This window comes from Mesoplodon bidens (genome assembly GCF_964165515.1).
Source record: "Mesoplodon bidens genome assembly, chromosome: 7".
Lineage (NCBI taxonomy): Eukaryota > Metazoa > Chordata > Mammalia > Artiodactyla > Ziphiidae > Mesoplodon > Mesoplodon bidens.
In genome coordinates, this window is record NC_138164.1 from 103,637,241 (window position 1) to 103,781,419 (window position 144,179).

Genomic DNA, 144,179 nt, shown 5'->3' on the forward strand with positions numbered 1-144,179 from the left:
CTCCACCAGGAACTGAACCTGGGTCACAGTAGTGAAAGCCCAGAATCCTAACCACTAGGCCACCAGGGAACTCCCCTAGTGCTATTTTAACAAGATGTCCTGGTGAAATACCAGGAGTCTAAGAGCTTTAGAAATCTCAAATTTCACTTCTCATGGAGTAGAGATCCAGATGTCGTCACCTGTCAAATTCCATGGTCAAAGCAGTAGATTAAATAACGACTCTATTATAAAAGGCTCTAGGACAAGGATAAGGCCTTTTACCTTACTTTGCTCAAAATACACCACACTGGCACTCAACAATGTAAAACCAAAGCAGCCATGAACCATTTGGCTTTTAGAATAGCTTCACTTTTTTATGGAACAGGTAGATGATACATTATGTAAGAGACTTTAAGAACATAATTCACACGGTTACTCTAAGTATTATGAGAAACTGCTTACTACCAAGGAAAAGGGAACTGAAAAAAATTCACCAGAAAACAAGAATGCAGTTTTCCAGCTGAAAGACTTCAAGTGTCTCATTAACCTTTATGAATTTCTACACTAACTCGTAGATAGTTTGGGTATGGGCAGGCAGTCTACTAGATTACATAATAGTACATCAAGATTACATTAGAACTAAGGAAGTAAACGTTGAGGATTAATAACTTATTAAACTTCCTTTTACTAAACCAACCATAATATATGGTAGGTAAACAAATTTGTCAGATTTATATATTGGTAGGTTTCTCATCTAGAAGCATAATGCAATACTGGTTATGTTTATGATGGTGAGAAGCTGCTATGCAGAGGAGATCAAGAAAACACAGTAGGTTCAAGATTAATAATGTGGTTTACAACCTTCAACAAAGTTAATCAGAAATAATTGAGCTTTCTGTAAAAAGGAAACAAACTAGACTTGATAAATTTAGATCATACAAGGAGCACTTTTAGAGTTAATATTTGAATCCTAAACTAAGTTTACTCAAAACATAAAAGCTGCATCGTAACACTGATAATTATCTCCTTTAGCTTAAAAAATACAAAGAATTTCGAGAAATCCTAGTTTGAATATCCATGGGTGTCATATTACATACTGCTTCTCTTCATTTCTAAATTTAACCCAGTTGAGGTATTTTGCCATTTAAGAGAACATTAAGTCTGAAGTCCAAGGAGAGATTAAAATGGTATATACATAGCTTTTATTATGTGCTAATAAATTTTTTAAAGTATCAAGCTTAAAAACAGAATACTGTGAGGATACAAATGTTGAATTCTCCAAGAACATATTTTTTCTATGAATCCTTATTTCTATAAAATAGAAAATCAGGCTTTCTTTCTTATAAAGGTAGGCTTCCTTTATTGTTTTCCTATATTCCCCCCAAAAGTATTATTGCTTAGTATTTTGAGGCAAGAGGCCAGTTTATCAGTTTATATCAAGAAATTATTATACAAATAATAATTCCACAGACTTTTTGGAAAAGCAGCTTAACTTAACCTGACAAAAGCCCAACAAAACAGACATGTTGGGTATCTTGAAGTATCACTCATCTTAAGAGAGATAATGTCAAATACAAACATGGAACAATGAACAAGGATTAAAAATGAACAGAACTTTGAAACTTCCTTGTTCCTCAGTGTATAGTTTTTCTTCTTTAAAAGATGATTTTAACCACTGTTGAGCTGACAAAAAGCAAGCATTATAAACTTTCTTTACAGGCTTAAAATAGTGATTGGTATTGCTCTTCAATTCCAAAGACCTTAGAACAAGATTTGGATTTTATTTAGATCAAGTTTACCATGTGGTTTTAGTAGCTCTCAATCAAGAGGCTCAAAAATATAAGCTGGTTTACCAGTGGCTTTTTCCTTTACCAGACAGTACCAACTGTGTGTCATTAACAAAGGGAGAAAGTAACTTAATGTTTAACTCTAAGGTGTTCACACAACACTCAGCATTAGCAATTCTAGAATATTCAGCTTTAGAACATAGAAGGAGGGACATCAGACAGTGGTCAAGAAGGGAATCACCAAACCAGAACCACCATCAAGCCTCTTCAGTTCACTAACTATTAAAAAGTAAATAAAACCAAGTTACTAGACGTATCTACTATTCACTACCCAAAGAATGAGAAAGTAAAGGAAATCTCTTCATGAAAATGGTACACCCTGTAACTTAAGAAAATTTTTTTCTGAAATATGAAGTAGAAAACCACTTTTTTGCTATGTTCTAAAATTATCTGCAGTCACAGGTGCTTATTTTGAGTGACCTGATAATGATTCTTAGGCTATTTAAGAAGTTAACAAAATCATTGGTACATGACCATTTTTATTTGGTACACAATCAGAACTTTTCTACTGGGATTAGGAAGCCAGTAGAATACAAAATATTATTTTTGATAAGCAGAGGACGTAAGAATTCAGCTCTTCACTCCCATCTTATAAAAAACTATCTTTTTATCCTCAAAAGTTTGTGACTTTTTTAATTAAAAAAAATTGATGTATAGTTGACTTACGATGTTTCAGGCATACAGCAAAGTGATTCAGTTATACATATATATACTTTTCAGATTTTTTCCATTATAGGTTATTACAAAATATTGAATATAGTTCACAAAGGTTTATGACTTTAGAAATCATTCCATAACACTCTTACCTTCACATGCTATCATTTAAACAAACATCTACCAGTTTTTCAGATTGAAAGGCTGTTTGTTCATCACAGTCTTGACTATGCTTCATTAGCCACTTATTTTTGTCATTCCAAGAAAGATGGACTTCGAGGAAAAAAAACAATGTATCTTCTTCCATAATAAGGAAATCAAGCAATGGCTCTTCAGATTCTCAGAGTAAATGAAGAACTATGAAAGCCTTTTTTTTTTCTTTTTAAAATTTATATAACCAAACTCAAGTTCCCTTAGAGTACTTTAACTGGATTGAGCCATCTTAATTGTTTTATACTAGAATATTGATGATTTGCATTGATCAATTGTTTTGCTTCTCTGAAACAAGTATGGTCCTAGTTTCACAGCATTTGTTCAGATCATTTTGGTTTGTAATAACCGTACTTCCTACGAAATTAGTGAAGTGTAAAAATGAGGTTGCAAAATCAGCAGACTAAGTGCTCTACAGAAAGGCAGAACAAATCTATTACTCCACATAAATATCGACAATTTAAATAACTGGTTCCTTAGCATTAATTAGAACTCCTATTATTGGAAATCCACAGCTTCGTCTGTGGCATGACAGAATAGCTACAGGACAATCTTTTAAAATCCATATATACCGGCTCATAATTTTATTTTTTAGCAGAGTCTGGTATCAATAGTATGCTTATTTCCAACTAGTCACTACCTTAGTTTTCTTCAATATAAGCCCTGCATTCTTTTTTTTCTTTTCCTTAGGGCAAGCCATTATTTTTTCGTTAGAAATTTATGTGACTAGGATTTAAATTATTTTCTTTTACATGTTAATACAAGTCTTTTTTTCCCCTCTAAAATAATTTCTCTCCAATTAAAACAGGGTAAACTGTCCCACCTGTGGAATTCTCGGAAGAGTCTGTAGAATTTGAGTCAGTGCCAGTTTTGTCTTTCAAGGTCTGTTTAGGAAGAGTCTCGTCTCTACTTTCTTGTGCTTGGCTTTCTTCCTCTTCCTCCTCACCATCTGGGAACTCCCACTGAGACTCGCCCGACTGTTCGTTTACATAGAAATATCGTCTATGATCCCTAAATTACAAGAAAGAAAACACATGTTTTAAGACCCATTCTCCTACAAAGACACTTCCATTTGGTCCTGTCCCAGGACAGCAGTCTGCTCTCACAGGGACGAACCTCTTCTTAATGGACTGCTATTCACAAAGGCAACAAAGAGCTTTGACAATTGAGGATGGAGAACCAAGGATAATTCAAAGCTATTTGCACTGCCAGCAGCTCTGTGAATACAGCCCTGAGCCCTCTCACTCCAACAGATGACTTGGAAAAACACCTCTCACATCTATTTTTTTTTTTTTTTTTTTTTTTTTGCCAATGCTTAACAGGGTTTCAAGTTTCATTAGCAAAGGGACTCAATCTCCTAGAACACTAATTTCCCTTCCAAAGAAGAGAACGAAGTTTGCGAAAGGTGACTCTTCCCCTCTTGAACCGTGGAATTCACATTTCATACTCTTGATACCAAACACAGTGAAAGCTAAAGAGAGGGAGAGGATCTGGGAGCTGAAAAATAAAAGAGCAAAGATTTCAAATAACGAAAAAAAAATCAAGAAAAGCCAAATATAAAAAGAAATGTTTTCATCTGACCTGCTGGCAGAAGATAGTAATCTTGTTCTTCATTCACATCTTCAGCCACGAAGCTTTCCTTAACTTCACCGAGGTTAATCAGGAGTAGTTGCTTCCAGAGGTCCTGTAAAGCGCACAGAGCTCTCGCATGCGCTTAACCCCCAAGCCCGCCCTACTCCGTGCAACAACACTCTGGAGTAAAAACCAGCTTTGTCCAATCTTGGGAAAAAATCCGTTACATGGAACACTTTAGACATTGCTTTTTGTTTCTCCAACGTGTGGCTGGCCCAAACTCTGCAAGTGCTCGGGGTGCTCTGCCTGCCCAGCACCGCTAATGCAGCTGCTCTCAGTCTCCAGACAGGCTGTCAGGTCGTCAGGTGGTGGTGATCACAAATCAAGTCTGAGATGTCAAAGGTGAAAGGTGAAAAGGGGAGAAGAGTGCGTACCTGTCCCAGTGGCAGGACCAGCCTTTAGGAGTGGCGTTTATTTCATACTGTTTTAGTTGTTCTGCTGCATCCTGAAGTTTTCGTTTAAGGTAGTTTCCATTAAGAGCCCCTTCCCGCCAGTCTGCAATCCGTGTCTAAAATAAAAAAGCAGTAAGTTAAAGACTTAATATTATGTCAGGAGGCAGAGGTAAAAGAAACTTAAGTCTTCTGGTCCATGATGTATATATACTCTGGCAGCAGACTAGACCAAACAGGAAAAGAAATCCCACCCTAAAAAATCTTGTTTGCTCTTCAGAGTTCTCAAAAATGGACCCCAGTACTGCCAAATCTCCAACATTTGTGAAAATGAGTAGCAGTAGTTTTGTTTTTCCCTTTGGACTATATTACGATGGTTCCCCAGTAACTTTATTTTTTGGGTAGATAGTTCATTCAATTAAGTAATGTTATTAATCAAAATTAAAGGTTTAGTTCTCAGGGAAATCAGTCAACTTCCTATAGGAATTCCTTACCTAATCCTAACCTATTTATTGTAAAGTACACAGGTTACATATAGGATCCAGAACTTCTCTTTTTAAATAGACCTATAGGGAATTCCCCAGTGACCCAGTGGTTAGGACTCCTCACTTTCACTGCCGTGGGCCCAGGTTTGACCCCGGGTGGGGGAACGAAGATCCCAAAAGCTGAGTGCCACTCCCGCCCACGCCCCGCCAAAGATGTCTATAATGCTTTAACACTTATAAAGTACTTTCAACATTATGCGGTCTCATCATCACTATGAACAGAATTTTAATTTCTTAGAAAAACAGAACATATGCCAATTCAAGGGGGTTAAGTATCTTCATCATACACAAACTCTCAGTATTTAGTTCCATAATTACGTTTTGCTTTGGCTAATACATAGTTTTATTTCCTGGGCTGGTGGTTCAAATATACATCAAGATGAAAAATTTTAATTTAGGATTGAAACATAAATAAGACAGATTCCTCACACACACAGCCTTTCATTCAAACATTGACTGTTTATACTAAAAATGGCTATTCCTCACACACACAGCATTTCATTCAAACATTGACTGTTTATACTAAAAATGGCTAAATTACCTCAGTCTGTAAAAGCAGCACATGAAAGTTGGAGATGGACTGCCTATTAATGCCTAAGAATTCAAATTTACTTGTCAGGGTATTTGCCAGTTCTCCAATCTGAAACTGTAATGCAGGAAAGAAAAAAAACGAAAAATAAAAACAGAGTCAGCAAAATTTTATTATGTAAAATCTTTCATTTATCGTTAAAGATACTAGAAAAAAGGGTCTGCCTATAAACAGCCTTTCTCACATACTGCAACTAGTTATGTACAAGATGAAACCCTAATTTACAGTAAAATAATTCACATAACAAAGTGTTAAATAATGAGACAAGGTCAAGAGAAATTTGACGCACTATCTACTCTAATACGATATGGAAGTTGAAAATAGGTCCTAAATGACATAACCCCCAATATTGTCCAAGCCATCATTTATCCATTACTAATTGCTTATACTAGCCCCACACTGAACAAAATTAATTCTCCCAGTCCCATATACACGGCTGTACACTAGCTGGTGAGTGGACAAACTCTTTCAAGTCAAAAGAATATGCTAAGTGGTTTTCCCAACAGATCACACTTTAAGAGCCACATACTTACTTGGTCCAATTCTTCTCATAACATTAGCAACAGAAATGAAATTGGAAACAAATATGCCTTTGTGTAAGGACAAGTAGTTCATGCAGGAATTAAATTTGTGACTTTAGTCTCTTTAGTACTTCCAAACTAGAGAAGCCTATATTTGATAAGCTACTGCTTTCCAATGGAGACTTACTTGTAAGTAATTAAGCATTTAGAATTTATTTTTAGACCATTTCTCTACATCAAGTCAGTCTCATAGCTCCTTATTTCAGCCTTAAATATAACCTTTTCACCTAACCAAATAAATGATTTATATTTGGAGATAGTACAGATTACTTTTTACTACTTGCTAAAAGAAAGTAGCTGGCCTATTTAAAATGGTTCGCCAATTTAAAAATACTTATTTGTCAAGTTGCATTAAGTAGTATACATACTTTCAAGTCCTGTTCTTCTTCTACTTTAGGTGCTGTTTGTACTTTAATCTTTTCTGGAGATTCTTCTACTTCCATCTCTTTGTCCGAATTTTCATCTACTTTTTCTGAATTTTCAGCACCAATTGCTAAAAAAGAAAATATGTGAAATTAAATCAAAAGGACTATAAACAATGCGGTCCTACTCTATAGCACAGGGAACTATATTCAATATCCTCTGATAAACCATAATGAAAAAGAATATAAAAAAAAGAATCTCTATATGTGTATAACTGAGTCACTTAGCTGTACAGCAGATTGGCACATTGTAAATCAACTATACTTCAATAAAAAAAAAAAGGACCAACATTAATAAAGCCTCAAATACATTTTCTCACCCCGTAGCAGAAATATCTGAAAGTTATTAGTGCTCTCCTTTGCCTGTCTTCTCCTTACATGTTAAGGAAGCCCTAATGACTTATCAACCTACTGTCTCTAAAGAGCCAAAAAATTTAATCCTTTATAATGACCTTTCTTTTTCTTTTTTTAAATAAATTTATTTTATTTATTTATTTTTGGCTGCATTGGGTCTTCGTTGCTGCACACAGGCTTTCTCTAGTTGTGGCGAGCAGGGGCCACTCTTCGTTGTGGTGCGCAGGCTTCTCATTGCGGTGGCCTCTCTTGTTGTGGAGAACAAGCTCCAGGCATGCGGGCTTCAGCAGTTGCAGCACGCAGGCTCAGTAGTTGTGGCGCACGGGCTTAGTTGTTCCGCGGCATGTGGGATCTTCCTGGAGCAGGGCTCGAACCTGCGTCCCCTGCATTGGCAGGCAGATTCTTAACCACTGCACCACCAGGGAAGCCCCTATAATCACCTTTCTTAAAATGTGTCTATATACGTGATTTACTTTGTTTTACCACATTACCAAGAAGTTTCTGCTTTCCCTTCCTCCTTCATCTATTAATCTTTTCTAATCTTCTCTTCCAGAAAACCATGGCTTCAATTATTTACAAAAGCTAGAACCTGGAATATCTAAGGGTTCTTTACCAAATGGGTTTTGATAAAAAGGCTTTCAGGGCTTCCCTGGTGATGCAGTGGGTTAAGAATCCGCCTGCCAACACAGGGGACACAGGTTCAAGCCCTGGTCCAGGAAGATCCCACGTGCCACGTAACAACTAAGCCCGCGTGCCACAACTACTGAGCCTGCCCCTAGAGTCTGCGAGCCACAACTGAGCCCACATGCCACAACTACTGAAGCCCATGTGCCTAGAGCCTGTGCTCCGCAACAAGAGAAGCCACTGCAATGAGAAGCCCGTGCACCACAACAAAAGAAAGCCCGCGCGCAGCAACGAAGACCCAACGCAGCCAAAAAATAACAACAAATAAACTTATTTGAAAAAAAAATGGCTTGGGCTTCCCTGGTGGTGCAGTGGTTGAGAGTCCGCCTGCCGATGCAGGGGACATGGGTTCATGCCCCGGTCCGGGAAGATCCCGCATGCTGTGGAGCGGCTAGGCCCGTGAGCCATGGCCGCTGAGCCTGTGTGTCCGGAGCCTGTGCTCCGCAATGGGAGAGGCCACAACAGTGAGAGGCCCGTGTACCGCAAAAAAAAACCCCCCAAACCCCCCAAAACAAAACAAAACAAAAAACAAAAAGGCTTTCAAGACCAGAGCAGCATATTAAACTACCAAATAACTCCCTTCCTGAACTGGTTAACACCTGTAGACAGCCTTTATTGGACCCACCTACTCTTCTGGTTGGTGCTGTCTGCTGGTAGTGGGAATCTCCAAAAAAGAATAGGTATAGGTTTACCACATACTTAACTTAAATGGACTAAAAGATATGAACTCTTTGTTATGTTTGCTTAACACCTGCTTACCAAACTAATCCACATATGCAATGTAAATCAATCTCTCTGGAGGATCACAGACTAAAAACAAACAAAAAAACAAATTTGAGTACCTTTTCTTAATGCTGGTTAATATTTGATCTAGAGAAGAAATGTGATTTTAATATCACTCTCAACAGCTTTAGCCTAAAATTTTGTATTAAGTACTTAACCTTATCCTACAATGGCCTTGTTTTTATTTGATCATTAATATTCCTTCTGCAATTTCATATTGTCTAAAACCAAATCTTTCTACTCTCTCACTTACTAGTTTATAGTTCATTTGTATAGTAGACATCTTACATTTGATGGCAGGTTTAAGAATTTGACAATTTTAAGCACTGCTAGAGCTCTAAGACTTGATTATTTTGGAGGGTAGTTAGGCAGGATCTATCAAATTAAAATGCACATACCCCTTGACCTAGCAATATACCACTGGGAATCTACACTATAATGGTACTAAAATCTGCATAAAGATAGATATACCAAGATGTTTACTACAGCATTATTTTAATTGCATAGTATCATTAACTAATGAGTATAATATATTTAGAAAACAACATGAGCACTCAAGTAACTACAACCCAGCTTAACAGAAGACTATTAATAACACCTTGAAACTCCCTGTGCCTCTCCCCCAACATGTTCACACCAGACACACCCTGATGTTATTAGTAAATGCCTCTACTTTCATCATGGATAGATCTTTAAGCACAATATTTCTGCTTTTTTCAACTTATATACATGGAGCACTAACATATGCATTCTTCTGTGCTTTTTAAATTCAACATTATTGTTCCTGACATTAATCCACGTTAATGCATATAACAATGGGTCATTCATTTTTTACTGCTGTTTAGTATTCAATTGGAAGAATACATCACAATTTATCCACTACTCTTTTGATGGACATTTGAATGGCTAATATTTATACTTTTTTGGGATAATATGAATGTAATATTACTTTTAAGAGTGAAACAAGGACACCAATGTCCATCAATGGGGAAAGAGTTAAATGAAGACATCTATACTACTCAGTAATTAAAAACAATTTTTAAGACCTTGTTAAATGAAAAAGTATGCCGTCTAACAATCCATATGGTTAATCTCACCTATGGTAAAATTTACATATGCACATTACACACACACACACACACACACACACAAAACCACCAACGTATATAAAAAAAGAGGAAAAGGTCTAGAAGAATATACGTAGATAAAAAAATAAAGAAAATGGACCTCAGGGTAGGGCATGAAAACAGTGAAAAGATGAAGGGGGAGGGGCATTTTTAGAATTCTACTTCATATTCTTCTATATGGTTGATTGGAAAGAAAAATTCAAGGATGTTTGCATTTATTTATTACCTGTGTTTTTGTTTACTTGTTATTTTTAAATTGTAACCTATAAGGTACCTTCTGCTTGGTACACTCAACTAAGGTTTGGTGATTAAAATTAGTTAGTTCTGGTAACAGACTGGAAAAATGCAGCAGGTTCTCTTCTATATTACCCTGAAGATAACTTGGGTCCTCACGACAGTACCAGACTATATACACACCCAGCCAAAGGCTGGACAACTTGTACACAGAGAGAGAAGATGAGGCTGGGTTTGCCAGAGGTGGGTCTTGCCTGCCGTGTTTACCAACTGGAAATAAGAGAGGTGAAGAGAATCCACGGTCTTTATGCAGATTATCACGACAATTACTGTAGTGAGTGATAAAAAGAAAAGGGAGGGAGGGACCCAATCTCATTTTTTTGTTTTTGAGGGAGAAGTTATCCCAAATCAGTAGTGAATACACAGTCTGATGGATTCTAGCCTCTCAAATTCTTACTGCTCCACTAGAGGTGGAGCAGGAAAAGGTAGAAGTTTCCTTCCCCGCATTTCCCTAAAAGGGTAAAAGTGCTATATTCTTCTATTTGCTGAAGAGAAAACAGAAAAAGAGTAAGAGGGATTTCTCCTCTACATCTTTCAACTCTCAAGTTTAATTAAAGCACAAATTACCACTTTCTCCATTTTCCGGAGTCTCCCGTCCAGTTTTGCTAGAACTCCGGCTGGTAGATTCTGGACTGGTAGCTCGAACAAACATCTTCCATTTTCCTCTTTTAGACATAAGTCTACGCATTCCATCTTGAGATGCTGGCTGGCTGATGTCAGAACACGGACTAGACCCTGACACACTACCATCTCCTTCCTCCAAGGCTCGCAGCTCTGCCTACAACGAATGGGAATTAACTGTTTACCAACATTTATTTGTGTGAGTAGCAAGAATGACAGCCACGTGTTTTTGGAATTTAAATCCTTTGAGGACAATAAGTATTTTTTAATACATCTTTCCATCAGGACTGAGCACTATGCTCCAAATTCTATTGTTATTCAATAAATGTTTATTCATGATTACAGTTAACAAATATTGATTTAAAGGGTATAGGTTCTAAAGATCCACGAACAAATTTTCTAATACATGTACACAAAGGATAAAGCTTAACTTTCGCTGGTCCCTCTCCATAGCTTCAAATTTTTCAAAAGGGGGAAGCTTCAAAGTGATTTACTGCTATTAACACCTGTTAAGACTTCGCTTCATAGTCAAGGCAGCAGTAGATAAAACTGTTCCAAGAAAAATCAGGGCAGAAAATAAGTAAAAATCAACTTCTCAATCAGGAAAGTTTCCTGTGGACCATTTATCTTAGAAGGAAAGCACATGAAATAATGGGTTCCTCTTAAATTCTCCTGTTATCTTCTCACAAGGCCCACTTTTCTTTTATTTTTTTCGGCCACACAAAAGTCTGTGGAATTTTAGTTCCCTGACCAGGGATGGATCCCAGGCCCAGGTAGTGAAAGCGCCAAGTCCTAACCACTGGACTGCTAGGGAATTCCCATAAGGTCCACTTAACTATACACACAATGCCACAGGTGATCACTGGAAGTCAACCTGTACTTTAACTGTTGGGTTAAAAACCAAATTATCACAAGAATTTGCAATGCTTGTTTGTTAAGAAGCTAAACCAAAGATACATTACTTACTGTATCTATCCTTAAATCATAACAACGTTAGCCTTTATTGGTTGTCAACTACCAAAAGCATCATCAGGGACCCAAAGAACTACAACTCCACAGTTCAAGTTTTTATTACATAAGCATATCTAGATAGAAGGATAAGAAAAACAAAATCCCAACGATGGCTGTAAATTGAGCACAGCAATCCCAGAGTATGACAGTTCCGAAGGGAGAAAATACATCTAACAAAAACTTCAAAAACTTACTTTTTTCCTTTCCAAAACCAGCTCCAGCTCCAGGGTATCTTGTTCTTCTTCCTCTTCACTTTCTCCAGACTGAACAACACTGCAAAGATCCTCCTGAGTCGGGTCCTCCACACCGTCCAACAGACTTTCTTGGGGCTTTACTATTGTTGCTTCTTCTGTTGTACTTGTGTCTTTCTCTTCTGAAACTGGCTCTACTTCTTTACAAATTACTTTTCTCCTCCATCTCTCTTCTTCCTCTTTTATTCCCTCAGGCAATAAAGGAGCAAGCAGTGATGCCGCCACCCCTTTCTTCTCCTCCTCATTATTTGAGAGAGCTTGAATTCCTTCATTTACTTCCTGTAAAGAATAAAATAATTTCGCTTAACTTTCAAAGAAATCTCACCTGAACATACACTACATTTAATTGTTTGTGTTAAAAACAACCATAATTTTCAGTCACTGGATATTCTTAAACACCACCAACTCCCATCAGATTAGTGTAAATGTTTGTACCATTTTCTTTACACATGTATAATGGAAACACTGCTACTTTAGGAAGGCAGTATTACAGTTCTGGGTGGGACTCAAACATATCTTTTCTTCTATTCTCTGTACATCACAAGGCAGACTAGTAAGAAACAGAGGCAGATTTAAATAAGATCAGAATCTTGCCAGTTCAACACATGACTGGATAAATCTTCACCTTCCTCTTCTTGTATGATGAGATAACTTCACAAATATGCTGTGAAGGTGATTTAGAGGAAAGTGAAATATTTCTAAAATGAAATGTGTGATTACATTTAAAGTGTCTACCTCCTCCACTGGGATATTTATTCCACCTCCCTCTTAGAGGTGTAAAGGTGAACTTATTCTGTAAAAGCATTTTTTGATACAACTCCCTCATCATTCAAAAATTCAAGATAAATTAAAATTCAACACATCCTCTCTGTAGAGTACAACTTACTTTTTTTTACTGATGAGATTATAAAAATGGTCGATTTAGTAGTAGTAGTTTTTAAGGTAGCCAATCTTTTTATTAAAAAAAAAAAACCAAAAAACTAAGGTGGAATCCCAAAATACAACTATTCTGAAGCAGAGAAGGGGACCCGAAGCACTGCCTGCTTGGCTGCTCCCATGTCCTTCACAACGACTCAAGGAGCCTCTATTGCACGCTCAAGCTCCAAAAGAACCACTGAACTGGGTAAATGCTATAAATGTCATATAATAAACAGAAACAGATTATGTAAAACTTTAAGAAACAAAATTTATACTGTTTCACACCTATGCTGTAAAAATATTAACAGAAGGCTTATATACCTGTGACAGAGTAACATTCAAGTTCTTTAGATGTGAAAATAAGCAGATGAGGTAAGTTGTAACACTGACCTTTTTAACTTCTCGCTTGGCTATGACCGGTGCACTTTTACTACTGGAAACTGAAATATTTTTTTCCTTAGTATACATGTCTGTATTTAACAGAAAACTAGCTTCAGCACCTGTTACGGAACTAAAAAAAATATACTTAGCAAGAGAAACAGAAGGCAAATATTATCAGCAAAAGATAAGACTCTGATTTCCTTCTAGTAACTTCTTTTTCAAGTCTATTCTTACCTGGGCTGGTAATGTTGTAATCCCTGCACCTGGGTGGCAAGATACTGGGGTAATTCCCAAGTCACTTCATTTGTTTGTGTGTTCCAATAATAATAGCATCCTGTGTTCTCATCCCAGACCTCCTGCCAATCTCCCATCTCAATTCCAACTAGAAGAAAATGAAACAAATTTTAAGAAGCACATACTCCCGCACAACTCTGACCTTCTATCTCAAGTCAACTCTAAAGCTGTAACAACCTAACAGCACTGTTAACAACTGGGCAGGGCACTTCTTTGTTGTGGAGGCAGTCCGATGTAGTGTTCACCAGCATCCTGGCCTCTCCCCAGCCGATGCAGTAAACCCTCCTCTCACCACCCACTACCACCCTCTGCTGTGACACCCAGAAATCTCTCCAAACACTGTCAAATGTTCCCTGGGGGGGCCACTCTCCCTTCCTCAGTCATCTTTGCAAACATGGTTTAAAAAAGCAGTTTGATAGTTGAAAAATGTATTTTGAACCCCAAAATACTTTTTAAAATAATGGCTTTTATTATTTACCCAGCATAATCTGCTACTGGTTAAAAGGCAAACAATTATCTTTCAGTAGATAAAAATATACCCTAGCAGTTCTCATTTTCTAAATACTGTATTTAAGAAGCCAGAATTCTAAAGTCTGGGGCTAAAGCATACAGGCTTTCACCTTTGGGAACCTCAATGCCTAGAACACCTTTAAGAACTGCACTTTAGATTTCTTTAAAACTCAAAGGATCAAGTTTACCTCCTGCCAGTGAACACTGAGTATCATACTGCCACCCTGCAGTCTGGGTTGAGTCTGTCCCATTTGGAGTAGTGGAAGAAAGGGCAGATGTTGATTCCTTTGGCTCTGGCCGAGGTGGAGTTGGAGGTGGAGCAGAAGCTCCTAAAGGAGCTACAGGCTGAGGAGCTGTTATAGCATCAATCTCCTTTAGAATGAAAATAGTGACAAACGCATTAATCACATTAAACCAGAAAAATGGCCATCACTTTAAAAAAAAAAATCCCATACACACAGGGTTTTGACTTGAGAAGCTTAAGTCTCAGCTTCTCAAGTCAAAACCCTCCTCTTCCCCATTTTTCTCCTTAAAACTGTCACAAAAAGAGGAGAGATGGGGAAAGACTAAAAAAAAAGGAGGAGAAACAGACACAGATAGACAAGTAGGCTAACCATTTGAAATTCAGATCCCAAAGTGGTTTCAATAACTAAAAACCCAAACAAAAGCACCACTAACCGCTAGGAAGTTGGCCAATGTACTATCAATATCACTTGACTGGTTTCCATTTGCTTCCTTAGACTGTGCTGGTTTTTCTGAAACATCACTCTCTTCATCATCACTGTCAGCATATGCACCAAGTAAGCACAGGCCTCCTGGAAACAAAAAGGTAAGCAACGTTTATAACAATGTCAAAAAGTCCTAGGAAGTATCCAAGAGAAAATATGATTCTTTAGCCATTTAGTTTACTTATAGAACCTCAAAAAAGTCTTCAATGAACTACCAAAAAGAGGTGCAAATTGACTATGCACTTAGAGCTAATAAAATCAATCTGCATAGCAACTTGACATCCTTTTCAAAATATATGCTCAATTATTCAACCTCATACTCCCTCTGTCAAAATAACACATAGTATATCCTGATTTTAGAATTTGTGGGCTTCCCTGGTGGCGCAGTGGTTGAGAGTCCGCCTGCTGATGCAGGGGACATGGGTTTGTGCCCCGGTCCGGGAGGATCCCACATGCCACGGAGCAGCTGGGCCCGTGAGCCGTGGCCGCTGAGCCTGTGCGTCCGGAGCCTGTGCTCCGCAACGGGAGAGGCCACAACAGTGAGAAGCCCGCGTACCGGAAAAAAAAAAAAAAAAAAAAAAAAAAAGAATTTGTTGTTTTACGTGTCCGTCTCAAACAAGTAAACCAATTAGGGTTTAGTAAATGAAACAAGGAGATTTTCAAAGTGAAAAACAAAGCTCTTTTTCAATGATTTTCTTCCTCAAACAAGAAGTGACAAATTAAAACAGAACCTAACATGCTAGAACCAAAACAAAAAAAACAACAAAAACCCAGCTAAAACCAAAATTCCCACTCAAATGGTATTAGGTATGGCCTCTGTAATGCTGCAATGCAATTTCCTTCTTAAAAAAACTGAAGTTATACACTTTTTTACTAGTTGATCAATGTTTATTCCATTTCCTTTTGTATCACCTGTGGCTACTCTGTTACAATTAAGTGAGCATATATACCCTCTTCATATATCATTTTATTAGAATAGGTATATGAAATATTTAAGTCTAGCTAGACTTTGCAGCTATTAATAAGACTAAATTTTTCAGTGCCTTGGTAACTGAACAGATTTATCAGGACGTAAAACCTAGTTTTCTCTGTCATAATTCTGTAAATAAATTCATGGATTCACCTAAACATGAACATAAATTGCTTCATTTAATCATACAAAAGTTCACATTCATTGTTTTAGTCACATAAATCTCACCTTCATTATTTCTTTAGTATATAGCTATTTCCAAAATATTATTTTAAACTGATTAGGAAGATTCTTAAATGTATATTTCACAGTATCTCCATTTTCCAGTTACCAAATATATTATATCTCATTTTGGGGGTGGGGTCATACCAGTCAATTTTCCACATTTTCTGAACAAGAGATAAAGGTAGAACTACATAAGACATTTCTGTACAGAAAAAATCTGCATTTTAGTATTCAGCACTGAATACTAAAGGATGGGAAATTTATATTTTTATATAAACACACTTCTTAGTTCAGAGACAATAATAATCACTGGCCTTAGTTCTTTAATTCTATATCTTTTGGTAAAAGGTTCCAACCAGGTGAGCCGTGTGGAATTTTGACTACAAAATTCCCAAGCAGGGGTAATTCCCCAGGCTCTGAGTGGGTCTCTCGGGCAATAGGTTTAGCCAAGGGCTTCCCTGGTGGCGCAGTGGTTAAGAATCCGCCTGCCAATGCAGGGGACACGGGTTCAAACCCTGGTCCGGGAACATCCCACGTGCCGCGGAGCAACTAAGCCCGTGCGCCACAACTACCGAGCCTGTGCGCCTAGAGCCTGTGCTCTGCAACAAGAGAAGCCACCGCAGTGAGAAGCCTGCGCACCGCAACGAAGAGTAGCCCCAGCTCCCCGCAAATAGAGAAAGACCGCGCGCAGCAACCCAATGCAGCCAAAAAAAAAAAAAAAATTTATTTAAAAAAAAAAGGTTTAGCCAAGGCTCCACCTAGTCTTTTTTTTCTCTTCAACTCAGAGCTTTTCATATTACACACTTAAAACCTCTTCCAAACTCCTGATAACATAATGACAATTAAATAGCAAAGTAAATGAAAATGATTAAACGCAGCATTTGGGGGAACGACACGTACTTAATATTGTTAGAGACACCATAAGCTGATACAATATTTAAGAACAATCTGGTAACATATACCAAGAACTACAAAACTCTCCAAGTTTCTTATAGCTAGATAATCTCATCTCTGAGTATATAACCCTAAGAAATAATTACCACTTTTTTTTTGCACAAAGCTTTTAGGAGCCTCATTTATTTATTATTATTTTTTTATTAGTTTCTGCTTTATAACAAAGTGAATCAGTCATACATATACATCTGTTCCCCCATCCCTTCCCTCTTGCGTCTCCTTCCCTCCCACCCTCCCTATCCCAGCCCTCCAGGCGGTCACAAAGCACCGAGCTGATCTCCCTGTGCTATGCGGCTGCTTCCCACTATCTATCTACCTTACGTTTGGTAGTGTATACATGTCCATGCCTCTCTTTCACTTTGTCACAGCTTACCCTTCCCCCTCCCCATATCCTCAAGTCCATTCTCAAGTAGGTCTGTGTCTTTATTCCTGTTTTACCCCTAGGTTCTTCATGACATTTTTTTCCCTTAAATTCCATATATATGTTAGCATACGGTATTTGTCTTTCTCTTTCTGACTTACTTCACTCTGTATGACAGACTCTAGGTCTATCCACCTCATTACAAATAGCTCAGTTTCGTTTCTTTTTATGGCTGAGTAATATTCCATTGTATATATGTGCCACATCTTCTTTATCCATTCATCCGATGATGGACACTTAGGTTGTTTCCATCTCCGGGCTATTGTGAATAGAGCTGCAATGAACATTTTGGTACATGTCTCTTTTGGAATTATGGTTTTCTCAGGGTATATGCCTAGTAGTGGGATTGCTGGGTCATATGGTAGTTCTATTTTTAGTTTTTTAAGGAACCTAGGAGCCTCATTTAAATAACCAAAAGCTGTAAACAACTCAAATGCTCTCAAACAGGGGACTGGAAAAGCAAATTACAGCATAGTGCCAGATGCAATATCACTTTATGATTAATCAGACCATTATGGGATTACATAAAATAATGTTAAGGGGACAAAAGGTAACTCTAAAGGAATAAAAGATAAAATCAAGTCACGAAATAAGTTCTAATTACATCTCTGAAAATTTAGTCTATACATTAATAAAAACAGGCATGCATTTAGAATAACACACAAAAAAAATCTCACAATACTATACAAAATTGCACAATCTTAGAAAGCCAAAAGCCTCACAGGACCAGGCTTCTAGACTATTACTGAGAAGCTGTTGCTACTTGAGGCCGGAGGAAACAAGGCCATTCTTCAGAGCCAGTCCTTAGCAGTCTTTTTTGAGTAGTACTGACTCCTCAAACCTCAGTATGCTTACCTCTAATGGATGGTGCCACACAACTTGCAAATTAACTAATGATATCGGGCAGTAAATTATTTATTTCTTAGATATATACTTTACTTTCCTGATAAGCTTCAAACAGTAACTGTGCCTTATGCCCCTTAGAAACTCTATTATTTCCTCATAACACTGAACAGCGATTTTTAACTCTTTTGGTCATTGAAAGCTATTAACAATCAAAATGATAAAAGCTGTGGACCTTCTCTCAGGAAGACACACTTTAGTGTGCAATTTCAGAGGATTCACAGACGTCTGACACTCATCTATGGAACCACATTAAATACCCTTTTCTAGAAGATGCCTAAATACTCTTCACTATCATTGTAGTCTGTTGGCCTAATTTAGCAGAACTTATTCTAAATTTTCCCTTAGATAATTTCACATGCATTTACCATAATATTTGTTAGCATAAAAATACTAGATATGCTTCTCTACTATATTAAAAAAGCATACTTTAATAACTTAAAATTTAAATTTCATTTTTGTGCAAAGAAATTCAGCATGTTCATAGTGATAAAAGTAAATTCTTTAACTAAAATCATCTTTAAAAAATATATATCGGACTTCCCTGGTGGCGCAGTGGTTAAGAATCTGTCTGCCAATGCAGGGAACACGGGTTCAACCCCTGGTCCAGGAAGATCCCACATGCCGCAGAGCAACTAAGCCCGTGGGCCACAAATACTGAGCCTGCGCTCTAGAGCCCATGCATCACAACAAGAGAAGCCACTGCACTGAGAAGCCCGCGTACTGCAACAAAGAGCAGCCCCTGCTCACCGCAACTAGAGAAAGCCCGCGTACAGCAACGAAGACCCAACGCAGCAAAAAAATAATAAAATAAATTAATGAAAAAAATATATATATATATATCAATTCTTGAGTATCTACTGTTTCACAAAGCCATGCAAATAATAATGGAAAATTGCTTCCCTTTTGTTTTTGTTAAACTTTTTCCTATGCGTTATACCAACTAGTAGGTAAGAAATGAATAAAGCTGATATATTCTTATGTTGCAGGATGAAGCTGAACAGAATGAAAACATTTCTGTTCACAAGGCACATAAAGTCTGAAGTGCTGACTGACACTGCAACCAAGGAAATTTCTCGTAGAACATTTAAATTCTATCCATTGCACATGATTCTTAGAAGACCCAAATGAAATAATATATGTAGTTTACAAATACAAAATGGTATTTCCTAGTTCTGAAATTTCTCTCACAACGTGGTTTTACCTTTTCTAACCCATACTTTTTTTTTAAGTGGCAAATAGGGGGCAGGGGGGAACAAGCATCTATTATTTCAGGTGTCACATAGTACAAAAAGTCGTGCAAATTCAGAAGAATAAAATTACTACCAATTATAGAATATTAGTATCAAAGCATATTTTAATCTTTCAAGATACATAAAGAGTAGAGAAAACTAACATTCTTGGCACTTGCTGTGTTAGAAATTTATATATATTGTTCAATTTAATCATCAAAATAACTTAGGGCTGTAAGATCTATTTTACAGATCAATGATGTCCTGAGGTCTTAGTATGAATGCTACAGTGGTGATTTGAACCCAGGTTTGTCTACAAAACCATCACTGCAAATATTCCTTCATGCTTAAAAAATATTCAGTAAGAGCAATTTTCAGCTGCACAAACATTTGCTAGGTACCAATCAAAGCTGTGTGTTAGAGAAGTAACATAATGAAAAGACACTGTTGGTGTCCCTAAAGAATGCCAAGATAGTGGGGAACTAGAAAACCAGTTACAAAATAGTATCAGTAGAAAAAGTAGTACAAAGTAATCTGGGTACAGAGAAAAGGGAACAGCAAATTTTACATTGGTTAAGGGACTGCCCTAGTGGCGCAGTGGTTAAGAATCTGCCTGCCAATGCAGGGGACTTGGGTTTGAGCCCTGGTCCGGGAAGATCCCACAAGCCGCGGAGCAACTAAGCCCGTGCGCCACAACTACTGAGCCTGCGCTCCAGAGCCCACGAGCCACAACTACTGAAGCCCGCGTGCCTAGAGCCCGTGCTCTGCAACAAGAGAAGGCACCGCAGTGAGAAGCCTGTGCACCACAACGAAGAAGAGCCCCGGCTCGCTGCAACTAGAGAAAGCCCGTGCGCAGCAACGATGACCCAACGCAGCCATAAATAAATAAATTTTTTTTACATTGGATAAAGTATATATACCAACAAGCCCTCACAAAGATTTAAAATTTCCATTTTATGGGAGGCATATAAATTAGCAACACTGAAACATTCATCAAAACACTATATACAAACACGGTTTGATCCTAATGTAGAAAAGATGAAAAAAAAAAAAAAACTATACCTGTTGCTTTAACGGCAGTGGGCCCGGTGGTCATGACTGGTTTGGGAGGATTCTGAACTCTAGGAACCGCCACCACCACCTCCTGTTCATCTGGATTTTAAAAAGCGAACAAAAGAAAACTACAGTTAGACGATGGAACACAGAAAAAACTATACAGGTGACAAAACAATCTGTGACTTCTCAAGTCTAGATTTCATCAGTTTAAAAACAGGGTAGCTGTAATTCATCACTGACCCAAATAACTGGGAGACAAGAAAACAAGTATAACTAGAATCTTCCATTTGCCTAGTGGCTTTAACATTAAGAATTTAAACACCGTATCTAAAAATTACATCTGAAATAATCCAAAGTTAACACACACACACACACACACACACACACACAATAAATCTTCTCCAGGCTACCTGAAGGCTTTTACAAAAAGCACAACTAGAGCATTTTTTTTCGCAAGAACCACCCAACGTGATTTTTTTTTTTTAACACCTGAAATGGTCGGGGCTTTTCCGGCGTCTGGCCCCTGCAGTATAGCACAGTCCGGTTATTCTTAACCCAAGTACCATTCTGGGGATAAACACAAGTACTTGGGAACCCACAAACACCAACTCTCCAGGGATTTGAGGGAAACCTGCCAACTAGGAGTTACTTACACTTTAGCTGGCATAATAAAAATGGTATGCTCACTTCTAAAGGGTCTCTCTCAATTTCAACAAAAACGAAAAGGAAAAGCCGATGTCGTGTAGAAAACGGCAGGTTCCACGGTCACCAAGCCTAGGACGCGGCAACGCATACTCTCACATTTACCCCGTAAGTTATTCAAAGCCAAGAATAGACGTTGAGCAGACTGCGCGCCCGGGCCAATCCCTGCATCAGAGATGGCGCCTCTGGGTCGGCTCCGGCCGGGCGCACACGGCTCCACCGCCCCTTCCGCAGCTTTGGGCTCACAGCCGTCCTCACCGCAGGCCGCACACAACAGGCCTCGGATGCCGACGCCGCCCGCCCGGGTTCCTCTTCCTCCTAGGACTCGCCCGAGAAGCCTAGGCCGCGAGCCGCGAGCCCCGAGCTCGAGTTTCGGACGCCACACCTAGGCGCCGCGGCCCCTCAAGCACGCTTACCTTCTGAAGGTGAGTCGTCCGGGGCCGCGGCGGCAGTGACCGCGGTTGTCGTCGTCGGCGCCGCCGGGGCTGGCTGGCTGGGCGCCGCCGCCGCCGTCGAGTCCGGCTCGGTGTCGGGTTCCGGCTCCGGATCCCGGCCTGGCGTGCTGCTCCGCGGACCTGGCGGAGAGAGCTGCAGGATGGGCCTACGGCCGGGTACCGCCCTGGACTTCTTCCCCATCGCGAGCCCGAGCGCGAGCTGCGAGCGTCGGGCAACCGAGAGGGGCGGGCGTTCGGCGCGGCGCTGCGTAATCAATATTCATACACTGCGACACCGCCTCCTAGAAGGATCTGCTTTTAACCGGCGGAGCGCGCGCCCGCGCAAGCGCCTTCGGCCCCGTACGCTCTTCTGGCTCCTCCCCCGGGGGGAGGGAGGACTTTACCCACGGGGCTAGGCGATTGGCTGTTTTGACACATTGAAGAACCCGGTAGCCAATGGACAAGGAAAAGGGGTCAGAGTCAAGCCAATAGTACGGAAGGATGTGAGTTTAGACTTGCTTCCAATTACGTCAGGCTCCACCCATGCGGTTTTTGCGGAGTCTTTTCTCTGCCGTCTTGTCCTCCATTTTGTGCCCGTTTTTGCCTATGTGTTTCTTGTCGTTTGTCGTCTAGGAAGCTGTGCTGCTTTCCAGGCCCTTCCCCAAGTTTCACCCTGATTATTGTGGCTTACTTTGGGTATAACATTAAACATGAGGTAAAATAGTAGGTCTTTTATGGTTTTGTTAATTTTTTCTTGGGGCACAAAGATGACGTCTCATCGTGTGGCTTATCAGGTGGAAAAATATCACTAGACATAGTGCATACGAGGGTAGAGCCTAAATTGTGATGGGATACAGGAGCCTTCCCAATGTGGCCGCTTTAATAGACTTATCTTCCTTTAGCACTCTCCTCTCCCCTGTCCCATTCTGGAGCCAGCCACTCGGAGCAGTTCTCTCACCTTTATTCCTTCACACTAGTTGGAAAAACTACGGCATCGCGTGGCAAAATTATTTTCCTTCCTCAAGACCCATTGCAGGCATAACATCTCTGAACCTTTTATCTCAATGCTGAGCCCCTCCCTAGCAACTTGACTTACCGTTGATACTCGTCTCCCACTTCTAAATTGAGTTTAAGAAATCCAGTGGTATATTTTTGGCCGCACCTCCCACCAGGGATTGAACCCACGCCCCCTACATTGGAAGCTCAGAGTCTTAACCACTGGACAGCCAGGGAGGTCCCCAGTGGTATATATTTTTATATTCCCAGCGCTCACTCAGTTCTTGCTAGAGCATGCTAATAATATGTAACATTTATTTTATTGACCACTTACTATGTGTCAGGTACCGTCTAAGGACTTTATATGTAGAATTGCACTTGATTCTCACAACTTTATAGGGTAGATATCATTATTCCTAATTTATAGATCATATTCCTCATTTATAGATGAACCCTTAAATTGGTTGCTGAGTGCAAAAGCCATGAAAGCAGTGACTTGTCTGTTTTGTTCCCAGTATTGAAATGCACTTTCTGGAACACAAGCACTCAGTTTTTGAATGAATACAGTGCTTGAATATATACAAACTAGAAATAAGTAGCAAGAGTTCTTTCCTCTTCTTACCTATGGGAGGAATATCTGGATTAGAGTGTTTTGAGATTAGACTCCCAAGACTTCTGAAAAATTAACAGCTAGAAGCAGGGGAGACTATGCTGTTTTGAAGCTGTCACCAATGTTTTTTTCTCTCTTCCTTTCTTTTTTTCTGATTTATTCATTAAAAGAAACGTTGAAATACAGTAGTTGTACATAAGAGTTTTGAAGCCAAACATCTGGATTCAAAACTCAACTCCAGCACCTTCCAGATGTGATTGCTATGACAAGTTTTTCTTTTTTTTTAAACAAATTTATTTTTGGCTGCGTTGGGTCTTCGTTGCTGCACGTGGGATTTCTCTAGTTGTGGTGTGTGGGCTTCTCGTTGTGGTGGCTTCTCGTTGCAGAGCATGGGCTCTAGGCGTGTGGGCTCAGTAGTTGTGGCTCTTGGGCTCTATAGCACAGGCTCAGTAGTTGGGGTGCACGGGCTTAGTTGCTCCGCAGCATGTGGGATCTTCCCTGACCAGTGCTCGAACCCGTGTCCCCTGCATCGGCAGGTAGATTCTTAACCACTGCGCCATCAGGGAAGCCCTATGACAAGTTTCTTAACATCCCTAAACTTGTTTCTGCAACTGTAAAATGTTAGTGACAGTATCCATAGAATTGTTGTGAAGTTTAAATTACATCATAGTTTTAAGCTCTTTGCAATTCAGCCAGGAACAAAATAAGCAATTATTCTATAGTAGCTATTATTACTACTAATGAGCATTTTGTTTACATGAAAGTCCAGATCCTATTATAAAACTGGCTGTAAACAAGTTGAGATTATGAGCTAAACTACAATGCATAGAAATATGAAAGGCTGTTTTCCCTGGGGGAAATTTATATTTTTGGAGGTAGCTGTTAATGTTTGTAGCCAGGGTTCTCGACCCCGGCTGTTTAGAGAACCATCTGGAGGGAATTAAAGCAATATAAGAATCTGAATCACGGGTGAGAGTGCAGGGCTCATATCAATTTTATTTTAAAAAGCTCTTTATTTTAATGCTTAGCCAGGGTTGAGAACCACTGGCTTTAGAGACATGTTTTGCTGTTTTGGGCCTCAGAGAAGGTATTAGGATCTGAACCAAGAATGGACAAATCATGGCTAAATTATGCCTACTTTTTATTTATTTATTAAAAATATACATTTTTTGGGCTTCCCTGGTGGCGCAGTGGTTGAGAGTCCGCCTGCCGATGCAGGGGACGCGGGTTCGTGCCCCGGTCCGGGAGGATCCCACATGCCGCGGAGCGGCTGGGCCCGTGAGCCATGGCCACTGGGCCTGCATGTCCGGAGCCTGTGCTCCACAACGGGAGAGGCCACAACAGTGAGAGGCCCACGTACAGAAAAAAACAAAACAAAAAACAAACAAACAAAAAATATATATATACATTTTTTGGCTGTGCTGCATGGAATATGGGATCTTACTTCCCCCAACCAGGGATTGAACCCACACCCGCTGTAGTGGAAGCATGGTGTCTTAACCACTGGACCGCTGGGGAAATCCCAGGCCTACCTTTTAAAGGGTTGAACAAACAAAACAAAACAAAGAATGTATGACAGAGGTCTGCCCTGGTGGTGCAGTGGTTAAGAATCGACCTGCCAATGCAGGGGACATGGGTTCAAACCCTGGTCCGGGAAGATCCCACATGCCGTGGAGCAACTAAGCCCGTGTGCCACGGCTACTGAGCCCACATGCGGCAATTACTGAAGCCCGTGTGCTCTGGGGATGGCGTGCTGCAACTACTGAGCCCGTGTGCTTCAACTACTGAAGCCCTTGCACCTAGAGCCTGTGCTCTGTAACAGGAGAAGCCACTGCAATGAGAAGGCTGCGCACTGCAACGAAGATCCAGCACAGCCAAAAAAAAAAAAAAAAAAAAAAATCCTGTGATAAACCATGATGGTAAAGAATATAAAAAAAGAATGTGTATATGTAGGTATATATATATATATATATATATATATATATATGTATGTATAACTGAATCACTTTGCTGTGTAGTGGCAATTAACATTGTAAATCAATTATACTTCAATAAATAATCAATTTAAAAAATATGTGACAGAGAACTGTGTAGACTACAAAACCTAAACTACTTATCTGGCTTTTTTTTTTTTTTTTTTTTATGTCTCCACACAGAGTGAGTAAACATGGTCAGTCACTCCCTTTAAAGAAAAATTACGCCTGCTCTTTTTTTTTTTTTTTTTTTTTTTTTGCGGTACGCGGGCCTCTCACTGTTGTAGCCTCTCCCGTTGCGGAGCACAGGCTCTGGACGCACAGGCTCAGTGGCCATGGCTCACAAGCCTAGCTGCTCCACGGCATGTGGGATGTTCCCGGACCGGGGCAGGAACCCGTGTCCCCTGCATCGTCAGGCAGACTCTCAACCACTGTGCCACCAGGGAAGCCCTAGGCCTGCTCTTTGATTGCCAGGGACCTAAACAGCTCTGGAATTACTGAGGATGTTTTGGTTGTGGTGATAATGTTGTTTTAGTAAAATCAAATTATCAGAGCTTACATTTGACAAGTGAAACCTGGGAAGAACAATCATTTAAATAAACATGCATTTTCAAATATATTTAGTTATAATCACAACTGGTGGGCGATGTCTTTACTCTGTATTTGATGTTAATTTCAAAAGCCAACCTTCCTAATCCATATTAAAGCTCTGGCTTTTGGAACTTCAACATGAGGTATGCTGTAGAGGAAGACTGTACACAGAAGTCCCAGCTTCAGCAGTGTAGAATGAAGTTTTAGGGTTGTGTGTGTTAATTCATTTAAATTTTATCATGTAAGAAATTAATAAACTGAAACCTCAGACTTCCCTGGTGGCACAGTGGTGAAGAATCGGCCTGCCAATGCAGGGGACACGGGTTCGAGCCCTGGTCCGGGAAGATCCCGCATGCTGCAGAGTAACTCAGCCCATGCGCCACAACCACTGAGCCTGCACTCTAGAGCCCGCGAGCCACAACTACTGAGCCTGCATGCCACAACTACTGAAGCCCGTGCACCTAGAGCCCGTGCTCTGCAAGAAGCCACTGCAATGAGAAGTTGGCTCACCGCAAGGAAGAGTAGCCCCCGCTCACCACAACTAGAGAAAGCCCTCGTGCAGCAATGAAAACCCAACGCAGCCAAAAACAAACAAACAAACAAAAAGGAAACCTCAATTAAATAGTCTTGGGAGACTAGGACTGGGAGCTCTCATGCCCTGGGATGATAGCAGAGCTCAATAGGAAGAAAACTCTTCTTTCCTAGCAAGGTCTCAGCCAGTGAAAAGCCATGTGCTTTGTTTACTATAGCTCTCCCAACTTCCCCGGCTCCTTTCCTTGCCCTGGGGGGACTTGCACATGGCATGCCATGGTTGCAAGACCCTGGATTGCAATTGTCTGATGATTCCGAATATATCTATCTTTGCTGGAGAAATAACTGGCAGTATATATTTTTTAGGTCAACAGTCATTTATTGTCTCACTCCCAACTGGGTGTACTTTGATCAATTCAGTTCTGAGGATAAGCCCCAGGAGGTAACATCAGGTTTAAGGGCTCAGTCCCACACAGGACTGCCCTTACTACAGAAGCCAGCTCCACATGAGGTCTCCATGCCACTCACACTTCTGGCTATATCAGGGGTTCCCACGACCTCCTCACATTTTTTAATTCTCTAGAAGCATTCACAGAACTCAGGAAAGCACTATACTTATGATTCCAGTTTTATTATAAAGGACACAAGGTGAGGGACTTCCCTGGTGGTCCAGTGGTTGGGACTCTGCGTTCCCAATGCAGGGGGCCCAGGTTCAATCCTGGTCAGTGAGCTGGATCCCACATGCTGCAACTAAAAGATCCTGAACGCGGCAGTGAGGATCCCACATGCCACAACTAAGACCCGGCGCAGCCAAATAAATATTTATTAAAAAAGAAAAAGGTACAAGGTGAGGTGTGGGAGGGAGCACAGAGCTCCCATGCTCTCTCTGTGGAGTCATCATGTCACCCTTCCAACACATATTAATGTGTTCTCCAACCAGGAAGCTCTATTCAGCCTTGGTGTCCAGTTTTTACTGGGACTTGATTACATAGGCATGGTTGATTGACTCACTGGCCACTGTGACTGTGGCTGAACTCAGTCTCAAGCCCCATGCCCTGTCCTTCTGGCCCAAAGTTCTAACCCTATATTCACTATCACAGGGTGGGTCTTCCTAGGGACTAGCCCTATCCTGAAGCTATCTAATGGTCCCCCTGCCAAGAGTCACCTTATTAGCATAACAAAGACTTCCTTCACTCAGGAAACTACAAGGGTTCTGTGGTTCTATAATCTCTTTGCCAGGAATAGGGGAAAAAGACCAGACATACTCTTTATTATACCACATTATTTGACCTTGTGTGTTTCATGGAAGTTCATTTAAACCATGAAGCCTCATTTACTGGAAGAAATACCTACTTTTAGTCTCTAGAAACTGGCATAGGTCATTTGAACAATAAATGTCTTTTGATGTTGGAGTTCTGTTCAGACACAGAAAGGTATATTCTTGTGGCTTAGGGTTAATGACGAGCTGATTATGTTAAAAAATAATGCAGGACTATCTTTGTTTTTAGGTACAAAATTGGAAAGAGCTGTGAAGATTAAAAGAAATGTTAGTGCCGCGGAGCAACTAGGCCCGTGAGCCGCAACTACTGAGCCTGCACGTCTGGAGCCTGTGCTCCGCAACAAGAGAGGCCGCGACAGTGAGGCCCGCACACCGCGATGAAGAGTGGCCCCCGCTCGCCGCAACTAAAGCCCTTGCACAGAAACGAAGAACCAACACAGCCAAAAATAAATAAATAAATAAAATTTAAAAAAAGAAATGTTAGAATTTTCTATAATATATAGTGTTCTAGTAGAAAAAACAAGTATTATCAGGTTGAGGTAAATTAGGTTAATTCTGTTACCTAGAATGTGTTCACTGACGGGCGGCTCTGTAGAACAAATGAGCTTTCTTAGATCACAAAACTCATAGCAATAAACTTGGTAAGAATGGTCAATATGAAACTCTGTGTGCCATAAATTCTATTATTAACAGAAATGGTACCTACTGTACCTTTCCACAGGCTGGAAAGGTGTAACCTTACTAGTTACATTATGCTAAATTATTTAAGAACTATGAAGTTTTCCTCCAAGAGTCACACCTTTATTTAATGGTAGTTAAGCACTAAAAAAGAAGGGACCCCTTTTAATAACAATTTGTAATCAGAAAATTGCCAGAGTTGGAAAACACAAGGAAAGACGATGCTATTAATACATCACATAGTCCAGAAAACAAAACTGCGGACTCAAAGTGATGAGAAAAGTGAAGTGAAAGAATGTGGGCACCTTCCTTCTGTTCTGGTTGGATTTCAAAGTGAGGAAGGTGGAAGAAAATTGACAGAAGAGCTGGGCTGGCTCCAGCATGAGTTCTAGGTCTTGAACCAAAACAGTGAGGACAGGAAAAGCTGGTCAGTGTCTTATGAACAGCCACCATGGAAACCACTGCTTTGATCAACAATGCAAATGAACAGCTTTCTGCAATAGGGCCAGTCTTGAGCTACTTCTTATCTTTCAGAAATGGCTACAACAGGGTTTGAAATTTTTCGGGCTGTAGGTTATCATCCATTAGTCACTCATGAAAATATATCAAGTGAGGATACCTATTTTGTGAAAGCTTTCTCTTGGTTATATATGTGTATACAGGTCAAAATATATTTCTCGCTACAGTTGGAAGCCACAAGTTTATGGAGCTGGAAAGGCAAGACCTCTTGCAGCCCCTAATTGCATCAAACACTTCGCATTTATCATGGCAGAGATAATGTGAAAAAAGAGTCACATATCGTAATATCTACCAATAATAGTACCACAGGGAAACTCACACTGTTATTTAAAATATATAATGTAAATATGGTATTGACATAAAAATTAAATGCTTATGAAAAACTCAAGAAAGATCAAAGGGCATACAAGCAAGTACTATACAGATGGTTTCCTTAAAAGATAAATTTTAATATACAGAATAAAATTCAAGAGTTTATTTTTTCACGTCCCCCCACGTTTGTGGCCATGAATGCCTCTGAATCTGAATAGGAAAGTTTATATTTTGGTCCAATACGTTACTAGACTGCCTGTATGATCAAGTCCGGCTTGATTATCATAAATCATAGAGGTTAATGGAATTTACTTTGAAAATCTATTACTTTTACAGATGATAAATTTTCAATTTTTTCTTAGCTAAGTGTTTATTCCACTTCAGCCTCAGAACCAGATTCAAGATATCTTCCTTTAAAAATAATTTTAAAAAAAGATATCTTCCTTAACAGCTGGTCATCACGTTAGGCTTAATCTAGGCAAATTACTTAATACTTTATTGAAGATCATAAGAAAACTCCACAATAAATAATGAAAAGGGTATGCAAAATCATTAGCCTCTGTTTGCAATACAGAAAATACATGTCAGTTCTGGACCAAAATAATTACATTGAAATATAAAAAGTGATAGGGAAGAATGAAAGGATTTGCAGTGACTGCTTTTGGTGGTCAGCTACAACGAACCAACAACCATCAGCTGTTTTGGAAAGTGTAGGTGGGTTTTAATTTGCAGATAAAGAATGTCTTCGGTAGTTTAAAAAAATATAAACTCTAAAAAAGCTTGTGAATCATATACAAAAGCAGCTGTCTGAGACCAAGGTTGAAAACCAGAAACTGTGTGTTAGCACCACCAGCAAGCACAGGTCCTGTGACTCATCTGCCCTTCTTTCTTGTGCAGAATGCAGACCTGACTGTTGCAGACATCATTTACAGGTATAAAAACCGGCCTGGAGTACAGGTTCCCTGTTGGGTAAAGTCTTAAGCCCTAAGAGGCACCAAGCAGTTACAAAGGCTGGGCAACCATCCAGATCACAAGTTCCGACGATATAATAAATCCCGTGTTGCCTTATCAACTTTTTGCTGGTAGTCCTCCAATTTGTCAAGTATTTTCTGGGACAGCTGTAGGAGAAAAGAAGGGAATCATTGGAGAATAGGTCAAGGACTGAAAAAGACTAAAGTTATCAATCATTTTGACTTCAGCAACCAGATTTCTCCTAATAAAGTTGTTAGCCATTGTGCTTCATTTAACCACCATTCAGTATAGGAGTCTGCTCTGTGACTCCACTGATATAACTGGACTTTTCTGCTATATACAATACTCCAACCCTGTTTCCCTAACGAATTTCTAAATATGCAAATCATACCAGTTATTTTTAATAAAAGCTTTATTAGCTCTCTTCCCAGAACCAGAGAGGTTATATCTGATTTAACTAATCATCTCATAAAGGGATTTGGCAGCATGTGAAGGGCAATAAATGGCTTTTGCCCTTTCCTTAATCCTTGAGAACCAGAAAAGCAAGCTTTAAGGTGTAACTGCTAGTGCAAGGGCTTATATAAAATGCCCCAGGAGAGGATTTACTCACTGCAATGTTGTGACTGTTGGCACTGTTCTCTCCCAGAGCCTGCAGAAGCTGATCAATGGAAGAGTATGGGAGCCACACCATTGGAGCCGTTGCAGACAGTGGAAACTGAAAAGAAAAATACCTATTATTTGAAGAAAATCTGAGAAGTGGACCATTTCCTCTGGGTAGCTACTTCCACAGGATTCGATAACATGAAATGCTTTACTTGTTTCCACAACAAGAAACTGTGTGTGTAGGCATGCATGTGCACACACACACGTGTGCACACGGTACATGACTGGAACCCCCCCCATCTCTTTTCAACTGGGGAACTGGTCCTTTTCTTAGTTAAATCAAATGTATTTTTAAATTCATATCATCTTTAATCTTAAAGTAGGGCTAAGGCTGATTAGGGATAAACACACCAACAAAGCTCTTCTCTAAATTGTCAATGAACGATACTATTTCCAGTCTGAAATTTAGATGTAAATTATCTGAAAAAACTTTGGAAAAGGAAAGTGTGATAATACAGAATTAAAAGGAAATGCGGATACAAGCCCACCTCAATTCCAAAGTACTGATGTCCTTTTCCCAATACAGCATCCACGTATTCTGAAACCAAATCCACGGCTTCTTCCAAAAGGTCATAGTTTAAGTAGAGACGGAGCAACTCAGCAGCGTCAACCTTCTGTAAAAAGTTAGTGATTAAGAACATTTACCAATTTCCATCTTACCTGGGCATGGACCAAAGGATGCTGAGTGTCTGATTCCCTGGCATTTATACTTTTCATTACAAATAAACGAACACCTTGGTTTACTTATCTTGGGATGAGGGTCAGATTCCCAAGAGCCCAGTTACCTCTGGGCACCCTGTGAGGCCCCTTCTGTTAACTGGCCTTCCTCACCTGTTCTGTGATCTAAGACACATTTTAATTCTTTCCTACTTCGTTTCCACAGTAGTAAGTCAACGAACCTTCCCAGAAATGCTGAATACCAGAGATAACATAGTCACATTAATTCTCAGAAACATATGAATGACAAATGAGAAAGAAGTTAAAAGAATCACCAACTTTAAATGCTTGAATTACATTTCTATTTAACTCAGGGTGAGAGAAAAGTGATACAGCCTCAGTTTGGAAGGCCTATCCTAATTATGTCAATTATGCTTTCTATATTCTGATTTGATCACAATCTTAACTTTTACCATCTTAGCTGCCTTCTCTACTTTCTAACTTAAAAAAACAGGTTAACTTTCTTGACCTTAAGCTTTATATTCTCTTTTCCTATTGTGCCCAATGTATTTCAGGTACAGTAGTTCTCAAACTTAGCATGCATCAAATCAAATCATGACCTTGTTAAAATATAGATCCTGGATCCCAACTCCAAGGTAATTTGATTCTGTAAGTCTGGGATGGAGCCCAGGAATCTATATTTTGAAGAAGCCCACCATCAAAATAATTTAATGCAGGTGGCCCAAGGACCCAATTTTGACAGAAACTGAAAGAAACACTGTTGTAGAATTTGAAAAGAATTCCACTCACTCCTGTGAATTTTTTTAGTAATGAATAGTGAATGCTGTGTTCCATATATACTCATTGTTCTAAATACATACTCATTGTTCAGTGAGCACACAAGCATGCATTAACTTAATCACCAACAGGGAGAACTTTAAATCTAAACACCCAGTACTTCACAGGACTGAAGTAAACTGTTTTTAGCTAAGACTGAGAAGCTGTAAGTATATAAGTCGGTATATTTCCATAAATTGTCACTCTATCTTTTCCTTTTTAATCATCTCATGAAGTTATTCAGGACGATAAAGACCAGATTCTTACTCTCTACAAGTTAAGATACCACTTACCTTATAACTGTTTATAAGCCAGTTAGGCAGAGGCACTCCATGAGACAAGAGCTTGTTGATTACACAGTGGTGATATAAGTTATTCTGGACTTTGTACTTTTCCAGGTAAGTTGATAATAGCCTCCATGCTTCATCTGTAGCACTTGATAAAAGGAGAAAGGACTTATGAGTTCCAGATTCTTAATAGATAATTATAGTACCATTCAAAACATGTATTTACATGGAAAAAATCTTTAGACACTCACAACAGAATTGATAATACAGTTAAATGACAACTAACATTATTAGGGCCAATGTGACTTAGGGGTGGTACTAGAAACTAGATGACTTGGATTCTTGTATTTCCCAATAACCACATATTAACTCAACTAAACAATTCACTTTACTTGTTTGTTCCAGATTTCTAAAACAAGGAAATTGGCTCAGACCACTATTTCCAAACCTGATCACGCATTAGAATCATGCAGTAGTTCTGATTTAGAAGATTAGGGTGATATCTTGTAATCTGTATTTTGATAGTAATTCTGGTGTTAATTTAGGGTTTGAAAAATAATGTCAGAGGACCTCAAGACTGTAAAATGCTATAATTCTCGAGTGCTAAGCTGCATAATACAAATTAGAAATGCAATTCAGGAAAGGGAAGTTTACTGAGGGCTAGGGTTGTTAGAGAAGGATTCTGAAGACGCTGAAGTGCATTCAGGTAGACACTGGGGAAGGATATGGAGGGTGAGCCCTTGCAGGGTTGGATGAGGACTAGGGCTGTACCTAGACTCCTTAGTGGTGATGACTGATGAGAGCTGATTGGCTGCTAGCCAGGCCCAGGCTTCTGCTTGGGCTGCCTCTCCTCCAAACTGCAATTTGATGCATCTGCAATGAAAATGGTTCCACACAGAGTAAATTAATTTGGTGAAAAGCACCACATTATTTTGCTACTGAAACTGGAGACGAGAGGACAACTTTAGCTCTAGTCTATTACTAAATTCACCCTGGGTACTGGCCCTTCCCTCTCCTGACAGCCACACAACTGGATGACCCACGAGGCCATTAATAAGTGTTGAGATTATTTACTTACAAGAGAAAATTGATGATGAAAAATTCTGATGGTGGGCTTCCCTGGTGGCGCAGTGGTTAAGAATCTGCCTGCCAATGCAGGGGACATGGGTTGGAGCCCTGGTCCGGGAAGATCCCACATGCCGCGGAGCAACTAAGCCCATGCGCCACAACTACTGAGCCTGCGCTCTAGAGCCTGGAAGCCACAACTACTGAGCCTACGTGCCACAACTACTGAAACCCATGCGCCTAGAGCCCATGCTCTGCAACAAGAGAAGTTACCGCAATGAGAAGCCCGCTCACTGCAACAAAGAGTAGCCCCTGCTCGCTGCAACTAGAGAGAAAGCCCGTGTGCAGCAAAGAAAACCCAACGCAGCCACAAAAAAAAATCTGATGGTTTATTTCTAACTCACAAACAACTTGACTAATATTTAGGTATAATGTAACTTCAATAAGAAGTACTTTTTAACAATGTTTGCAGGGGCCACTAGATGTCCTAAAGGATTGAAGAGAACATATGCCTTATCTAAATGTACACCACTATTTAACCCAGGTTATCTACTGTCATGTGGCCATGTGGGCTCAGGAATGCCAGATCTGATTTCTCAAAAGAAGCTATAAATCAAGATAAAAAAAAGAAAAAAATCATTGTGTGTATTACACAAAAACTGTTCTTTAAAGCAGGCTTATAGGATACCTATAAGGTATAGGATATAGGTATCCTATACCTATAAGGTATAGGGTATGGCTCGTGTGACTACTGCTTCACACTAAGCAACAGTAGAGTATTTTTGCATTAGAAAATTAAGATTACAGAAAGACAATTTCATACATACTTGAAAGCAAGTCCCTCAAAGACTGGCATTAAGGGAAGCTTAAAAGTCTGGCAGAGTGATATGGCAGTGTCAAAGAGGCCAGCCTGAACCAAGAGAGTGACCATCTCCTCTGCTGACGAACTTCCTGCGGAAATGGAAAAGAGCTATTTAGTGCACCCAATGGCATATGGAAATGAACTGATCCCAAAGACTGCTTCCTTGATGAATACCTCAGAATAACAACGACATGCTTTAATACCCATCTAGTATACTATGTCCACTGCCCGGCCCTAAAATATGCTGTTGGTGCTGAATGCCTACCTGCAACCGTGACTGCTGAGGGATCATGCTGAGCTAGAGTGAGGCGAATGCGAGCCAAGGAACACTCTTTCTCCAGATCTTCTAGTTCCAGGATTTCAATTTGTCTAGTTGCTGTAAGCCAAAGAAAAACATTTTCAATTCCCAAAGTACAAAGGAAGTGCCTATTAGACTAACTCAACCTGTCAATATCCACTAAAAATTAAGTAACATTCAGCTTTAATTTCATGAAGGTGGGGAGAAAACAAGGGGTTCAATAAAAGCTAACTTGAAAAATAAAGCAACATCCCAGTCTCACACCACAGCTGAGTCAAATCAAAGGACTCTAATGACAACAGCTGCAGATGAGGAGGCGCTTGCAAGGCCTTTCACAAATAATTTCAATTAACTCTTACAACTGTGAAACACTGCTATCTTTATCAGTAAGAAAGGAGCATGCCCAAAGCGAGAGGCAGGATTAAAACCAACTGTGCCCAACTCTAGAGCCCAGGCTCTTTGAGGAAGGAAATCATGCCTCCATGGTAATACCAAAGGAGCCTGATAAAAAAACATTTGGTACTGAGCTGATTTAAAAACAACAAACAACAAATGCGTGCACACAACATACACACACACACACACACACACACACACACACTCTCTCTCTCTCTCTCTTTTTTTTTTTTCTTTTTTTTTTTTTTTTGGCGTTACGCGGGCCTCTCACTGCTGTGGCCTCTCCCGTTGCGGAGCACAGGCTCCGGACGCGCAGGCCCAGCGGCCATGGCTCACGGGCCCAGCCGCTCCGCGGCATGTGGGATCCTCCCGGACCGGGGCACGAACCCGTGTTCCCTGCATTGGCAGGCAGACTCTCAACCACTGCGCCACCAGGGAAGCCCTCTCTCTCTCTCTCTCTTTTAAGCATCTTCATTTTCCATACAGGCATACAAAGTTTTCAAAGAGCTACCAGACAATCTTTAGCACAATACTGAAAATAAACTACCAAGAAGGAACTTTACAATATTTTAATAATATAACTACCATACATAAACAATATACTACAATATAATTATACATAGTATTACAACTACTATCCAAAAAATAAATATAAATAATACTACTATAACAATATAATTGCTCTTCAGCAAAGAATCAGCATGAGATCCCTGACTCACTTGGGGCAGCTGTGCATTCTCCATCATGATTCCTCTTAGGGGATGCTCCAGGGCGATCATACTGAAAAGACAAAACAATAGATATAACTGTGAAAAATTAGGGTTTTTTAAAAAAATTAATTTTATTTTTTGGCTGCATCGTGTGGCATGTGGGATCTTAGTTCCCTGACCAGGGATTGAACTCGTGCCCCTGTGGTGGAAGTACAGAGTCTTAACCACTGGACCGCTGGGGAAGTCCCTGAAAAAAATGAATATTTTATTTTCATATCATTTTTGTGTGTGTGTGGGAACTTCTATTTTTTTATTATTATTTTTAGATGCTGGGGGTAGGAGTTTATTAATTAATTTATTTACTTTTGCTGTGTTGGGTCTTCGTTTCTGTGCGAGGGCTTTCTCTAGTTGCGGCAAGCGGGGGCCACTCTTCAGCGCGGTGCGCGGGCCTCTCACTATCGCGGCCTCTCTTGCTGCGGAGCACAGGCTCCAGACGCGCAGGCTCAGTAGTTGTAGCTCACGGGCCTAGTTGCTCCGTGGCACGTGGGATCTTCCCAGACCAGGGCTCGAACCCGTGTCCCCTGCACTGGCAGGCGGAGTCTTAACCACTGCGCCACCAGGGAAGCCCCTCATTATTAATATATACCCTTCTTTTTCATTAACTATGATCCAGAGCTTTCAGGCTTAAATTCTCTCAGTGTAAATTATGTTTATTTCAACTAGCACAACTCTTCTCACAAAAGTTCTGTAACTACTAGACAAAGCAATGGAGTTGTTTGCCAACTTGGCTCACTTAGCTAAAATATGTTACTGAGTCCAAGGACACAGATTTGATCTCCATATAAACCACTTGACTTTCCTTGGTTTCAGAGTTACATTCTCTACCCATAACCCTGGGAAAAAGCATAGTACATTCAGGAACTATACCATACAAGTAGCTGGGAGTATATGACCCCATCAGCATGACCAAAAAAAACACCTCGCGGTTCACCTCCCCTAAAATAGTAACAATAGATTAAATTAACAAAAATGAATGAAATAAAAGCAGCTACCATTTACTGAGCACTTTCTGCAGGCCAGGCACTGTCACTGTCCTAAGCACTCTACATGAATTATCTCATTTAATACCCAAACAATCCTATAAGGTAGACATTATTATCATCATCCGTATTTTATCCAAGAGGCTAACTGGACAGTAAAAGATTAAGTAATTTGCCTGAAGTTAGGTTGTCTAACTCCAAAACCACTCTGTAATACTTATTCCGACAATAATTCTGAACTTGGAAACTAAAGGGGTAGTAACGTATAATAAATGAATTGCTACAAAAATATATTAAGTCCACAAATGTCCCAGTGGAAATTTTAAATGAAATGAAGCAAAATGAGGTAATAGTTTTCAAAGGACCAAACCAAATAAATTAAATGATCCCCAAATTCCAAGATGGAAAGTTTTCATACCACTGCACCAGATGCTGGCTGAACAATCCACGCGTATTCTGGGCGAATAAGGCGCAAACAATTAATAGCAGCCAGATAACAGTTGCCTTGCTTCTCAAGTCCCCGGAGAGTCCGAACCTCTCTGCCAAGACGCATTCCGTACTCATACATCACTGTGCCAGCTATGAGGCAATAATAGATATTACAATTTCAAAAATGTATCTCTTTAGAGACACACAGAGAGTTTGTTACACTTATCAAACACTAACATTTAAAACAAAATTGAGTTTAACTTAAAACCACAAAAAATCATGTGCTGGTGAGAATGTGGAAAAATTGGAACCCTTGTGTAGTGCTGCAGGAAATGTAAACTGGTATAGCCACTATGGAAAACAGTACGGCAATTCTTCAAAAAATTAAAAATAGGGCTTCCCTGGTGGCGCAGTGGTTGGGAGTCCGCCTGCCGATGCGGGGGACGCGGGTTCGTGCCCCGGTCCGGGAGGATCCCACGTGCCGCGGAGCGGCTGGGCCCGTGAGCCATGGCCGCTGGGCCTGCGCGTCCGGAGCCTGTGCTCTGCAACGGGAGAGGCCACGGCAGTGAGAGGCCCGCGTACCGCAAAAAAAAAAAAAAAAAAAAAAAAAAAAAATTAAAAATAGAATTACCTTGTAATTAATCAATTCCACTTTTGGGTATATACCCCCCCAAAAAAAAACAAAACTGAAAGCAGAGTCTTGAAGGATTATTATTTGTACATCCTTGTTCCTAGCAGTATTATTCACAACAGGCAAAAGATGGAAACATCCAAGTTTCCAGAAAAATGTGATATATCCATACAATGGAATATTATAAATTCTGACACTTGCTACAACATGGATGAGCCCTAAAGACTTTATGCTAAGTGAAATAAGTCTGTCACAAAAGTCAAATACTATATGATTCTGGTAGCCAAATTTATAGACAGAGAATAGAATGGTGGTTGCCAGGGCATGGGGGAGGAGGAAATAGGAAGTTGTTGTTTAAGGAGTATAGTTTCCATTTTGCAAGATGAAAAGAATTCTGGAGATTGGTTATGCAGTAATGTGAAGGTACTTAGCACTACTAAATACTTAAAAATGGTTAAGATAGTAAAGTTTATGTATATGTACTTCACCACCACCACCACCAAAAAAAAAAAAAAAAAAAATCCCCCAAACATCTAAAATGTTACTTTTGATGTTTAGATACAACATTCCCAGACAGTACAGAGAACTAGTCTCAGCCATATTGTCACCTATTCCCCACCCAGGATTTGGGTGTTCTGTCCAAATCATACTCTTTTTTTTTTTTTGGCTGTGCCATGTGGCATGTGGAATCTTAGTTCTCCGACCAGGGACTGAACCTGCATCCACTGCATTGGAAGTGTGGAGTCTTAACCACTGGACCACCAGGGAAGTCCCCCAAGATCACACTCTTATTTATTTATTTTTATTTTTGTCTGCGTTTGGTCTTTGTTGCTGCGTGCGGGCTTTCTCTAGTTGCGGCGAGCAGGGGCTACTCTTCGTTGCAGTACGTGGGCTTCTCACTGCAGTGGCTTCTCTTGTTGTGGAGCACAGGCTCTAGGCGTGCCGGCTTCAGCAGTTGTGGCACGTGGGCTCAGTAGTTGTGGCTCACGGGCTCTAGAGTGCAGGCTCAGTAGTTGTGGTGCATGGGCTTAGCCGCTCCGCGACATGTGGAATCTTCCCAGACCAGGGCTCGAACCTATATCCCCTGCATTGATGGGTGGATTCTTAACCACTGTTCCACCAGGGAAGTCCCAGAATCTTATTTTTATAATGCTTTAGTTACATAGGTTGAATGAAATATTGAAAAAACACTGTTCTGAGACAGCATGGGACTCCAGAAACTAAACAGATTTTAAAATCCCCTGTCAGTTTCCAAATCAAATCAAACTATTTTTCATCTCAACAAATATTTTTGAGTGCCTGCAATATGTAAGACAGTTTGTCAGAAAAACAGCCTTGCTCCAGAAAGACCTGAACGTTAATCTAGCTAAACTGGTCTTAATCAGGTTGATGTAATAGATGTTGTCATTGTGAAAGCAGTAATAGATCTTGAATCATCTATTTTTCCTTTCTTGTATTATTCAAAGAATATGCAGGACTTCCCTGGTGGCGCAGTGGTTAAGAATCTAACTGCCAATGCAGGGGACACGTGTTTGAGCCCTGGTCCGGGAAGATCCACATGACAAAGAGCAACGTATTCCATGAGCCACAACTACTGAGCCTGCGTGACACAACTACTGAAGCCCATGCGCCTAGAGCCCGAGCTCCGCAATAAGAGAAGCCACTGCAATGAGAAGCCCACGCATTGCAATGAAGAGTAGCCCCTGCTCGCCGCAACTAGAGAAAGCCTGCACAGCAATGAAGACCCAACGCAGCCAAAAATAAATAAATAAATTTATTTAAAAAAAAGAAAAAGAATATGCAAACATATTTTACCATTAGGAATATTAAGAACATGCCTATGAATTACTTCCATCCATTCTTTCCAATGAAAATGAGTAAGAAACCTAATAAAAAATTCTGAGTGAAAATGGTATAAAAATGTTAGAGGTTCCAAAGGGTAACCACAATGGTTATCTTGTAAAATATGATCTTAAAACAGATATGTAATCCCTTTATTTTAGCTGACCTGATAACGACTTCACTGTCATCATACAAATCCAAATTTAGAAACATTCTACAAAAATGACTGGCCTTTCTTCTTCAAATATATCAATGTCATCAAAGGCAAAGTAAAGCTAAAAGAATGCTCCAGATTAAAGGACTAAACAGGACAATTAAATGCAAGATGTGATCCTAGATCAGTGGGTGAGGACAGTATGGGAGAAATGTACTATTAAAAAAAATCATTGGTCTTCCCTGGTGGTGCAGTGGTTAAGGATCCGCCTGCCAATGCAGGGGATACGGGGTCGGGCCCTGCCCCGGGAAGGTTCCATATGCCGTGGAGCAACTAAGCCCATGCACCACAACTACTGAGCCTGCACTCTGAAGCCTGCGAGCCACAACTACTGAGCCCCGCACGTCTAGAGTCTGTGCTCTGCAGCAAGAGAAGCCACCACAATGAGAGGCCCACACTCGGCAACAAAGAGTAGCCCCTGCTCGTCACAGCTAAAGAATGCCTGTGCACAGCAACGAGGACCCAACACAGCCAAAAATAAATAAATTTAAAAAAAACCCCATTATGTTTGGCAATATTTAAATATGAATAGCACATCAGATAAGAGCACCACATTTACATTTAATTCACAAAATTAGTTACATGTTCTCAATTTGATAATTGTATTGAGGTTATATAAGGAAATATCCTTGAGATGCAAGTATTTATGTACTGAGACATGATGTCCACAACTTACTCTCAAAAGGATCAGCAAAAATAAGAGAAAAGAAAGGCCAATAACAAAATGGTGCAGGAACTTAAAACCAGCCACAAGAATTCAAAGTGCCTTTAGTGAAATAACATTTCTTTTAAAATTAGACGGAATGGACTTCCCTGGTGGCCCAGTGGTTAAGAATCCTCCTGCCAATGCAGGGGACACGGGTTCGAGCTCTGGTCGGGGAAGATCCTACATGCTGCAGAGCAACTAAGCCAGTGCACCACATCTACTGAGCCTGCACTCTAGAGCCTTCGAGCCACAACTACTGAGCCCGTGCACCACAACTAATGAAGCCTGCACGCCTAGAGCCCATGTTCTGCAACAAGAGAAGCCACCGCAGTGAGAAGCCTGAACACCACAATGAAGAGTAGCCCCTGCTCACCACACCTAGAGAAAGCCCGTGGGCAGCAATGAAGACCCAATGCAGCCAAAAAAAAAAAAAAAAAAAAAAAAAAAAAATATATATATATATATATATATATATATATAAAATAATAATAGTAAAAAATAAAATTAGATGGAAGATACACACAGAATGCGATCTAACTAGAAATGCCTCAAGAATGTTCTAGGATGGGAGAAGTGTCTTTTTTTTTTGGCCGCACTGAGTGGCTCGTGGGGATCTTAGGGATTGAAACTGTGCCCTCGGCAGGGAAAGCGGGGAGTCCTAACCAGTAGACCACCAGGGAATTCAAGAGAAGTGCCTATCTTTAGGGCTTACAGGTAATCCACAAAAAGGTGAAGCTAACCTTGAACTTAAACATAAGTTCCCCAAACGTCTGTAGAGAACACTTGTCCAATGGTAAAAATAAGGTAAAAATTACTAAGTCAAACATAATATTTTTTGTAAAACACGATACAACTGATAAGGTTGCCTCCACAAAGACTGTACGCTTCAACTGCTCACCCTTCCGGTAATTGTGACGATAGATGTGAAAGGCATACAGAAGCTCATAGTAGTTGTGAGTCATAAGGTCCACAGCTCTCGCACGTGATTCAATTATTCCCACAACCTAAAGGAGGAGATCAGATATCAAAGTTAGTAGCCAGCATAACAACCACCACAGCTGTGTCCAGTCATCAGTGGATAAATAAAATTACCTCATTATGCAGATTCACATAGGGAAACTCTACAAGATCCTGTAGCTGGGAGCGTTCACAAAGAACTACCACCAGCTGCCGTAAACAATCTAACTGTCTAGAAGGAAGGAAAGTGATACGAGGGTAAATTTTCTTAGTGGATTACACAGGGCTGGTAAATTGCCTCCTCTAAATAAGACTGTGAGATTGATTACCTGCTGGAATCAGGAATCTGGGTTAAGGCTTCATATGCGTGGCTATTGTGACCTAAATCCAAATGATGTTTGAAAATGCATGTCCTTAAAGTAGCCTAAGTATCAAACATAGGGAAAAAAAGAACAATAGAAATTAAAACACCACATCCACGATAAACCTCAAGGGCAATAACTAGATTACAGTTAGTCCTTACCTGACTTTTCCAGTCATCACCTGCTTCAGTTATCGCTGATGTAGCCAACTGAATAACCAGTTCAGGCAACCCAACAACATCAAGCAGACGCAAAACCTAAGGGGAAATAGAAGAAATTTCCATTAATATTAACATGGTATAGTGCACTTCAAATTGGAATACGATTTAAAATCAATTAGAAAGATAAGTAGGTAAGATAAAGATTAAATCAAAGGTGCCGACAACAAGATGGACAAGATTATTTGGTTAATATTTAAGATTTTCCTTTAGATTCTACTGTTAAATAAGACACCTGTGTAAAACCCTTTATTGGTCTTTTCTGTGCACAGCTGTATCCTCAGTGTTTAGTACGTAATAGGTTATCAGTAAATGTTTGTTGAATGAGCAAATATAATTTCACTACTAACTTTTCCTACTAACTGTTTAGGTCATAGATGAATTTAAAGCCTAGTAAATTAGCACCATAGCCTTGTAAAAACACTAAAGGGAATACATTAATATTTGACATAACTCATTTCTAATACAACATAGGATAGTGCTCTTTAAACTTTTTTGATTGTCCACCCTATTAAGAATGTCTGAGTACACTCCCCAGACATTTACTTATACTATATACACACATTTCTAAAAAATATGTATAATAACACTTTCAAAATAGAAATTTCTTAAAGATGAAGATAAAGGTAGTTTAAAAATTATTATTTGTAGTTATTAGTACTCACTGATTATTTGTTTTTTCTGTCTTATTAGCAGTATAAAAACATCCTTTTCTTCTGGATGCTTACAGTTTTTTTTTCTTAAGGTTATACTTTTTTTTTTTTTTTTTTGCGGTACGCGGGCCTCTCACTGTTGTGGCCTCTCCCGTTGCGGAGCACAGGCTCCGGACGCACAGGCTCAGCGGCCATGGCTCACGGGCCTAGCCGCTCCGTGACATGTGGGATCTTCCCGGACCAGGGCACGAACCCATGTCCCCTGCATCGGCAGGCAGACTCAACCACTGTGCCACCAGGGAAGCCCCCTGAGTTGACATTTTAATTCAAGGTACACTTAGTTAGATTTTAAAGTGGCATTCTTGAAAAGTTCAATTGTTTCTGGCTGATTCTCAGACCTGATTATAGACTGTCACTGTTTTTACCTTGCAATGTGGTTGATGAAGAGCCCATATCAAAAGTAGAAGTGCCAGCCCTATCTTATCCTCATTTGTTCGTATGTACTTTGTTAATATTATATTCAATCTGGCTGCTTCACAGGAATTTTTTTTGGCCACACCACGCATGGGATGTGGGATCTTAGTTCCCCAACCAGGGATCGAACCCACGCCCCCTGCATTGGCAGCATGGAGTCTTAACCACTGGACCACCAGGGAAGTCCCTTCACAGGAATTTTTAAAAGCAAGTCCATACTGTGAAGGTGATTTTCATTATTTTAAAATTTTATTTATTTATTTCTTTAATGGAAGTATAGTTGATTTACAATGTGTTAATTACTGCCGTACAGCAAAGTGATTCAGTTATACATATATACACATTCTTTTTTTTTTCGGTGATTTTCATTACAATTAAGCAATATAATGTGTAAATCAGCTTAACCAGGCAAACATACTGAAACCAGGTGGATGAGTGACAGTGCCACTCGGCAGCCCCGCCCCTCGCTGCGACTCACTCTTCCCTCGATACTAAGTGACAAATGACCACCTGGTGAAAGGACCAAATAAGGGCACCACAGTCAATTCTGATATTAAACATTAGCACATCTTAATTTATTTGTTCTGTGAGTGAGTCCACTGGAGCAGTGATTTTTCATGTTTTTTTTTTTTTTTCAGTGATGAAAACTATGGAGCGTCTCCACAGAAAAAAATACAAAACGCTTTGCACGTATTTTCAGGGGATGTATTGATACCTCAAACCTATCTGCCCTCAGATTAAAAATCTTTACTTAAAATTCAAAATAATTTTCTCATTAGTAGAATGGCAGACAATTATTAAGAGTTACAAATCTACTTCCGTATAAATTCATTTCTCTCTTTAACAAGCAATGAACAAACTGTGAAGCCTGCTCTTGTTGCATTTACTTTTTGGTAGGAAATCCAAATAAACAAGTAACGTAGAATCTAGGGGCGGAGTCAAGATGGCAGACTAGGAGGACGCAGAATTTGAGTCTCCTCACAACTAGGGCACCTACAGGAACCGGGGGGCGGGGGGGACCATGGACGCCTAAGGGGATGGCAGGAACCTCCAGCGACCGGGTAGGATGTGGGAAGTGGGGGGGAGTGAGGGGGGAGGAGAAGTGGAGGCGGGACAGGACTGGTGCCCCTGAGGTGCAGCTGGGGGAGGGGGAGGGATCCCACACCCGAAGGGGGAAGTTGGGGGACCACTGGGAGGGCAGAGGATCAAAAGGGAGAGTGGCCAGGTTTCCCTGCCCACCTGGGCCCCCGGGAGCCTGCTGAGATCTGGGCCTGATCTTCTGCCCACCTAGGCCCCCTCCAGCCGTGCGGGTCCTGAGGGAGTGGGAGGGAGGGAAGGGGGAGCAAAAATAAAGGCTGGATCTACGGGACCACACCCCTGAGGGGCAGCTGGGGGAGGGGAGGAGTTCCTACACCCAGCAGAACCCACCCACGGTTAGGGGTCCAGTGGTGATGGGGGAGACCCTGGGGGAGACCGTGGGGGGAGAGGGGGGCACAGAGGAATGGAAGGGAACGCAGCCAGCACTTTCCCTGTCCACTTAGGCACCAGAGAGCCTGCTGGGCTCTGGGGCCCAATCCTCTGCCCGGGGAGCCTCCCTCCTGCAGCACAGAGCCCAAGCCCCACCCCTACACCCCCACCCAGGGCCACACCTCTACACTTGGAGACCCCCTCTGAGACCCCCTCCAACACGCCAGGCCTAAACCCCACCCAAACACCCTCACCCAAGGCCTTACTCCTGACTCCTGAACCCCACACTCCAGAGGCCCTCCTTGGGAAGTGCTGCCACTCCCCTTCCATGCAAGTCCTAAGCAGAGGCCCCACCCTACAACTGAACGTCACCCTGGCTAGGCCTCACCCCCAAGGCCTTTTCCAGCTGCGTGGGTCCTAAGTCCATGCCCTGCCCCATGCTCAGATGTCACCCCCCACCCACCTAGGTCTTGCCCCAGCCTAAACCATGCCACTGCCTAAGTTCTGCCCCCACCTAAACTCTGCCCCCGTAGCCAACGCTTTTTTGTTTTCTTTTCTTCTTTTTTCCTCTTTTAGATTGGGGTTCTGTTTTACCTTGTTGATTCATTTATATTTTTATTTTTTCAAATAAATCTTTTATTTTTCTACGTTTATTTTATTCTTTATACTTTGTTATTGTTCTGCTCCTTTTGGCTTGTTCCTTCCCCCTCCGCCGCTGCCTTTTTTTCTGTTGTGGTTTTATTTTACCTTGTTGCAGTTGTTTCAATTATATTTTTATTTTTCCTAATATATTTTTTATCTTTCTAATTTTATTTTGTTTTTTATTCTTTGTTATTGTATTGCTCCTTTTTTTTTTTTTTCCCCACACCACACGGCTTGTGGGATCTTGGTTCCCAGGCTGGAGGTCGGGCCCAAGCTCCTGTGGTGGGAGCTCTGAATCCAAACCGCTGAACTAACAGAGAACCTCAGACCCCAGGGAATATTAATCAGAGTGAGGTCTCCTGGAGGTCTCATCTCGGCACCAAGACCTGGCTCCTCCCAACTGCCTGCAAACTCCAGTGCTGGATGCCTCAGGCCAAACAACCAGTAAGACAGGAATACAGCCTCACCCATCAAAAAAAGAAAAAAAAAAAAAAGAAATGACTAAAAAATATGTTACAAAGGAGCAAGGTAAAAACCTACAAGAGCAAATAAATGAAGATGAAATAGGCAACCTACCTGAAAAAGAATTCAGAGTAATGATAGCAAAGATGATCCAAAATCTCAGAAACAGAATGGAGAAAATACAAGAAACATTCAACAAGGATCAAGAACTGAAGAGCAAACAAACAGTGATGAACAACACAATAACTGAAATTAAAAATACTCTAGAAGGAATCAATAGCAGAATAACTGAGGCAGAAGAACAGATAAGTGACCTGGAAGATAAAATGGTGGAAATAACTGCCAGGGAGCAGAAGAAAAAAGAATGAAAAGAACTAAGGACAGTCTCGGTGACCTCTGGGACAACATTAAACGCACCAACATTCGAATTATAGGGGTCCCACAAGAAGAAGAGGAAAAGAAAGGGTCTGAGAAAATATTTGAAGAGATTATAGTTGAAAACTTCCCTAACATGGGAAAGGAAATAGTCAATCAAGTCCAGGAAGCACAGAGAGTCCCATACAGGATAAGCCCAAAGAGAAACACTCCAAGACACATACTAATCAAACTATCAAAAATTAAATACAAAGAAAAATGTTAAAAGCAGCAAAGCTTTACAGCAAGCAAAAGCTAGCAGGATTCAGCACCACCAATCTACCTCTACAACAAATGCTATGGAACTTTTCTAAGCGGGAAACACAAGAGAAGAAAAAGACGCACAAAAACAAACCCAAATCAATTAAGAAAATGGTAATAGGAACATACATATTGATAATCACCTTGAATGTAAATGGGTTAAATGGTCCAACCAAAAGACACAGACTGGCTGAATGCATACGAAAACAAGATGCTTATATATGCTGTCTACAAGAGACCCACTTCAGACCTAGGGACACGTACAGACTGAAAGTGAAGGGATGGAAAAAGATATTCCATGCAAATGGAAATCAAAAGAAAGCTGGAGTAGCAATACTCACATCAGATAAAATAGACTTTAAAATAAAGACTGTTATAAGAGATAAGGAGAGACACTACATAATGATCAAGGGATTGATCCAAGAAGAAAACATAACAATTATAAATATTTATGCATCCAACATAGGAGCACTTCAGTACATAAGGCCATAAAAGGAGAAATCGACAGTAACACAGTAATAGTGGGGGACTTTAATACCCCACTTACACCAATAGAAAGATCATCCAGACAGAAAATAAATAAGGAAACACAAGCTTTAAATGACACAACAGACAAGATAGACTTAACTGATATTTTTAGGACATTCCACCCGAAAGCAGAAGAATACACATTCTTATCAACTGCACACGGAACGTTCTCCAGAATAGATCACATTTTGGGTCACAAATCAAACCTTGGAAAATTTAAGAAAACTGAAACTGTATCAAGCATCTTTTCTGACCACAACGCTATGAGATTAGAAATCAATTACAGGAAAAAACAGTAAAAAACACAAACACATGGAGGCTAAACAGTACACTGCTAAATAACCAAGAGATCACTGAAGAAATAAAAGAGGAAATTAAAAAATACCTAGAAACAAATGACAACGAAAACACAACAATCCAAAACCTATGGGACACAGCAAAAGCAGTTCTAAGAGGGAAGTTCAAAGCAATTCAAGCTCACCTCAGGAAACAAAAAAAATCTCAAATAAACATCTAAACTTACACCTAAAGCAACCAGAAAAAGAAGAACAAAGGAAACCCAAAATTAGTAGAATGAAAGAAATCATAAAGATCAGAGCAGAAATAAATGAAATAGAAACAAAGAAAACAATAGCAGAGATCAGTAAAACTAAAAGCTGGTTCTTTGAGAAGATAAACAAAATTGATAAACCTTTAGCCAGACTCATCAAGGAAAAAAGGGAGAGGACTCACATCAATAAAATTAGAAATGAAAAAGGAGAGGTTACAACTGATACCATAGAAATACAAAAGATGATAAGAGACTACTACAAGCAACTATAAGCCAATAAAATGGATAACCTGAAAGAAATGGACAAATTCTTGGACGAGTAAAACCTTCCAAGATAGAACCAGGAAGAATGAGAAAATATAAACAGACCAATCACAGGTAGTGAAATTGAAACTGTAATTAAAAATCTTCCAACAGAAGTCCAGGACAGATGGCTTCATAGGTGAATTCTATCAAACATTTAGAGAAGAATTAACACCTACCCTTCTCAAACTCTTCCAAAAAATTGTGGAGGGAGGAACACTCCCAAACTCGTTCTACGAGGCCACCATCACCCTGATACGAAAACCGGACAAAGATATCACAAAAAAAGAAAATTACAGACCAATATCACTGATGAACACAGACACAAAAATCCTCAACAAAATACTAGCAAACAGAATCCAGCAACACATTAAAAGGATCATACACCATGATCAAGTGGGATTTTTCCCAGGGATGCAAGGATTCTTCAATATATGTAAAACAATCAATGTGATACACCATATAACAAATTGAAGAATAAAAACCATATGATCATTTTAATAGATGTAGAAAAAGCTTTTGACAAAATTCAACACCCATTTATGATGAAAACTCTCCAGAGAGTGGGCACAGAGGGAACCTATCTCAACAGAATAAAAGCCACATATGACAAACCCACAGCAAACATCATTCTCAATGGTGAAAAACTGAAAGCATTTCCTCTAAGATCAGGAACAAGACAAGGACGTTCACTCTCACCACTATTATTCAACATAGTATTGCACGTCCTAGCCACAGCAATCAGAGAGGAAAAAGAAATAAAAGGAATACAAATTGGAAAAGAAGAAGTAAAACTGTCCCTGTTTGCAGATGACATTATACTATACATAGAACATCCTAAAGATGCCACCAGAAAACTACTAGAAATAATCAATGAATTTGGTAAGGTTGCAGGATACAAAATTAATGCACAGAAATCTCTTGCATTCCTGTACACTAACAACGAAAGATCAGAAAGAGAAATTAAAGAAACAATCCCATTTTACCATCACAACAAAAAGAATAAAATACCTAGGAATAAACCTACCTAAGGAGGCAAAAGACCTGTACTCAGAAAACTATAAAACACTGATGAAAGAAATAAAAGATAACATAAACAGATGGAGAGATATACCATGCTCCTGGATTGGAAGAATCAATATTGTGAAAATGACTATACCACTCAAAGCAATCTATAGGTTCAATGCAATCCCTATCAAATTACCAATGGCATTTTTCACAGAACTAGAACAAGAAATTTTACAATTTGTATGGAAACACAAAAGACCCCGAATGGCCAAAGCAATCTTTGAGAAAGAAAAACAGAGCTGGAGGAATCAGGCTCCCTGACTTCAGACTATACTACAAAGCTACAGTAATGAAGACAGTATGGTACTGGCACAAATACAGAAATATAGATCAATGCAACAAGATAGAAAGCCCACACACATATATGGTCACCTTATCTTTGATAAAGGAGGCAAGAATAGAAAATGGAGAAAAGACAGCCTCTTCAATAAGTGGTGCTGGGAAAAATGGACAGCTACATGTAAAAGAATGAAATTAGAACACTCCCAGACTTCCCTGGTGGTGCAGTGGTTAAGAATCTGCCTGCCAGTGCAGGGGACAATCCCTGGTCTGGGAAGATCCCACATGCCACAGAGCAACTAAGCCTGTGCTCTAGAGTCCACGAGCCACAACTACTGAGCCTGTGTGCCAGCTACTGAAGTCCACGCGCCTAGAGCCCGTGGTCCGCAACAGGAGAAGCCACTGTAATGAGAAGCCCTCAAACCACAAGGAAGAGTAGCCTCCGCTCACCACAACTACAGAAAGCCCGTGTGCAGCAACAAAGACCCGCTGCAGCCAAAAAAAAAAAAAAAAAAAAAAAGAACACTCCCTAACACCATACACAAAAATAAACTCAAAATGGATTAAAGACCTAAATGTAAAGTCAGACACTATAAAACTCTTAGAGGAAAACATAGGCAGAACACTCCATGACGTAAATCACAGCAAGATCCTTTTTGACCCACCTCCTAGAGTAATGGAAATAAAAACAAAAATAAACAAATGGGACCTAATGAAACTTAAAAGCTTTTGCACAGCAAAGGAAACCATAAACAAGACAAAAAGACAACCCTCAGAATGGGAGAAATTATTTGCAAACGAAGCAACGGACAAAGGATTAATCTCCAAGATATAGAAGCAGCTCATGCAGGTCAATATCAAAAAAACAAGCAACCCAGTCCAAAAATGGGTGCAAGACCTAAATAGACATTTCTCCAAAGAAGACATACAGATGGCCAACAAACGCATGAAGAGATGCTCAACATCACTAATCATTAGAGAAATGCAAATCAAAACTACAATGAGGTATCACCTCACACCAGTCAGAATGGCCATCATCAAAAAATCTAGAAACAATAAATGCTGGAGAGGGTGTGGAGAAAAGGGAACCTCCTCCACTGTTGGTGGGAATGTAAACTGATACAACCACTATGGAGAACAGTATGGAGGTTCCTTAAAAAACTAAAAATAGAATTACCATATGACCCAGCAATCCTACTACTGGGCATATACCCTGAGAAAACCATAATTCAAAAAGAGACACATACCACAGTGTTCACTGCAGCACTATTTGCAATAGCCAGGATATGGAAACAACCTAAATGTCCATCAACAGATGACTGCATAAAGAAGATGTGGCACATGTATATAATGGAATATTACTCAGCCATAAAAAGGAACGAAATTGAGTTATTTGCAGTGAGGTGGATGGACCAAAACTCTGTCATACAGAGTGAAGTAACTCAGAAAGAGAAAAACAAATACTGTATGCTAATGCACATATATGGAATTTTAAAAAGCGGTACTGATGAACCTAGCGGCAGGGCAGAAATAAAGATGCAGACGTAGAGGACAGACTTGAGGGCACCGGTGGAGGGGAGGGGAAGCTGGGATGAAGTCAGAGAGTAGCACTGACGTATATACACTACCAAATGTCAAATGGATGGCTAGTGGGAAGCTGCATAGCACAGGGAGATCAGCTCAGGGCTTTGTGACGACCTAGAGGAACGGCATAGGGAGGGTGGGAGGGAGGCTCAAGAGGGAGGGGATATGGGGATATATGTATACATACAGTTGATTCACTTTGTACAGCAGAAACTAACACAACATTGTAAAGCATTTATACTCCAATAAAGATGTGAAAAAAAAAATCATAGAATCTAAAATATAACATCAAGCATGGCTAAATGTCATAAAGAAAAATAAAGCGGGGCAAGGAGAGAGACTGCCCACAGCGCCTAACTCTGCACTAAGGGAGAGAAGGAGCAGGTGTGCAGGAGAGCACGTGCACGTCTGCTTCTTTGTAGGCAAGGCAGGGGGGAACTCTCAGGAGGTGACACAGGAGCAGAGACCTGAATGAAATGAGGGCATTAGAAACTTGACTACCTGGAGGAAGACCATTCCAGGATGAGGAACAGCAGGGAGAAAGGTCCTGAAGGGAATAGAGTATGTGCTTGGCTTTTATGAGACAGTAAGAAGACCACTACTGTTATAGCTGAGTGAGTGACCAGAGGAAAGAGTAGAAGGAAAAAAAGGTCAGGAGGGGTACCCAGGGCTAAATCACAAACTAAGGCTAAATACAGCATTACAAGTTAATTCTTTGAGATATCAGCAAGATGAATACTAAGTAATAAAGTTTTAATGATGACAGAGCTAACAAAATTATATCATGATGGGAATTTCATTTAAGTTAAAAACATTTATCAGGGACTTCCTCGGTGGCACAGTGGTTAAGACTCCATGCTCCCAATGCAGGGGGCCAGGGTTTGATCCCTGGTCAGGGAACTAGATCCCACATGCATGCCACAACTAAGGAGCCCTCCTGCTGCAACTAAGACCCAGTGCAACCAAATAAAAAAAAATGAAAAAACAAAAAAAAATATATCAAATGTAAAAATATATGTTTCTTCAATTTCTCTAGGCAAATTCATTTTTCTCTTCATTTGGAGATTCAGGGAGTGATTAAATTTTTATGTTATTTTTCTCCCCAAATACCAAACTAATATATTTCAGATACATTTTTTTAAACTGAAGTATAGTTAACTTACAATGTTGTGTTAGTTTCAAGTGTACAGCAAAGTGATTCAGTTATACATATTTATCTATATGCATATATTCATATTCTTTCTCAGATTCTTTTCCATTATAGGTTATTACAAGATATTGAGTATAGCTCCTTGTGCTATACAGTAGGTCCTTGTTGTTTACCTATTTTATATATAGTAGTGTGTATATTTTAATCTGAAACTCCTAATTTATCTGCCCCCCCCCCTGCCCTGTTACATTTGTACACAGGGTGGTGTAAGAAGGACCAAACCATGACAGAATATACCTTATCATAATACTGCTGCCTGGGGGTGGACACAATCTCCCCATCCTCTGAACGGATCAAGCGAGCTAAGAATTCCTCTTTGCCCACTTCAGATGCTGCCTGGCAGAAACATTCCAGAGCCTGGAGAAATAGAAGAATACAAAATGACTTATGATAGACTGTTCCACTTCTAGGTGCTATAAGTCAAGGGTTCTTGTACCAACGAAAACCAAAAAAGAAATAAAATTATTTAAGACCATTGACTGCATTTGCAGTTTCTGTCATATCTAAATTCTCTCTGATGCATTATTTAATATTTTCTTTAATTTATCTAACTTTTTAACTTAAATGCTGTTAGTTAAAAAGTAAACTTTAATAAGAAAATTGATGGATAAATGTGATACACCAACTGTAGCAACATGTTAACAATTGTAGAATTTGAGTGGGGGGTATATAATTGTTTAGTATGAAAGTCTTTGAACTTTTCTTTGTTTGAAAAGCTCCATAACAGGATATCAAGAAAAAATTAGAAATGTAAACTACCATAATAGGAAGAAAACCAGAATAAAAAAAAGATATACAACTTCCCAGGTGGTGCAAGGGTTAAGAATCCACCTGCCAATGCAGGTGACATGGGTTCAAGCCCTGGTCCGGGAAGATCTCACATGCTGCAGAGCAACTAAGCCCGTGCGCCACAACTACTGAGCCTGTGCTCTAGAGCCTGCGAGCCACAACTACTGAGCCTATGCGCTTAGAGCCCTTGCTCTGCAACAGGAGAAGCCACTGCAATGAGAAGCCCGTGCACCACAACAAAGAGTAGCCCCCGCTCACCACAACTAGAGAAAGCCCACGCACAGCAACGAAGACCCAACGCAGCCAAAAAAGAAAAAAAAAAGATATAATAAAAACAGTGTAACGGTTTAACAGTTGCTCATCTTTCAAATGCAGTTTACCTTCTGTCCCTCTCCTGTAACCAGGTAACACCGTCCCAGCATAAATCGACAGGAACCAACATTGACTTGACACCAAGGATGTAGCAGCTGAATATAATCCTTAAAGGCATAAAAGATGCTTTCTGATTAGAGAATAAATATTCCTTAAGGAGATACTCATTTCCAAGTTCTTCACAGAGGGAGAGAAGATAGTGGTCAATCAACACAAAAGTTGTATTTCCAGAAATCATCTGGAGATTAAAACTGAATCCTGTTAATCCATTCTTATACTAGGTTATTAGACACTTTAAGAAAGCAAACAGGACTGCAATAACACTAACACATGTAAACAAACATGCACTTTCCATTCTAGCAATTTTCCAATTTTTGGTATTTACTGGTTCAACTGACTAGATTCCAGTGAAGGATTTATATGGAGACAATGGTATGTTTTCTTACTATAAAGAGAACCCAATAAAGAGAACTAACAAAAAAATACTCTATAAAAAATTGTTAGGAATGATACTGCCAAGAGGGAAGTAAAGGAAATCTCTCTGGGGTATGTTTCAGTGTAAATGAGTGTACATTATTGTGGTTCTTACTATTAGCCCAATTAAAATGCAGGAAACATTTACAAAGAAAAAAGTCCCAGAAACCCCATTCTTTACAAGAATGATTGCCCTGAAATGTTCAACAGTACTCACCTGCAATTGTACATACTGACAATTCCCCATCAAACATTCTAGAAAGAGGCAACCAGGATTGCTAGGCCATCTAGTCATTGGTTAAGGAGATTATTTACTGTTTTGGCAAAACTTAAATATATCAATCCATGTTAGGCATCAAACTCCATGAAATGGCTTAATTTTTAAAAAGAAGGTAAAGAGGGGCTTCCCTGGTGGTGCAGTGGTTAAGAATCTGCCTGCCAATGCAGGGGACACGGGTTCGAGCCCTGTTCTGGGAAGATCCCACATATCACGGAGCAACTAAGCCCCTGCGCCACAACTACCGAGCCTGCGTTCTAGAGCCCGCGAGCCACAACTACTGAAGCCTGCACGCCTAGAGCCCATGCTCCACAACAAGAGAAGCCACCGCAGTGAGAAGCCTGTGCACCGCAACGAAGAGTAGCCCCCGCTCACTGCAACTACAGAAAGCCCGCGCACAGCAACGAAGACCCACCGCAACCAGAAATAAAATTTTTTTAAAAATTAATAATTAAAAAAAAAAAGGTAAAGGGAAGGTGGCGTAGCACACGTCCTTTCTATGTAATTATGTAACTTTAATAATGGACTAAAGCATGTATTTCATCACTGGGTTGTCATTTCTAATTCAAGCTAGTATATTGCACAAGCATACTATGCCAGTGGATACCCAGTACCTAACACAGCGCCTGGCATACAGAGCCATTCAATAAATAAATATTCAATAAATATTTTATGAATGTATGTTTTAAAAGAGAGCACAATGAGAAAAAGCCTGCATTCAGCAACAAAGACCCAACGCAGCCAAAAATTAAAAAATAATAAATAAATTATAAAAAAAGAGATCTAGGTATCAAATGTGTGTGCACCAATAAAATCTGGCTCAACTCATGAGCAAAAAAACAAATTAAAAGACAATAAAAATTGGGATATCTGAAAATAAATATCATCTCTTGTTGGGGATAAGTACCCAACCTCATTAAAAATCTTCATTACACAGGCAGAATATTACTGAATCTTAGACTATTTGGATAAGAGAAACCATTCAACTGGCTTTTAAATGAAAGGATACAGAAGCTGCAATAAATAACTGGTAATTGCAGTAATCATCTCAGGCCAGTTCAACTCAGTCTGGCTGAGAGGTGCCTTTGGTTGAGAGAACAAATGAGATATAATGTGTTTTCTTGCAACTTCTTGGAAGAATAACTCCACAATTGTCTGAGGGCTAGATACTTAAAAACAAAAAGTTTTAACAGTCACCAACTTGTGATAGTAGGTATCAATTTTCAGTTAAGACAGTCTACCAATTCATTTCATGCCTGTAACAAAGAACATTTTTTATTTCAAAATATAAAATGCATCACTGGTGTAATCAATGCCAATATAAATAAAAGCAATCTGTAAACTATGAAGTACTATATAAATTCAATAAAAAACCCATTTAACATTGTAGTCATTCCTTTTCTCTAGAAAGTGCTTCCAGTAAGTACAGTCCTAAGATTCTAAGTTTTATACCAAAACAATAGAAAATAAATTCTCCAGAATGGTTCTCAAGCGTGAGAGAGGGCTCCTTTTGAATATTTGTTGATGAAGACAAGATTACAAAAGCTATATGAACTTCGCAAATTAAAAAAAAGATTTTGTTGAATTAATCACTGGAGTGTCAATATACAATGGAAAAGCAGCAGTGCATATAAACACACGCAATACCCTTCATTTATGTCTCATCTAGGGTTACATCTGCACAAACCTCTTGTCACAACCAGAGGTCTCAGGACACAGCTTGCTTGTACCCTCTCAAAGTGAAAGCACAGCCTAATCGACCTTTCCAAAGCAAAGGTGGCAAAAGACCACTTTAATGAATACGCAATAAATGCCAAACTTGAAATCAAATGCATACACAGTCCAGTCCTTACCGAACTTATTTGCCATTAAAGCAACAGAGTCAGTTAGTTCCAGTACTGATAAATGTTGAAGATTAGACTCCCTGTGAGGAAAAGGAAAACAAAAAAACAACAGCTCAATAAATTCTCCTATGCTAAACATTACCTCAACAAGTTAGCCTATCAAGAACACTGTCAATTTTATTAACAAATTACACATGAAAGCTCCATTGAAAGCACAAGAAAATCTGGAAAATGAGCCATGGTTTAGATTGTTGCCCATCGTATCATTCAGTGATCCGTCAATGAGAAGCCAGAGCACAAATTTCTTAAGACCTCCATGCCATGAAAATCTTTCCCTTGCCAGAAAAAATAAAATGGCTTATCTAAGTGAAATGTGAGTCTTGTAGGTACATATTGAATTTTCTTTCTTCTTTTGGCTATAAAGAATCTCAGCCTACCCTTAATAACTAGCACATTTTTATGTGTGGTCTAACCTTCCCCATGACCTCATCTTAATATTTTGCCTTCAACAGGATTTGTCTTTGCATTATACATACACATATATAATAATAAATATATATTTATTATTTTCATTCTTAGAAGTTGCCTTTAACCTTTATAAAATGGAGTACCTGAAAGCTCTGAATTTTAAAGGCATATCAGTGCTATAACATAATATTAAAAATTTTTTTCTTTCAGACAATGGGAAAAATAATTAAGCTCACAATTTATTTTTAAAATAATCAGAACAATGAAACTCACAGTGTATCAACTGGAACATCAGTTGCCAAGCACTGACTTCCCCACTTAATGAGGTAATAAGATAAGAGTAGGGGAGCTGTTCGATGTAGTAGGTCTTGCTGAGCTTGAAAGAGCTGACTAGCTCCCCAAATCACCTATACATGGTGGGTGGGTGGGTGAGACAGTAAATAGCAATTAGTAATGATAACTCTTAGGTTCAGGTGGAGGTAGAATAAAATAACACAGTTACAAAGGGCATAAATAAAAGCAACACACACACATACATAAAAGCAACACACCTATTTATTACATTTTGGGGTAGCAGGCAGCAAAAATATCTACCCATTTAACAGTACAAAATAATAAAAAATAGCTCACCATGTCATGGGAGCTGATGGTGTAAAAGAAAACAACAACAAACAGCTTAATTTTCATTAAATCTGTAGGTTCAGGACTCAAGAAGAGTAACAGGGAAATCTAAGTCCTTTCTTAAGCTTCTGGTCTTAGGTAAAAATAGGTATGACCATTAGAGGAAAATTTTACAAGAATACCAAAAGCTTTAAAAATGTGCATAACTTTGGGACTTCTCTGGTGGTCCAGTGGTTAAGACTCCACGCTTCCACTGTGGGGTGCACAGGTTCATCATTCCCTGGTCGGGGAGCTAAGATCCGTATGCCACGCGGCGTGGCCGAAAAGAAAAAAAAGATGTGCGTTAACTTATGACCAATCAATTCTAGTTCTTAGAATTCATCCTGGAGATATAGTCAAAGGGATGCAGAAAGTTCTATCTATAAGGGGACAACTGGCAACAACCTGGATGGCCACAGGATTGGTTGAATAAATTAAAATTATAGTAGGTAACTATTAAAAATAATGTTGTATAAAAATACTTCGTAACATGTGAACATGCTGGTGAGATTTGTAAAGTGGAAGAATAAAAACCACCAGATTCTGAAAAATAATATATAGCATATACTAATTTCCTAATAAAATTTAAAAACTATTTGCAGAGAAAAAAAATGGGTGTATAACAAAATGTAAATAGTGGGACTTCCCTGGTCCAGTGGGTAAGACTCCACGCTTCCAATGCAGGGGGCCCAGCTTTGATCCCTGGTTGGGGAACTAGATCCCGCAGGCATGCTGCAACTAAGAGTCCGCATGCCGCAACGAAAAGATCTCGCATGCCTCAACTAAGACCCGGTGCAGCAAAATAAATAAATAAATGAATATTAAAGAAAAAAAATGTAATAGTGGTTATCACTGGGTAGAAGATTACAGATGAATTCCCTGGTGGTCCAGTGGTTAGAACTCAGGCTTTCACTGTCAGCATCTGGGTTCAATCCCTGGTTGGGGAACTGCAAGCCATGCGGCAAACAAACAAAAAAACAAACAAAAATACCCCCCAAAACCTGAAGAAATGGAAGAATCTACAAAGATTAAAAAGAACTCAGTTAGTAAGGGCTGCCCTAAGTGACAGACTCTCAGGAAAGGTTCCTGTTTCTCCTTGGTGTCCTAAACCAATCATCTTCCTAAATGTTTTTTCCTTATTTTTACCTGAAATTCTGCCATTAGCAACGTATTTGATTTAATAAATTCTGATTTAAAAAGTAAAAATATCCCTGGGAGCCCCAAAGGCCTTTCAGCTATTTATACATTAACATGAATTAGTTTAGTCAGACTGCTTCCTTGTCAGGTTCAGATGAGTGAGATAAATGGGACTTCTGATGGTGGGCAGAAAGGTAATTTTTGAACATAAAACATTCAGTAGGGGGGGAGAAGAGGGCAGTTGTATGGCAACAAGAGTCTGGTGGCTCTCAGAGCTGACATTCTGCTATGTGCCGGTAGGTCAAGAAGAGGTTTCAGATGTTACAAGCTTTCCCTCAAGTAGTACTTACTGCATCTCCTAGCCTCATTAGTAGCTGCTGTAAGATCAAGAGGTCTCGGCAGATGAGGAAGCGAGTACTGGCAATTTTACACACACTTCTGCACACAATACGCCCTGCTGTGCTACTACCATAGAGCTGGGAAAGATTCATTCGAATATTCAAAGGCTGAGCTGTAATTTAAAAAAAAAAAAAACAAACAGTTAAATGTATCACTGTTTTCTCTAAATCAGAGAGGAACATTTGTTGTTTTGTCATTCACCTGGATTGAATCCCTTTTCCATTTCCACTTCTGTTTCATAATCCATTTCCCGTATAAGAAATCCAATGGCATGGGCTGGGTTCCTAATCTCTTGCAGTTTACTACAAATATCCTCCATCACATTGTCTCTATAAGGAAATTAGAAAACTCCTATGACTACCGAGAATATATGAGGTAGACTCTATATGCCGTATAAGCTAAATGCTCTATGAAACATGAAAATCAGCCATATAACAAAGGAGTAGAGATAATCACTCTCGTGTACAAGATACTTTTACTCCATGTAGAAATTTTTCCCTCATTTATTTTTGGAAATGACAGACAAAATGAATGTGAGAAAAATACTTTTACATTTTAGAATTTATAGCTCAGTTAATAGCCAGACCATAATTCATGAGTCTGTTTCCAAACCTGAATTCATGTATTAGATTTTCTGTTTAAAAGCTGAAATACCTACTGAGAATCACGGCAATTAACTTTAAGCCTCTACTTTGTACACACTTGAGTGTACATTAAAAACCCGATTTTGGGGGCTTCCTTGGTGGCGCAGTGGTTGAGAGTCCGCCTGCCAATGCAGGGGACACGGGTTCGTGACCCGGTCCGGGAAGATCCCACGTGCCGCGGAGCGGCTGGGCCCATGAGCCATGGTCACTAAGCCTGCACATCTGGAGCCTGTGCTCCACAACGGGAGAGGCCACAACAGTGAGAGGCCCGCGTACCGCAAGAAACAAACAAAAAAAAACCCTGATTTTGGCACTAAGAATTGCTAAATTTCCATTAGGAAATGGACTTTACCCTAAATTCTCCTTACACATCAATAGTGATCAAATCTTCCAGAATCTGTTCTGCAGCCTTTTCTGGAGACTGTAGGTTGTAACAACTCATTTCCATCATTACTGACATATCCATAGTTACTGACTCTCCAATCAGCCGAAGGCATTTTATGAGACATATGACATCCCGAGCAACATCCACATCTATAAGCAAGAGAAAGTTGACATTCATGTCTCAAGCCAATGAAGAGCTGCTAGCTAATATTATATTAAATTAAAATATTAATAATTAAATGCCAGGTATCTATCTGAGGTCTTAAAGATGTTTAGGCCTCTTCAGTTTCCCCTAAAATATCTACAATGTGGTAAAGTGGCCAGGAAAAACCACAGTAGAAATCAATGTTTTCTGCATTCATTTGAAAGAAATCATAGGGTTCATGGCAGAAAGGGCTTAAATATGGACATAACAATTACTATTACCATCAGATATGGCTGTCTCATCCTCTGTCAAAAGATTCTCATCAGGGAGGAGATATAAATGGTCCACTAAGGAGGAAGGCACAAGGAAAGACAGGTACCCCTGGAAATACAAATCTTCCAGTTACATTTGTTTTCAGTGAATGTTTAAAGATAAAAAATATTTGAGACCTGAATCTTATCATGAGCTAACCCCAGACAAATCCAAATTAAGGGACACTCTACCAAGCAACAGGTGTAGTCTTCAAAAAAATGTCAGTGTCATGAAAGACAAAGAAGGGCTGACAACAGCTGGAGATTAAGCTAAAGAAACCTGACAACTAAATAAATGCAAGATCTTGGATTGGATCCCAGATCAAGAATAAAAATTGTAAGCACAACTGGTAAAATCTGAATATAAACTGTATTATATTATATCAATATCAAACTGCCTGATCTTTAAATTGTGCTGTGGTAATATAAGAATACCCTTGTGCTTAAGATACATGCTAAAATGTGTAAGGATTAAGGGGAATGATGTTTACAACTAACTCTCAAGTGGCTCAGGAAGAAAAAAACATATCTATAGAAAGAAAAGAAGCAATGGAATCTGGTTGAAGAGTATACAGAAGTTCTCTGCATGACTCTTGTAACTTTCAAATTAGAAATCACTTCAATACAAAACAAGACGCAAAAAAGTATAAATAATGCAGAAGAATATTTAAACAAAAATGAACTATAATTTTAGGACCCCCACCCAACAAAAAACCCACCAAAATCCTAAAAGCGAACTACAATATACAATAGACACTACATTCTGAAAGACCCACTGAACAGTCTAAAGGAGTTCTTCTGTTATGTTTCTGCTCTCTTACTTTTTTCAGCAGGCACACCATGTTTGTGTGTGGATTCAAATGTAGGGCAAGAGGATGAGAAAGGCCTTCTTGATACTGAAGACAACAGGCATAGAACTTGCACCAAAATTCCTGTTGTAAATTTCGGAACTCTTCCTGGGAAAATTCATACTCTGTTACACTTCCTTGGAGCTGGCAACAACAAAAAAAACCCTCTTGATACCATTTGGGATCTTTCTCCCCCCAAAACATAATTGTTTAATATCATTTTACTAAGCTATAGGCAAATGAATATCCCTTATGCATTACATGCCATAGACTAATTAAAAGGTTTAGACATTTATATTTCTTACTAACAAGGTCCAATGAACAATTTGAACAATTTCTCAGTACCAATCTACTCCATAGGGAGATGAAAGAAATTATCATTCTTTCTTTACCCAAACCTCACCTCACTTTCAACAGCTAAAGTAACTTCTTTCTTTAGTTCATTCCAGGAGAGATCTAAATTCCTGTCAGTTCCTCGACAGAAAATCTAAAAATAAAACAGACACAAAGAGACACTTTAGAGTATCACATAATACTAAAAACTGAATGAAAAATACTCCAGGTCAGAAGATACTGAGGTAATATACTATACAATAGAGACTGGACATGCCTGAAACACACATTTACTCTTAACATTGCGCAAATAATTTCTTTTTATAAATTGACTGATTGATTGATTGATTGGCTGCGTTGGGTCCTTGTTGTTGCCCGTGGGCTTTCTCTGGTTATGGTGAGTGGGGCTACTCTTTTTTGGGGTGCTCGGGCTTCTCATTGTGGTAGCTTCTCCTGTTGTGGAGCACGGGCTCTAGGCACATGGGCTTCAGTAGTGTGGCTTGCGGGCTCTAGAGTGCAGGCTCAGTAGTTGTGGCACACGGGCTTAGCTGCTCCGCAGCATGTGGGATCTTCCCGGACCAGGGCTTGAACCCGTGTCCCCTGCATTGGCAGGCGGATTCTTACCCACTGCGCCACCAGGGAAGTCGTATGCAGATAACTTCTAATTGTGAAATCATAGCAACTTTGAAATAGTTTCTATAGTCCAGGATAAACTATAGAAGCTCATGAATCTGTAAGAATTATAATTGGGTACATCTGGATCATTACAAAAAGCAAAAGGAAACATAATGGCTATTGCTTATCTGGAGGAAGATATAAGATGATGCCCAACATATACATCCTGACTGGCACAAAGGTGAGCTAGAGTAGTGGTGGGGTAGGTCACTCTAATGGGAATAATTCTCCTAAGGCAAAGCTTGTGAATGCCTTACTGATTATTCAATATCTCCGTGTGCAAGAGATACCATGAGAAATCATACATGTGATTACTGTTAATAAGAAGGGCTGATGAGATGAAAGAAATAATACCTTAGAAGAAAGTGACCATGTCATCCTGGAGTTTTATTAGAGAGAAAACAGAAAACATAGAATACCCAGATATTTAAGAATGTACCTAGAAGAAAAGTCAAGGATCTGGAAACCATAATCACCTGAGAGAAAGTTAAGGAACTGGGTATATTTTTACCCTGCAGAAAGATAACATGGAAGGATTCTTAAAATATTTGAAGGGTTGCTTTATAGAAGAGACATGTTCTATGAAGTTCCCAAAGAAAGATGCCACCTAAATGATGGGGGGTTAAATTTGAACCAATACTGGGATGAACTTTTTTTTTTTTTTTTTTTTTTTGGCCGTACCGCACGGCTTGTGGGATCTTAGTTCCCTAACCAGGGATTGAACTTGGGTCCGGGCAGTGAAAGCGCCAAGTCCTAACCACAGGACTGCCAGGAAATTCCCAGGGTTGAACTTTTAAGTGGCACAGTTTTGAACAGTAAGTCACAAAAGAGCTGGTGAGAGACTTGTCACTGGAGGCAGACACAACTAGAAGCTGAATAGCTGTCTGTCAGAGAAGCCTCAGAAGGTATTTCTGCTTTGTGTGGAGGTCAGATCAGGAGATTCTAAGAAACTTTTCAATTCTATAAGTGATTATTCTATTTTAAATTCATGAAGCTAAGTAGCAATTTAAGAAAGCCTAAGTGACTTTACAGTAAAGAATTCTTTTGGAAAAAGTTAAGCATCTCTTAAACCATGTAACTTTGAAGCTTAGATTATTTTCTTGAACCTGAACCAAGTCAGACCTTCACTGTACTAACAAAAGGGTAAAAACAGTACCATCAAACCTACCCAAGAAAACTTCTTTCAAGTATAGAGATTATATGCAGTGTAGTATGGTATATCTTTTTACAATAGTGTAGGTACAAGTTTCTCTTTTTACTACTGGCATGCTTCACTAGTCATTGGGAAAGTGCCCTTAATCCTATCTCCCCACCTGGACTCTTGCTATTTTTATGGAAAGAACATTTAAAAAAATTACAATAGCATTTATAAACACATGTATATACAGTTGCAAAACTATGTTTGGTATTAGTATATGCAAAACAACAAAAATTAATAGTAATCATTAATTATATAATATTAGTAATAAAATAAGAGAGTCTTAAATGAACACTAAGTATTTTCTCACTGACCTGTAAAGCTTTACATAAAGCTGCGTTAATGAATCGCCCTGGTGTAAAAAGACTCTGCAAATACATCTCCTGTTAGAACATTGAAACAAGAATTAGTATCATTCTAAAAAAGATAAAATTTGGAAAAATCTGAATGAACAATTCAACACATTAAAACCAAAGGCTGCATTCCTATTACATGAATGTGGAAATTGTGCCCTTCAGCATTTGAGCAGTAACAAGTGGCAGAGTAGTCATATATTTTCACACTGTGAAGCCTGCAGTGTCTTTGAGTCAACTAGATGTACTACACTGAGAATGCTGTGTTCCTCATGGTGCACGTCAGTGGGTTCCACTGGAAAACACAGCTTGTCAAATACCAATCTTAAATGCAAGAGTTGTATCTAGTTTATTAGTGACAAACACTGGTAAGAGAATAATTAAACTAAGGTGGTTTCTACACCATCCACAAAAGAACTCATTTTATGGTTTACATATAAAAGAAAAGGAATTGATAATAATAGGTATTATATGTAAAAAACAAACAAAAAAACCTGCAATAAGCTCTCACAAGTGGGGAAAGGAAGTAGAGAGAACAAAATGGAAAGTCTCATACTGCCTATGGTCTCATTTTGACCAAATTTTATAAACCAAATTTGGCAATAAGCAGCAAACCTGGCTGACCTTCATTCACGTTTCCTTCCTTCTACTGAGGTTCTAGGAGATATTTATAAAATGACCAAAATGGAGAAAAACAAGAATTTTAATAATTAGCATGTGATTTTGGCTTTTAGACAAAAGTTAAGTGCCAATAAACTCTTGGGATTAAAAATTTTGCAATATTCAATTTCAGATATTCAAAATGGGTTTTACAATCCTACAAAGAGTCATTGTTTCAGACCCAGAGCCCATGACCTTTGTCTCATTTTAATACTAATGCATCAACTGAAAGTTTTTCTTCCATTTATCTTGAGGATGTCCTTGAAAAACAGGGAAATTGACCTGTTTTGATATTGCATTACCTTTTAAAGTTATGTTCGTCATAGCTTATACCTCTTATGTCTAGTTTTTATGCATATATTCACATGGCTAGTATAGTGGACACCTACTGTCTGTGCCTGCCTAGAATCCATTTCCCCTTCTTTTACTAACAAATCCCTTACCTTTCTCTGAAGAACCATTCCTCCCATACCCATACCCAACTGACTTCACCCTCCACAATAGCAAGGCCCATGCCGGACATGTTTCTCATGCCAAGCCAGAATGTTCTATTCCTTCTGATCAGAGTGACTATGCCAGGAATTAGCACATGACTTAAGCCAGGCCAGTGTCAACTCCAGGGCCTGGAACAGAAGTGGTCTTTCCCCTGGGGTTGCTAAGTTCACAGAAGGCAAGCTTGGCTCAGAAAGCCTGCCGGACAATAAACCCAACAAGGAGGAAAGCAGAATTGAGACAAAGGAGAGATCAAGCCCTGAAGGCATTGTTTCAGCCATGGCTGAAACCAGGTAACTGTGAACTTCCCAGCAGCAAAAGCCAATACATTCAGCTTAAGTCAGTTTGAGGTGGGTTTCTTTCATCTGCAGCTGAAAGAGTTCTGCTAATACAACTGGTTCTTCTCAAACTAATGATCAGGGTAAATCATCTCCTTACATAAGATTTTAGCATTGCTTACTCTGGGGTCTTGATCATCTCTGATAATGATTTCTTCCTCTGGCAGAGGCTGCATAAAAACTGGATTCCACTGACCTGCAACATTACTACAGAGAGAAAAAGTCCATCAGTCTACATAAAGATGATGAATAAAAATGAAGCTTATGTTGTTGGCAGTATTTGGGCAGGGAGGGTCCCATCACTGAACCTCTGCTACTACTGCTTGATCAATTCTATTAAAAAAGTTTCCAAAAAAAGAAACATATTCAGGGCTTCCCTGGTGGCTCAGTGGTTGAGAGTCCGCCTGCCGATGCAGGGGACACGGGTTTGTGCCCCGGTCCGGGAGGATCCCACAGGCTGCGGAGCGGCTGGGCCCGTGAGCCATGGCCGATGAGCCTGCGCGTCCGGAGCCTGTGCTCCACAGCGGGAGAGGCCACAGTGGTGAGAGGCCCACGTACCGCAAAAAAAAAAAAAAAAGAAACATATTCATAGCAGAGTCTGGACTATAGAAGTGCTCTTACTTGTTCTAATAGGCAGCTTCCTGAAATTAAAACTCTAAACACAAATCTACAAATAATAGCTAACTTTCATTCTGCATTTACCATATGCTGCACATTATACTAGGTGCAATTCTAGATACTATTCATGTATAACTTACAATAACTCTTTGAAGGATACACTACCCTCATTTTTAAGATGTCAAAAGTGAGGTTTAGGGTATCTCAAAGCTAGTAAGTTGTACAGCCAGGATTCAAACTCTCACCTGACCGCAGATTCTTTGCTTGAATGCCATCTATAAGGAGTACTCTCTATCTTCTGAGGTGTGGTTCAGGGTCAATCTGGGGGCAAGGGTCATGAGAGACCTGCTTGAGCTCAATTAGTTTACAGCTGACTCTTGAACAACATGGGGGGTTACAGATGTCGACCCTCTGTGCAGTCAAAATCCATGTATAACTTATTCAAGCAACTGCAGATCAAACAGTACTGCAGTATTTACTACTGAAAACAATCCGTGTAATAAGCGGCCCCCCCCCCCCCCAGTTCAAATCCATGTTGTTTGAGGGTCAACTGCAGTTCCAGGGATGTCAAACTATGTTCCAGGGAATCCTCCACAGGTGTTTCAGGGACTACACAAGTGTTTGATTCAAAATTTGTTTTTAAATGTATTTTGTAACTATTAAAAATGTTAAAATGAATATTATGTACATTAAAAATATCAGATATTCCAAATATATCTAATATTAGAGTTATCATGTTAACTGTGTTATAATTTTATATTCATAAAATACTGGTTTTGTTATATATTGGAGTTCATTTTTCTTTTTTTTTTGCAGTATGAGGGCCTCTCACTGTTGTGGCCTCTCCCGTTGCGGAGCACAGGCTCCGGACGTGCAGGCTCAGCGGCCATGGCTCACGGGCCCAGCCGCTCCGTGGCATGTGGGATCTTCCCAGACTGGGGCATGAACCCGTGTCCCCTGCATCAGCAGGCAGACTCTCAACCACTGCACCACCAGGGAAGCCCTGGAGTTCATTATCTTTTGAAAAAAGAAAAGGGATTCCTGCTTTAAAAAAAAGTTTGAGAGGCACTGTATTTGTCCAATCTACTTCTCATCTCATAAGGAAACTGAGATCCCAAAGGGGCTGCAGTGCCTTTTGGAAGTTGTGGGTATCAGAAATAGACTTTGCACAGAAATAAAGAAAATGCACAGATTAGAAGCATTTGGGGCCTTTCTCGCTCCCTGGGCATCTTGGCAGCTGCTCTCGGTTGGGGGTGTCCTGCACCTCAGGCAGGAAGATGGTGCCCGCAAGGAAGACAAAAAAGTCACTGGAGTCGACCAACTCTAGGCTCCAAGTTGTTATGAAAAGTGGAAAGTATGTGCTCGGGTACAAGAAGACTTAAATGATCAGACGAGGCAAAGTGAAACTGGGCATCCCTGCCAACAACTGCCCAGCCTCGGGGAAATCTGAAATAGAGTATTATGCCATGTATCCATCACTACAGGGGCAATAATACTGAACTGGGCACAGCGTGTGGAAAATACTACAGAGTATGCACACTGGCTATCACTGATCCAGCTGATTCTGATATCATCAGAAGCATGCCAGAACAGACTGGTGAAAAGTAAATCATGCACAACTTTTCTTTAATAAAACCAGCCACAGCTTGTTTAAAAAAAAAAAAGAAAAAGTATTCTGGTTATATGCTATCTCTCCCCCAAAAGATGGTATTTTCTTCACCTCATTCCAACTCTAAGGATCCTTATTTTGTCCTAAAATCATAAGGTAAGAAATAACAAAAAATGAAAAAGAAAGTATGTCAGAAAATAGGCAAACCCAGGTCTGAATCCTTTAAATGCAAACATTTGACTTTTGTTCTACATAAAAAGCTCTCCCTTCTTTTCTAAGTATGAATTTGCTTGGGGTAAGGTAGGATGACAGAGGCGAGGGACCCGTACTGTTCAAAGTTGATATATTTCACAACTGTTTGGTTCTCAGCATCATGCCACAAGGCCCAGATATCCGTAGAGGTTAAGGCAAAGTCAATCAGTGTCTCCTAGAAGGAAATGTAGGGGGGAAACAAATAAACAAAAACTCTTGTTAAAACAAGAAAGAAAAGGTACTAAGTTATGGTGACTTAAACTTGTATTAGTAGGAGAGGTAAAAGCATGAAAACAAAAGACAGTACCATGTGAACTTGGTAAAATCCAAATGAAATTTTTTTGCATGAAGTTTCATTAAATATTCCATTTTAAGATTTCAATCCCATTACAACATAGTTAAGTTAGCCAATGTTTCTTTCCTGTACTTCTATGATATGCAAAGGATGACTCAACCTACCTGAGAAGTGAATAGTGAGGACATGTGATCTAGGCTATAGCGGTTATTCTCAGTGCTCACCAACTGGAAAATGCAGAACTGTTAAAACACAAGTTGATAATTCAGTACTTGAAATAACCAACATGCTATTTTTCTATGCAAGACTTACTAGCATTCAGCAGCTAATTTTTTTTAAAAAGTATGGTAAAATACATGTAGAATTTACCATCTTAACTATTTTTAAGTGTACAGATTAGTATTAAGTATATTCACATTGTTGTGCAACTGAACTCCAAAACTTTTTTTCATTTTTTCAGAACAGAAACCCTGTACTCATTAAATAACTCCCCATTCCCCCTCCCCACAGCCCCTGGCAACCAGCATTCTACTATGACCTTGACTGCTACATAATGGAATCTTAACAGTATTTGTCTGTTTGGGGACTGTATTTTTACTTAGCATAACATCCTCAAGGCTCATCCATGTTGCAGCACGTGTCAGAATTTCCTTCCTTCCTTTCTTTTTTCGGCCGCATGGCATGTGGGATGTAGGATCTTAGTTCCCCGACCAGGGATTGAACCTGCGCCTCCTGCATTGGAAGTGCAGTGTCTTAACCACTGGACCACCAGGGAAGTCCCAGAATTTCCTTCCTTTTTAAAGTTGAATAATATTCCATTTTATGTATATACCACATCTTATTTATCCATTCTTTCATCAGTGAAGACTTAGGTTGCTTCCACTTTTTTGGCTATTGGGAATATTGTTGCTATGAACATGGGTGTACAAATATCTCTTAAATACCCTACTTTAATTCTTTTGGGTATATACCCAGAAGTGGAATTGCTCGACCCTATGGAAATTCTATGACTAATTTTTTTGGGAACTGCCATGTTGTTTCCCATAGTGGCTGCAGCATTTTATATTCCCACCAGTAATGCACAAGGGTTCCAATGTCTCCACATCCTCTCCAACACTTGGTATTTCTGTTTTTTCCCCCCATAGTAGCTATCCTTTTGGGTATGAGGTGGTATCTCACTATGGTGAGAAACCTATTTTTAAGTTTATATTTTTACCAAAGTACCAAAAATAATTTAAAACATACACACAATACAAATCAACTCTAGTCAATCTTCACTAAAAATAAAACCCTATAAAATAATTCATGTTTAGTATTTAACTCTGTTGCCAAAACAAAAAAATGTCAAACTCAAAAATAATATTTAATGGACAATATTTTAAATAATTTTTTGATAAAGAATGTGTATTATAAACTGATAAGAGTGATGAAGATTCTATCCTTATAACACAAGCAACTGTTCACAAGGAAGTACTAAAAGAAAAATATACAGTGAGAGTCTTTTTGAGAGAAAAATAGGAATGTATGAAATATGAGAAATATATGTAATGCTCATATTCATTCTAGCCTAGAGCTGTATTTACAAGCTGCATATCTCAACCCATTAGTGGGACATGAATCAAATTTAGGAGGTCTCAACCAGCATTAAAAAAAATTAAAGAAAAAAGAAAAAGAAACAAAGTATCAGAGTTTATCAGTTCATCACTCATGGTAAAGGTAAACATGTTTCATGAAAACTATTTTCTGTTATATGCCCATCACCACATAGGTATAAAGTATGTAGCAATGCAAAATATTGTAGATTCTAGCCAAAAAGTTGGAAAAATGCTGGTCTAGTGCAGTGCTTCTCAAACTATCTGTGGAAAGGAACAATGTTTTTTTTTTTCTTTAATTTCTAATCTGTTCCAGACTGATACTTTTATGAAATACAGAAACCTTGAATGTCTGTGGCAATGTCACTATAAAAGCTTCTAATGCATTCTCTCACTTTCTATATTTATCTATCTTACTGCAATCCAGTAACAAATAATTTGTGGCCCAGGACCATTTCACAGACCACACCATAGGTCTACAGGACTTCTGTTTGAGATTTTTATTAGTGTCCTAGATGGAAATACAGACGGCATATTTATAACACCGAGGACATGATGCTGGAAATGATTAAATTAATGCACTTATTAACATAATTAGAACCCAAGGAATGAAAAGAAAACCAAGAAGAAACAAATGAAATTAACAGGAATGGGTGTAGGGCTTGCCTGGTGGCACAGTGGTTAAGAATCCGCCTGCTGATGCAAGGGACATGGGTTCAAGCCCTGGTCCCGGAAGATCTCACATACCATGGAGCAACTAAGCCCGTGCGCCACAGCTACTGAGCCTGCGCTCTAGAGCCCGCAAGCCACAACTACTGAAGCCCGCGAACCTAGAGCCCGTGCTCCACAACAAGAGAAGTCACCACAATGAGAAGCCCACGTACCACAACGAAGAGTAGCCCCGCTCACCACAACTAGAGGAAGCCTGCGCACAGCAACGAAGACTGAACACAGCCAAAAATAAATAAATAAATAAATAAATTTATTTTTTAAAAAATTGGGATGGGTGTAAAATATTACAGAGATTAAAAATAAAACCTTCAAATGTGCAGACTAGGGAGAAAAAAACATGCTGAAGAGCAGTTTTTGTTCAAAAAAAGAAGGAAAAAAAAAGACCTCAACTTCATTATACTCTGAATAGGCACAACAGTGTTACATGGCTGCTAAAAGTGTATCTGATTTTAGGCTTCATTAATAGAACCATAATGCTCAAACCAAAGGAGGTAATAGCTCAGCTCAGTTTGATACCACTCCTAGAATAGCATATTCAATCTCAGTCTAGTGTTTAGAGCAGTGGTTCTCAAAATATGGTCCATAGATTCCTAGAGGTCCCTAAGACTGTTTCGGGGGATTAGTGAGGTCAAAACACTTTTCATAATAATACTACATCATTTGCCCTTTTCACTGTGTTAATATTTGCACTGATAATGCAAAAGCAATGGTAGGTAAAATTATTGGTGTCAATGTGAATCAAGGCAGTGGTACCAAAGTGAATACTCTTTCATTAATTACACACTCAACAAGCTAGGAATAAAAAAGTAACTTCCTCAACACGATAAAGGGCATTATGAGAAATTCAGATAACATCACACTCAATGGTGAAAGACTAAAAACTTCCTCTCTTAAATCAGGAATAAGACAACTCTTGTCACTTCTATTCAACATTGTACTGGAGGATCTATCCAAGGCAATTTAAGGGGGAAAAAAAAAAAAAAGGCACCCAGATCAGAAAGGAAGCAGTAAAACTATCTTATTTGCAGATGATATTGTCCTGTAAATAGAAAGTCCCAAGAATTCCACTATAACACTACTAAAACTAATAAGAGTTCAGTAGGGTTACAGGATACAAGTTTGATATAAAAAAATGAATTGTATTTCTATAAACCTGCAATGAGCAATCTGAAATGAAATTAAGAAGATAATTTCATTTACAATAGTATCAAAAGGAATAAAATATACACAAATAAACTGAATAAAGAAACCCTGCAAAACTTACACTATGAAAATTATAAAACATTGCTAAAAAAGTTAAATACAATCTAAATAAATGGAAAAGCATCCCATGTTCATGAACCAAAAGCCTTAATATTGCCAAGATGGCAATTCTTTCCAATATGATCTACAGAGTCAACAAGCCTCTATCAGAATCGGTGAAGTAATAATAAATATATATATTGGTCTCTGGTTCTGGCTCCTGACACTGAGCTCCTAAAACTCCTGCAATCTCCTGAGTGACAGAGGTGCTAGGAGCATCTTTTGTTCTAATATTTGATCTTTGACCCTGGTTCCCGACACAGAGCTCCTAAATTCCTTTGAATATCCTGGCTTATGGGAACACTTTTTGTTCTAATGAGGTGACTCCTGGATAGCTTCAGGATGGGGCTAGTCACCAGAAAGACCAAGTCTAATTAAAAGCTTGAAACTTTCAGCCCTAACTCCCATCCTCTGGAAAGTGAAGAAAGGCTAGAAATTGAATTAGTAACCCATCATGCCTATGTGATGAAGCCTCCTTAAAAATTCTTAAGGTATGGGATTTGGAGAGCTTCCAGGTTGGTGAACACATCCATGTGTTGGGAGGGTGGTGCACCTCAACACCATGAGACCCTTCTGGACCTTGCCCTACATACCTCTTCATCATTTATCACCCAATAAACTAGTAAATGTAAGTGAGTGTTTCCCTGAGTTATGTGGGCCATTCTAACAAATTATGAGCCCGAGGAGGGGATAGCAGAATGAATCAAGAACCCAAGAATGTAGAAGAGTCTTCATATTTGGGAATAGCCTGGCTTAGGGTGAGGCGCATAAGCAGGGTGAGAGGGTGTCCACATATATGGAAGGTCTGGGGCAGGGTGAAAACTCAAGCAGGGTGAGGAGTGTCCACAGAGAGTGGCAGCCTGCACTGGGGACTAGAGCCCAAGTAGGTGAGAAGGGTGTCCACTGCATGGTGGGGGTGGACTAGTACAGAGTGTCAGGGCCCAAGTAGGGTGAGGAGGGCATCCATGTGGAAGGGCAACCTGGAGTGGGATATCAGAGCCCAACAGGAGTGAGGAGGGCACCAAGCAGAGCAGCACCCAGCATGGGGAATCAGGGCTCCGGCAGGGTGAGGAGGACAAAGCCTACCTCACTGGAATGTTATTAGGATTAAATGGATGATATGTGTAGTGTGTGAGTAATAAGCACAGTCCAAGCGTTTGCTATTAATGTACGTAAAGGGCCTGGCAACACGCCAAACACACAATACCCAACAAGCGGCTGTTTATTTATTTATTTGGCCATGCAGCTTGCGGGATCTTAGCTCCCCTTTGAACCCAGGCCCCTGGCATTGGACACTCAGAGGCCTAACCACTGGAATGCCAGGGAATTCCCGTGGCTGTTTATATTATACCTTTGTATTGTATCGTAAATACCTCACTGACATACAACAGCTAGTGTTTACATGATGAGCAAAATTATTTCTAAAAATTAACTTCCCTTGTACCTCTTAATAACACCTACATCCCTTTCACAACTCCATTTTTTCACACAGACTTTCAAATTGGCTCTTTCTTGCTTAGTTTTGGTTAACTTTTCCTTCCATATCCCTTTAAACTCTCTACTCCCTTTCATCCTGACTTTTCCTTCAAGATCTTTTCATTCATATTAGCACAAAACCTACCATCTCCGCGGAAACAACGCAAGATACATCTAGGTTGGTGTGAAGAGCTTAAATAGACTCCATGACTCTATAGCTACTTCCCCATATCAGCATATACAGAATAACTTGATACGTGTCTTATTCGTTTCATACCTGTCCTCGCTTTGGTGCATGCATGTATATCCCTAGGTAGAGTCCAAGGGTAAGGGAATAGGCAAATCGTAATTTGTGTCCAGTCCCAGCAGTGAGCCGAAGATCTTTATTCACAGGGACATACTCTAGCATGTCAACTACCATCAGGCACATTTGGTCCTGCCCAAGAAAACATTTAGTAAGTAGTATTAAAGAATATTCAGGATAGAAAAACAAACTCCTTCCCTTTTTAAAGAATGCACATTCATTATATCTAGCACTGTATCTAATTTATCTGAAGGGCCCTAAGGGTTTTTTTTAAAGGGCTGAGATGAAAATATCTCTTTAGTCTGATAGATAAAATCATCAGCTGTTTTGTTTGCGAATGTTGAAAACTATTTTACCAACTTGCATTTTAAAAATACATTTGTTGGGCTTCCCTGGTGGCGCAGTGGTTGAGAGTCCGCCTGCCGATGCAGGGGACACGGGTTTGTGCCCTGGTCCGGGAAGATCCCACATGCCGCAGAGCGGCTGGGCCCGTGAGCCATGGCCGCTGAGCCTGCGTGTCCGGTACCTGTGCTCCGCGACGGGAGAGGCCACAACAGTGAGAGGCCCGTGTACCGCAAAAAAAATAAATAAATAAAAAATAAAAACAAAAATAAAAATACATTTGTTCCAAAGTGAAGAGTATACTCTGTACCACTTCAATGTTTCTGTAGGACTCATAGTTTTCAAAATAAAAATACAAAAAGTTAGGGGAGAAATGTATGAAAAATAAAGCTAAATGAAACTGTCTGAATCTGGAAATGCCCCATAATTTCCAAACTAAGAGATCTGATCATATTATGAGAAGCGAGATTTATTTCAATTCCCTTATAATTTGCAATCCTATTTTAACTTGCAGTAACTATAAATGTAGCATTTACCTTATAAGACCACATTCGTAGTTTATGATCTTGACATAGAGCAAAGATGAAGGCATCGTGCTTGACACAATGAACAGCAAGACTCAGGGGACGATCTGAAGGCCCCTGATCACCTCTGAAAACATAAGGCCAAGTGTTAGAGTTTTATTGTTGCAAATTACCTGATCATTAGAATTTGCAATTTAAGAGATAAAATAAAATTATAAATGCACACTCTTAACACAAGAAAAAGAGTTTATAGGCTGGTATAAGATGACTACATTTTCTGGGCTTCCCTGGTGGTACAGTGGTTAAGAATCCGCCTGCCAATGCAGGGGACATGGGTTCGAGCCCTGGTCTGGGAAGATCCCACATGCCGCGAAGCAACTAAGCCTGTGCACCACAACTACTGAGACTGCTCTCTAGAGCCTGCGTGCCACAGCTACTGAAGCCCACGTGCCTAGAGCTGTGCTCTGCAACAAGAGAAGCCACTGCAGTGAGAAGCCCGTGCACTGCAATGAAGAGTAGCCCCTGCTCGCCGCAGCTAGAGAAAGCCCGTGTGTGGCGACGAAGACCCAACGCAGCCAAAAATAAACAAATTAATTAAAAAAAAAAGATAACTACATTTTCTATTTGATTTATATCCATTATTCTGATAAATTTTAAAAAGCTCTAGATATCAGTGGAATACTGTTCTAACCATCAAACTTTCTACTTCTAATATTACACAAAATTGGATTTGGTAAGTCAGGGCAGAGCACTGAACTGGATATTGTGAGAAGTATAGTAAGCCAGTTTCTGTTGTCAAAGTGTCAAGTCCCAAATGAAGTGGGCTCTGGAGTGCAGCTCCTCTCAGATGGAATGTAACGTTGTGTAGACCCTTCTCCTTTCCAGTATAATGTTTATTTGCCTTGGAGTCAGACTGGAAGCACTAACAGGTGTTGACCAGGGCAAAAGACTAAGTTCTTGGGCCCCATGATTTACCGACCAGAGGCCACTCACCTGATAACTGTTGGCATCCAGCCTATAAGCAATCGTTGCATTACTGAACTCTGTTTCAGCTCCACAACTGACACCATCCCTACAAGATTGAAAACAGACCAATGATATCCAAGGCTCCTCTTGATCATACTTAGTGAAGCCCAAAGGCAAGAAGGATGCAACCATGAACAAGGAATTTGTAACAGGTGACAGCTTCCACACTTCTATACTAAGGAAGTCTTAGGCTGTACCTTTCCACATATACCATACCTAAAATATTTTGAATCATTATGGGAACAATAACAACAGCATTTTTATATTCCTAGGGGAAATTTTTTGCCATTTACAAACAGTAACCCATATTGCTGCTCAGAAGCAGCACTTCATTCTTTCCAAAAGAAACACCGAGTACCTTTCATGTGCTAGGCACAGTTCTAGGTGCTACAGATACAGCAGTAAATAAAACAAATTAAAACACTCCTGTCCTCATGGAACTTACATTCCATTGGCAGGAAGGGAGAAGCAGAGATAGTTAACAAATTAAGTAGAATGTAAAGAGTGGAGAAAAATAAAACATAGAAAGGGTATAGTGAACGGGGATGGGGTGCGTGTGTACAATTGTGTTATTGTTAAAATTGTGCTACAATTTTAAAAAGGTCGTCAGGTCACTCACTGAGGTGACACTGAGTAAGAACCTAAAGGAGTTGAGGGAATGAGCCACACTGGTAGCTGGGGAGACTAGCCCCACCAAAGCCCTGAGGTAGGTGTACCTGGTATGTTCAAGGAATTGCAAGAAGGCATGTGGCCGGTTCAGAGGAGGGGGGAAAGAGTGAGACGATGAGATTAGAGAGGTAGTGGGGTGTCACAGTAAGGACTCTGGGTTTATTCAGAGTGAGATGAAGAACAGCCCCGATCCGAGGGCTTTGAGCAGTGGAATGACATGACTCACCCTGGGTTTTAAAATGTATCAGTCTGCCTGAGAAGTTTCTGCAGAGGGGTAAGGACGGATCTGGGGAGCTATTTAGGAAGCAAATGCAATAATCCAGGTAAGAGGAGTGGTGACTTGGAGCAGGGTATCAGCACTGAGCTTCCTTGTTTCAGGTAACTTATTTTAGTTACAATACCACAAAGTGAAGGTAGAAAACCAGTCAACTCATGTCTACTAAGGGCCTTAGAATAGGTCACCTTACAGGTATCTGTTTTCCCATACTCCAGTAAGCTGGACAGTTCCTCGTTCACTATATAAAATCCCGCCCTCTTGGGAAAAAAACAGTAAAGCATTAGGGAATCATAATGCAAGCAATAATGAATGACCATTTTAGGGTAGTGTAGAAGCAATTCCTGCATTGGATGATGGCCTTGGACTTCTAACATCTGTTTTAATGCCAGTATTCTTTTGTTTAAAATTAAATCCATGCTCAGTTCCTGTTCTTACCAGGTACGTCATGAGGAGGTAGTTTAAGAACAAAGATTCCCCCAGAGGCAGATGGTAGAGCAAACAGAGCCTCCCCGTCATTGCTAAGCCAGGCTGCCGAGGTGGTAGAATTAGGGGAGAGTCCAGGTACTGTTGGAATTAACTGATAGTTGCAAGGATCCCTGAAGTCAACTTTTCCAATGTCAGTGAATATTGACTGCATCTGACTTTCAATTGCCAACTCCTGTGGAGTAATTAAAAAGAAAAATCTGTTAAACCAAAATAAACCGGATTTTGCTCAGTCCCTCCCAATCGCTATCAGTTTTTAAAGTAAAAAATTGTTGAGCTTAAAAAGAAAGCTATTTTTTCTTTTTTTAAATCATGGCTCTCCACTTTATTATTTTTTTTAATTTTTATTTTTGGCTGGGCTGCAGGGCTTGTGGGATCTTAGTTCCCCAACCAGGGATCGAACCTGCACCCTCGGCAATGAAAGTGTGGAGCCCTAACCACTGGACCACCAGGGAATTCCCAGAAAGCTATTCTTTTTTTTTTTTTTGGCCGCACCACATGGCATGCAGGATCTTAGTTTCCAGACCAGGGATGGAACCCGAGCCCCCTGAAGTGGAAGCATGGAATCTTAACCACCGGACTGCCAGGGAAGTCCCCAAAGTTATTCTTTTTAATGAAACTATTTTTGCAGCTTAAAATGTGTGTGATCATTTTAAATAGTAACTATGATAGTATGCTTGGTTAGGGCCAGCAAAGAATCCAAATATTCTTCAATTCCAAAGGACATTGCTCTATTACTAAATTTGTGACAGTCAGAGTAACTTGGGAATTAAAGGATATTATACTTAACCAACTTACACTCCTATACATCCGGGAAGGGTGTGGTAAAAGTAACCTGTGCACTGTTTGATTGGTTAATATCAAGATTATCACATGATTCTGAGTCTCAGAGACATGAACCCCTCCGGGTAAGAGGATGCAATTTTGGAATTTGAGGCGAACTGCATTATTTAACAGATTTATGTCCAGTGACTCTTCCACCAGCTCCAATGTATCTTCAGAGGTCTTCCTATTAAAGTGAAGAGACATTTGTTAAAAAAAAAGTTTATGCTTTTCTTTCTGATTGTTGCATTGAAATGTATGGCAATAATCTCCAGGTGAACTCTCCCAACTTGAAAATTTTGGATAAACAAACTCAGACCAATTTTGACATTCCAAACCACCACATTATATAGTCTACAAAACACAGCACTATATAAAATTCATATCTTATTATATGATTCTGTTCAATGGAGGCATTTCCAAACTTCATAGTCTATTTTTTGAAAACAATATTCAAAGCAATTAAACTCCACTATAATGAAAATTCACACCACACACCCTCATTACTTATAGTGTAATGTGGCCTCTACATATGTTACTACAGAGTCAAACTACAGTGACCTTATAAATGTGGGTAATTCCCCTTCTATAGCTTCCTCCTACTAGGATGCAGGGAAGAGTCTTCTTGAGGCACAACTCTGCTATGTGGTAGCTTTGCAACCATAGAAAGCACTATTCTGGGAATGCCCTAACTTGCCATCACCTCATCTACCACACTACCTGAATCCATTCTCCAGATGATCTCCTTTGATATAACAGCTTTGAATGCCATTGAATGCCTACAATTCCTAAATCTGTATCTTATTCAGCCCAAACTCTCCACTGACCTCCTGACTACTGCCCCAACACTTCTACTTGTATATCTAACAGGGATCTCAAACTAAACCTGTCCAAAACAGAATTCCAGGACACAGCAAACCTGAAAGACAAAGAAACAAAAACACCTGCTTCACCTGCACTTTTCCAACTCATTAATGACATCTCTATAACTTCTAGTTGTTCAAGCCAAAAATCTGGGGGTCACCCTTGAATCTCCTCTTTCTACATACCCTACATCTGATCTAATAGTAAATTCTAATAAAATCACTTTTAAAACATATCCACAGGGACCTCCCTGGTGGCACAGTGGTTAAGAATCTGCCTGCCAACGCAGGGGACATGGGTTCAAGCCCTGGTCTGGGAAGATCCCACATGCCGCGGAGCAACTAAGCCCGCACGCCTAGAGCCCGTGCTCTGCAACAAGAGAAACCACCGCAACGAGAAGCCCACAGGCTGCAACGAAGAGTAGCCCCTGCTTGCTACAAATAGAGAAAGCCTGCGCACAGCAACGAAGACCCCACACGGCACCCCACCCCCCAAAAAAACCCATATCCACAATCAGAACATTGCTCACTGCCTCTAACAACACCAACCCCAGTCTAAGCCACCACCATTTTTTGTCTGGATTGTGGCACCAACCTCTAACTGGTCTCCCTGCTCCCACCCTTTCCTATTACACTCTGTTCTCAGCACAGCAGCCAAGCCACCTTTAGAAACACAACTTAGACCATGCCATTTCTTCACTTAAAAACGTCTGATCTCACTCAGAGTAAAAGTCAAACCCTTAAAATAACCGACAAAGCCTTAATCTGGCTCTTGGCTACCTTATTCCTCTATCCTTTGCTCACTCAGCTGCAGACTCCTAGCCCTTTGCCATTCTTTGAAAACAACACACAAGCTCCTGACTCAGGGTTTTTGCACTTTTTGTTCCTTTTTCTTCGAAGGCTCTACCTGAAATCTCATCCCTCAGATATCCTGACTTCCTCTGCTCAAGTGTCAACTTATCACTGGGTCTTGCCGGACTACCTTGTGTGCAATATTAAGAAGAAGAATTCCCCTTCCCTCTTCCCTGTTCTCTTCCAATTATTACCTGATGAATTATATTTACTTGGTATCTTTGGTTATTGTTGTTGATCTGCTCCCTCCACAAGAGCAGGGACTGCCTGCTTTGCTCCCTGCTAGGTTCTCAGTCCCTAAACGTTGACTGGAACATATCAGGCACTCAAAAATATTTCTTTTTTTTTTTTTGGCCACGCTGAGCAGCTTGTGGGATCTTAGTTCCCCAACCAGGGATTGAACCTGGGCCCACAGCAGTGAAAGTGCCGAGTCCTAGTCACTGGACCGCCAGGGAACTCCCTCATAAATATTTCTTATATAAATGAGATATGCATCTTTAACACAGGTCTTCCTTCTGAGCCTATAAATTTCAATGCCTACTTGACATTGCCAAAGAGCTACTACACAGATACTTCAACAGTACCTCTAAAAGAATTATTTACATCTCTCCAAAACCCATCTTCTGTATCTCATTAGATGGCAACCCCTCCACCCAATATTTGGTTAGTCACACTAGAAAATAGGGGCTTGTCCTTGCTCGCTCCTTTTCCCTTACTACCCCTCACTCACCCCATATTTAATCTATCTCCAGGTCCAAATGAAGCTAACTTCTAAGTGTATCTTGAATCCATGTATTTCTCTTTTCCTAGCCACTCCCACAACTGAGTCACTAACATCTTACTTGGTCCAACATATAAGCAAGTTGTTCTTTTGTATTGTACCCATCCAACCCAAATCTACTTTCCACAACGTAGACTGATTATTTTAAAATGTGATTTTGATCATTTTAGTAATCCTTTAAAACCCATCAATGATTGCTCAATGTACTCAGGATAAAATCCAAAATCCTTAAAAAGGTCCTGAGGGTCCTTCCTGATCTGAGTCCTGCTGCTACCTCCCTAGTCTTAGCATCTCTCACATCATTTTCCATTTTGCCCATTTGCACCTAAGCCACACAGACCTTCAGTCAGTTCCTCAAACCTGCCACGTTCTTTCCACCTCATGGATTTTGTGCACGCTGATCCCACTTGCTGAACTGCTCTCTCCCTCAACCCCTTGCCTGGCTAGCCTTTCATCCTTCAGATCTCAGTTTAAATGTGACTTGCTTTAGGGCTTCCCAGCACCACCAATAATACTTGGTACTCCCATAGCCCCTCAAAGCCCCTATACTTTTCCTCCGAGGCAAGCATGAAAAATTTGTATTTATAAATGTGGTCATTAGCTATATAATGTCTTCCCCCTTCTCAAAACTGCCCCATGAAAGGTGGGTCCACATCTATTCTTACACTGCTACATCTTGCATGATGAAAATGGTGATTGTTTTTGTTCCTCACTTCACCCCCAGCATACCTAGCACTGCCTGACATATAAAGGCTCAGACATATTTGTAGAATGAAGGAAGCTGTAAAACACTATAAAAACGTAATGGGTTCATGTTTAAAACTGGTCTTTGGGGCTTTAACCCCTAAGCTACATTTCTTCGGCTTTTAGTGCTGCCTGGGAGGGTACCTCTTCCAGAACTCTGGGTCTCCTTAATTTTCCACTGACTCACATATGAATAGAAAACAGTCTTTCTCTTTTCCTGTCGATAACCACTTCGGAGAATGAATGACACCTTGAGAACAGCCGCGAAAATTCAGCCGTCGAACAACCCGACCTTCCAGGGGGTCTGACAAACAGCACTTACCAATGAATGAACCTGTTTCTGGTGACGGAGAACAACTTGCCACTTTCCACATAATAGAAGCCTCCCGCGCTCTCACCGTATTTCACGGCTCCGGTCACGACATTTGCAGTTCCTGCAAAATGAAAGTGGTCAGCCTGCACAGGTGGTTCTCTGGGAATGACACGCACTGAAGGTGCTGAGAAAGCAGAGGGTGACGGACTGACAATCCATACAAAAAGAAGGGGAAGAAAAGACGAAGAAGTAGGACACTAAAGAAGCTCTGATTCCGGGGCTATAGGCATGTGGACTCAGGATCCAGGGGAGAAGCCAGAGGCGAAGGATCGGATCGCGCCCTACTGGGATTCTGCCGTACCAATGCCGCAAACTGTGAACTCCCGAAAGTGCCTCGGCCTTTCGCGCTCAGCTCCGCTTAGCTCCACGAAGCTGCGTTCCGTTGCTCCCGCCGCCGCCATCTTTCCGCGCCACCGCGAGGCCCGACGGGACACCAGCAGTACCCGGCGGACGTCGTCACTTCCTGGGGCGGAGCGGGTGGAGATGCGGACAGGTGAAGAAGCCGGCAGAGGTCAAGCGCGGGTCCGACCCTGCGTTGTGAGGCTCCCACCGAGTTAGATGGAGACAGGGTGGGCAGGGAGGAAGCCAGATGAGAAGCGGGTAGGGGAAGCCTGCAGACTCTACCTGCGGGAACCTTTGCGTGGCCTGCTAGGAAGCCCCAAGGCGCGGCGCCATTTTCCCGGCGGCCTCAGGGCAGGGGGCGGGGCCGGGTTTGTTTCCATTTTAAAAACGCCCGCCAGGGCAGCGGGGCCCAGTCTCCCGCGAGGGTCGAGGTCCGGGGAGGCCCAGCAGATGGGCGCCCTCTGCTGGATTCCTAGCTTGCGTTCATCTCTCCCTGCGTCGCTGTGTCAGTCAGTGAATCTCCACCCTGTCTCCTTTTCACTCTTAAGCGACCGTAGGGATAGTGGGGAGAGGGAGTGAAGGGCAGAGGGGCCTTTTGTGTTGGAATTTTTTCGAGACTGTATTCGTGTTTTTTTTTAAATAGATCTTTATTGGAGTATAATTGCTTCACAATACTGTGTTTCTGTTGTACACCAAAGTGAATCAGCCATATGCATACATGTGTCCCCATATCCCCTGCCTCTTGCGTCTCCTTTCCCTCCTATCCCAACCCCCTAGGTGGTCACAAAGCGCCAAGCTGATCTCCCTGTGCTATGCGTCTGCTTCCCACTAGCCATCTGTTTTACATGTGGTAGTGTATATATGTTGATGCTACTCTCACTTTGCCCCAGCTTCCCCCTCACACCTGGTGTCCTCAAGTCCATTCTCTATGTCTACATCTTTAATCCTGCCCTGAAACTAGGTTCACTTTGGTTTTTTTTTTTAGATTCCATATATGTGCGTTAGCATACAGTATTTGTTTTTCTCTTTCTGACTTACTTCACTCTGTATGACAGACTCTAGGTCCATCCACCTCACTACAAATAACTCAATTTCGTTTCTTTTTATGGCTGAGTAATATTCCATTGTATATATGTGCCACACATTCTTTATCCATTCATCTGTTGATAGACACTTAGGTTGCTTCCATGACCAGGCTATTGTAAATAGTGCTGCAATGAACATTGTGGTACATGACTTTTTTTGAATTACGGTTTTCTCAGGGTATATGCCCAGTAATGGGATTGCTGGGTCATATGGTAGTTCTATTTTTCGTTTTTTAAGGAAACTCCATACTGATTTTTTTTAAATTTATTTTTGGCTGCGTTGGGTCTTTGTTGCTGTGCACGGGATTTCTCTAGTTGCGGCGAGCAGGGTCTCCTCTTTGTTGCGGTGCGCGGGCTTCTCATTACGGTGGTTTCTCTTGTTGCGGAGCATGGGCTCTAGGTGTGCGGGCTTCAGTAGTTGCGGCACGCAGGCTCTAGAGCGCAGGCTCAGTAGTTGTGGCGCATGGGCTTAGTTGCCCTGCAGCATGTGGGATCTTCCCGGAGCAGGGCTCAAACCCGTGTCTCCTGCATTGGCAGGCAGATTCGTAGCCACTGCACCACCAGGGAAGCCCTTTGCTCACATTTTTAATATAACTGTGCTTTTATCCATGGGTTGGGGAAATTTGGGTTTTACCATATTGAACTATTTCACTTGTGATGTCATCTTCTTCTTAGAGTTCTGTGTGCTTTATCGTATGAGTTTTCTATTGCTGCTAGAACAAATTACCGTAGATTTAGTGGCTTAAACAATACTGTTAGCTCACAGTTCCGTAGAAGTCCAATACAGGTCTTATGGGGCTAATATCATGGTGTCTGTACGGCTGTATTCTTTCTGGAGACTGTAAGGGAGAATCTCTTTCCGTTTCTTTTCCAGCTTCTAGAGGCCAACACATTCCTTGGCTCGTGGCCCCCTTCTTTCATCTTCAAAGCCCACAGTGTCATATCTCTCTCCGATCTCAGGGAAGGGTTCTCTGCGTTTAAGGACTCATGTAATTAGGTTGAGCTCACCAGATAATCCAGAGTAATCTCCCCATCTCTAGATACTTAATCACATCTGCAAGGTACCTTTTGCCATGTAAGGTAACATATTCACAGGTTCCAGGGGTTAGGATGTGGACATCTTTCTTGGGGGGGGCATTTTTTTTACCCACCATATTTATGATTTACTAATCATGTCACATTCTAATTTCATTCTCATAGCATCCTTGTAAAGTAGCATTATCCTTGTAAGGTAGATAACTTTTCTGAAGCACTTGTTAAAAATATAATTTCCATCAGTTGCCATCACCTTAACCCAGAGATCAGTCTTAGCATTACTCACTAATAGGGACGACCAGATATAAGGTGCCTCCTGGTGTGCTATAAAATGAAGGATACAACATCACCTGTAAAGCTTTTTTGGGTTTTTTTTGGCCACACTGTGTGGCTTGCAAGATCTTAGTTCCCCGACCAGGGATTGAACCTGGGCCCTCGTCAGTGAAAGTGAGGAGTCCCAACCACTGGACCACCAGGGAGTTCCCTGTAAGGCAGTTTTAACCAACTTTCTTCAGATAGTATTCACATACCATAAAATCCCCGCCTCTAAACTGTACAATTCAGTGATTTTTGTATATTCACATAGTTGTGTAACCATTCACATAGTTGTGTAACCGTCGCCACAATCTCATTTGGGAACATTTTTATCACCCTAAAAGTCACTGACCATTCTCCCCTCCTCAGCCCTTGGAAACTACTAACCTACTTATGTTTCTATAGATTTGCCTATACTATACACACACACACACACACACACACACACATCCATCAGTTGCTGGACATTTGGGTTATTTCCACTTTTTGGCTATTATGAATAATGCTGATATGAACATATAAAGTATTCTTGCAAAAAATATATAATCCAGATTGTGGTAGGCAGAATTATGCCCCCCCCCAAGATGTCTACTTCCTAATCCCTGGAACCTGTGACCTTACATGGCAAAAGGGACTTTGTACTACATGTGAGTAAGGTAAGGATCTACAGATGGAAAGATGAGCCTGGATCATGCAGGTGGGCCCTGTCTAATCACATAGTCCTTAAAAGGAGAGAACACTTCCCTGCTGAGGTCAGAAAGAGAGAGATGTGAGGACAGAAGAAAGGTTAGAGTTATACGAAATGGCTGCCATGTAAAGATGGAGAAAGGGGGCCATGAGCAAGGAATGTGATCAGCCTCTAGAAGCTGGAGAAAACACAGACACAGATTCTCCCCTGAAGTCTCCAGAAAGGAGTGGAACCCTGCCAACACCCTGCTGTTAGCTCACTGTTTTTTTTTTTTTTTTTTGCTTTTAGCTGCCTTGCCTATGGTTATGCCCCCTGTATCCAGTGAGTGGCCATTGTGGAAAATCTAAAGGTCCTGCCCCCTTGCCTGGATCTAGAACAACTGTGAAGGACCTTTCAGCTCCAGAGCACTGAGTGGGATCATCTGAGGCTTCAACTTCTCTTTCTGCCCAGTCCTGCCTCACTTAGTCCCTACGAAGTGCTCGTCCTGAGTGCACCCTCCAACAAACCTCGTGCATGCGAATCTCTGCCTCAGAGTGGTTCCTCTGGGAATCCTGTAGGAGACAGTCACACATCACCTCTTGTCTAAGGATGGGCAGCCAGCTGGGAACCAGCAGGAAAAAGAAGTTGGAAAGAGTTTAGGCGAGGATCTTTCCTAAATTCCAAAATTGATGATGCAGTATTGGAGAGAACATCAGCCGAGCATTAGAAGACTGGGGTTCAAGGTCTGGCTCTGTCTTAGCTAACCTCTTTTCACTTGGGAAGTCCCCCAAGATCTCTGTGCATCAGTTTCTTAGCAGAGGATGATGTACTTATTGACCTTCAAGCTCTTTCCTGACACTAAAGCTCTAGGGTCTGTGGCCTAAAAGTCGGAGACAGGCTGGGTCTTCACCTTCATCTCTCCTAAATTTCAAGGCTCAGAATGCTCCCTGGGACTGAGGACTGGCATGTCCTCCCTGAGTCAAAATTGACTTCAGAGTCACCCAACCTGTGACCTTTGTGCCACTTAGTTCAGACTGTTATAATTTCTTAGGTACTTGTCTATCACAGTGCTTTCCATACACCACATTTTCTCACTTCTGTGATGTATACTTAAAATTTTTTTATGTATTAAAAAAAGGATAAAAAAAGATTAAAATTTTTGTTGCATAATAAATGGCTTAACTGAAAAATTAATAAAATGTTTAAGATAAAAAAGCAAGAATGTGTCATGCAATCAATATGCCTAATGTAGTCATGTTTCTTCCTTTCTTTCTTTTTTTTTTTTCAAAAAAAAATGGTTGGTAAATTGATGGGGCATCTTCTTTGTTTCTTTTTTTTCTTTTTTCCAAAAAAGTGGTTGGTAAATTGATGGGGCATCTTCGTTTCCCAGGAATCCAGGAATTATAGTTTTTGACAGTTAGCTGTCTCATTCCTCCTCTTATTTTCAACATCCGTCAGAGCTCTCAGAACTTAAAATTTCCTAGTAAGTGTTTGAAAGAGTGACTAAAGATGAATAAATGCGCATATACATTCTTAGAACACTCAATTACCCTTTGAACTATTAATATACTGGCATGGTATGGTTGTAACATAAGTGGAATTATATTGCCATCTAGTGGTTAGGGGGTGACTTCATTTAGAAACATAATGCAGAATGTTACCAAGATTATTGTTTGTGCAGCAAGTATTATTTACAGATACTTTCATAGGAAAAATATTTTTATTGCTTAACACTATTGTCTTGGCTTGCCTTGAGAGTGTCTTGGTTTGCTAGATCACCACTAAGTATAAGTGAAGGGTATTGTAAATTGAACTTTAAAGCAGATTTTCCTAAACTAACTGAATAGCTATTCCTTAAAAGAAGAAATCAGTGGTTGAAATAAGCATGGGAAATGATGATAAATGAAATTCAACATATTTCTTTCCTGCAGAACTTTTCAGAGACATTAATATGATAGTGTGCTTTGTAAAGCTCCAGTTGGGCCTTATGTGTGATGTGTTTCCCAGACTCTATGCTCTTTTCAAGGAACAACTCATTGGACCAGTGTTCTATGGGAAAAAATTGGGGAAACACTGCTTTATTGGCATTTTCCCTGTATGTTAAAAATACCCAGATTTTTCATTTTGTTTTGGCGAGTATGGGGATTTCGTGTTTGTACAGAAGCATGTTTGGGTTTACTAAGGTATGGGAAAATTCACTAAGATTAATTTACTACATTTTACTAATAAAAGATTCTAAAATTGAAAAAAACGATTACTTCTTAGTGTTTTCCTGACTACAAAGCCTTCTTTGACCTTCGTGTCCATGTTCTAGACATGGTGACTTCAAGGAGCATTGTAAGAAGTCATAGTCATGCCCTACATTTATAAGGATCTTAGTTGATTTTTAGGTAATAATTTCTTTAATTGAAATTAGCATTATTTCACATTGAGTATTTTTAATGAAATCTTTGGTTCTAGGAATGTGGTTTCCTGCTGTTTGGACAGTTACTTTCAATAATAGCTGTTAGTGATAGCAGAAATGACTTGGGATATAACCACAATGCAAATGACTTGAGATTTTCTATTTCTGTTCTTTTTTTTTTTTTTTTTAAATTGCCATTCCCCTCTGTTGCTGTGTTAATCATAGCGACTACATTTCAAATTCCTGGCAGGGGCTTCATCTATCCTTGCAGTCTTGATTGCATGCCTATCATGTGCTAGTCACTGGGGTTAGAAAGATCCCTCAGGATATAGGCTCTGTGCAGTCAGGGGTCTTATCTGCCTCGTTTTCTGTTGTATCACTGGTGCCTAGCACTGTGACCAGCACTTCTGCAGTGTTCATGAAGTAGTATTTGTGGACAGAATAAAACTTTCACACTCTCTGCTTTTGGGACTCTGCCAGTTTAACAGAGAGACAAAGGAGAAATACAGATAACAGTAAAATATGTTCATTAATATAAAAGAGATATGTACCAAAAGGAGAAAGAGCATTCCAGGCAAAAAGTCTTAGAAGCATGGAGAGAACTGGGGTGAGGAGTGGTTTTTAGAAGGCTGGGGACCTTTTGCGAGAGCTTTTCCTTTCTTACTGAAGAGTTTAGATTTACTTAAATGTCTTTCCTTACAACTCAGTGCTTAAAGTACTCTATTAGACATTCTTGTTGTAGATTTGCTCTAAGAATTTTATTGGATCTCAAACCAAACTTTGTAAATAGTTCAAACAAATTGTTTGAAAGGTTGATCCGACCCCAGTATAGAGAACCTTAATATGCGTGGGCCTTGTTGAAACAGAGAAGACATCACTGTAGGGTTGGTAACTCATGGGGAAACCAGGATGGCATTGTAGGTTCTTAATAATGGCCCCAACATTCTGTCTAGAATTTTGAAATTCTCCCCAGGAAACCCCCAGAGCAGAGCCCATCAGGAGAAGTTTCTTTAAAAAGCAAAATTGTGGAATAAGCAAAGTGTGTCGGTGACATTTCACTTCCCTTTTCATGATTCTTTCTACCGGCTTAGAAAACCACCATGACTTCAGAAAGCAGGGTCCTCTGATGGCCCCTGAAAGCCCAGGGTTCCCACCCAGGCCTGATTTTCCTGTGCTTTGGACTCATCCGTGGGGACCATATGCCTTGGATTCTTTTCACCTTTCCTATAATATTTCCCATAAATTTCAATATGTTGTGATTCATTACATGCTTACTTAAATGTTATTTTTATATCTTTGTAAGAGTTTGCATGTACTTAATTCACAAAACCAGAAAAGAAAGTCCTTGCTTGAACCGTATGTCCTGAATTTTGCTTCTATATGTGCTATACCTATTGAAACCAGCATTGGAAATGATCTGAGATGAATTCACGCTGAGATGCGAGTGATAGAAAAGCTTAATAAATTGCCCTTCCCAGAGGTATGGGTGCTGCAACACACATTCCCTTAACCCACAGAGCATTGTCACTCTTTCCTCTCTTGCTCATCGTGCTAATCAGTTGTGGGAGTCCTTTCCTACCTCAATATCCTTTCAACACAGTGATTCAGGCAGCCGCTCTCAGTTGACTGGAATTAACATGTGATAAGTAATCAATTCACCATCTAATTCAAAGACGTGGAACTCTAATGGTGGAATTGGAGGCATCGACAAGGAACCAGATGTGTAGGCAGGCTTAACAGGGACAGTTAAGTCATCTCGATAAAATATAATTAATATTGAGCTTAAGGACCAAGATCAAAGCTGATCCAGTGAACAGTCTTACTTGCATGTACACAAAACCCAGAGCTGCTTTTTCATGTGAAAGTACAGAGTACAATTAATGCAGCGATTCCGGTTTTTAAGTAGAGATTCTCACTCGAATCTAGATTCTTGCGACGTCGCGCCCACTTCAAATGCTCCAATCGCATTCTGTCCTTCGTTGAAACCTCAGGGCTGTCACTTCTTTCGTCATAGGTAATGTCTTTGCATCTTCCTCAGCAAAACAATGATGGCAATTAATAACAATTGGGAGATTTTGCCATCTGTTTAATTCTTTTCTCCTTTCACCTCCTCCTGTGAGTTCTCTAACTCTTTCTCCTGTTCTAGTCCTTCAAAGAGTAAAAAGCTTCGAACCATAGAAATAGGGTTTTAAGAAGTATTACCCCTTCCTCATTTTGTCTGCCGAGGTTTCAATTTGCTGCAGGTGCTGACAGATGTTTATAGGCAAATAGGTCATTTCCATATCGCAAAGCAAGGATGCTCACTGACCTGAGCAAGTGTTAGGACTTTGATTAGAGGCTCCAGTTCGAGGTCAGAGGCCAATGCTTTTGTCAATCCCAGACTTTAGTTTTGCTTTTGTCATCGCCCAAATCCTGCAAAAATGTCTGGAAATTAAGTAAGAACGTATGACTATAATCTTGGGCCTGGCAAAGCTTCTATAGGCAACCACAGGTCCGCACCCAGTGATTGTTTATACTCCTCTTGCATCCTCTAGGATCCTGCTTACGCATCAGTTTCTGTTGAGTAACGGCGTGCAGAGCCAAGCCAGGAACAGTAATGTTCCTTGTCTGCCTTCTTGGGCTGGTCCTGACGCTGGCCCCTGACAATGCCAGGCTCGGGAACTATTTGTTTCTGAACTCCAGCCAAGAAGTCTAACAATTCTCTCCCTTCCTTTCCATCGCCCTCTTCTTCCTTACCAATGCCAAGTCTGGGATTTTTCCTTGTCTAGAGACTATACAGGCAAGGAGATGAACTTTCTTGGAATATGACAGACCACTTAACAGAAAATGTGCCCTTTGTTCTCATTCAACTGCCTTTTCCTTAAATGACATTTCTAAGGCTTCTGCAGATATGTCCGCGTTTAGCTACTTAATTTCTACACGGTCCCTATCAGAGGCTAAGAAGTAGGTGTTGGAATTCTAGTTTTTCTGATAGGGAAGCAATAGCTCAGAAAGGAAAACTGATATACCCAAGAATTTAGTCAAGCAGTTCTATTCGTTGTGTCTGAATCCATTCTTTAAATTTACTTAAAAATCCTTTTAGCTGCTAGCAGCCACGTCCAAGACAAAGGAAGCAAACACTTACATTTACTTAGAGAAAACAGACACAGGTCTGAGTGTTGATTGCTAATTCCACCATGAGTCAGAAATTTTTATTTCATTTAGACACACCCAGGGACAGCCTAGCACAGATTAGAGTCCACAGGGATATGGGTTCTACTTCCCACTGTTGTTTTTTTTCTCTCATTTTTTGGCTGCACCGTGCAGCATGTGGGATCTTAGTTCTCCAACCAGGAATCGAATCCACACCCCCTGCCTTGGAAGGGCGGAGTCTTAACCACTGGACCACCAGGGAAGTCCATCTACTTCCCACTGTTAACTAGCCACTTGACCTTGGGCAAGTCACTTCAGTTCTCTGGGCTTCAGTTTACTCATCTGTAAAACAGGGAAGTCGGGTTTCATGATCCCTTTGGTTTTCTTCCAGCTTCAGAAGTCTGCACGTAGGAAAAAGCTGAAATAAAGACATAAGGCTAAAACATGTTCAAGAAGTCAGCAAAACATCTACGTATAAAAAGAATAATTTTTAAAGAATAATCTCTGGGAAATAAAAATATCTATACATTTTGACTTGGCAGTTTCACTCTGGGGGCTTTATCCTAAGGAAACAATCAGAGATGTGCTTCAAGATACAAGAATGACTGTCACAAAGTTCTTTTTTTTTTTTAAATAAACTTTTAATTTTAGGATAGTTTCAGACTTACAGAGAAGTTCCAAAGATAGTGCAAAGAGTTCCATATACTCCATCTACCCTCCCTCCCCCTTTCCTTTACTATTCACAACTTATATTAGTAGGATACGTTTACCATAACTAATGAACTAGTATTGATACATTATTATTAACTAAAATCCATACTTTAATCATATTTCCCTACTTTTACCTAATGTCTTTTTTCTGTTCCAGGATTCTATCCAGAACACCACATTACATTTAGTTGTCATGTCTCCCTAGGTTCTTTAAGCTGGTGAGAGATTCTCAGATTTTCCTTATTTCTGATGACCTTGGTAGTCTTGAGGAGCACTGGTCAGGTGTTTTGTAGAATGTATCTTGATTTGGGTTGGTTTGATTTTTTAAAAAATCATGAATAGGGCTTCCCTGGTGGCGCAGTGGTTGAGAGTCCCCCTGCCGATGCGGAGGACGCGGGTTCGTGTCCTGGTCCGGGAAGATCCCACATGCCGCGGAGCGGCTGGGCCCGTGAGCCATGGCCGCTGAGCCTGCGCGTCCGGAGCCTGTGCTCCGCAACGGGAGAGGCCACAACAGTGAGAGGCCCGCGTACCGCAAAAAAAAAAAAAAAAAAATCATGAATAGACTGATGTTATTGGTTCCTGGGAGGAAGACCGCAGAGTTAAGGTGCCATTCTTTTTTTTTTTTTTTTTTTCTTTTTGCGGTATGCGGGCCTCTCACTGTTGTGGCCTCTCCCGTTGCGGAGCACAGGCTCCGGACGCGCAGGCCCAGCGGCCATGGCTCACGGGCCCAGCCGCTCCGCGGCATATGGGATCCTCCCAGACCGGGGCACGAACCCGTATCCCCTGCATCCGCAGGCGGACTCTCAACCACTGCGCCACCAGGGAGGCCCAAGGTGCCATTCTTGTTACATCATATCAGGGGTACCAGCTGTCTACATAATTTCACCAATGATGTTAATCACATAGTGCAGGTAGCGTTTGCCAGGTTTCATCATGCTATTTTTTTTTGGGGGGGGGGCCACCCCTCGCGGCTTGCGGGATCTTAGTTCTCTGACCAGGGATTGAACCCGGGCCCTCGGCAGTGAAAGCACGGAATCCTAACCACTGGACTGCCAGGGAATTCCCTCACCATGCTATTTTTTAACAATAAAACGTTTCAAGCTAGATGTCAATAATAGGACTGTAGAATTGATGAGGGCAGGGACTTTGCCTGTTTCACTCACACAATGCACCTAGTGCCAAGAACAGTTCTGACACATAGTAGGTGTTCAATGAATTGAACTTGTTGAATGAAAAAGAGATCAGTTTATATAAATTAATGTATGTAATATGATAGAATACTAGCAGTCATCATAAGTATCTGGTGATATGGAAAAATGCTAATGATAAATTCAGTGCACAAAACATTAAAAAACAGTTTCTATACATCCTATTTTCAATAAAGTGTGTGTGTGTGTGCATGTGTAGGAAAAAGACTAGAAGACTATCGTCAAAATTTTAACAGGGGTCATTGGTTATTGCTGGGTGGAAAGACGGGATTAAAATTTTCTTCCTTGTTCAATATTTTCAAATTTTTTAACAATAAAAATGAATTACTTTGGAAATCAGAAAGAAAAATACAATAAATATGGAGACAAGTTTTAACCTTCAAAAAGATTCTGGCGCAAGGAAAACAGATGTTCCAATACAATGCCCAGCAACAACATTATTTAGCCATGTATTAGTATCTGTGAAGGAACTGAAATCAGTGGTGCAGTGCATAGAGGGTGTTGTCCTCAAAATTCTGCAGTTTCTAGGAAACAGGGTACACTAGGCACCATCTGTTTCTGATTTAGGGCATTAGAGTTGCAAGATCATGAGCTGTATCTTTGTTACTCTCATAACAAATTGTTTAAAGTTAAAAAAAAAAAAGAGTAAAGAGCAAAACCAAATGCACAGGATGCCAGAGTGAATGGCATTATTGTATCGTTGGCTTTCTCCTCCCTGGGGCTTTGCATTTTAAAAACACATGTTGTGGTTTTTCTATGATTATCTTCCCACTTCCTGTGTTGTATCTGCCTTACTGTAAATATCCTTTTGTATAGTCATGCTTTTCTTGTATCTTGCATGTGTGTCTTTCTTCATATTCACTAACTTTCTCCAAACTTCCACTGTATATTTTTTCTAATTTGTTTGAGTGCAGTGGTATTTTTATTCTCTAACAAGATTTTTAGGACCCTGGTTTCAAATCCTAGTCCCATCTTTTATTAACTGTGTGATTTGGGGCAAGTCGCTTAACCTCTCTTGAGTTCCCCCCCTTGCATACTGGAGGATAATATTATATACCCACTGGAAGTGTTGCAACGATTGGATGAGATTTCATGTAAATATGTAGAGGATCTAGCCTAGTGCTAGTCGCAAACAGGGCACTTAACCATTCATTATCTATTACTTCCTTTTCCCCTTCCATGAACGCTCTGTACTGTGTCTCTTGCCATCTTTCTAAAATGCCAACATATACTAAAGGATCAAGTCCAAACTTAGGCTTTCAGGGTCCTCTTCAAATGAGGCCCAACCCATCTCACTGGTCTCACTGTCTTCCAGGCACATTCTATATACACATTACACTCCAAGCACACCAAATCACTGGCTGTTGCCTAAGTACATGTTACTCTGTCTTTTCTGCCTGCCTTTCTGCATGCTGTTTTCTGTGCCTGGAAGTCTTTTGTGCTCCTACCTGACAAATTTCTTTGTGAAGCCTCTCTGACAACTTGAGGCCCCTATGCTCCCTTCCGACCACAGTAATTTGTTCAGACTTTTATTAATGCAATTCCTTATTTAAGTGTCGTATCAGTCACTCATTTACTTAACAAAGAGGTATCCAGCCCCTACTATGTGCCGGGCACTGAGAATGCAACCTCTAGTTAAATTATAGATTCCATAATGACAGGAGTCTTATCTTATTTCTCCCTCCCCAGTGCTTAGCACAGGAGAAAAGCAAACAATGTTTGTTCAACATTGAATAAAATTAGAACATTTCGTTTTCAATAATCAAATTGAAAATCATAATGCTACCAAGTACTTCCTCGTTTGCCTTTTAAAGGCAAAGATAAAAGACACATATTTTCTTTTACATGTAACATATTGTTATGCTTATTAACAATTCCAGGGGGCTCAGAAATATTCCTTTGCTTTGAATGTTCTCCATCTGGAAGGGTTTAGCTAATTAAACCAAAGACTGCAGATGAGTTGGCCCCATTTATCTTCAAGGGATGAAATCTTTTTCTCTCCAGAGATTCCTCAGACAAATATCAAGGGTCAATGTTATTTTTAGTAACATATAGTTTTGAAAGTCTTAACATTTTATTTTCAATTTCTAAATTTGGTAACACATACTTTTAAAAATCTTTTCATCAAACAACAAAGAAATTAAATTTACTAGTGAACCCTAGCCTATACAGGAGCATTTGTATCAACTCTAGATTATGTTGAATTACCATACTGGAGGTTAAGTTAGCCATTAATCTACAAAACAGAAGTTAGAAAAAAATGCTTTCTCTTTCCTTTTTTTGGTAAATGCAGGATTCCTGTTGGTGATAATATTCTGTGCAGACTGAATGGTGATTCAGAGAAAGCTATTATTATCCTTCATTTTGAGGGATTTTCAATTTTGATGATTATTTGTCACTATTTCTAAGTTTTTATTCTTACCCCTACCCTCTCCCCTTCTCCATCCTCTCCTAAGGTACAGAAACATATGGGCGTTGCTTTCTTGGATTAATGTGGATCCCCCTTGTACACTCCACAGGACAATTATGAAAATTCGTGTGAAAATTACATGCTGATTTCTTTGAGGTTCAGAGTGAACACACTTTATAATTTCACACTAACAACAATGAAGAAATGACCACAAAAGCTGAGCTTTATTGACATAAATTCAAAAATTTTTTTCTCCGGTTGGAAATAATTTGTCCATCTCCTGGGTTATATTATGAGATTTAAACTGAAGGGCCCTGATAGGAAAGAGCTACCTCATTTTTAGTGAAAAAGATATTATGCAAACTTTGATAGCGCATAAAGCAAATTTCATGGCTAATACTGCCATCTTTGCTCGGCAGTGTCAGCATGCACAATGGATTCAACTGAATTTCATGTAAACTAAAAGTCAATAAAGAAAGTCAGTATGGGGCTAAAGAACCCCCTGAAGTTCTACCGGCCCTGTGTGGGCGAGGCCCTCTTTTGCATCCCTGCCTGGGGCTGCCCCCCAGCCTTTCTCAAGACTCTGACCTCTTCCTTTTCCGTTTTTCTTCTTGGGGGACGAAAGGACCCAACAAAGCCAAGGACGGGGGTAAGGGTTGGCGGTGGAATTCAGATCACTGGGTTTAATGAAACAAACAGGTTCTGTGGTCATCACAGCCCCAAACAATAGATTTGATCAAATCCTTAGCTCCTGAGTGGTCTTTGGCATTTTACAGTGCCCCAGAAGTCCAAGGGCTGACACCAGGCACTTTTTTCATTTTTCTTCTCTGAGGCCCTCCTGGAGGTCATTCCATCCAGCCTTCATCTCTGGGTATTGTCAGAGGAGGTTAGCCCAGTTTTGTAACCTCAGGTAGAAATACTTCTGCTCTCTTGGGCTTTGGTATTGTTAATGAGGGCCCAGACAATCCTTCACTGGGTTTTGAGAAAGATGTTACTAGGATACTGTTCACTGAACTTCTTTGGAAGGGTCCATGGGAGACACTGTCGATTTAGAACAATTATGCTCTGTCTATGCAACTGGTGTGTTTATCCTTCGGGGACCCTGTGCATTTTGTAATCCATCATTTTTCTCTCTTGCGTTGATTACCGGGAGGCTCTGAGCCAACTTTTGTCCCATCTGTCGCAAGGGCTCCACAACTTGCATCTTACTTCTATACCTTTGCTTTCCCTCATGTTTCTTATTTCCAATTTATTTGATCTTCCCCTAGTGTTTGCATTTTTATAAGCAGCCTTAAATTCTTCTGGCAAGAAGATAAGTTGTAGATAAATAAGTAAAATAAACATTTGTGGGTAGGAAAATTCAGAGAAAATGAGTTCTCTCAGGCAACAAACCTTGATAGGACTTAGGACTGCACAGTATGGCATGGATTGTGTTAGAAAAGACAATGCCCCTTTGAGTAACATGGCCACACCTATGGTATGGATAAATATGTCAATGGATATATGAATTGCAACTAAGCCATGAAGCTCAGGAATCAGTGAATGAATGGTAAAGCAGGAGTCTAGGAACGGAAATTCTTTTTTAACTTAGTTGTTGAAAAAGATTAGACTCTCCTACAGGAGAAAAACTCAAGTGACCCAGAGGAAGTGATTCATAGGGGATGAAACCAGAGAGTGGTGACAGAAGGCTAAAGATGGCGTCCCAGAGGGAAAGCTGGAAGTGCCAAGCAGGAACTGCAAAAAAATAAAATAAAAAATAAATCCACATTTGTCGAAAGGCGAGTACATAAGCCGTCCAAACCAGGGTCACAAGCTCCCAGCAAAGTGGCTAGAATTTCTGCTGATGAATTGAAGGAAATTTGCAATAAGGAAAAATACACCCATCTGAAAAGAAATCCAGTTCATAAGGTCAGCCCAACCCAAAACAACATCAGTGAACAGGAATTTCATTCTCTGAACAATACCAATCTTAGTGCTGCAGTGGCCAACTCATTCCCTTCCAAAGGGCACACAGTTCACACCTATTTTTGTACTGAAAATTCTACAGAGAACTTTTGAAAAAAGTGCTGCGCCGTCAGGAACCCTCAAAAAATGTGATTCTGTTTCCTTGTACAGCTGCATGGTAGCACATGTCCCCTTTACTGTGTTAGCAATTGCCAACTTCACTAAAACTGCACAAATGGGGGTAGTGAAACTGCCAGTTACCTCATATACAGAAAGTGTCTCAGGGAAGGGAGACAATGTCACATTGTAATATTTTACATTTAAGTGCCCATAGCCTTTTACAAGGACAAATAAGTAATACCAGCCTCTTATAGATATGATGATCATAATAATTATAATAGCTCATACCAACATGGTGCTTACTATGTACTAGACCCTGTGCTAAGCATTTAATACATATTAACTCATTTAATTTAATCCTCATAACACTTCCCTTTCAGGTAGTCACGTAAGATAGCCCTATATAAGCTTTCCCACGTTCAGAATGTCTAAGTGTGTATGTACGTAACATTGCCATACACTAGGTCAAAAATTTCCCCTGAGCCTGTATATTTATGAGCTCATTCCTTGGTCAAGTGGGGTAAGGACGTACCAGATGGCCGATTCATTGAATCCCTATTCTGTGCCTGCGCTTTGCTAGGCATATGTTATATCATGGAATCCCTAAAACAACCCTTTAAGGTGCTTTCTGTTATTAACTCCATTTTACATTTGCAGGAACAAATTCAGAAAGGTAAAGTACGGTCAGTGCCTTGCTGAAGATTACACAGCCAACAAGTGGCAAAGTTGGCATTTGATCCCAGAATTGTTAAGCTTTAGAATTTTAGTTCTTAACCAAGATTCTGTATTGTCCCTCTGCTAGACTCCATTTGAGGGGGTGGGTGTCCCAACTGCTTTCAGGTTTAAAAGTTTAAGGTGTGTTGGAGCCTCCAGATTTTCAGCTGGCTGGTCCTAAGTCATGGAGTTGGGGGCATCTGCAGCTATTTTTGTGGGACATCCTAACAGGAAAATGCACTGATTCCACCATAAGAAACATACAGATGAGGGCCATGCCCTAGGGGTGGAGAAGCCCCAAGATAGAAGGGTCTGGGCCCTGAAGACTTTGAGGAAGAGAGCTGCTACACTGGGGTGGGGAAAGAAACTCTTCTCTTGTTTAAACCATGCTGTTTGCGGGGGTGGGAGGCAGGTCCAAGAGGGAGGGGATGTAGGTATACATACAGCTGATTCACTTCATTGTACAGCAGAAACTAACACAACATTGTAAAGCAATTATACTCCAATAAAAACAAAACAAAGCAAAACCAACCAAAAAAACCCCATGCTGTTTGGTCTGATACCTGCAGATAGACCAAACTAATATACCCTCTAAAGGTTAAACTACTTATTTTGATCATCTCCTATTCAATGTCAATGTCACAATGTAAGATTTTACATTTAAGTCCCAGCATATTTTACATTTAAGTCCCTCCCCTTGGAGGATGGAGGGATGCCCTGGGGTTATGGGGATAGCCAAACACATGACACCTGACACTGGACAGATGAGACGGACAGCCGTTTATTAGTACGTACACTCACAGTCTAGAGGAAGGGGACACTGTTCCATGCAGTACCACATGGGGGCTGCATTCGGGAAAAGAGTGAATTCCCTGGGGGCTGCAGGAGGCAAGTTTTGTAGTATCAAGAGAGTGAGGTACCCCTTGGTTCCTTAGGGAGGATGTGACTGGTGTGTTTGAATAATTCCACGGGCTGTCAGGGAATTGAAATCTGCTACTCAGGAGTAAGCAAGCATCGCAGGTAGCACAGTGGTTAAGAATGTGACTGCCAATGCAGGGGACACAGGTCCCAGCCCTGGTCTGGGAAGATCCCACATGCTGCAGAGCAACTAAGCTGTGGGCCACAACTACTGAGCCTGCGCTCTAGAGCCCTCGAGCCACAACTGTTGAGCCCATGCGCCACAACTACTGAAGCCCACGGGCCTAGAGCCCGTGCTCCGTAACAAGAGAAGCCACCGCAATGAGAAGGTGGCACACTGCAATGAAGAGTACCCGCTCGCCGCAACTAGAGAAAGCCTGCGCATAGCAACGGAGACCCAATGCAGCCAAAAACAAACAAACAAACAAATAAATAAATAAATTTATTTATGAAAAAAGAATTGCACTTGGTTCATTTGATAAGGAGGGCTATTTGGCTTGGGGGGCGGAGTGGTGAGGGGACCATGTGGTTAGGCCATTTGAGGACGTCCCCATTTTACCAGCTGTCAAGGCAGCGCATAATAATAATATTAATTTACATCACACTACTGAAACATAATGGATCAGAGCCAGGCTATGGAGCCACTCTTAAAACAATAATATGGCTCCTAGGGCTTCAGTGTAAGCTGATTGAAAGTTTTAAATAGAAATAAAGATGTGTTAATTAAATGAAGACTTGATCAGATAAGAAAATGGAGCATTTCCTGCTCACTCAAGCACAGCCCAGGAAGACTGGGTCAACATCCTTGTAGGATTTCTGGTCCCTTGCTGTGGAGATGCATGAATCTGATTATGAGAGCCTGATGCCATTGAGCTTTAAGTCCTTGCTCTCCACAGCAAGTGCTTTCCTATCCATTCATTCCTGTATTCAACAGATTTATTCAACAATTATTATTTACTGAAGGCTGCCAGGCTCCAGGCACTGTGATTAGGCACTGGGTATACCATGGAGAACAAGAAGGGTGTCTGGTCCTTGACTTCATGGGGCTTCTAGTCTAGTCAGGTAGACAGACAGAAAGCAATTAAAGACTCAAATAAATGAATACTCTGAAGGAAAACAGAAAACAGGCACAGAGACCAAAATAAATCAACTGCTTTCTTCTTTGAAGAAACTAGCAAGACCAACATGATTTGACTCCTGTCAACCTCTCCTGTATCATCTCATGCCATTGTCCCCTCTTCCCATGAGTTCCAGCCCACTGGCCCTGTTTTCTCTCTCTCTCTCTCTCCCCCTTGTTTGTTTCCTATCTACACTTGTCACAGTTTATAATTACAGTGATTTTTACCTTTTTTTTTCTCCTATACTTCTGTTTTAGCCATCAACCTCGTTAGAATGTGAGCACCTCCAAGGCAGCAGTGGTGTCTATTTATGCTTCTTTGCGTCACTGTCACTAACATACTCTTGGCTCTTAGGAGGCGTTTGAAAATCATTTGTCCAATGAATGAATACACGGGATGACCTGGATGGGGTTGGAGTGGATCAGGGCAAAGGTCTCAGTGTTTTTCCTCCACTTTGAATCTTCTCAGCTTCACTTGTCTCTTGTTGTAGCTCTGCGTGGCGCTAACGATTTCACATAGGTGTAACCTGACAGTATACTGCTTCTGCTCTGTACCTCACTTCTCTGGCTTCCTGCTCTGGTGTCACCCTGTTGGAACCACCAGGAGGCTTCTCAGCACCCAATGCCCACATGCAGCCTAGAAATACAGGGGAGTTAACATCCCAGGGCTGAACCTTTGAGCGCTGGGAGGTAGGAGACAGAGGATAGTATCTCCCCTTTGCCTGCCTCTGAAGGATGGTCCCAAGACTTCTTGGGGGTGTGGTCCTGCAGATTAAGAGATCGGTTGCATTTGGAGATGGCCAGCATATCACACACTGGCTCTTCCTCTTTCCCTGCTTCTCTCCCAATTCTTCCTCCCTGGTCCCTAGGATTGTCCTCCCTATTAAAAGAATAGCCCAGCAGCTTTTTGCCCTGGGTTTCATTTTCTGGGGAACTTAGCCGAACACAGAAGCTTCTTTAAAAATGTGATATTTGAGCTGAGACCTGTCAGATGAGTAAGATGCAAAAACAGGCGCTTCTAGTTCGCAGCTCTCCCCCTCTCCTCTCCTCTCCAACACCCACGCCGCGTGGACCTGCCCTGCAGGACAGGGCCCTGCTCACTGAGGACTTGGCATCGCTCGGAGGCACAGCGGTCCAGGATGACACACAGGTGAAGGTGCGGAGGCGGCGCCTCGGGCCCCGAGGCCTGGCCGTGCTCAGCTTCACGTGCAACCGGTTTGCGCATCAGGAAAACGCCCAAAACGAGATCCTGAATTGCCCCAAGTACGTCAGACCAGGCAACAGGTTCGAGCCCAACTTCATGCTCTTCGAGAAGAGGAGAAGCGCGAGGGGAATGGCTCGCAGGCGTACCCTCTCTTCGCCTTCCTTTGTGAGGCTCTGCCCACGCCCAGTGTCGCCGCCACTGCCCTCGGGACCGACCCCAAGTTCATCACCTGGTCTCTGGTGTGTGGCAAAGAAGTGGCCTGGGCCGTGTGCCTGGGCGCAGGTATAGCCGCTGCATTCTGACCATCCACATGGAGCCTGACATCGAAGCCCTGCTGTCCCGGGGCCCAGCTGTGCCCAGGGCACCCCTCCTACCCCTGCTGCTTGGCAGTCACAGCGCTGCTCTCTGGGGATTTCATCTATGAAGGTGTTACCTCTAAACGTGCATGGCGGAACCCCTGATGTCCAGGAAAATCCCCCGAGGTGGGTGCTGGTCCTGTTCATCCCAGGCTCCCCTTTCCCAGACCACAGTTCTGTTCTAATAAAGTGATGAGTATCAGCAGAAAAAAAAAAAAGTTAGGCAAAGACAAACGAACAAACAAAAAACAAACAACCCCCCCCTCCTCCCATCCCACCGCAAAAGCTGGAGGGAGTCGGGGGCCATTGGTTTCTAGGCAGACAAAACATACATCCTAAGGCAGAGGAGAGGTCAGAGCATTGGGAACTGAAATGCCACTGTGCCATTTTCTGGGGTGAGGGAGGGGTGAATGGGGCAAAGGAGAGATGATGAGGTGGTGAGAGCTCAGTTCACGCAGCGGCTTGTAGGATTTAGGTTTTGTTCTAATGCAACGGGAGCCACTGGAAGGTTGAAGCAGGGACATGGTGTAATCACATTGTGGTTTATTTTAAAAGACCCCTTAGGCTGCTATGTGAAAAATAAACCATTTTTTCATGTTGGAGAAGGGGCAAAACTTGTGAGGTGGAGCCACCAGCCAGGGGTTTCTACAGTAGTCCAGATAAGAAATGACCATTGCTTGGACCAGGCTAGGAGCAGTGGAAGTGGATTAATTTGAAACATATTTTTGAAGTACAATCCTTATGACTTGGGTTGGATGGGAGAGGGAGAATGGGAGAGGGAGAATGGGGAGAGAAAGGGAAGTATGGCTCTCTGGTTTCTGATTGGAAAGGTGGGCAGGAACGCATGAGTGCAGATTAGAGAAGGTTAAGAGTTTAGTTTTGGATATGTTAGTTTTGAGATCTCTTTACATTATCCAAGTGGAGATGTCAAGTAGACAGTTGGGCATATGAGACAAAGTGCTCAAAAGAGAAATCCAAACTAAAGTTACACATTTGGGAGCAGGACAGGTTCCTTAATCTGCAGAACCCCGTGCAAAGTGAAAATGCAGGTCCCTTTGTCCAAAAATTATTAAGAACTTCAAGATGGTGACGGCAGAGCATAAAGCCAAGCTCAGAGAACTGTAACATGGGGCTCTGTGTGATTGTACAGGTTAAAATCGATGGAGCCCATAGGGGGTATTGAAAGCCAAGGAAATGGATAATGTTACTTAGAGAGAGACTTAAAAGGATGAGGAAGGAAAACCCAGGACTTGACCTTGAAATTCTGTGTCTATGCTGAACTCCAGATGCATGTTCCAATTGCCTATTCAACATCTCCACTTGGATATCTAATAGATATCTCAAACCAAATGTCTAAAACCCAACCCTGATTTTCACCCTAAATTTCCTCATAACAGTCTTTTCCAACTCTATAAATGACAACTCCATTTTTCTTGGCACTCAGGCCCTAAACTTTGAATCATCTGGTCACTCCTCTTTTTCTCACCTCCCATAGCCAATCTGTCAACAGACCCTCCCATCAGGAGATATTCACAATTTTCCACTTTTTATTATGTCCATGACTGCCTCTCTGGTCTGAGCCGCCTTCTTCTCTCAGCTAGGTTGTTGCAGTGGCCTCCCACTTCCACTCTTCCTCCTACAATCTGTTCTCAGCACAGCAGCCAGGGTGGTCCTGTTAGAGCATAGGTCACGCTCTTATGCCACTCCTCTGCCCCACTCTATTTGCTTCCCATCTCACTCGACAAAACTGTCTGCCAGGCCCTTTACGACCTGTGTCTCCACCTCACTGCCTCTCAGAGTATATACTCTGCCCCATCTCATTCTGCTCCAGTTGCCATGGCCTCATTGATATTCTTCAAACACATTAGACTCTCTTCTGCCTCAGGGCCTTGTGATCTGTTTAGAAAACTCCTCCATATAATAGCATTGCTTTCCCTTCCACTACCTTCAGTTCACTGCTCAGATGTAACCTTATCAGCCCAAAAAAACAGCAGCCCCGGGGGCTTCCCTGGTGGCGCAGTGGTTGAGAGTCCGCCTGCCGATGCAGGGGACACGCGTTCAAGCCCCGGTCTGGGAAGATCCCACATGCCGCGGAGTGGCTGGGGCCGTGAGCCATGGCCACTGAGCCTGCGCGTCCGGAGCCTGTGCTCCACAATGGGAGAAGCCACAATAGAGACTGGCCTGCGTATGCAAAAAAAAAAAAAAAAAAAAGCAGCCCACCACCACACCTTGGCTCTTCTAATTTCCCTTAACCTGCTTTATTTTTTTCTCTAGCTCTTATGACCATCTAACGCAGTGGTCCCCAACCTTTCTGGCACCAGGAACCGGTTTCGTGGAAGACAATTTTCCTAGGGACGAGGGGTGGGGAGGGTGGGGAATGGTTTTGGGATGATTCAAGTGCATTACATCTATTGTGTACTTTATTCCTATTATTATTCATTGTAATATATAATGAAATCATTATACAACTCACCATAATGCAGAATCAGTGGGAGCCCTGGGCTTGTTTTCACTTGCCACTCACTGATAGGGTTTTGATATGAGTCTGCAAGCAGTTGATTGATTATGGTCTCTGTGCAGTCACGTCTCTGCTAATGATAACCTGTATTTGCAGCCGCTCCCCAGCGCCAGCATCATCGCCTCGGCTCCACCTCAGGTCATCAGGCATCAGATTCTCATACGGAGCGCGCACCCTAGATCCCTCGCATGCACAGTTCACAGAAGGGTTCGCGCTCCTATGAGAATCTAATGCCACTGCTGATCTGACAGGAGGCGGAGCTCAGGCTGTGATGCGAGTGATGGGGAGCGGCTGTAAATACAGATGAAGCTTCACTCGCTCACCCACTGCTCACCTCCTGCTGTGTGGCCCGGTTCCTAACAGGCCACGGACCAGTACTAGTCCATGGCCTAGGCGTTGGGGCCCCCGATCTAACATACTACATATTTGCTTGTTTATTTGTTCATTGGATCATCTTCTATCCAGTAAGAAGAGATGCTCCATAAGGAGAAACTTTGTGTCTTTTGTCATTGTTGATTCCCAACACAGAGTAGACACTCAAATATTTGCTGAAGGAAGGAAGCAAGAAAAGAAGGCCTCTAACATTTCTCATTTAGGGAGAGAAGGAATTGACTAGGAGACTGAGAAGTGGCCATGGAGGTAGGAAAAGGGAAACCAGAAGCAGGAAGTATACTAGAAGCTTAGAGAGAAAGCATCTTTAAAAATTGTGGTAAAAATACATAACATAAAATTGACCATTTTAACCATTTTTAAGTGTACAGTTCTGTTAAGTACCTTAACAGAATTAAGTACATTCTTATTGTTCTGCAATCATTACCACCATCCATCTTCAGAAGGGAACTCCTTATTCCCTCCTCTCCCCCCAGCTCCTGGCAACCACCATTCAACTTTCTTTCTCTATGACCTTGACTACCCTAGATACCTCATATAAGTAAAATTATACAGCATTTTTCCTTTTGTGACTGGCTTATTTCACTTAGCATAATGTCCTCAAGGTTCATCCACGTTATAGCATTTTCCAGAATTTCCTTCCTTTTTAGAACTGAAGAATATTCTATTGTATGTATATACCACATGTCGTTTATCCTTTCACCTGTCAACGGACACTTTGGGTCACTTCTACCTTTTGATTATCGTGAATGCTGCTACTATGAACATGGGTGTACAAATCTCTCTTTGAGACCCTGCTTTGAAATTTTGGGGATGTATACCCAGAAGTGGAATTGCTGGATTATATGGTAATTCTATGATTAATTTCTTGAGGAGCCACCATGTTGTTTTCCACAGAAGTTGCACCAATGCACAAGGGTTCCAATTTTTCCATACCCTCACCAACACATTATTTTCTGTTCAAAAAATATTTTTTTAAACATAATAGCCATCCTAATGGATGTGAAGTGGTATCGCATTGTGATTAGAGGAAAGCATCTGAAGACTAAGAGAGTGGTCAACTATATCAAGAGGTGCTCCAAGATCTAGTAAATCAAGACTGAGAGTGTCTATTGGGTTTGGCAATGTGGAGGTCGCAGCAACCCCAGCAGAATGATTTAGGGTCACCAGATGGGAGCAGGCAGAAGAGTGAATGGGTGGTAAAGGAGAAAGATGACTTGAGAAGCTTGGCTATGCTCGAGAGTGGAGAAATATTATTTATCGAATGCTCACTGTGCTCTGACATCATATAGGATGCCTAAGTTGGAACAGAAGAGCCAACAGATGTGGTTTCTATCCTCAGGGGGATGACAGTCCAGCAGAGAAGAGAGACAGTCAACAAATTTATTGAACTTCAATCTCATAAGTGCTAAAAACATAAGTGGAGGGTGCTGTGTACATATACAGTAAATATGGCACCTGAGGAAGGGAAGGGAGGAGGCATTTCTGAGGAAGTGATGCTGAAATGGATTACAATTTGGTATCCCCTGTGGGTCTATCTTCAGGGAGAGAATGCCCTGGTCCTGCTGACATGGGCATTTGGGTCCCCATGGAATCCCTTATCATTGTGTGTCACTTCCATCACCTGGCTTCTAGAACCAGCATATGCAAATGGAAGTCATTTATGTGGGCTCAAATTATACTGGCCACATGCTCAAGTAGGAACTTAGCCTCCCCCACTAAAGTAGTCCCAAATAACGCCAGAGAAGGACTTCACCCACACTCGCAAACTAGCCTGTCAGTCCGCCTCTTCTTCATCTTTGACTCTGGCTTCTACTTGTCCAAATCCCCTACCCATGAGACCAGGTGATGGAGCCTCACTGTGGCCGGGGTTAGAGGGTCTCAGTGTAAGAATACCCACGTATGTGCCAGTGCCTTCTCCCCAGGCTTCTAACACCACCTGTCTTCCAGGTGAGGAGCAGGGCTAGGTCTGGGTGGAGGCACTGAAGTGCAATGTGCTCTACCCATACCCCAAAGCAGCAATACTCGTGCTCATAAAGTCTCTCATTCAAGTTTTCTGTCTACTTTCTGTCCTGTTCAATTCCAGTTCAAGGGCCAGATGGGAAGTAGACATATGACCTTGGGCAAATTACTTAACCTCCTCGTGCCTAAATTTCCTCATCTGCAATATGAAGATAATAAAAGTACCTATTTCAGCGAATTCCCTGGCAGTCTAGTGGTTAGGACTTGGCGCTTTCACTGCGGTGGCCCAGATTCAATCCCTGGTCGGGGAACCGAGATCCCATAAGCCTCGCAGTGCAGCCAAAAAAAAAAAAAGTACCTATTTCAGATTAAGTGAAAAAATTTAGATAAAGTACTTTGCATAGTGACTAGCATGTAGTAGGTGCTCGGTAAATGTTAGCTTTTATTATTACTTTTACTAGTATGATTATGTACTGGAGAGTTTGGTTACATTAAGTGTCTGAGCCCCAGCTCAGCTATCTGAAGTTCCTGTTTAAAGTCTACTGTTTAATAAATTGGCATTCTAGTTTTATCCATCAGTGTTACAAGCTTAGCTAATGTGTGTCTGATCCTAAGAGCTAAAGCTGAAGCTGACAATTTCTATTTCTGAACAACAAGGCTGAGGACAGCCTTGGCCTGGCGTATGTGCACCAGAGGAATAAGGCTTCTTGGGAGCCAGCTTGCTGCCCTCCCTAGATATGCCCCACCTCTCCATTATTTTTCCATTTGAAATTCCTGCGTTCTAGGGCCACCCCTGCTTTTTATATTCCCACCAGAAAAGAATGTGTTTTTAAGCACAGTGGTGCCTACACACCAAAGGTTTCTGCTTCAAGAGTTTAGGGAGACCTTCCCCTTCCCACGCCCCCCTCCCCATCTCCCTTGCTTGACTCGGTGGGCCTCCTATTCTCTTCCTTAGCAAGGTAATGTGGTGCTGAGCGCCAGAAAACTCCCAGGGAAAACCCACTGCCAAGATGCAAAATCAAGGAAAAAAATAAAAGCAATGATTTTGGACCAGGCTGGCATAAATTGTGAGCCTGGTCTGCCATATTTACTTTTTCTTAATCTAAAATAACAGAGATAACATGCACAATGGACTTTCTAACTTGCCACTTTTCCCTTATCTTTTTTCCCTTTGTGAGCCTAAGACATCATGTTCTTTCATACAATCCTTAAAAAAAAAAAAAAAAAAAAAAAAAACTTTGGCCATTCCATTCCCCGCTGCCCATGGAGAAGAACAGACTCTATCTGATATTTCAGCTGGAAGGCAGGGTGGCAGATTCTTTCCAATGGGGTGGCGACTTCCTCCCTACTTTCAGAACACACCCCTTCCCAAAAATACGCCCTCCTGAGTGAGCTGCACAAAGGGAGCAGACCCAGCTCTCAGCGTCAGCAAATGCCCACATCCCTTCCTTTTCCTTTTACACCCAGTGGCCTGGGAATGGCACAAGAGCTTGGGGAATCCACACCACAAATCTGTGTGTAGCCCCTTTAGGCCTGGAAGTGGCCTTACTCTCATCTCTCGCTCTTCTGGTCCATCTTCCAAACCAACCGTCATAGTGATTGTCCTAAAACCGAAATCTGATCATTCCATCTACTTAAGAACTTGCCATGGCCTTTTGGCCCACATCAAGCGTTCCCAAACTCCAGCCTATGCATGGGTCTGTGCATGGTTGGCTATAAAAGAATAGCTGTATTTTAAGGTGTAGTTTCTGGAGTTTGGAATAGGACGTGGGCATCTGTATATGTTAGTTTGAATTCTTTAGATTGTAAGTGACAGAAAGTCATTTCAAACTAGCTTAGGTCAAAAAAGGAATCCATTATTTCCTAGGAAATTCAGGGAATAAAACTATCTCAATTATATATGGGGGACTTCAATTGAGTGATGACATGGAGAGGTCAATATCATTGAAAGAAGAATTTATGACTTACATTTCCAGAGAGCAAGGCTTGTGTCATGCCATGCAGGGTCACCTGGGGAAGCACCAGTTTTGGTCAGAAAGCAGAAAAGAGCCAGGGGAATGTGTAGACCACAGCCTATATTGGGGTTTCTACAGGAAAGGCAAGGCAGGGTAGGGTAAACGGCTTAGGATTGGCTACTTTGAATAATTCTGCTGGGCTTTGGGGCATAGCAGCTGTTCCTAGCTGTCTGATATCTGGCCCTGGGTTGATTTGAGGCAGGGGAAATAATGGCTTGATGTATAAGAGTTAAAGGAGGTGATTTCAGAGCATGAGCTCTGGATCTCAGAGGAGATGTAAACAACTTCAGCTGTTAATTTGTCCCTGTGACTAATGGATGCCAAATAGACAAATACAGAATCTAAACAAACGCAGAACAAGAAATGGCTTCAGCAGGGATGGATGTAGAGCTGTGTTGTATACAAAGCAGACACTAGCCACATGTGACTGTTGAATACTTTAATGTGGTTATCCAAATTGAAATGTGATGTGAAATACATGCTGGCTTTCAAAGACGTAGCATAAAAAAAAGAAAACTATCTCATTAATGATCTTTTATGTTGATTACATGTTGAAATAATATTTTGGAAATATTGGATTAAATACAGTATAGCATGAAAATTCATTTCATTTGCTTCCTTTTACTTTTCCTAACATGGACACTAGAAACTTAAATTGCATATGGCAGCTTGCATTTATGGTTTACATTCTATTTCTATTGAACAGCGCTGATCAAGATCAAATGATGCGGGGCTTCCCTGGTGGCACAGTGGTTAAGAAGCCACTGCCAATGCAGGGGACATGGGTTCGAGCCCTGGTCAGGGAAGATCCCACATGCCACGGAGCACCTAAGCCCATGTGCCACAACTACTCAGCCTGTGCTCTAGAGCCTGCGAGCCACAGCTACTGGAGCCCGCGTGCCTAGAGCCCGTGCTCCGCAACAAGAGAAGCCACCGCAATGAGAAGCCTGTGCACCGCAATGAAGAGTAACCCCCGCTCGACGCAACTAGAGAAAGCCTGTGGGCGGCAATGAAGACCCAATGCAGCCAAAAATAAAATAAATAAATTTAAAAAAAAAGATCAAATGATGTTCTCTCTATCTCCCTCCCTGTTTCCATAATTCGACTCTGGTCCCTTTGGATATATTTGGAGTTCATTCTCTCTCAAACTGTCTTCCTCTGTGTGTCCATGGGAAGATGGCTGATGGAAGCTCCAGGCTTATAACATTCCAGCTTCCTGATGCCATCCAAAAGAGATTCTCTTTCTTCCATTGTTCATACATCAGTCTCCGAGAGAAACACTCACTCACCCTGCTGATGTCATATTCAAATCCCCTTAGAATACTTCTGTCCAGAGAAAATTTCCTTTGTCAACCACTTGGCTTTCCTGAGGTACCGTTTGTACCCCCTCATCCCCATGCTTCTGCATGTGCCAGTCCATCAGCCTGGAATACCCTTCCTTCTCCTCTGTCTGGCTAATGTCTAATTTAGCCAGATTCTTCATGATCTAGCTGAAATGTGAAGCTCTACTATCTCGATCATAGCACTTATTGTTTTTTATTGTAATTTTTTGTTTTCCTCTCTGTCTCCTCCACTGACCTCCTCAAAGGCAGGCTCTGTCTCCTATTCTTTGATTTGGCCCCAACAGAATAGTGGGTGCTCAGTAAACATTGGTGAAATGACGGTGAGCTTGTTCATTGCAAGCAATGGGCAAAAGATAAGGGTTAGTTATCTACTTTATATTATGTATTGGCTTTGTATTGCTGTGTAACAAATTGCCACAAATGTAGAGGTTTAAAACAATGCATTTATTATCTCACAGTCCTAAGTGTCAGGAGACTGGCATGGCTTAGCTGGGTCATCTACTCAGGATCTCATCAAGCAGTAATCAAGGTGGAAACTGGGCTCCATAGTCTAACCTGTACACTCCACCAGGGAAGAATTAATTTCCAAGATCATTCAGGTGGTTGGTAGAATTCATTTTCTTATGATTGTATGACTGAGGTTTCTGTTTTCTTGTTGGCTGTAAGCTGGGGCTACTGTTTACTAAAGGCTGCCCTCAATTCCTTGCCATGTGGCCTTCTGCATAAGCTCTCTCACAGGGAATTCCTTGTGGTCCAGTGGTTAGGACCTGGCGTTTTCACTGCCGGGGCCTGGGTTCGATCTCTGGTCCGGTAACTAAGGTCCCGCAAGCCACCCTCTCACACCATGGTAGCTTCCTTTTTCCAAGCCAGGAACGGAGAGTGAACCTCTCTAGCGTGTGCTAGCAGGGCGGAACCTTATATATATCATTGTAACTCTAATCGCATTTGTCACATTCTCTTGGTTTACAAGCAAGTCAAAGTTCCCACCTATACCCAGGGCATGTCCTCCACAATTAGCTATGTGACTAATTGAGAGTCTGCTGTGTACCAGGAACTATACCAGGCACTTTTCGTTAATTATTTCATTTAATCCTCAAAGTATCTTACGAGATGAATACTATGAAAGCTGTTTTACAGATTTGGAAATTGAAGCTAAGAGAAACTGGTTTTGACTTGTTCAAGGTCCCCCACCAATACGTGACAAATCTGGGATTCAAACTCAAGTTTGATCTTAAAATAACCTTCTATCTTTTAAACCTCACCTTTAAAATAGTTTGCCCCAGAAACATTTAAAAAAATTGTCCTCGGGCTTCCCTGGTGGCGCAGTGGTTGAGAGTCCGCCTGCCGATGCAGGGGACGCGGGTTCGTGCCCCGGTCCGGGAAGATCCCACATGCCACGGAGCGGCTAGGCCCGTGAGCCATGGCCGCTGAGCCTGCGCGTCCGGAGCCTGTGCTCCGCAACGGGAGAGGCCGCGGCAGCGAGAGGCCCGCGTACCGCAAAAAAAAAAAAAAAAAAAAAAAAAAAGTCCTCTTCTTTCTCTTTCTGTAGGGTAACAACAGAAACAGGAAATACACATTCGTTGCTTCTTGGGTTCATATTTTCAATCACAGTCAGAATGAATTCTTCCTGCTAAGAGGGAATGTTCAGATAGAAGCTGGCCCTTCTAGGAAACATTATGTTGCAGAATTAGGGCAGGCTGCCACAGCAGGGGATGAGCCCTGACCTGGATTTTCTCAATACCATTAGAAAATAGTTATAATAATACCTCATAGCTATATACTGAGTTATCAATTGCTGTCTCATTTTATTCTTGGTGTTCCTGTGAGTCAGACGGGGCAGAGATTTTATATAGTGTAGCATTTAGTCCGTATATACAATTTTGTATTAAAAACTTTACATTATTACATGAACTTTTTCCCCCATGTTCTTATATTTTCTCCCTAAACACGATTTTAGATGGCGGCTTAATATTCAATTCAATGGATCTATCCTAGCTTAGTCTAAAATGTTTCCCTAATTTTGGCTATTTAGGTTTCTTCTTGTTTTTCACTATTATAAAAAGTATCGTGAGAAACATCTCTGATGGTCAAAAATATTCTCCCACACATATGCACACATGCTTAGGATAGAGTCCCAGAAAAGGGATGACACACAACAGTCAGTCTCAAGGCTCTTAGTGCATACAGAGACGTGATTTTTTTTAAAGATTTATTTATTATTTGTTTATTTAATTAATTAATTTTTGGCTGCGTCAAGTCTTTGTTGCGGCGTGCAGGCTCTAGTTGAGGTACACGAGCTTAGTAGTTGTGGCACACAGGCTCAGTTGCCCTGAGGCACGTGGGATCTTAGTTCCCTACCAGGGATCGAACCTGTGTCCACTGCATTGTAAAGCAGATTCTTTACCACTGGACCTCCAGGGAAGTCCCTAGAGATGTGACTTATAACCACTACTTTTCAGGTGAGGAAACAGGGTGAGACCTGCCCAAGTTCACGTGGTTCAAAAAGGTACAGCTGAGACTTGGATCCCATTCTTCTGGTTCCTAGACTGATGTTCTTCCTTACAACTGGCTACTCACAGTGTGCTCCTTGGACCAGCAGCATTGGTACACCTGGAAAGAATGTTAGAAATGCATTATCTCAGGCCCCACCCAAGATTTTGTGAATCAGAATCTGTGTTTGCCATGATCCTGAGATGCCTCTGTATATATTAACGTTTGAGAACACTGCTAACAACACATCCTCCCCTATAATCCTGTGAAATGCTTTAAAATGAGGCAAAACACCCCTGGGTTTGGGGTTACCAGTTTCTCCTCAGCTTTGAGATGTCTCTTTCACATTTCCTCAAGGGCTGTGTGCAGTGTGCCCACCTCATGGAGGGATTTGTTAATTTCACTATAAAACATCAGAATCTTTAACTGCATACTATCTCCGGATAAGGCCAAATCCTCCTGCTCAGAACCATACAAATAGCACTTTGGAATAATTTTCAGTAAGTACCACGGTGAAGGAGAATGGGTATTACACCAGGACTCCTGGTCCAGTTTCCACCATTAACAAGCTGGGTGACCCTGGAGAGCCTCTGAATCATTCTTTATTGAATTAGATACTGTGATGAGAACATGCTTTGTACATCATAAGGCACTGGGCACATCTGTCGGGAGCCTATATTTAGACATCATCTTCCTTGTGAGAGAAATGAAGGTGTTTAGACCAGATGATTGTTGGGGCAAATATTCAGAGGACCAAATCCTTCTGAGAAAGCCTATTTTAGGTTGGATTCCACCTGTGCTCCCCAGGAATATAATGACAGGGAGATATGAGTCAGATCAGGATGGGTGAGAGTGAGAGCTTATAGTAACTGATCTTCAAAGTTCCTCTTAAATCTAAAAGCGTATGACCTACCATGTCAACATGAAAAAAGAATGAGAATTCTAAAGGGTAAGCTGGGACGAAGTGAAAGAGTAGCATTGACATATATATACACCACCAGATGTAAAATAGGTAGCTAGTGGGAAGCAGCTGCATAGTACAGGGAGATCAGCTTGGTGCTTTGTGACCACCTAGAGGGGTGGGATAGGGAGGGTGGGAGGGAGGCTCAAGAGGTAGGGGATATGGGGATATATGTATACGTATAGCTGATTTACTTTGTTATACAGCAAAAACTAACACAACATTGTAAAGCAATTATACTCCAATAAATATGTTTTTTAAAAAAAGAATGAGAATTCTAACATCAGCTCGTCATTTTATGCAGCTACCTGCTTTCACGAAAAAGAGAAGCTCTTCTATTCTTTAAGAATGTGGATTTACTTTGGGCTTCCCTGGTGGCGCAGTGGTTAAGAATCCGCCTGTGCAATGCAGGGGACACGGGTTCGAGCCCCGGTCCGGGAAGATCCCACATGCCGCAGAGCAACTGAGCCCGTGCGCCACAACTGCTGAGCCTGCGCTCTAGAGCCTGCAAGTCACAACTACTGAGCCCGCGAGCCTAGAGCCGGTGCTCCACAACAAGAGAAGCCACCGCAATGAGAACCCCACACACTGCAAGGAAGAGTAGCCCCCACTTGCTGCAACTAGAGAAAACGTGTGCGCAGCAACGAAGACCCAACACAGCCAAAAATAAATTAATTAAAAAAAAAGAATTTGGATTTATTTCAAGTCCCATTTCTGGGATTAAAGTATCAGTATTTCTTCTTGTATGTGATTCAATTAATTTCATTTGCCTTAAGCACATTAAGCAATCAGAGACCAGGCTCAGGTCTTCCCAATCAGATGTAATTACTGAAGTCACTGATCTTTGCTCTGTTTTCCTTTTTCCTCTCCATGTATTACCTTTCTTAGAGGAGGGAAGTTAAAAGCTTTACATAGTCTCTCTGTTTTGTAACAGCCTTTCTCAAACTTAGAGTTGAGTATCATTATGACTACATAAGCAGCTCTGATTCAGCCCCTTGGAAAAACAGTTAAAGGAATTTATATGTCACACGCGGCAGATTTCAAAAAATGGTCAATGATGGCCATTTACCCTGAACATCATGGTGATGTCTGCAGAAAAATGAACTGTATTTTTGAGACTAAAATCTAAAACTTTTCTTTTGTTTTAATGTATTTCATAATCTGTATAATAAATCAGACTATCTTTTTTTCTTAGAGCTCCTTTGATATGCATGGGGTGTTAAATTGAGCTTTTTGATGTTGAGGGGTTAGTATTTCTAAAATCTCCAGGTTCCAAGAGGGGGAAAAAGGGAACAGAGAATATTTTGATTACTTTCAACCGCAGAATATTTGCACAAGGGTCTATTACTTAATGCCCCTTATTAGGCACAGATGGGAAATTAACCACTCATTCATTTTACACATATTTGGTAAAAGCTTGTTATGTGTCAGACACACTTAGAGATCCCAGGTGAAAGACATGGCTCCTGCCCTCAAGGAGCTTAGAGTGGAATGGTGCACTGGGTGATGGGATAAGGGTCCACACAGGATCCTACGAGATATCAAGGACAGAAAATTCCTCCTAAGGGCTTGAAGAAAGCTCCCTAGAAGAGATGTCCTGAGGGCTGAGGAGGAGATAGTGAGGGGGATGCGGGAGTGAAGGGTGTTTCAAGCAGAGGGAACAGCAAATGCAGAGGGAAAAGCAAATACAAAGTGCAGAGGCAACCGAGAACATGTCAAAGAATTAAGCATGACTGTATCATGACAAGTATCTGGAAGACTGGGAAAGATGCAGGAGTTGGAGCCAAGATACAATGAAGCACTTGCTGAAATAAATCTAGGCAGACTGAGCCAAAGTCTCCATTGTATAAAGATTTCAGAGAATTCCCTGGCGGTCCAGCGGTTAGGACTCCGTGCTCTCACTGACAGGGCTGGGTTCAATCCCTGGTCAGGGAACTAAGATCCCACAAGCCGCTGCATTGCGGTCAAAAAAAAAAAATTTCAGAGACTAGAGTTACTTTACAGGTACTATAGAAATAATAGCTGTTAGGTGTGAACTTTAGTTTGGAGAAAGTACCATATCAAGAAATCCATTGGCATTACTCCAAAGTAGAGATTATAATTCTTATTTTGCCTAGGCTTACTCTCTCTTTCTTCTTCTTCTTCTTTTTTCTTTTTCTTTCCCCTGTTTGAGTGCAACTGCTTCATCTTTCTTTGCAAGAAAATAAATTCTCAGCACAGGCAGCGTTTGATTCAGTGCTCATTTGATCTGGTTGATTCAGGAAACAGATGCATCCTCTTGGTCTCCTCACAAACCATTGGGGTTTCTTTTTTTTTTTTTTTTTGGTTTCACCAAAGCCAGATCTATGTCTCCATCAGCAAAGAGGAAAAAAGTAATTACTGAAGTATTAGTGTGATTATTATTTCCTGATATGAACTGCTGCATTCTTTACTAGTATCTGGTTCTCTCCCTAGGAGGGAGTTAGAAAATTTAAAAACAAACTCTTGTTGGACAAAGCCTATATTAATTATTTTTTAATCTTGTTTGCATTGGAGAGCTCTTCGAAAATTTGATGAAAAAGATAAACCCTCTCCTCAGAAAAATTCATTTTCTCACACCTACACAATGCAACACAGTTCCAAGAGGTTCACAAACCTCTTGATGCCCCTGAGGACCCTTGAGGAATCTTAGACCCTGGTTATGAACTTCTGGTCTATACAGTCAAGAAAAAAAATGGAAGAACTGCTTTTTGAAATTGAACTGTGACAGTTGCCTGCTAATTCTGGCAGTACATTTTGGGAAGTCAGAATAAACCTGAATTATATTGGCCATATAGTTGCTCAAGCCTCTGCTACAACATTGGTTCAGTGGGTGGACCTCAGCTTCCCCAATGTCCCCACCTCCATGCTAACCCAAACACGAGGGAAGTTCCCAGAGGAGGAAGGGAAGAGGAAATCACTAGAGATTTTTAATTTTCTAAAATTATCACTCAAGACTCTTAATTTCCTAAAGTTAAGTCTCCTCGGCCTTGGAGTTAAAAGAAGACCTGGTTTTAATCTTAGCTCTATCACTTTCTGTTTATGTGATCTTGCCAAGCCATTTATATTTTTCGAGTATCAGCTTCTTCATCTGTAAAATGGGGATAATTTTAATAACTACCTCTCAGGGCTGTTCTGAGGACTTAGTGAGATAACAAATGTGAAAGTATTTACCAAACATCTGGCTCATAGATGGTGCTTGACAAATGTTAACTGAAATTCAGCTCTCCTAGGGCAGAGTAAGACCTTTTAGAGACCCCTCAGTATTGAAAAAATTATGGTGGAGGACTTCGAGTTTCCTGTCTGGCATGTAAGGAGCTCAGACATTGCTGCTGAGTCCTAACAACAAGTAAAAAGCTGAACAAACTGAAACAAAAACAACTTTTCTTAGATCTGTCAAATAAATGAGGTCACAGGGCAAACCACTGGACAGATCAGTAGGTACCCAGATTCACAACTTAAGGGAGCAGAAACCACCAGGGGAACCAACAGTGGGAAAACCTGTCATTGACAAATTGCTGGAGGCACAGTGTGGACAAATCTGAGAGTTAAAAACTCCAGGGGTATCTAGTCATAAGGGTCCTCCCCCACACTTCTGTACCAGTGTTCCTCACAGTGAATATTGGAAGCAAAGTACTCATATGTTCAGCAGGTGGAGGGGAAAAAGGAACCACTTTGAATATGCTAGAGCATTCTGTTCTTTTGTGTGTGTGTGTGTGTGTGTGTGGTACGCAGGCCTCTCACTGTTGTGGCCTCTCCCTTTAGCGGAGCACAGGCTCCGGATGCGCAGGCTCAGCGGCCATGGCTCACGGGCCCAGCCGCACCGCGGCATGTGGGATCTTCCCGGACCGGGACACGAACCCGTGTTCCCTGCATCGGCAGGCAGACCCTCAACCACTGCGCCACCAGGGAAGCCCGAGCATTCTGTTCTTAACAAGGCCTGCCCTCAGGAGAAACTATTTCACCAGAGCTTAACCTACTGGGTTTTATCAGAGCCTAATTTACCTTGGGGAAGGGAAATACCCAACTCTAGCCCCTTCTAGCCTTCTGTGTGGGAAAAGGGAAATACGTAACTCCAGCTCCTCCAGCCATCCTGGCCCAACTAAGATGGCAGGTGGGTGGTTTTTAAAAGCACTGGTGAAGTTCACAGTCCATGACCAAGTGGGATTTATTCCAGGTATGCAAGGCTGGTTCAACACTTGAAAATCAATTAATGTAATCCATTACATCAACAGAATAAAGAAGAAAAAATCACATTATTATATGAATAGATGCAGAAAAAGCATTTGACAAAATCCAACATTCATTCATGATAAAAACGCTTGGCAACTAGGAACAGAGGGGAATGTCCTTGATAAGGAAAATCTACAAAAACCTACATCTAATCTACTTAATGGTTAGAAACTAGAAACATTTCCACTAAGATCAGGAATAAGATGGGGATGTCCCCACTCACTACTGTTTTTCAGCATCGTACTGGAAGTCCAAGTTAATGCAGTAAGACCAAAAAAAAAAAAAAAGAAATAAAAGGTATACAGATTGGGAAGGAAGAAATAAAACTGTCTTTTTTAGCAGATGACATGATTGTCTATGTAGAAAATCTAAAAGAATTGACCAAAAAAAAAACCTCACGGAACTAGTTAATGATTATAGTAAGTGAATATCTTGATTATTGCCAGACATTAGGTAAATATAAAGAAGTCAATTGTTTTCCTCTATACCAGCAATAAACAAGTAGAATTTGAAATTAAAAAGATAATATCACTTATAGAGCACCCCCAAACTGAAATACTTAGGCATAAACCTAGCAAAATACATACAAAATTTATATGAGGAAAACAATGAAACTCTGATGAAAGATATCACAGAAGAACTAAATAAATGGAGAGATATTCCATGGAAGGATAGGAAGACTCAATATTGTCAGGATGTCAGTTCTTCCCAGCTCAATTCAATGTAAGCCCAATCAAAATTCCAGCAAGTTATTTGTGGATAAAGACAAACTGATCTCAAAGTTTATATGGAAAGGCAAAAGACCTAGAACAGCTAACTTGATACTGAAGAAGAACAAAATTGGAGAACTGACACTGCCCAATTTCAAGACTTACTATAAAGCTATAGTAATCAATACAGTGTGGTATTGGTGAAAGAATAGACAAATAGATCAGTGGAACAGAAGAGAGAGCCCAGATATAGACCCACATAGATATGGTCAATTGATCTTTGACAAATGAGCAAATTCAATACAATGGAGCAAAGATAGTCTTTTCAAAGACTGGTTCTGGAACAACTGGACATCCACAGGCAATAAAATTAATCTAGACACAGACCTTACACCCTTCACAAAAAGTAACTCAAAATGGGTCATAAAGAAAAGAAATATAAAAACGTCACCATAGCCAGACATGTAACACTTAAGAGCATTATTTTTTTGTATATGTTAGGAGTCAGTCTGTCTGGGATGTGGAGTTTTCCCTCAATTCAGTATTTTAATTTAAAAAACTAAAAATTTATCAGAAGGAAAATAAGCAGACAAAAAAATGGATTATAGAACTAAATGTAAAATGCAACACTATAAAACTCCTAGAAGATAACACAGGAGAAAACCTAGATGACCTCGGGTATGGCAATGTCTTTTTAGATATAACACTGAAGACATGCTTTATTAAAGAAATAATTTATCAGCTGAACTTTACTTAAATTAAAAACTTCTGCTCTGAGAAAGACACTGTCAAGAGAATGAGAAAACAAGCCACAACCTGGGAGAAAATATTTGCAAAAGACACATATTATAAAGGGTTTTATTCCAAAACATACAAGGAACTCTTAAAACTCAACAACCCAATTAAAAAGTGGTCAAAAGACCAGAATAGACACTTCACCAAAGAAGATATACAGATGGTAAGTAAACATATGAAAAGATGTTCAGTAACATATGCTATAAGGAAATTGCAAATTAAAACAACAATGAGATACAACTACACACCTAGTAGAATGGCCAAAATTCAAAACACTGACAACAAAAATGCTGGCGAGGATGTGCAGCAACAGGAACTCTCATTTGTTGCTAGTGGGAATGAAACATGGTACAGTCATTTTGAAAGACAGTTTGGCATTTTCTTACAAAGCTAAACATATTCTTAATATATGATCCATCAGTCATACTCCTTAGTATTTACCCAAATGAATTGAAAACTTATGTCCACACAAAAACTGCACATGAAAGTTTATAGCAGCTTTTTTTTTTAAACATCTTTATTGGAGTATAATTGCTTTCCAATGGTGTGTTAGATTCTGCTTTATAACAAAGTGAATCAGCTATACATATACATATATCCCCATATCTCCTCCCTCTTGCATCTCCCTCCCACCCTCCCTATCCCACCCCTCTAGGTGGTCACAAAGCACTGAGCTGATCTCCCTGTACTATGCGGTTGCTTCCCACTAGCTATCTAATTTACATCTGGTAGTGTATATAAGTCCATGCCACTCTCTCACTTCGTCCCAGCTTACCCTTCCCCTTCCCCGCGTCCTCAAGTCTATTCTCTACGTCTGCGTCTTTATTCCTGTCCTGCCCCTAGATTCTTCAGAACCATTTTTTTTTAGATTCCATATATATGTGTTAGCATACGGTATTTGTTTTTCTCTTTCTGACTTACTTCACTCTGTATGACAGACTCTAGGTCCATCCACCTCATTGCAAATAACTCAATTTCGTTTCTTTTTATGGCTGAGTAATATTCCATTTTATATATGTGCCACATCTTCTTTATCCATTCATCTGTTGATGGACACTTAAGTTGCTTCCATGTCCTGGTTATTGTAAATAGAGCTTTGGAGCTTTTTAAATAATTGTCAGAACATGAAAGCAGCCAAGATACCCTTCAGAATGTGAATGGATATATTGTGGTACATCTAGACAATGGAATATTATTCAGCTCTAAAAAGAAATGAGCTATCAAAGCATGAAAAGACATGGAGGAACCTTAAATTCATATTACTAAGTGAAAGAAGCCAGTCTGAAAAGGCTACAGACTATGATTCCAACTACATGACATTCTGAAAAAGGCAAAACTATGGAGACAGTAAAAGGATTAATGGTTGCCAGGGGTTTGGGGAAGGAAAAGGGGTGAATAGGCAGAGCACAGAGGATTTTTAAGGGAGTGAAACTATTCTGTACAATACCGCAGTGGTGGATACATGTCATTATGTGTGTGTCCAAACCCATAGAACATACAACACCAAGAGTGAACCCTAATGTAAACTATGGACTTTAAGTGATAATGGTGTGTCAATGTAAGTTCATTGATTCAACGTAAGTTCATTGATTGTAACAAATGTACCACTCTGGTGGGGATATTTTTTTTAACGTTTTAAAAATGTTTATTGTTTATTTATGGCTGCGTTGGGTCTTCGTTGCCGTGCGCAGGCTTTTCTCTAGTTGCGGCGAGCGGGGGCTACTTTTCGTTGCGGTGCGCGGGCTTCTCACTGCAGTTGCTTCTCGTTGCGGAGCAGGGGCTCTAGGCACAGGGGCTTCAGTAGTCGCAGCTCACGGGTTCTAGAGCGCAGGTTCAGTAGTTGTGGTGGACGGACTTTGTTGCTCCGCGGCATGTGGGATCTTCCCAGACTAGGGATCGAACCCGTGTCCCCTGCATTGGCAGGTGGATTCTTAACCACTGCACCACCAGGGAAATCTAGCAGGGATATTGCTTGTGGGGAGGTTGTGTTTGTATGAGGACAAGGGGGCACATGGGAACTCTGTACTTTCCACTCAATTGTAAACCTAAAACTGCCCTAAAAAGTAAAGTTTAGGGCTTCCCTGGTGGCGCAGTGGTTGAGAGTCCGCCTGCTGATACAGGGGACACGGGTTCGTGCCCCGGTCCGGGAAGATCCCACATGCCGCGGAGCGGCTGAGCCCGTGAGCCATGGCCGCTGAGCCTGCGCGTCCGGAGCCTGTGCTCCGCAACGGGAGAGGCAGTGAGAGGCCCGCGTACCGCAAAAATAAATAAATAAATAAATAAATAAATAAAAAGTAAAGTTTATTAATTAAAAAAAAGCAAAAAAAAATCGTGGTCCACCTCCACTCCTACAAGTAATTTGAATTGTGGGCCACCTCCACTCCTACAAGTAATTTGAATTAAGAACAACATATAATAAACAAACCTGGGCTTCCCTGATGGTGCAGTGATTAAGAATCCACCTGCCAATGCAGGGGACACAGTTCGATCCCTGGTCTGGGAAGATCCCACATGCCGCGGAACAACTAAGTCCGTGCACCACCACTACTGAGCCTGCTCTCTAGAGGCCGTGAGCCACAACTACTGAAGCCCACGTGCCCAGAGCCCGTGCTCCACAATAAAAGAAGCCACTGCAATGAGAAGCCCGCGCACCGCAACGAAGAGTAGCCCCCGCTCACCGAAACTAGAGAAAGCCTGTGCACAGCAACGAAGATGCAACACAGCCAAAAAAAACCCCACAAAAAAACATATAATAAACCTGAAGGGAAATATTATTTTTTCTTATGATGGCATCAGAGCTTTTAAAAAAAATATGTCAAATTCTTTGTGTGTGTGTGTGTGTGTGTGTGTGTGTGTGTGTGTTTGTGTGTGAGCCTGCCTTGCTGGTATCCCAGGAGCATGCTTCATCTTCCAACTCGGTAACGCAAGCACTGAATTCCCCAAGTACACAGCTCAAGGTCATAATCAAGGATGTCAGGAAGGAAGACTTGACAGTGGGGGTGTGGGCATCATAGTCAGGTTCAGAGACACCAGAACAGTTTCCTCCGAGGGTTCATCGTCAGGACTCCTGCCCATGGGTCACTCTCCTGGGGTCAGGCTGCCCCTTCCCTCTCTCTGCATCCTCGTAGCAGCTGTATTAGTGGATCGAAAGTGCTCATGCAACCCTGTATAGCCCACCCCTTGGATGTGTCAGTTATCTTACTTCTCAGGTGGCCTTTCTCTTTCTAAAGCAGAACTGAAATTTCACCTGGGCAGTCAGCTGGAGCAACCACAGAACTTTCATTTCCTTTTTATCATAGGGAGAAAGTTCTGAACACTATTATTTCACCAAGAGAAATTGGGTGCTGGGAGAGTAGAGGCTGAGTGGGGACTTGGTTCACACCTGTGGCTCCTAACCCAGCGCTCACCTGGGGGATCTTGTGACGATGCAGATTCCTGGCTCCACCCAAGACCTACCCTGGGCAGGAGTTTGTCATTTCTTAAGTGTTCCTCAAATGATTCTGGTGATCTTCTAGGCTAGGGAACCATTGGGGTAGAGAAATAAATCTACCTGCCCAAGAGCATTCAGCCTTCCCTAAACTGGTCCCATGTTTCCTGTTTTAAAGTCTTTGATCACATCTCCCTTTCGCTGCTCCTTCCCATATTTGCAAATACCTTTATTATGTCACTTATATGATATCATATGTGTTTTTTTTTTCCTTTACCAGATGAGCTCCTCAAGGCAGAGATCATGCCTTATTCATCTTTGTGTTTCCTGTTCCCAGGGTTACCACTTATAGTTGAGAAGGTTGTTCACTCCGCACAAGACCTTAGTGTGAGGGGTAAGTGGAGCTGTAAGTGATTCTGAAATCTAGCCTGACTCACCAAGTCATGAGCCCTGATTTTGACCTCTGAATATCTAGAGGAGGGATGCCTTTTCTAATTAAATAAAGGTGCTCTATTGGCTATTGCTGGCCCTGTCTGCACCTAGCAACACAAAAGGTAGTGTTTACTGAGCATCTATTCCAAGAAAGGCACAGAGTTTAGGATTTTGCGTAGAGAGTAGGTGATTAAGTCGTGTTTGTTAAATTGAATTAAAATCTTCTTCCTCATGTCTGGCTTTCATAATCTTCTCATTCTGCAAGGCCTTGCTGAATATCACTTCTAGGTGAAGTCTTCCTCCAGCCTCAGTCATTGCCCCAATTCATTCCTCCTTGGAGACACAGCAGCACCTGGTTTATATCTCTAGAACAGCACTTTCTGTGGTCATACATTGGAGTTGGTGTATCCCACCGCCCAGTGAGCCCCTCATAGGCATGGGCTCCTTATTCAGCTCCTAGATCCTGGGTGTTTAGACATCATAATGAAGGTTTATTAAATGAATAATAACCCCACCCCCAAGTGGCCCGTTAGACTCTGGGTTTCACTGCATCATGTAAAGATACAGTAGCTTTCATCCCTGTCACCTGAAACTGGGAGCAAAATTTCAGAAATTAGTGTTAATTCAACTCATTATATATATGTGTGACTATGTATATATATTACATATATGAATGTATATGTGTGTACATACACATGTATATTAAATCAGCTTCGTGGGCAATACTGGGCCAAGTTAAAGAGGTGATTGGCAGACAATTCTGCTGGTTGCTCATGCTCTAATGATATTTAAGTGTATGTATCAGGTTATAGCTGTGTGTCAGGAAGTCTGCATTTTGGTTTCATTGATGCAGTAGACAGTTCTGGAGTTGCCCCATGTCCGAGGTTTAAAAATAAGCCCTAGGGCTTCCCTGGTGGCGCAGTGGTTGAGAGTCCGCCTGCTGATGCAGGGGACACGGGTTCATGCCACGGTCCGGGAAGATCCCATGTGCTGCGGAGCGGCTGGGCCCGTGAGCCGTGGCCACTGAGCCTGCGTGTCCGGAGCCTGTGCTCCACAATGGGAGAGGCCACAGCAGTGAGAGGCCCACGTACTGCAAAAAAAAAATAAAATAAAAATAAGCCCTGCCCTGGGCTAATCTTTCTCCCTTTTTCTAGGAGGGAGGTGCAGAAGAGGGGGGTGACTTCCATAATTGCATGAGTTCCTCCTCATTGATCTACATGGATCCTGAGATGTACAAATAATGTGGAACATGAAAGTAGGAAGTGAAACATGCCCAATTATGGCCAAACTCGGGGATGTTGTTAGGAAAGCTCAGTGTCTACTTTCAGCACACCTTTATTTATTAGATTAACCTGACTGAGGCATATGGGCCTCTGGAAGTCAAAGGAAGCTCAGGATTCTTCTGCTTTTTGTAGCTCCTGATAAATGAAAATATGAAGAAGGTCTAAAGCAGTGTGATACAGGACTTCCCTGGTGGAGCAGTGGTTAAGAATCCGCCTGCCAATGCAGGGGACACAGGTTAGATCCTTGGTCCGGTAAGATCCCACATGCCGCAGAGCATCTAAGCCCGTGTGCCACAACTACTGAGCCTGCACTCTAGAGCTCACAAGCCACAACAACTGAGCCCACATGCCACAACTACTGAAGCCCACGTGCCACAACTACTGAAGCCCACATGCCTAGAGCCCGTGCTCCGCAACAAGAGAAGCCACCGCAATGAGAAGCCCATGCACCGCAACGAAGAGTAGCCCCCGCTCACCACAACTAGAGAAAGCCTGTGTGCAGCAATGAAGACCCGACACAGCCAAAAATTAAAAAAAATTTTAAATAAATAAATTCATTAAAAAAGAGCAGTGTGATACATATTGTGGTATATTTTAAATATTTAACATTAATATTTTTACCACAAAAATGTAATTTTATAATGTTATTCACAAGTTATTGCAGAAATAGAAAGCAATATTAATTCAAAGTAGACTCTAAGTGCCATAGTCCAGAATCAAGTGTAATTCCACTGGTGTAGCACAGTGACTCTAAGTGTAAGTTCTTTTGTAGATGATGCCAAAAATGCATCTGAGGTTTTTTCAGTGTAGGGATCTGGATTAATTGGCTCTCATCTCTTTCCCCAACTTGCCTAGTGTCAAAGAAAGAGCTTAAGGCATACTATAGGACCTGTTTCTTGAATTAATGGGCACTGAAGGTGCCAGGCATAGAGACTCTCACTGATGGATTCAAATGGCTGTGAGGGCATCAAAAAGGGTGCGTTGGGCGGAGAAGCATGGGCAGTGTGAATGGAAACCCTGATCATTAATTACGCACATTTGCTTGGTCTTCCACTGGAACTGCAAAATAAGGAGAATTTGTTTCAATTTCAGGCACAGTTGGGAAAGCACAGGATTGGTCTTAGAGAGTCATTTTGACTTTTGGACCAAGTCCAGCACACCCAACTGCATTCTTGGGTAGCCTCTTCTCAAGTTAGACGTTACATACAGAGAAAGGATGTGCCATGGCTATAGGATAGAGTTAACGAGGGCAGTTTTTCAGCAAATCAAGTCCTTGTTTATGCACAATATTTCCTCCTTTGGATATGAAGTCATATGCTCTTCTGGGGCCCTAAGTCTACCAGAAGAGGTAGGGACATGAGGCAAAATTTGAGGACAAGTAGATGGAGAAAACCCTTATGAATGGTAGAATTTGTGGAACTGTCATCTTGGATAGCCCTAGGCTGAACCCTGATCCTGGTGTCAGAATGACCCATGACCCTGGCCAAAGATAAACATGAAGGGGGACTTCCCTGGCGGTCCAGTGGTTAGGATTCTGAACTTCCACTGGGCAAGGGTTCAGTCCTTGGTCAGGGAATTAAGATCCCACATGTCTGCGTGGAGCGGCCAAGAACAAGTAATTAATTAATTAATTTTAAAAAATCAAGGGAAAAGAAGTTAATATTGCAGACAGGGGTCAGCAAACTTCTTCTATAAAAGGCCAGAAATAGTATGTTAGTCTTTGTGTGCTATACCAGTGGTCCCCAAACTTTTTGGCACCAGGGACTGGTTTCATGGAAGACAATTTTTCCACGGACGGGGTGTGGTGGTTGTGAGAATGGTTCAGGCGGTAATGCTAGCAGTGGTAATACGGGCAGTGGTAATGCGAGCAGTGGTTCAGGCGGTAATGCGAGCAGTGGTACTGCGAGCAGTGGTTCAGGCGGTAAGGTGAGCAGTGGGGAGTGATGGGGAGTGGCAGGTGAAGCTTCGCTTGCTCGCCCGCCGCTCACCTCCTTCTGTACTGGTCCGTGGCCGGGACGTTGGGGACCCCTGTGCTATACAACCTCTGTTGCAACTACTCAGCTCTGCTGTTGTAGCATGAAAGCAAGTGAATGTGCGTGGCTGTGTTCCAACGAAATTTTATTTCGGAAAACAGGTTGCGGTAGGTTTGGCCCACAGACCATAGTTTGCTAACCCTTACTCTGGACTACCGCAAGCAGAAAATTGTGTGTCTTCAAGAAATATCAAGTCTAAAATATGATCAAAGAGCACTTTTGACTCTATAAAAGGGACCCCTAGACTTAAAAGGGACCCCTAGACTAAGTGAGCTTGAATCTCAGATCTATTATTTATAAGTTGTGGGACTTTGGGAAAAAACACATAACTTCTCTCATCTTCACGTTTCTCATTTGTCAGACGGAGATTGTAAAACCAGCTTCGCCTACCCCAGCATTATTGTGATGCTCAAACAAACTGTAATGAATCAGAGGAAAGAAGCTCTTATTAGTACTAGTATAGAATTGCAGGAACACCTGTTGCTTTAAAGACTAAAGCTCCTTCATGGAGGAGGTGGTGTTTTTTCACCCATCATTGAGTCTTTGGTACCTGCCATATATTGGCACTCAGAATAAATTTATTGACTTTATAAATGAAACAGATAAAATATTTCCTTCCTTCAAATCAGTGTGGTATTATTTGAATAGACTGGACAAATAGAAGCTCACAGTGAAATAATTTGAAACTAGGACATGAGCCATTTAAATTTTGAAGTTTAGCTACATTTGGAGAGTATTTCTGGACGAACTTGCCTAAACAACTTTGGACACGTAGAGAAGAGCTCCCATCAGGATATTACATACACATTTCCAACTGCACTCAGATATATTGGAAGTGTTCCATAATCAAGGGAGGGTTTTCCCTCGGGCCTTTAAAAATTTCTCATCAGTAATATCCTCATCACAAGAGAATCCCGACTGAGTACCCTGGGACAGCCACTAGTTTCAACACTTGTATCCCGTGGCTGGACATGACCATGTGCACAAACTCCTCATACTCATGATACCAGCTTGTTAAGCAAGTCAGGGGTCTGTTTGGTGTTTTACAGATATGTCATTGCCAAAATAAATGCTCAAGATAACAATCTGTTATGAATACTACTGATGCCAATAAAAAGAAAATGAACAATGTTTCCTTCATTGCTTTTTCCACCAAGCAGTCAAATTGAGAGGCTTCATTCATTACAGCTGTAGATAATCACACTAAAGAGAAAAGTTGTTTCATCAAGTTAGGGGAAATGTGAACAACTTCAAGTGAATTAGAGTGTTCTTTCTAAAGCTGGTTTATAGGAAGAATCTGGATCATAATTTAACTGTTGAAACAATTTTGTTCATGTGTGTTTTTCCTTCCTATTGTAAACCTGAGGAAAATGCGACACAGTTTGCTTTTAACATGTTCACATATGTGCCTAGTGAATGTCTTAAATCAAGAGATAAACCTTTGTATTTCCAGGGATAAAAACTTGACACACCTGGCACTCACATAAATGTGCTGAGCGAATCCATAAATGAACCAATAATTCTAATATTAAAAAAAAAAAGAAAATGAAGCAAAAACCTTATGCTCCTATGTCATGGTTGTATCCTAGCCCCACTGACTTTCCATTTTGGAGGCAGCAGCGAACAGTGGGAAGAGCATGAGCTCTGGAGCCCGCCAGACTTGTGTTAAGATCACAATGATAGCATGTTAGAGATTTGTGGCCTTGAATGGTTTACTTAATCTCAGTTTTACGTCTCAAGGTTATTGTGAGAATAAGACGGATCAATGTAAATAGAAGTACCTAATGCAGTGCTGCTGGGATCCAGTCTTGGGTGGGAGTGGAGAAACATTCTGAGAACTGGGGGGTCTTGCCGGCTGGGTAGCCTCTCCCGAAGGGAGCTACGACAATGAACTTCTTCCAGGGCTTTGCCTTCTGCCCATTATATGTAGGCTCAATGAAGATGAAAAATGTTCCTGATCAGGGTATGATGTGAGGGAATGGTTCCTGGACAATCTTCCTTTTTTTTTTTTTTCTTTTTTTTGCGGTACGCGGGCCTCTCACTGTTGTGGCCTCTCCCGTTGCAGAGCACAGGCTCCGGACGCGCAGGCTCAGCGGCCATGGCTCATGGGCCCAGCTGCTCCGCCACATGTGGGATCTTCCAGGACCGGGGCATGAACCCGTGTCCCCTGCATCGGCAGGCGGACTCTCAGTCACTGCGCCACCAGGGAAGCCCCCTGGACAATCTTAAAAGAAGTGACCAAAAGACTAACGGGCAGGAAGAGGCCCTGGGTGACCATCCCAGAGAAAAGAGCCAACACTAATGACCTTTTTGTTCTTTTCCTTTTAACATTTCCATCTGTTAGCTTGTATAATAAGGGTTTGTCTGCATCGAATATAATGCAGTTGCTTTGGGTAGCCATTTGAGAGGGTGGTGTACTGGTTGGGAGAGAAGGCTTTAAAACTAGACTACTTGCTGGGCAGATTAGTTAGCTCCTCTGAGTCTCCACTTCCTTATTCCTGAGGATTATAGTCTTCATTCTCTGCTCGCTGTGTTTTTTCCCTGCTTTCTGGCTTCTGCTTATACAGAGATTCTGCCTGCACATCACTGTAGTTCACTCAGGGCTGTAAGCCTAATTACTGAGGTCTCTGGGTAGAACTGTTCACTTCAGACCCTCAGAAGCTGCTGGCTAGCCTATGGTTGCCTGCCTGTCGGTCAGTTGCCCACCCCAGGTCCAATCAGCATGGCCAACAGGGAGACAGGGTGGACATGGTCACATAAAGTAACTCAGGGCTGGCTGCTTAGCCAGGGACTGTAGACAGAGCCATTCCTCATAGGAGACTGTGGGTATGATATGCACCGTGATTGATGCCCAGGACACAGAGGTTAGCCAGAGAGCTTGAATGCAAGGTAGACAATGGTAACTGCAATAAAAGAAATGCGGACAAAGAGGTTTGCAAGTTCAGAGGAGAAGGAAGCTGCTTTCTAGCTAGGGCAGTAGGGGAAAGGCTCCATGAAAGAAAGGACCTCCAGAGCATCTAGTTCAACTCCTTAGATTATTACAATAAACTCTCAACGGTCTCCCCACCTGCAGCCCCTCTCCAATTCAATCTATTTTGCACACATTGCTGATTAATTTATTCACAACCAAGTCAGTCAGGGCTCATCCCTGGACTTGAAGGCAGGGGTCAGTCCTACCCAAACCTCACGACTAGGAACTTTAGGGAGTTTCTACAATGAACTTATCCCACCGTCTGGCCACAAGCACTGATTAAAGGATGGGGGTATGACAAAGGTCAGGCCAGTCACAGACAATGAGATCTACCAGGAAACAGGCGTTCCTCTTCTCCGCTGAATTCGACGTGGAAGAACGCGGTCTTCGAATCCACTGGCAGTTATCTTACAGGAACAAGAGGAGAGACTTCTGAGAACAGAACACTCACTGAGGAAGTAGAGCTGGGAGATAGAGATAGATTAATAGAAAGAGAGAAAGCGAGAAAGAGACAGAGACGACAGACAGAGAGAGGAACTGGGTCTTGGACACATCATTTTGGGAACGTAAGGGGAGTAGAGGGCAATAGTGAAAAATGTAATTCACTGGGAGCACTGGAGCAGGGATGTTAAGATTGGAAAGAGATCACTGAGGTCTTGAATGGGGGATAAGAGGCTTGTTTTTTTTCTATAGGCAATAGGAAGCTACTGTGATATGAGTGGGGTTGTGGATAAATTAATCAGCAATGTGTGCAAAATAGATTGAATTGGAGAGGGGCTGCAGGTGGGGAGACCATTGAGAGTTTATTGTAATAATCTAAAGAGTTGAACTAGAGCAGGTGCAGTGGGGCTGGAAAGAGGAGAAAGGTGCAGAAAAATAGGAACACAGATTCCAGTGTTCAGAGTGAGATCTTGTCACTTTCTAAAGGCTGCATGAGCGAAGGAGGGTGCCGACACACAAGCCAAGGCTGGAAGAGCGCCATTCCTAAACTTTTTGGATGGCTCCTCCAGGGCCGTAGTTTATCACCATAAAAGATGGATGTAAAAGATTAGACAACAGATTAGATGAAGGCTCTGCTTAGGTATGATTTTTGTCACAATGCAAATGGATCATGATAAAATTTTACAGCATTGAAAAATACCTTGTGGAGTTGGGTCACCAGCATACTTCAGGAGATATTTATAGACAGTGCTAGCAAAATATTTTTGAAAGGGGTGGCATAAAACATACAAATCAGTTTGTTGAGATTTGAAATTTTTCTCTAACTAGCTGTGTGACCCTGGTAAATCACCCTGTCCGAGGTTTACTTAACTGTAAAAAAAAAAAAAAAAAGAAGAAGGAGGGTAAAGCTGCTTCCTGGGGTAGCAGTCCTACCTCACGATCTCATAGGAAAACTCCTTGCCAGTTCCTAACAAATAAAAGGTAAAATAAATAAAAATATTAAAAATAACAAATACAAGATAAATATGTTTCTGTGCTCCCTCCTTTTCTTTTTCTTTCTTTTTTTTTTTTTTTGCGGTACGCGGGCCTCTCACTGTTGTGGCCTCTCCCGTTGCGGAGCACAGGCTCCAGACGCGCAGGCTCAGCGGCCATGGCTCACGGGCCCAGCCGCTCCGCAGCACGTGGGATCTTCTCGGACCGGGGCACGAACCCGTGTCCCCTGCATCGGCAGGCGGACTCTCAACCACTGCGCCATCAGAGAAGCCCTCTTTTTTTTTTTTTTTGCGGTACGCGGGCCTCTCACTGTTGTGGCCTCTCCCGCTGCGGAGCACAGGTTCCGGACGCGCAGGCTCAGCGGCCATGGCTCACGGGCCCAGCCGCTCCGCAGCACGTGGGATCTTCTCGGACCGGGGCACGAACCCGCGTCCCCTGCATCGGCAGGCGGACTCTCAACCACTGCGCCATCAGAGAAGCCCTCTTTTTTTTTTTTTTTGCGGTACGCGGGCCTCTCACTGTTGTGGCCTCTCCCGTTGCGGAGCACAGGCTCCGGACGCGCAGGCTCAGCGGTCATGGCTCACGGGCTCAGCCACTCCGCGGCATGTGGGATCTTCCCGGACCGGGGCACGAACCCGCGTCCCCTGCATCGGCAGGCGGGCTCTCAACCACTGCGCCAGCAGGGAAGCCCCCTCCTTTTCTTTCGTTCTAGGTATGCTTTGCGTTTACAGGCTGCCCTTCCACAGGTACTATTTGTACTGTCACAACGTGTTTGATAGGTTTCCTATAGCTTTTATGGTTAAATCAGTAGATTCTAGTACCATCTGCATTACAGATTTGGGATGGCCTTTCTTGGCGCTGTATTCTATAACAGTGGACTAAATAAAATACAGTATTTTATTATGATGATGTGCTTAAGGAGCTAAAAACTATCTCTGATTTATAATAGTGGGGGAAGTGTGGTGCTCCATGGCAAGGGGTTATGGGTGTGGCAAGCACTGTGACTGACACCTCTACAGCAGGGGGATAATATGGATGGCTAAAATGCAAGGGAAAATGATTAGGGCCATAGCAGAAGCATAACCGAAGTCCCATGACCAGGGGAGAGCCACTATTACGGATCCAGCGTCATAGGTGTGTCAGCTCCCCATTTCCCCTCCACCACTATTTATTGAATGCTTACTGTGTGCTAAGTGTTTGTATTATTTCGTTCAATTCTTGAAATAACCCTATGAGGTAGATAAAGCATTATTATTGTTCTAAATGAGCATAATCTGTCAAATGTACTGACGAGGAGACTGAAGCTTAGGTCACTTGTCCAAGGTCACAAAGATAAGCAGTAGGTGACAGAGCAAGGACTTGAATCTGAGCTTTAAGGATTCTAGAGCCCAGGGGTTTAACTATTGCCCCAGATTGCTTGTGCTGAGATTCCCTGGGAAGGTCTCTCTTATCTTTTCTTTTAGAGGCACATGATTTATATCACCTATCTGCAATGGGATGGAGTGAAAAGGGGATTTGGGAACTGTTGTCTCTTCAAGATTACTCAGCTCTTTGATTTCTCCCCTGGGAGCTACACTGACTGTCAGCTAGAAGGTGCTGGAAAAAAATTAGATTGCTCCAGTGTGTTCACTTGTATGCAATTTATTATTTCTAAAGATAAGGCCTAAAGACACCTTACTGCATTATATTTTTTCCAGTGAATGAAAGCAGAGGGCATCTGTTTAGTATTTGAGACATGCACCTGGCTCACTTTGGTTAAAAGAGAAAAGTAAATATTAAAACATAGTAATCCAAAGAAGGACTCCCTCTGTGGCTGGCTTGCCCTCTGCTTTGAGTATGGGCCTCAAAGGCGATACTTTAGATTTGGGGCTGCCAGAAAAGGATGTCATTGCTCTTGATTAATTGGGAAGACTAAAGATCACCCTAGGAGAGGGCTTGGATTCCCTCCTAGGGTCTAACCCTTCTAGATCTGGATCTGAAGCTTAGAAAAAGTGCTGAGAATCTATCAGAGGGTGAGATAGAAGGAGAGGTCGTCTCCTTCAATACCTTCCTTGAACTGTGGAAGAAAGGAATTCCCTGGCAGTCCAGTGGTTAGGGCTCTGTGCTCTCACTGATGAGGGCCTGGGTTTGATCCCTGGTCAGGGAACTAAGATCCCACTAGCTGCATGGCGTGGCCCCAAATAAATAAATAAATAAAAATAAAAAACTGTGAAAGACATTGATGCCCAGTGTGCTGGATACATGCCAAATGCCCCTCCAGCCCTTCTCACCCTTTTCCACTTTGTGCTATATCCTGGGAGGCTACCCTGGATGTACTGTATCACTGGGTTCCCTTATTCTCTGGCATTCCGTTTTTTTTTTTTTTTTTTTTTTTTGCAGTATGCGGGCCTCTCACTGTTGTGGCCTCTCCCGTTGTGGAACACAGGCTCCGGACACACAGGCTCAGCGGCCATGGCTCACGGGCCCAGCTGCTCCCCGGCATTTGGGATCTTCCCGGACCGGGGCATGAACCCGTGTCCCTTGCATCGGAAGGCGGACTCTCAACCACTGCGCCACCAGGGAAGCCCTGGCCTCCAGTTTGATTAGACCAAAGGGAAGCACACACAGGAGATCGGACGGCAGGAGGAGATCAAGGTAAGGGTATTATTTCCTTAACTCCCTCCCCTGCTAGGGCACTCTGTGGGCTGCATCCCTCCTCTGATGGCCATAGCATCCTAACAGGTGGCCTCTCAATACATCTGCCCTCTCTGGTCCTAGTGACTGCTTCTCCTTTGCTCCTTCATGGCCTAGCAATAGTAAGGACTCCTCGAGGTCACTAGCCCTGAGATACCCACTATCCATTTGTGCACATGTCTTTGTAAATAGCCCTGTTATTATGCTCTAAGAAAATTACCCAGTTTGGATGTGCCATCTGTTGCCTGCTGGGACCCTGACTGATATACCCAGAGAGGTTTAATGACTTGCCCAAGGTCTCCGGAGGATTTGATTACATACCAGTATGTGCTAATGAGAAGAGGTAACGCTGGCATTTTTTATAGTATATGAAACACATTCATAAATTGGGTGCAGGAAAGGCATTAAGCTTCCCACTTAGAGACTAGGAAGTTGAATCTTAGAGGAGGGATTTGCCGCAGCTGGTGAACATCAGAGTCATCCTCAAACCCAATGCATGGGCTCTGCCAGTCACGCCATGCCCGCCCACAGGTCAGGGCTCAATTCTTCACTAGCACAACTCTATAATTTGAGCATCAGGAAAACAAACATACTCAGAGTCCCTTCTTCCAGGCCCAGAGCTAGAGATGTTACATACACAGTCCAACAACTTGTGGGGCCAGTGGTATCATCCCTATTTTACAGATGAGGAAAGTGAGGCTCAGAAGGCTGAATATCTTATTCAAAGTCATGCTGCTGGGAAGTAGCTGGAATCTGAACCCAGGCCTGTCTGCCGGCTCTTTTCACTACCCCACGCTGCCTCTTTGTGCAGAGATGTGGATTTCTGAAGGTTCTGCAGGCTGCAGGCTAGCACACTCATTGTATTTTTCTCTCATCAAACCAGTCCCAGCTTGGCCTTCATACTAACTCTGGGACCTTGGCTTGGCTTTCCTGTTGGGCAGCCAAAGAGTCTTTTGTGGATAAACCATGACAGAAAATGGAGTGGAGCTGATTAAGACCAAGAGATAACAAGGCCAGGCCAGGCCAGCCCTTTGTCTGAGACAGCCTGGGAAAAATGCAGCCGTGGTCAGCACGGCCTCTATTGTTACTTCTGAGGGGGTAGGGGTGCCAGAGGGTGTTCTTCAGCTTTGACGAGCATCTCAATCTGCAGTGCTGAAGGGTGCATCTAATCTACCAACTTAGTAGTAAAAAAATTTCCCTGGACCCACTAGCTTTCATAACATAAAAGCAGAGTCAGAGGCTGTTTCTGGCTCAGTATTTGGTCACCTACTCTCTGTGTGGCCTTAAGGGCTCACTTCTCCAGTTTGGACCTCAGTTTCCTTATCTGAAATATAGAGGAGATGGGTGAATCCAGGGCTCTGCCACTGTCTTCCCAATTTGTCCTTTATGAGTTGGGAGTCTGGGGAAGTATGTGAAGCCTTCCAAGCCCTCCCCATTCACGCCCCATCCCTTAGCAGGACATCAGGGTTGTACTGTTAGTGGATTTGCATCAGTCAATTCACATTTTCCCTATTTACTCACATCCATAAACAGCTGCCCCAAACCAGGCAATGGCCTGTAGTATGGAGGGGGCAGGATCAGACTCAGGACTTTGCACAGTATTTTCACCAGCTACCAAACCTTGAGTGGTGCTTGTTACAGTCTTGGGAAGTAGTGTAGGTGAAGAACTGGTCCAACTTCCCCTTACTTTACAACCGTGAAAAGCAGACCCTGGGATGCTAAGTGACTTTCCCAGGACATCCATTGCCCTGGTATTAGAATGGGGCCCCCCCATGCACTGCACTGTTATCACCAAGGAAAACCATTACTGGGCTTGATGAGAGTCTCCATTTGAAGTTACTGCTTTGAGGATCAAACAGAAATGATAAACATCCAGCTTAGGGGGACAGACATAGAAAATGTAGATAAGCAAAAAGAGGAAAATGAAATGGGTGTGATTTGATGCCCTGCCGTTTTGGCTTAAGCAGAGCAGGGACTTTGTGAGATGTACTGCAGCCTGGCTTAAAACCCAGCAGAGACTGAACTTCTTGTTCTTGTTGGCAGGTTTAAGGGCTAGTGGTCACTCTGTTTTCTGTTTTGGGAGGGCCTTTGGCCAGAGTTTCTGAGTACTCAACTCAAGCCAAGCAATGAAGCAATCACCAGTAGACAGAGAAAGGGAAACTCTTTCTCCTGGCTGAGTGAGGAGGTAGCTCCTTGGTGATACAGCCCAGGGGATGGGGTGGTCCCCAAGACAAGTGGGTAAATCTATAGAGACATTTGCTGTGTGGGAAGATTTGCCTCCCTCTAATGCCCTCTTTTAGGGGGTGGTTCTCTTTTCACATATCCTAAGAAATAGCTGCTTCCAGATGCATTTTGGCTCTGAAGACTATGTTTCCTATGACCAATTAAAAAAACTCTGTTCCAGGCTTGAGACTTAGAATTTCAGAGTGTCTGAGCCTGCAAGGACACTATAGCCCATCCAGTCCCAACCAACTTATTTAACACATGGGGAAACTGAGGTTCAGAGATGGCTCACTGCATGTCATATGGTAAATTATTGGCAGTGCCAGGCCTAAGACATAGGTCTTCTGGTTCCATTCTGTGTGCTAGACATCAGTTTCAGACACATGGGAAATGTGTTCTCAGCCACCATGGGATAGTGAAAGGGAGTCAGTGCTTTAAAATAAGTAATTAGTAGCCTTAATTCCATAAACATGATAACAATGAGCTGAAATTTATCCAGAGCTTGTTGTATGCTAGCAGTTTTATAGTCATTATCTTATTTAATGTCCACAGTAACCTATAAAGGAGATGTTATTATTCCAAGTTTTTCAGATGAGAAAACTGAGGCTTAAGGGGTGACATCATTTGCCCAAATTCACACAACCAGCAAATAGCTCAGAGAGGATTAGAACTTAAGTCTGATGTCTCCAACTCCTTAGATTAACATAAAATGATCCTGTAAAGTTTGGTCTGAAATGAGGCACAACTTTAAAGCATCTTTTTTCTTCATACCTGAATGTTTTAGTAAACCCATATGGGACTGAGCTCAATGATTTAAAAGCAGTAGCTCTCAAGCTCTAGTGGGCATCAGAGAGAACCTCTGAAAACCCAGACTGCTGGCCTCTCTCCCAGAGTTCCTAATCCAGTAAATCTGGGTGTGATATGTGGATCAGCCTTTCTAGCAAGTTTCCAGGTGACACTGATGATGCGGATCTGGGGACCACGTATAGAGAGTCACTGACTTAAAGGAATCATTAAAAGGTTTTGTGTTAACTGAATTTTCTTGCACTAAGTCTCATTTTCCAAGTAAATACTCAGGAACAAAGCTGCTACATCTCAGTAAAACATTCTTGTCAGGAGATACAAGAAATGATATTATCACTTGATTTCCTAATTACCCTATTAAAAGCGTTGCTGAGAGGTCTTCAGTTGGGATGAATTGTCAGGAAGGTTAAAGATTTAGATTAGGGACTTCCCTGGTGGCGCAGTGGTTAAGAATCCGCCTGCCAACGCAGGGGACACGGGTTCAAGCTCTGGGCCGGGAAGATGACACGTGCCGTGGAACAACTAAGCCCATGTGCCACAACTACTTGAAGCCCATGTGCCTAGAGCCCGTGCTCCGCAACAAGAGAAACCACTGAAATGAGAAGCCCGTGCGCTGCAACGAAGAGTAGCCCGTGCTCGCCTCAACTAGAGAAAGCCTGCGTGCAGCAACGAAGACCCAACGCAGCCAAATATTAAATAAATAAATAAATTTATTTATTTAAAAAAAAAGATTTAGGTTAGAAAGCACAGGCTGCAGCAGCAAAAACAAATAACTCCAGGCATTTCTTCTGTCCATGAGGCAGTCTTCTTAAGACTGAGGGTCCTGAGGGGGAGAGTGTGAGTGGCTGAGCCAATCATTTCTGAGCCAATCACTGTGGACAGAGAAATGTGATGCTCTGATTGGCCAGACCTGAGTCACATGCCTACTCCTAAAGCAGGAAGTGAAATGGACTCCTGGAAATGAATTCCACCCAGGTGCAGAACCTGAAGAGGGGTTGGGAGTGGTCCCCCTGGAGGAAGCCTGGGGATGAGGACACAAGAAAGAAGGGTAAATGGATGCCAGGTGCCACACATGCCCACATTTCTAGTTGCCAGGCAACCTTTTACCTTTTAGTTCTGGTTACTCTTCTTTCCCACAAAGTTCTCCTAGCACAAGGGCTGACTCTTCCGTAGATGGAAGGGTGCCAAACCCTGGAAGCCTTGAGGGAAGTGGAAAGAGATCCAGGATAGAGATTTGGGTTTTAGTCCTCTTCTGCCACGAATTTCCTTCCCTCTGCGAGTCTCTTTTCCTGTCAGCTGTAAAATGAGGAGACTGGATAGGATCCCTATGGGTGCTTGCAACTCTAATAGGCTGTGGTTCTGGGCAGTGTCTTAGGCAGTGGGGCCCTCCCAGTGCCTTTCAGTATCTCAGAAATGAAGGCAGCTTTCTCTAAACATGGGCAGTCCCTGCCATGAAATGACACAGCTTGCTAGAAGGAGCCTCAGTCTTGGCATCAGACAGACTGACTTCTCAAATACCTGTGTGACCTGGGCAAATTAATTAACCTGTCTGAACCTCCTAATATAAAGTGGTGTTAATGGTAATCCCCACCTGGTCTCAAAGGTTGTTGAGAGAATAAGACAGTGGATGTGAAAGTGCTTTGTAAGCCCTCAAGCGTTGTGTAGTTAGAGGGCCTACCCACCCAGGGCTCCTGCCTCCCAGGCCAGTGTGATTCAGGGAGTCTGCTCTGAGAAACAGTTAGTGCCCACATTCAATGAGCATGAGCCCTTCCACAAGGCAAGTGTCTGCTGCTTACAGAGCATTTGTCCTAAACCCTGTTATTCTGCGCATGAGTGCCGTATCAGGTGGTAAACTGAGGCAACTGGGAGGGTGGAGTGGGGGTAGGAGGGAGAGGCCACTGATGATTCCAAATCTTGCAGGGAGAGTCTGCCCTGGAGTTTCAGTGTGGGGACCAGGACCCAGTGGCTCACAGGGAGTAGGAAGCCAGGCTCCGTCCTTCTCTTCTGACCATCCTGTCCCTCTGAGCGGGCCGTTGGACAGAAGCCTCCCTCTCACTTGTCTAGTGGGGAGGGGTTAGCCATTTCCACTCTGATATCTCACAGTCATCTCAAATTAATATGTTCAGAATCGGTGTCTTAATCTTGATCCTCGCCTCCAAAATCTGTTTACTCCTAATTCTGTAAACGTCACTTGCAGCCATTGAGTCTCCCATGCAAGATACCTATGGGTCAGGATCCTTGACATCTCCCTTTCTCTTTTACCCCCCACCCCCAAATCCATCATCCAATCCTGTCTATTCGCCCTTTAAAGTATACTTCATTTACACGGATTTTCCCCCCATTCTCACCACTAACACTCCTGAGACACTCATTCCAGTGAAGGGGGACATATATCAGGCCAGAGTAAACTTGCCAAAATGCAAATCTGATGGCATTGCTATCTCTCTTACAAGTCTTCAAAGACTACCTGTCGCATTTGGAATGAAAGCCAAGATCCTCAGTGGATTCTATCAAGTCCTGCAGAAACAGGCCTGTGCCCACCTCTCCAGCCCCAGCCCCCTCTCGCTGAACTCTCCCCCTTGTTCTCTGGCCTTTGTCCGGTTCATGAACAGTCCAGGGTCCCGCACATGCCAATATCCCAATGTCCTTTCCCAGGCTGTTCCCCTGCCTGGTCTGCCATTTCTCCTTTCTTCACACATAGCTGCTTCTGTTCATCCTCCAGGTCTCAGCCAAAGGGTGACATTTTCAGAGAGGCCTCTTCTAATGACGCTATCCTAGTCCCTTTACCCCTCCTCATTTCCCACCAGTTATTCTCTCTTGGCATTATGTTTCCTCTGTAGCACTTACTGCAATTCATATTTATCACTGTGTTCATTTAGTTGCTTATTGCCTAGCTCCATTACACTGTAAGCTCATGAGGGCAGGGAAAATGCCTTCTTATTGTATGTCCAGCACCTATTTGCTCAATAAATATTTCTGGAATGAAAGGACAAATGCAAAAATTAGAGGCCTTGGGCTTCCCTGGTGGAGCGGTGGTTGAGAGCCCGCCTGCTGATGCAGGGGACACGGGTTCGTGCCCCGGTCCAGGAAGATCCCACATGCCGCGGAGCGGCTGGGCCCGTGAGCCATGGCCGCTGAGCCTGCGTGTCCGGAGCCTGTGCTCCGCAACGGGAGAGGCCACAGCAGTGAGAGGCCCATGTACCGCAAAAAAAAAAAAAAAAAAAAAAAAAAAAAAAAAATTAGAGGCCTTGCCCCTGTGTCTTCTTCAGAATATTTTCTTCAGATGAGCTACACTGTGAACCGGTAATTCTAGGTACCCTGTGAGAGCCAGGAATAAAAAGAAATGCTGGCAGTGTCTGGCTGTACTCAAGTTGTTGGAGTGTCCTACCCTGTCCCTTGATCTTGACCGTGCCCTACCCCTCCTGCACGTCCACCTTTGCAAGTACCTGGACCCTCAACCTCTCCTAAAATGGCTTTCAAGAAAGGATCTGACAAACCCAGGTATCCTGGCAAATGAGAACAGACACTATTATTTCACAACAAACAATAAACTAGAACACCTGAAATGACAAGGATTTTTGTGACACTTCCTGCAGGACTGACTAAATAATTTGGGGGGGTCCAGTACAAAATGAAAAGGTGGGCTGCTTGTGAAAAAATTATTAAGAATTTCAAGATGGTGACAGAAGAATATTAAACCAAGTGCAGGGCTCCTTCTAAGTGTGGGTTGAACACCCACGAAGTTGGCCTTGCTTGCTGCCTTCAGAAGCAGGCCAGGAGATTAGTTTGGATTCTCCGAGCTGGCCCTGATCTTTCTGGATACTGTGGCTTCTAAGAGACCCTTTTTCCATCAGCTCAAGAATGATACAGAGTCCAGACAGGACTCTCTCAGCAGCCAGGATACACCAGGTATACAAGAGGCCGCTGCCACTTCTCTACCCCAAATTTCCCCCAGACTCCATGGTTTGAACTAAGCCAGTTGACTCAGAGCAGAGCCAAGTTTATTTGCTCTTATCTAGTAGTTTAAGGAAGCAGGAAAGTTGTTTTTGTAAAACTTCCTAGAAGGTAAACATGATGACGTTCTTTGATTCTGTTTACACGAACACAGTGGTACGGAGGGAATTTCTGTTGCCACCACAGACCACTGTTTACCTGTCCTTCACACACCTCCAGTGAGCAAGTGAGACAGCTCCTGCAGGGGCCCAGCCTTCAGGAATGTGGCTTTCTTTTAGTGGAGGGGAGAGGAATGGAGGGGAAGAGTGTGGGCAGGCCCAGGGTTGTGCCTGTGAATGAAAGTGGGAGGGACACTGGCTTAGATTTCCTGAGAGCCACCAAGAGAAACTGAACTACAGTCATCAATTTATTCGATCAATATATATTTTAAATAAATATAGCTGTGGATTTAATGGATTTTATGTTTGAATAGGTAACACATTCTTATGGTTCAAAACTCAAAAGTTACAAAAACTTCCCTGCTCCCAAGTAATCCAGTTCCCTCCCTGTAGATTGTCCTTAGGACTATTGAATAGTTTTTTGATAACTGGTAGAAATGTTGTTTGTATAAACAAGCAAATACAAATACACTGCCTCTCTTTTTTTTTTTCCCACCATTAACAGCATACTTTAACACTGTCCTGTACTTTGCTTTTTCACTTAAGAGTAGATCCAGGAAAAGATGTAAACTCTAATTCGAAAAGATACATGTACCCCAATGTTCATAGCAGCACTATTTGCAATAGCCAAGACGTGGAAGCAACCTAAATGTCCATCAAGAGATGAATGGATAAAGAAGATGTGGTACATATATACAATGGAATACTACTCAGCCATAAAGAGGAATGAAACAATGCCATTTGCAGCAACATGGATGGACCTAGAGATTATCATGCTAAGTGAAGTAAATCAGACAGAGAAAGATAAATATCATATGATATTGCATATATGTGGAATCTACAAAAAAAGATACAAATGAACTTATTTACAAAACAGAAATAGACTCACAGAAATAGAAAACAACTTATGGTTACCAAAGGGTAAAGGAGGGGGAAGGGTAAATTAGAAGTTTGGGATTAACAGATACACACTACTGTATATAAAATAGATAAACAACAAGGACCTACTGTATTGCACAGGGAATGATATTCAGTATCCTGTAATAACCTATAATGGAAAAGAATCTGAAAAAGAATATATGTATGTATGTCTGAATCACCTTGCTGTACACCTGAAACTATCACAACATTGTAAATCAAACTATAATTTAAAAAAAAGATTAGATTCAGGAAATCTTTCTATATTCGTTCACAGGTGCGTCCTTGTTCTTTCATAGGTATGCGTGGTATCCTTATTGTATAACCAAGTAGACATTTAGGTTCTTCCAGTCTTTTGTTATTCGAAACAGTGGTGTAATGAATTATTTTGATGATTGAGGTGCCGAGATTCTCTTGGTTCCTTTAAGGAAAATAGATTCACCCTCCTGATCTCATTTTTCAGTCACTGTGAGCTGAGGGCATGTGCATTTGTAAGTTTGTTGGATACTAATATTCGGCCCTCTGTGGACTTGCACAAATATTTATCGAGTGCCCACTTCAAGCTAACACTGTTGCAAAACACGGGGGATACTGCAGTGCCATGACAGATCCTGCTCTTCTGGGGACACAGTCTGGTTGGGGGCGGGGTAAGAGACCAACGATCAACTAGAATCCAAGTGAATGAACAAGAGAATTTCAGATAGCGATCAATGCTATCTGAAACAAAAAAGAGTCAAACCTAGGTGGTGCGACGGAGCATGTGCCGGGTACCGCTAAAATGGGGACCGGGCATGATCTCTCTTTCTTGGATGCCTGAGTTGAGCTTGGGGGGATGGTTCCAGAAGAGGTAAAAATAAACCCAGCCGTGAATTTGTGTGATTTGTGAAGCTCTTTCAGTTTTTCCCCATCAGTTGGTTCCCTAAATAGCAGGAATTACTTTCTTGAGGTGGGGAGGTTGGAGACATCTTCTTTTCTCTCTCTCTCTCTCTAATTCTGGTTTTGTAAAAGAGAAAATAATCTTCAACCATCCACTACAAGCAGGGTTGCCCCTCACACTGAAGAGGACAGACCATGGGGCAGTGGCCTTGGGACAATTCAAGGGAGGCCTCAGCTCAGTATTTCAAGCCACCTGAGCTCAAGGTTGTCATCTCATCTAAGTGGCCCACAGGCTGCAGAAGCGCCCATGGTGATGGCAGCTTGGCTGCGAGGATTCCAGGGCATCCCTCTGCTCTTCAGGCTTTCCTCCCTCAACTGTCTCATTCGGATGCCCTCAGAGCCATAAAGCCCTAGTGTTGGAAACATGGACAGGAGCCCTGGGCATGGACGTTGGCATATCCCTTCCATTCAGGGATAATATCAGAAACTTTGAGCCATCCGTCCAGCACCAGCAGAGACCAATCAGGCAAAAGCCAGTCGCTTTGCCAAATGGGTGTGTCTCTCCCACTCCCTGCTTCTACACTTCCTTTCCTCTGGTGGCAAAATAGGCATTTCCTTGTTGTTTCTGCCTCTTAAAATCCTTCCATCCTTCAAGTCCCAGTTCAAGTGCCCCTCTTCCATGAGACCCCTGCCTCCTTACAGCTTAGTTGAAAGCTTTGAGCTCGGGGCAGGCATCGTCTTTATTCCGTACAAGGTCCTTTGGGGCAGAAGCCTTGACAGCCTACCCACCTCTGTCTCCCCCAGAGCCTGGCGCAATAGCACCTTGTCCCTCGTAGAACCCTGACACACGTGTGCTGTCCGAGGAGTGAAAGGGCTGCCCCTGGCTTGTGAGGTGACACCGTGTCCAGAAATATGTGAGCTGGCGATATTTAGGGGACAGCGATTAGCATGCTGTTACTTGAAGTTGTTCTAGCGGATCTATTTTCCATCCATGTCAGCACTCTCTTGTTTTCTATTTTGAGTCCCATTTCACCAGAATGATTAAACAAAGGGGAAATCAACAAAAACCACAGCAGAGCCTGAAGGGCTGAAAGAAAAGGCAGAAATAAGCATGTGGGGTTGAGGGGAGGGTGATAAAAATACAGTCAGCAAGTGAGAGGCCTAGGGACTGGGCAGCCTGGACACAAGCTGAAGCAAGCTGCAGATGCAAAACAGGACCATGTTGCAGAGTCTTTGGGGGAAGAGCTTTATAGGAAGGGGGGCTGAAGTCCAGAAAACTTCACTCTGGGAAAGGGTCAACTGTCCTGACTTGTAAGAGAGGAAAGCCAAAATTGCTCCAGAATTTTTTTTTTTTCTGGAGAGAAGCATGAACAGAAATTCCAGCTGAAGGGCTTGTTTCCCTCTCCCATCCCCCATTCCTTGGGCTGGCTGCGCAGTTGCTTTCCCTGAAGAAGAGGAACCCATGTGTGCATTCTGTTCCCAGGGCTGCTGGGACAGAGGATCTGTTCTCCCGCGTCCCTCCCCTTGATGGACGGGGCTGACCTTGGACACTCCCCACTGCAGAGAGTCTGGGTCCCTAGTGGGTCACACGAGTGTCACGGAGGGGGATGCCTCCAAGTGGAAGAGCCCTGAAAGGAGCAGGAACCCAGAGCACCCAAGGGAGATCCAAGAGCCTAAAGTGGCCTAGGTCAGGGGTTGAGGGAAGGAGAAAGAAAGAGGCTTGGCTGCTTCTGGAGCTTTTGCTGATGCGAGTTTTCTTTTTACCAACACTTTTGGTGAGAGGCCCAAAGCTCTTGCTTTGGTACCATGGACCCCATACCCTCTCCTCCAGAGACTGCAGAGCTGGCTGTAGCCACTCGCCACATGTGGCTCTCGAGAGCTTGAAATGTGGTCGGTCCAAGTGGAGATGTGCTATAGGTGTAAAATACACCCCGAACGTGAAAATCTTTGTATGGAAAGAGAACGTAAAATATCTCATTAATAATTATTACATGTTGATGGGGATTTCCCTGGTGGCCCAGCGGGTAAGACTCCGTGCTGCCAATGCAGGGGGCCTGGTTTCGATCCCTGGTCAGGGAACTAGATCCCACATGCATGCTGCAACTAAGAGTTCCCGTGCCGCAACTCAGACCTGCAAAATAAATAAACATTAAAATAAATAAATAAATAAATAAAAATTAAAAATTATAAAAATAATTATTACATGTTGAAATGACAATATTTAGATTATTGAGTTAAATAAAATACATTATTAAAACTCTTTAAACCTGTTTCTTTTTTACTTCTTTTAATGTGGTTACTGGTAAATTTAAAATTACATATGTGGTTTGCATTCTATTTCTGTTGGTCCGTGCTGCTCTAGAGAGTGTCTGTGCCTGAGGCTGGGGAGAGGCCAGCAAATTTTAAACTGAGACGTTTGTCACTGGTTTAAATATTTTAAAAGCTTTTTTTTTTTTTTTTTTTTTTGCAGTACGCGGGCCTCTCACTGTTGTGGCCTCTCCCACTGTGGAGCACAGGCTCCGGACGCGCAGGCTCAATGGCCATGGCTCACGGGCCTAGCCGCTCCGGGGCATGTGGGATCCTCCCGGACTGGGGCACGAACCCATGTCCCCTGCATCGGCAGGCGAACTCTCAACCACTGCGCCACCAGGGAAGCCTTAAAAAGCTATTTTTAATATCAACCACCTGTGACCAATAACAAAAATCAGGGGGTCATAGGGAGAAAGGGGTTCTGCCACATTTACTGTGCCAGGAGATAGACCCCAAATCTGGAAGATGACTCCCAAGAGAGTGGAGCTCAATGTTCATTCTACATTTATCAAAAAATACAAACATTGAGCTCTTTACTATGTGCATGTTCTAGGGGCGAAGGATCCAGCAGGAAACAAAGCAAAGATTCTTGCTCTCA

The 144,179-nt window shown here is 41.7% G+C and overlaps 2 protein-coding genes and 1 pseudogene across 9 annotated transcripts in view; 1 reads left to right on the plus strand and 2 right to left on the minus strand.

The window, feature by feature from the left end:
• FNBP4 (formin binding protein 4) overlaps positions 1–21,995 on the minus strand; it is a 39,665-nt gene extending 17,670 nt beyond the window's left edge. The window contains exons 1-13 of one of the 6 annotated variants that reach the window (XR_014016345.1): positions 21,684–21,994; positions 20,572–20,661; positions 14,755–14,891; positions 14,265–14,448; positions 13,507–13,654; positions 13,282–13,402; positions 11,917–12,252; positions 10,658–10,868; positions 6,795–6,919; positions 5,798–5,902; positions 4,697–4,830; positions 4,272–4,374; positions 3,583–4,187 (exon numbers count right to left, since the gene is read on the minus strand). Coding sequence is in view for 3 of the 6 variants with exons in the window: in XM_081240346.1 (XP_081096472.1) it covers positions 3,514–3,701; positions 4,697–4,830; positions 5,798–5,902; positions 6,795–6,919; positions 10,658–10,868; positions 11,917–12,252; positions 13,282–13,402; positions 13,507–13,654; positions 14,265–14,448; positions 14,755–14,891; positions 20,572–20,661; positions 21,684–21,903 (1,999 nt within the window). In the remaining 3 variants the exon portion in view is untranslated. Of the gene's footprint in view, positions 1–3,513; positions 4,831–5,797; positions 5,903–6,794; positions 6,920–8,645; positions 8,697–10,657; positions 10,869–11,916; positions 12,253–13,281; positions 13,403–13,506; positions 13,655–14,264; positions 14,449–14,754; positions 14,892–20,571; positions 20,662–21,683 lie in introns of those variants that run through there. The other 5 variants (XR_014016346.1, XM_081240346.1, XM_081240347.1 and 2 more) reach the window with 5 other exon arrangements.
• Positions 21,996–29,306: 7,311 nt separating this feature from the next.
• NUP160 (nucleoporin 160) lies at positions 29,307–81,468 on the minus strand. Of its 2 annotated transcripts, XM_081238647.1 has the most exons (36): positions 81,270–81,468; positions 80,918–81,029; positions 77,332–77,542; positions 76,486–76,708; positions 75,072–75,150; positions 74,091–74,205; positions 73,186–73,344; positions 67,971–68,048; positions 67,589–67,686; positions 65,155–65,239; positions 63,504–63,572; positions 61,387–61,470; positions 60,957–61,127; positions 60,106–60,205; positions 59,664–59,829; positions 58,853–58,980; positions 58,603–58,763; positions 56,729–56,862; positions 55,997–56,067; positions 55,153–55,312; positions 54,084–54,153; positions 53,401–53,499; positions 52,469–52,588; positions 42,280–42,375; positions 42,086–42,180; positions 41,892–41,988; positions 41,698–41,803; positions 37,396–37,556; positions 35,947–36,007; positions 34,799–34,909; positions 34,499–34,622; positions 33,378–33,479; positions 32,613–32,754; positions 31,314–31,439; positions 30,773–30,877; positions 29,307–30,308 (listed from the first exon to the last, which is right to left on the minus strand). In XM_081238647.1, the coding sequence occupies exons 1-36, from the start codon at positions 81,367–81,369 to the stop codon at positions 30,219–30,221; spliced, it is 4,209 nt and encodes a 1,402-aa protein (XP_081094773.1). In that variant the 5' UTR covers positions 81,370–81,468; the 3' UTR covers positions 29,307–30,218. The 2 variants fall into 2 exon arrangements, with proteins under 2 accessions (XP_081094773.1, XP_081094774.1); XM_081238648.1 differs by lacking the exon at positions 73,186–73,344.
• LOC308619639 (large ribosomal subunit protein eL30-like) lies at positions 66,725–67,568 on the plus strand (annotated as a pseudogene). The gene has a single exon. The product of its transcript is annotated as a large ribosomal subunit protein eL30-like (transcript).
• Positions 81,469–144,179: the final 62,711 nt, after the last annotated feature.

Bases quoted from the DNA above. Each gene is read 5' to 3' on its own strand.
- NUP160 (XM_081238647.1), bottom strand. From the start codon at position 81,369: ATGGCGGCGGCGGGAGCAACGGAACGCAGCTTCGTGGAGCTAAGCGGA. The intron at 65,240-67,588 runs GTACGGGTCCCT...TTCTCTCTGTAG, and splicing joins AAATATATCAACTTTGAACA to TAATGTTGCAGGTCAGTGGA. The intron at 32,755-33,377 runs GTACAGCCCTAG...CCTTTTATCAAG, and splicing joins ATCACCACTAAGGAGTCTAG to TGCTACAGATGAAGCATGGA.